General features: G+C 35.5%; 3 protein-coding genes across 3 annotated transcripts; 1 reads left to right on the forward strand and 2 right to left on the reverse strand.

The window, feature by feature from the left end:
- Positions 1 to 6,822: 6,822 nt before the first annotated feature.
- Positions 6,823 to 27,358, reverse strand: LOC149078268 (uncharacterized). The gene is made up of 7 exons (XM_089241896.1): positions 27,201 to 27,358; positions 25,125 to 25,255; positions 19,922 to 20,046; positions 17,939 to 18,035; positions 13,152 to 13,299; positions 8,648 to 8,751; positions 6,823 to 7,116 (listed from the first exon to the last, which is right to left on the reverse strand). The coding sequence occupies exons 1-7, from the start codon at positions 27,232 to 27,234 to the stop codon at positions 6,976 to 6,978; spliced, it is 780 nt and encodes a 259-aa protein (XP_089098022.1). The 5' UTR covers positions 27,235 to 27,358; the 3' UTR covers positions 6,823 to 6,975.
- A 7,026-nt stretch (positions 27,359 to 34,384) lies between these two features.
- gus (splA/ryanodine receptor domain and SOCS box containing gustavus) lies at positions 34,385 to 49,407 on the reverse strand. The gene is made up of 3 exons (XM_089241897.1): positions 49,254 to 49,407; positions 44,911 to 45,890; positions 34,385 to 38,028 (listed from the first exon to the last, which is right to left on the reverse strand). Exons 1-3 carry the CDS (start codon positions 49,262 to 49,264, stop codon positions 37,895 to 37,897), a joined length of 1,125 nt encoding a protein of 374 aa, XP_089098023.1. The 5' UTR covers positions 49,265 to 49,407; the 3' UTR covers positions 34,385 to 37,894.
- A 15,680-nt stretch (positions 49,408 to 65,087) lies between these two features.
- On the forward strand, positions 65,088 to 108,328 carry Cap-D2 (CAP-D2 condensin subunit). The gene is made up of 27 exons (XM_089241898.1): positions 65,088 to 65,331; positions 66,391 to 66,520; positions 67,122 to 67,197; positions 71,327 to 71,385; positions 72,879 to 73,066; positions 75,069 to 75,208; positions 75,359 to 75,480; positions 75,836 to 75,959; positions 79,940 to 80,087; positions 80,192 to 80,314; positions 82,883 to 83,095; positions 88,112 to 88,244; positions 90,356 to 90,585; positions 92,203 to 92,459; positions 92,723 to 92,807; positions 94,024 to 94,160; positions 95,374 to 95,506; positions 95,798 to 95,876; positions 97,571 to 97,717; positions 98,063 to 98,235; positions 98,467 to 98,569; positions 98,812 to 98,935; positions 99,352 to 99,507; positions 103,663 to 103,840; positions 105,047 to 105,141; positions 105,838 to 105,918; positions 107,983 to 108,328. The coding sequence occupies exons 2-27, from the start codon at positions 66,400 to 66,402 to the stop codon at positions 108,200 to 108,202; spliced, it is 3,645 nt and encodes a 1,214-aa protein (XP_089098024.1). The 5' UTR covers positions 65,088 to 65,331; positions 66,391 to 66,399; the 3' UTR covers positions 108,203 to 108,328.
- The last annotated feature ends 3,068 nt before the right edge of the window (positions 108,329 to 111,396 follow it).

The following is a 111,396-nucleotide window of genomic DNA, read 5'->3' on the forward strand; positions in this document are numbered from 1 at the left end:
ACTTTAGAGGGGCCCTCGATGATGTGGGAGCCATATGCTTAAGGACATCGGAAGCATGGTTTCGTGCTGCAAGAGGGATCCAAGACGGATCTCTCACCGGCCGTCCATAGTGAATTGACAGTGGAAAAAAAGCATTACAAGAATTTCTCCCGGGTTGGAGCCTGATCGAAATTGTTTTATAATTGTTAATCACTTCCATGCATCAAGCTGAACACTATTGAAAATAAGCCTGGAGTTTTCGATCCCTTCTGCGCACAGGCGGAGATAGACTTGGAAGGGTGGGGGGGGGGCACGATAATGTTGTAAATTCATAGGGGCCGTTCAAGTATTACGTAAGCAAATTTTTTAGCCATTTTTGACCCCCTTCCCAGCAAAATTTCGTCATCAGCTCTGCCTCTCTGAATCCTAACTCATTTTCATAAAGGGTGGTTGATGACGTAAACATTATCCAACCCCCCCCCCCTGTCATCAAAAGGCAGCAAATCGGAAACCCCAACCCCCATCGATGATGAACGTAATACTTGAACAGCCCCATATATACAAATTAGATCAATCGACTCCACCTTTGACGCTGGGGGGGGGGGGGCGTATCTCCGCTCATGCTCCGCTCTGTGGAATGAAAAATATAATTTACTGTAAGTGTGTGTGCTCGAGCAGCATGGGCCAAGTGATTTTTCTGAGGCCCTACGACGTGAATTTCGGAAAATTTCAATCGGATCTTATTTTTGTGAGACCCGCTCATACCTTAAGACGGCACTGTCGAACACATCCGGTGTTTACGTAACAAAACCTCTGCGATATCGAGTGCATTGCCGTGGCGCTTTTAGTGAAATTTCTAGGCCAAAATCGCGCTAAAGACGCCAAGCGGGAACGCCGTTGCTAATGCGCTATTCCAATACCCTTCTAGAGCAGTGTTTCCCAAAGTGGGCGATGGAATGGTCCAAGGGAGCGATAGAACCTACTTATTCAACATAGAATCCTATGGACTTACTTAACCCTTCGATGGGCAGCGCCGTATATATCCGCTCAAAAATGTTGTGGCGAATCTGGGCAGCGCCGTATATATCCGGCCGACCTGATCAGTTGCCTTCCCCTACTTTCTTTGTGTAAATCTGTCGCCCCTGCAGTTGACGAGCTCCTCCTCCAGTATTCAGAAGAGATCATGACATTGTAGGACGCTCTATACAGCTACACAATACAGAAAGCACACGGTAACAATGCTATTATCATTTGCATTGTAATTGCTATCTTGAGGTGCAAAGGGTTGTAGGGAAAGAGAATTCTTTAAGATGTTTCTGTGGTCTGAAGTATTTTTTTTTTCAGTTCAAAAATAGAGTATCGCTTTTTTTCTCTTTCACTCAGTTATTTCTTCTATATTTGATTTTTTTTTTTATTTTTGAAACTTTCGGGTGGTGATTAGTTTAGAAATGGATATGATACAGAATTTATGTTTCAAAATAACTATGAACGTTAAACTAACACCTCTTGAGCTGAATTTTTTTTCGTAGTAAAGAAAGAACCCCCCCCCCCACCCCTTCACCCTCTCATCATAAACTGACTTATTTTCCGCTAAACTATGCTATATAAAATTATCCGTGGTCAACTATGATACTGTAACTAAGCCATCCATTCTATATCTCTAACATAATATAAACCGTCCCCAAAAATTAAATCCTATTTCTGCATCTTCTGACTATCTATAGTCGAATGGAAAAACTCTCTCCCCTCAACTATCATTGATCACAGTCTGTCACAATCAAACACATTCTTTTGTATCGGTCTCGACAAACAATATTGTATGAGTAAATGTAAGGAATTTCGCAATTTCAGCATTTCTTTATTTTTTCAACTACAATCTCTCGTTATTATCTATGCATATCATTTCCTCAATAAACTCACAGTCTATAAATCGAGTTTATTACACTGCTGATGTATTCCAAAAACATAGAAATTTTAGTATCCATTACACATCTTTCACGTTCTTTGCGAGCATCGAACTTGAATATTACCATAATTATTTTAAACTTCTGGAACTTTAGGTCGTACATTGCAGTCAGTTCTGTGAAGTTTTTGAAGTGACACTTTCCCAAGCCTGCACAATCTTCCAATCCTAACTTATCACATTCCTGAGTTAACGCAAAAGGGAAGGTCTAACCACCCCGATGAGCCAGTATAATAGTGTTATTTTGCAGGAAAAAACATAACCCCCCCCCCCCCCCCAAGGAAATATTAAATTGTGAAACGCACTTCTCTCCCTCTGAGAAAATCCTGCCTACGCCCATGATCACATTCATCTCTTTGGCGTAGTCTTGTCTGTTATTTCTGTGATTGATAAATGTCAATATTGTGTTCAGAAAAGTGCTCTTGTAGCGAAACTGCGTGGATCACAGAATGCCCACTTACATGGGTTGTGATATACGATGCAGTTCATTGGAAAATTCTGTCGCTCTCAAAATAATAACATTTTGAAAGTACGATGAAACTTTTATGAAACGGCCGTTCGGTATTCCGAAAAAAAAGACCGTTTGTGAAGTTGATCACCGAATAGAAGTTGGGCGATGGTAGAAAGAAGAATAAGGTGGAAAGCGTGTGGTGTGTCAAAATTTCGGATTTCATTGTCACCAAAGAAAAAATCTCATGCTCAATATATTTTACAATGCCCAAGAAACAGGTGCATATACTTTGGGCAGAGCATTGAATACCAGATTATCCGATCAATTCTTGAATCTGTATTATCAGAGATCTGTTTTTTCCTCGTAGTGAGTGCTACACTCAATGAAAAGGAAAAGCCTTGTGTTCGTTCTTTCCTCGCATTATTTTATCCTCTCACTGTTTTTATACTATATGTCTGCGTGCTAAAAAGTAAAGAAAGCTCCCACAAAAACGTTCACGTCCTGTTTCTATTCAGTAAAGATCATTGGTGATCTGTCGTATTTATCCTGGGCCATGGGCGAAAATTTTTTAACTGTCTTATCAGCTAGGATCAATTGTATAGCATTAGCTTTTGTCATCTTATTTACAATTTTTTTTAACCTGATAATGTCGCAACTGAATAGGAAATTCGATTGAGCTGGAAAGGTATTTATACTGATGTCCGAAGATTATGAGGTTATACAAAGAGAACTATATAAGGTGTTAATGCATTCAAATAAAACGAAGAAAAACTTGGTTTTTTTTCTTCAACTCTTACGGCCTAAGTTTGAAAGAAAAAACAGCTTGACAAATGTGACGGGACCACGGATCAGTCTGGATTAGGGAGTTAACTCAATTTTTTTGGAAGAGACTCTGTGAACACTCCTTCTTTTCAATCCCACCAGTGTCTCTTTTTACCCCCTCCCCAAAGGTAGGTTTTGCGGACGCCCATGGAAGAAAGCAAGCAGTTCATTCAAAATAAATTGGTTGCATTGACCAGAGCTGACCATAACTGAACGAGGCAGAACTAAATTCTAGGAAGAGGAAGAATTTCAAGAAAAAGACAAGAATTTCTCATTTGGTACCCGTGAAGTTATCTGTATCCGCCCATTAGTATAAGCCTCTTATCATCGTGGCTTGTTATAGCCAACACCAGAGGTAAACACAAATAAGCATTTGGTTGTTTCAAACAATGCTTGTCTCGTGATCTCACACATTCCTACTTTCCCACCTATTTCCTTTCTCCTCGCTCTTCTTTTCTACTTTTTGAGCCATGTGTGTTTCACAATGGTTTTTGATGATTCTGTATAACATTCATACTATTTGACAGGCGAGTAAAAGCAAACCCCCCCCCCCCCCCATAAGTACAATAATACTGGCTCTATTGAGTGAAGATGAATTCGATGAGAGATGTTAATATCAAGTTCGGAGAACGATTGCTCGTTTTCATCAGTTTCATCCGAATCTTAGGATGAACTCCAGAGTGTAAGAGACTAGTGCAGTCGTGTTGTATTGAAAATTCCACCACCACCTCGAGTACGCCATTTTAGTGGGAACCCAGGCATATAGGTCCCACTATACAACGTTTCAAATTCATTCAACTAGTTAAACCTTTTTTTTTTTTTATGAACCAGTTATTGAAAACATAGTAACGTAGATCAATGACTTTGCTGCAGAATATATTCAACAAAATAATGTGGTACCAAAATCAAAGCGTGTTGGTGTGACACGAACAATCCACAAAAAAATTCCAAGTTTCCAAGTGCTATATTCACAGAGATATTCAAATTCGAAAAGTGGAGGCAATTTGGGGAAGAACAGAGTTAAAAGCGTGTAAAACTGTTTTCCCGCATTTAACGCTGTTCTTTTCCGAAATCTCCTCCGTTTTTCGAATTCGAATACCTCTGTGAATATAGCATTTAGAAACCATGGAATTTTTTTGTTGGGCATCGGGACAGACAGGACAACAACTTTCTAATTGAAAGCACGGAGGACGGTATAAAAATTTAATTTTTTTTATTTTGCTACACACTGTATTTTCATTCTCAAAACTAGTACAGGGGAATTTTTGAACGCCTGCTGAGCGTTTTTTAAATTGAAATCATACCTCTACGACGGACGGTTGACGAGATAAGGGCAGAGCTAGTACTAACAGACAGGACCGTAACTAGAATTTTTGCCGCCCGGAGCCAACATTATTTTGCCACCGCCACAACTTTAAAATTCGATATACTTTTTTTAAAGGTGCTCTTGTTACCACCTAAAACTACCTCCCCCTAAATTTTGCCGCCCGGGCAGTTCACTCCCCCACCCGTCTAGTTCCGGTCCTGCTTACAGGACACCTAGTATAAAGAGTTGATGAAAACTAACTTGTATATTGAAAATAATTGGGGCAGCTTAAGACAAACATTTCACGAAACTTTGTCGAAGACAAAATTATCCACGAAAAAATTATTTCATTTGTATGGTAACTAATCAACTGTTAATTATTAATATTTTTTTTTCAAAACATTTTACGGAAGTTTAAATATAGCGTACATATATGAATATTCGTATCATCGCATACTGAATACCAACAGATAAATTAATAGACTGACATTTATCCAGTAAACATTGAATGTCCACAATGTGTGTCACGCAATAGAAATTGATTTTATATTGAGTATGCACGAAACTTGCGATTCAATCCCCGTAAATTCCGGTAAGGATGTATAAGCCACATCTAGAAAGGAAAAAAGAAAAGTTTTCGTGGAAAAATATTGTCGTCGAAGCCTCAAGTAAGACGCACATAATTTTCGTCAAAGAATTTTAAAAAAAATGATTAAAATTCTTCGTACGTTTCCACTTACGTTCTTTGATTTCTTTATTAATTTTTTTTACCATTACTTGATTAAAAAAAATAAATTAGTAAACATTGAGCGTTTTTCAGAAGTGAAAATTTATAGAATTTATTGGAATTCTCGAAGTTTTCATTATTTTCAATCGAATACTCTGTTGTAAATGAAAAAACGTTGACGCTCGAGATTTTCATGTAATAATAATTATTTATGATTATCTTTCAATTAAAATAATGATCTATTTGCATGAATCCAAAAAATAGAAAGAAATTGGTGAAAATGAAAATTTCTCATTTTTCTCCAAGAAATCGGGGAAAAATGATTTCCTAGGTTTCATAAACATTTAAACACTCAGTGAGGCCATTGTGGCTAACCTACAATAGGTCTATTCATGTTGTTGAGGTATTGTTGCGATGGGAGGATCCCCAATTACCGAAAATCCGGCTACCTGCTGGTGAGAATGGGGGAAAGCATCGTCTTTCCTGAACAGGCTCTGCCCATTTTCAAAGGATTTATCTGAATATGCGTAACTGTCGAAGGGTTAAGTTGGGGGGCGATGAGAGGGAAATACTTCTGAAGAAGGGGGCGATGGAACAAAAAGTTTTTGGAGACCATGGTTCTATATAGAGCAATACCTACTCTAGAAGGTATCGGCTATTCGCATTGGACAGTCACTTTACCTCAAAGAAAATAATGGAATCGTCTCTCGTTAGCCCTAAGACGCCTTCGTATATAGGGGTTTTAGTTATCCTCGAATCGTCCGACATGACTTAGGCAATGTTCTTCTCGTGGTCGATGGACTATAAATTGTTTTGTGCATTTAACTTCGCTTATGCTTTTCAGGCTGAAATATACAAACTGTCATGTTATACATTTTAATAGTTCGTCTTCACCAGGGTTTGGCAAATTTCTCGGGAGTCAGCATGATTTTTTTGGCTCAAGTAAATGCCCCCCCCCCTTTTCTGGGACTTGATGAACAAGTCCCAGTTAAAAGACACTCATGGATCAAAGTTTTGTCTTTCGGTCATGGCGTGACCGAAGCGTGAGTATTACTTTCGAAGGCCACGTTCATAGACGCCAATCTATCAACTCGTACAGAAAATGTTATGTGCTAAAGTATTTGCTAATCAGCATGGCCTTCATTGCCCCTGGGATCTATCAACTCCTGGTCTTACTGTAATTTTAATTGTTTTCATGTTCCACACATACACGGCGATGATGAAAATTTACTATCTTAGTTGAGTTGGGAATAATATTTCAGTTATTTTATTACACTAAGCTCATATAAGAATAGAAAGAATTGAGTTTTGCTGAAGAGTGTTCGAAAAAAAATTTGAGCTTCAGAAATTTTTTTTAAAATCCTGCAGTTTTTCAGATACTTTGAGCTTCCAAACTATAGCGTTGTTTTCAGCGTTCAAGGTATGAATATGAATCGGCTTTCCCTTTGAAAAAAGTCTCTCCAGGAAAGAAGCAGACATTTTGACACACACACAAATTCAGATATTCACTATCACTTCCAATTTGGAAAGTAATGTAAATGGCAGCACTTCGAACAGATGAACCACACACCTCAGACATTTATGTATGTATTTGAGAATGCCTGTACAATAAAACATTTCCCGGCATGTACCGATTCATTCTAGAAGAAAGTACATGTGGGACTTGGTACTACTGCAGTTCTATTTCAAAAATGAATACATTACATACATACATTTTTAACGCCGTCTTATTTAGTTGCTTGAACAATAGTAGCTTTGTACGCTTGAAGGATATTGTTGGCAACTTTGTCTATTCCAATCATGTGACGAGCTTGAGTGAACAGTGTTGGTCCTCCTTGTCTCATCAGATCCGCATCTCGCTTCATAACCTGAGATAAAAATTCAATTACATGAAATTATTATTTATTATTATACAGTACTGTACAGCAATATCCAGAAGTTATTGGATAGATAGGACCAGGGCAGAGCAACTAGATGCTTATTCAGCCGGGGTAAGCACGAAATTTTGGTGCCCTCCTTATAATGTTGAAGTTAAGGGGTGAAATTTGCGGCCCGCTCTGGTCCCGGTGCCCCCAGCTGCGGCTGTGTGTGGGACCGATGACACCCTTGAAAGGCAAGGTACAGTTTTCGTTACAAATCATAAAAATATTAATCGGAACAAAAACTTGCCTTTTTTCTTACTTTGACAATTTCTTATTATTGGCTTCATAAAATTTAACCTGCCTTGTAACTGCAATCCGCTGCTTAGAAAAAAAGTTCTAAAAAATCTGTGCAAACGAACGTCATCCCTACGAATATTTTGCTACCATCTTGGTCCTTGAAGAAAAATTAAATAGAAAAAACCATGTTTTTGCTGGCAAAAAAACTTTTACCCGTTAGTTAAAACTGAGTAGAATAGTCATTAATGGTCATTTTTTCACATCAAATGGGGAGGTGTTTTTTCACGACTGATTAAACTCAGACAGGACCGTCTTAAGAGCATCATGGGTCCCCGGACCAATTGATTTTTCTGGGACCCTACTTAGAAAATTTCAATTAGTTGTCATTCTTGTGAGGCCCGTCTTCTGTTGAGGCTCCCTGGCCGTGCGTTAAGACGGCACTGACTCCACGTAAGAAACGTGAACAGTTTGCAAAAATGGCAAGTAGAGGAATTGTGATATTCAGTTTCTAAATTCGCTTCCATTTTAGGTCTCTTCATCCGTAGGTATAAAGTGAGACGGAGCTAAGTCAGGTGAACTGTTTCAGTCAGTACTGTTTCTTGTTAATAATTGGCTGGCGCACTGCGAAGGAAGTTTGAAGCGAAGCATTGTCATGATGCAAAAGCCCAGGGCCGCAACTAGATGCTTGGTCAGCCGGGGCAAGCACGCATTTTGGTGCCCCCCCCCCCATAATGTCGAAGTAGTGGTTAAAGAGTGAAATTTGCGCCCCCTCTAGTCCGGCGCCCAGAGCACCAGAGCCGCCTACACCCCCCTAGTTGTGGCCCTGCAAAAGCCAGTCGCCCGTCTCTCACAAATCTAGTCTTTCCTACGCACACTGTTGTGCGATCTTCTTAGCAGCTAGCTTAGTTAGTCGTCACTCAACATTTACCCTCCAATGATGCTCCGTTTACCGTAAGAAAATTCCGGTTACTTTTGGGTACGCCCCGTATAGCGTCCGAATCTGTTACAAAAAGCCTGTACGTAAAAGGGCTATGTATTCGTTAGTTTCAAAAATTTGAATTAATTTAATAAAATGTGAATTTTGTGTCATCAAATCGTAAGAAATGAGCACTTTCGGTTCCAGTTTTGATTCGAGTAGCGGTCGGAAAAGTCTCGACTTGCCTCTACTTGAGAGAGAACCGTTACGAAATTTTTAGATAAGGAACGCGGTGGTAAGCCGAAAAAATGAACTTCCTCTCACCTTTAGATCTGCGCCTACGGCGTCGGCGAGATCGGTTTTGTTGATGACGAGAAGATCGCTCTCTGTTATTCCTGGGCCTCCTTTCCTCGGAATCTTATCTCCTCCTGATTGTGATTAAAAAAAAAACAATAATTATTACAGAATGTATTTTTATAAATCGCTGATTAAAAGGCTGAAATTATTGCCTACTACTATAAGTGTGTAGTATTAAATTTGACTGCAAAATTCAAGCAAATAATTCAGGAGGTCAGAGAGCTCATAAAAACTTGCATTTCCGGCCATTATTAGGGGTGAGCAGGTGGATCTGATACCATTGGTACTGAATCTGAGGGACCACCGAATTCTTCCTTTGACCATACATTCAACATTAGATGGGGCATCAAAATATGTGCATAGCCCAGGTATGCCTGTACAGTAAGCCATATGTATAGCCATAAGTCATGGGACACTTTGGAGTTCAGAGACTTTTTTTTTTGAATTTCTAGAAAGATACTTGATAAATTGTTTTGAAATTCCGGTCATGTAAAGCTTGTACTCAAAACTTCCAGTGAAAATTTAATCACCAGTGCATTTAATGGACCGACAAAAAATTAGGTAAGGAAAAAAAATGGTTTTAATCAACCCTGCGACAGAAAAAGATGTAAGTAATTTGTAACTTTCACAAAGTATTTTACCTGCTATATTCAATGTTTGTATGCATTTTCGTAAAAATTGGTCGTATTTTTAAGAAAAGATATGAATGTTTCTTCTGTAAATTCTTATTTTCATCGCACGTTTTTTGCTTATACCATGCGAGACTTTCAACCAGTCCACGAAAATCACAGAAATTTTTCAGAACAAAAATTATACCATTATTATTTACAGCACAAAATTTATACTGAAATTTAAAATGAAACAATTCGGTATTGTGTGAAATATGAGTATTTAAAAGGAAATAATTTTTAAATACGCGTGCCCGACAGAATATAGATTTAATTTTTCATAATTTGGTTGTTAACTACTACGTATATAAGGCAACTTTTGTGAAAATAAAATTGGAATATCGTGAAAAAATAGAAAGAAATGCGCGTTACAGTGAGCTGTAATTTAAATTATTGGCTGAGAATATACCTGGATGATAAACGATTTTCCACAAATCGGTATTTCGATCATTTTGTAATCTCTAATTATTCAATCAATCAACGAAGTCCTTCAATCAAAGTCGAAATCAATTGAAGTCCTTCATCTGAGTAAAAATAGACTCACGCATACATTTTCACTTTTCAATCAATTAACGATACTCCCTCTACAAAATTTGTGTGTTTATTAAAAGTTTAAAAGAGAAGTGGCCATCTCAATCTGAAATTACATAAATCTAGAATACAATTTAGACGTCGTACTATACAGGTACTAAGGCCAAATAAAATTCGTTTCCAAAAATTTTTCCTTTATTTAGCTCCTAAAGTATTTAATTTACTTCCTCAGTTAATAAGTGAATAATCTTCACGTGCATCTTTTGTTAAAAAATTTAAAATCTTGGCGGTTAACTAAAGAAAATTTAAATTATATATTTGACATTGTAATGTAATCTTTTTTATGCATACTTTATCCGCTTATTTCTTAGTATTAGATACAGGATGTTCTGTTAATGGACCGACAAACTCAGAGGGTTGTTAGTAGACATCAAGAGGAACAAAAATTGCAATGGAACATGGTGTCACAAATCACGTTGAGAGGGTGAAATTCGCATAAAATGCATGCAGGCTCTGAGTCCAGCTGGAACGACAAAAATTACAATAAATAACAACAAAAAGATTTATTTGGCTAATTATTACACGAGTTGTTGGAAGTGGCGGCCGCTGACATCATTGCAGTCTACAGTCTACGTAAAAACGATTCCCAGACGCGCTCGAAGCCATCACGATAGTCATTGAAACGGACAACTAACTGCTACACGTGATTACTACCGCAATAGCTCTAATTTACGGCGTCCGCAGTGCATGATCCTACCCCAGCGCATGCGTTTTGCGACGCTGCTTACGTCAAATATGGTGAGCGAACCCACGAACGCATTCAGCGATCAACTGACATCCACCTGTGGACTCAGAGCCTGCATGCGTTTTGCCTTTTTCGCGATTTTCACCCTCCCAACGTGGTTTGCGACACCAAAAATGTTGCATTGCAATTTTTGTTCCTCTTGATGCCTATTAACAACTCTCTGAGTTTGTCGGTCCACTAACGGAACACCCTGTATAAATGTGAATTTGTTTTTTTTTCTTTCGCTATTATTTGTACCGACAAACACACATCAACTATTGTTTTTGTGGGCTTACAAGGTTGCTTAGCTCCTAAATGTTCTGTGTTTGTGCTTCAACCGACTAAATAAAATTATCTTATATTTTTATTCTTTAAGAATGTTTCCTTCAGTTTCTTCTTTTTGGCATCATACGCGTGTTATATGCTCAAGCATTTCTCTTATATAGCATCAGACACGTATTCGCTCATTCGCATGATGCTCTGGACTTATTACTGAAATAATCAAATGACAGAAAATAATCGAAATACCAATTATATAAAAATCCCATCATCATCATAATCCATCATCTCATCCCATTAAATTACATCTCACGATATCATGTATATAATCTTTGTTTGTTTCATGATATTCAACTGTAATTTTCACAAAAATTAGCTTATACAAATACAGGATGCCCTGTAAATCCTAATTCGGCCTTTATCTCATCAATCGTTCGTCGTAGAGGTTCCAATTTAAAAAATGCTCAATATCTGTTCAGAAATCACCTTTTACTAGTTTTCAGAGCGAAAATACAGTGTTTCACAAAATATAAAATCTGAATTTTTATATGAACACCATGTTCGAAGCAAACCCAATTAAAAAGTTGCTCTGTTTTTTTAATCGGGCCAACAAAACAATTTGATATTCACTGAAGCATTTGAATTGAAAAATACGAGAAAAGTTGAGAAAGAACGGCATAAACTAACGGACAAGGCTTCTTTTCCCCGTTTATGCTGTTCTTTCCCAATTTTTCTCTGTTTTTGAATTCAAATATCTCAGCACTTTGAAACATGACATGTTTTATTTGTCCTCATGAAAAACAGTTTTCGCCCTCCCGGACAATGAGCTAAAATCGCGTAAGTGATAGAGCCTGGTCGCGCTCGGTCTGTTCTGTTCTGTGAATAATAATAGTGTGATTTTTTTTAAATGTTGTCAAAATTTTCTGTAAGTTTCGTGGACTTTGGTTGAAAACGTCGAATTTTATTAAGCAAAAAACATGCGATGAAAATAAGAATTTATAGAAAAAACATTCATTAAAAATAATTCATTCGTGCAATTTTCACGAAAATGCATACAAACATTGAATATAACAGTTAGAATAATTTATAGCATTAATATTATGAAAATAATTTGTGAAAGTTGCAAATTACTTAAAGCTTTGTTTGTCCGGGGTTGGCCGGGCACATTCTTTTTTCTTATTTAATTTTTTGTCGGTCCTTTAAATGTATTGGTGACACTGTATTTTCCACTGGAAGTTTTGAGTACAAGTATAGGCTTTACATGACCAAAGGTTAGAAACAATTGCATCGAGTATTTTTCTAGAAATTCTCTCTAAAAGAAGTCTCTAATTTCCAAATCCAAAGTGTCCATACAGCGTAGGTTCGCATAACATAGCCACCTATTTCCGAGTGATTTTTTCTTTTCTGAAGAAGAAATCAGAAGAATATGCTGTATGCACATGAATATTGTTGTACGAAAAAAATAATTTTGAAGAGTAATTTCACTCCTCTTCAAAATTTTAAGGGGTAGTTTAGTGAAAAGAGGGATACCTTTTTTTTAAATGAAAAACAGAAAGACCTATTCTCACTTCTCAACGAAATTTGGAGGAGTAAAATTGAATTTTGATCAGTGAATCACGTATTTAGACGCAAACATTATACACGAGTATGGTCATAATAGTTGTTGATTACGTGGCATTCTTGTATTTTTATCATTTTTGGCCGCCCTGACTTTTTGATAGAAATGCCCCATTTTTTACTTCAACTTAACTGAAATCGTGAATGAGAATAATTTGAATAACTTGTAGATTATATTAAAATTATGACTGGGCTGATCATATTTTTCTCATCGAGAAAAAAATAAGGAAATGGATATCTTAAATATGGACATTGCCAAAAGGTGCCGAAACCAACGCACATCGCATCACTATCTAACCTTCTATCCCTCAGAGAGTGGTTAGCGCACCAACTTCTCGGTTAAAGACGCGAAAGAAAGAAAAGAGCAAAAAAATGTTTAACGTTGCCGTTCGGGATCTGCTCTAAGAATTGAGATTCTGGTTCAATTCACCCTCGTTTGCGGAAAGTGACCGTGGTCTGACTGGAACGAGGAAGGAATCGAAATTTGTTTTTATTTTTCAGCAGTTGAAGCAAATGACACCCCCCCCCCCACTCCCAGTTATTTTTCAAATATCCTATTATTAGCAACAAAGTAAGCAGAATCAAGCATCACCAGCAACATCGATAACGTAGATGATGTAATCTGCCAGGTCTCTACTGAAATTCGCTGCCAGATTATCGCCGCCGGATTCTACGATGGCTATGTGAGGATGGAAGTTCTTGGTGAGATCTTTCAGTGTCATCAGATTCAAAGAATAATCCTTAAAAAGAAAAAACTCATTAAAAATATGTAATATGCGTATGGAGGGTGTCCACCAGAGCCGCAACTAGGGAGGGGGAAAGCAAGAGGGTCTCGTGCCGCGGGCGCCGAACTAAAGACACAAATTTCACCCTTTAACCTCTCCTTTAAAATTACAAGGGGATGCCGAAACGCGTGCTTGCCCAACACCCTCTCTTCTTTAGGGGTTGTTGTCTGTTCAAGCATCTAGTTGCTGCCCTCTGGTGTCCACTTCCAATACCTAATTCCTAAACCGTTAATAAAAATATAAAAATGAATGCACCTCTTAAGTTCAGATTTAAGGGGACATACGCAAAATTATTTCAGAGGCAAATAATTTTGGTGTGTGAGTGATTAAATTTATGAAAAGCATCCTAAATATAACGTCTAAAAGTGAAATGCAACATTTTTTGCTAAACATACCTTGCACTTGCAGCAGAATCAGAGGATTATGTGGGGTTGGGGGGGCATTAATTAATATATCAAAAGAAAAATACCTTCATGCTATTGCAATCGATTTTTGTTAATTTAAATGCTTTTTGAAGGTTAGTAACTCAAAATTTCTCGGGAAGAGATTCATTTTGCCCCCTCCCCATCCAATATCTATCCTGCGTACGCCCCTGCCAAATACACGGGGCCAGTATAAAAATTGAAATTATTTCGTCATTTCTTTTCTTTTGACATTTTTTTGAATGGAACGGTTTTTCTGTGATAACATTTGAGAAAAAATTTTATTTTTAATTGGAGTTGCCTGAAGAGACTAACTGTTTATAGGAATCAGCCATTGTATAACAGTGAGAGTGTATTGTGCATTGGAAAACATCATCTGTGTGACATTCACGATATAAAGGATTTCGTTTCGTTTGAAACGCCGCCATATTACAAAAAAAGCGGACAAAAGCCCCGTTCACGTGTGCAAATATTGCGGCAGCATTGGGAGTTTTAGCACCCGATTAACGACTCTTTTTCCTTCGTGAGGAAAAAAATGGGGAGCAGTCATTGGTGAAAATTCTTGAAGCGGGTTTTAAACGCTTTTTCTATTTTCCATGTGAACGGGGCTAAAATGAAATTTTCGAGCTGACAATGTCTTATCAGATATTTTGTAATGTGTGTGTGCGTGAGATTGGCATCCTATTTACATTATAAAAATAATTGACATAATTGTTTCGAAGACACCATGTATGGGCCATTTTTAAGACGAGATGCAGACGTAGAACCTTGTCGTGGCTACTTATAAATTATCTACGCAGGGTGATTCAGAAAAATGGGAAAAACTTTAAGAGGTGATAGTACACTCCAATATAAACAATTGTCGTCAAAGTATGCATGGTCTAACATAAAACGCTAAAGCCGGGTTTTCCTAGGAACAGGTTTATACAGTGCGTGCAGCGTAAAAACTCTGATTGGTCAAAAGAACCTGAATTTCAAGTTTTTAACCAATCAGCATTTTCACGCTGCACACGGCGCAGAAATTCTACTCCTAGGAAAACCCGGCTAAAGGCGCTAGCGCGTTTCGAAACGGTCACTCCGCAAACGTTAAAACGGCATTCCTGCTGAAATTTATCGGGAGAGAAAGAACACCATGCATGCAAATGTAACCTGGGGAAGAAGAAATGTATGTAAATCTGCGTCACAGTGAAAAAAAGGCGCCATTATTACCCTGTACGTTACAACTGTTAGAACGCGCGCGCGGTTGCATGCTGGAATAACTTCACAGGGCTGGCGTCCGTGCCTTTTATTCACTGTGACGATAGATTTGCATACGGTTTCTTCTTCTTCCCCAGGTTACATTTGCATGCATGGTGTGTTCTTTTTCTCCCGATAAATTTCAACGGCAATGTCGTTTAAACGACATTCGGAGTGGCCGATTCGAAACGGGTTTGCGTTTCATGTTAGACCACGCATTCTCTGATGACAATTGTTTATACAATACAAATACAATACAATACAAATACAACGCCACAACAGGCAAATTGCCCAACGAGGTGGCTGACTTATGAACATCATGGATCCCCGAGCCATTTTTTGGAGGCCCTACCTACTACTGCTACATCAGTTTGTATTGCTAAGTACGATCACCTCTTAAAGTTTTTCCCATCTTTTATGAATCACCCTGAATCTGTTCTGTTAATGGACTGACAAACTCAGAAGGTTGTTAGTAGGCATCAAGAGGAACAAAAATTTCAATGGATCATGGTGTCGTAAACCACGTTGAGAGTGTGAAAATTGTGAAAAACGCATGCAAGCTCTGAGGCCAGAGGAGACGGAAGGTGGATGTCAGTTGATCGCTGAATGCGTTCGTGGGTTCGCTCACCATATCTGACGTTACCGCCATTTATGCGACGCCTGTGGACACACCGGAGAATCTCATAGCGCGGACTGTCGGCAGACATCAAAAGCATACCAGGTATCTTCGAGCGCGTCTGGGAATCGTTTTTACTTCGTTGTAGACTGCGCAATGACATCAGCGGCCACCACTTCCAACAACTCTTGTAATAATTAGTCAAATAAATCTTTTTGTAGTTATTATTGTACTTTTTGTTGTTCCAGCGTGACGTCAAAACCTGCATGCGTTTTTTGCGATTTTTCACCCTCTCAACATGATTTGCGACACCATATTCCATTGCAACTTTTGTTCCTCTTGATGCCTACTAACAACCCTCTGAGTTTGTCGGTCAATTAACTGAACACCGTGTATATAATAACATGTCCTGACTAATTGACTCACTGACTGATTCCCTGGCAGAGTCGAAACCACTAGAGCTATATTTATGAAATTTGGTCAGTAGTTCTAGTTCATGGACGTGGAGACTCACTAAGAAGGGGGTTTTCAAAATTCGAAACCTAAGGGAGTCATAAGGGGTTATTCAAGTATTATGTCAGCATCGATGGGGGGAGGGATTTTCGATTTGCTGACTTTTGGGGGATCGCCCATAAATGGTTATAGACCTGAGTTGTGCTCGGTTTGATTTTTGGAGGGGGGGGGGGGGTTTGGATGATGCTTACGTCATCAACCACCCATTATGAAAATATGAAATATTTTTAATGGCATCTTACTCAGTGCGCTAAAAACAAGAAAAATCTTTCGCTAGTTTGTGGGCACTTGAACTAACATTCTCCCTACTGATAAGTCCTCTACAGAGCCACTTTAGTGATCTCCAAATGTTTCGCGGATCCAAGTGATCTAGAAATGTGATGTGTTTTTGCTACAGAAAATGCTGTTTTTTGTGAGTACAAGACTGCTACAAAAAAGGTATTCCAATTGGTTGTAATATTATAACGGAAAAGGCGATAACATTTTACGCTTCTATAAAGAGAAGGGCTGGTAAAACGTCTATTTCATCAGAATTTTATGTAAGTAAAGGTTGGTTTCATAGGTTTAAGAAACGATTCAGATTACGCAATGTAAAAATCGCTGGCGAACAAGTCACTGCCGACCAGGAGGCAGCTAGAAAATTTTCCAAGACTTTGCAGGAAGTTATTGAAGAGAAGAGTTATGCACCTTAGCAGGTGTTTAACGTTGACGAAACTGTACTATTTTGGAAGAAAATGCCGTAAAGAAGTTTAACAAGAGAAAAAAAGCGAGCTCCTGGTTTTAAGGCAAGTAGAGAGTAGACTTACTATGTTGTTTTGTGCAAATGCGTATGGGTACATGGTACACCCCATCGTAATTTTCAAATCTGCGAATCCGCGAGCATTGAAGAGAAAGCATGCCAAAGCTTCCAGTATTTTGGATGAGCAATAAAAGGGTTTGGACTATGAAAGCACTTTTCCTGGATTGGTTTAAACGGTGTTTTGTTCCGGAAGTCAGGAGATACCTTGATAGTGAAGACATGCATTCAAAGTTTTTTTGATACTGGATAATGCTCTTGGACAACAAGATGTCAATGTGTTCAAAGCTGATGATGTGGAACTCCTTTATATGCCTCTTAATCAACATCTATCATTCAGCCCCTTGATAAGGGGGTAAAGTGAACATTCAAGGCTCACTATACACGCCACTCAATGGAGATGATTGTACACGCAATAGAAGATGCAAATCCATAAAATGTCTTGAAGGTATGGAAGCGATGCCTTTATGGTACGTCCTTCACATGCAGAAAAATTAGTAGAGGAAGCCTTGTCAACATATTCTAACATAATTGAGGATATGAAGAAGAACCATCAAACAGAAATCACAATATCCTTTCAGAAAGTATCGCCAACAACCGTTGCATCCTCTTTTACATTTCCCTTCTACCTCTGCTCTTCTCATGATGTTCAATAAACGAGATAAACAAAAAAAACCCTATGGTTTCGGTTATTCGCGGATTTCTGTATTCGCGGTCATCCCAGGAACGTAACCCCCCGCGAATACGGGGGGGCCGACTGTATTATATTTTATAATATAGAGACTCGCCAAGACGGGATTTCTGGAAATGAAACTCCGAAGAGGGTTATGAGGGATTCAAATGTTATATGAAGTAATCATGCCCAAGCAATTTTCAGATTACTAAATCCACGCGAATGAAGCCGCGGGTAACAGCGATAACATTATTACTAGTGAGTAATAGTGAAATGTTTATTTGCAAGCGACATCTAATTTTACCTGCAACAAACAGGTGAATTAATTTGCCCCTTACCTCCCTTATGGCTGCATGGGGGCAGCCTCCTGTTTCAACGGCCCGCATCCGTTCCTGAGGTAAAGCTTCATTACGTACTAAGAATTCCCAATCTTCTCTGAAATAGATAATAACAGTATCGTTTGTTATTTTAAAAAAAATTAGGTTGAAAAAAAAATTAGAAATTTAGGTGCTCTTTCTCCAAAAATATGATTTCGTAATGGTACCTTAGTGGAGATTCAACGGGGCTTCGAGACGTTACAAAAATTTTCGCAACTTAGTTTAGTGATGAATAGTTACGGCTATATACAGCTCAGAATAGGGGAACGTAATAGGTACCCTGTTTCGTAAGATTTTTTTTTTTTCAAGTTTGTGGCGAATAGACTATTGACACAGAATTTAATTTATCCCATCTACGTCAGAGGTGTATTGACGGGGGAAGGGGGAGCTAAGTAGGCCTGGGGTTGAATGGGTTTGTTGGGTACTTTAGCACTTGAGAATCGGTGGATTAGCAAAACTTTCCTGGGTATTTCAGCGAAGTCAGAATCCGCTAACGGCCATACTATACTGAAAACAGCGATTCTCGTCCGATCACCGAAGTTACGCAGCATCGGGCGCAGTTACTATCTACTTTGGAGGGTGACCGAGGTTCCTCCTTTGGAGGAACAGCGAGTGCTGTTGGCATACATATTTTTAGAAGCACTGAAATTCATGCACAACGCTACGTACGTACTCGGACTGTTTTGATACACGTGCACACTTTCAGCAAAATTCATTTTGTAGCAAATTGCCCATAGCGATAATACCAGAGTTGTGCTTGTTTTGAAAGGAGTCAGCATCTCTTTGTGGTTAGAACAAGTTTCCTGGGTACCTTCGCATCCCAGGATCATCAAAGGATAATCAGGAACATCAAATTAGAATGGGAGAAGGGGCGGCAAAATTTTATTGAATAGCAAACAAGTGGAAAGCCCCATGAATCCGCCTCGTATTTTCGTTGAGTTCAACCCTTACAGCGGCAATCCCGAAATATCTCGGGTTCTCAAAACTCCCATTTCGCGAACCCTGAGCCCAAATACTGTTGTAAGTTTTCTCTTCTCCTGATAGCATGATTCCTCCCCCCCCCCCCCGTCCTGTATAACAACTGCCAGTGGGCGGAGTCAACTTCTATTTTAAGTCTGATAGCAGAAGAGGGGAAGAGAAAGGATGTTTTTTCTTTCCCTTCGAGGTTGTATACGATTATGCTTATAGCATAAATAACAGAGAAAAACTCTGAGCATTCATCAGCTCACGGTGGTCGGAAAAAAAAAATATTCTCCTGGAAAATAATTGGAAATTTCTAGAAGGCTTAGCGATTTCCACTGTGGCACTTATAATATGCATCAGGAAAATTTAAAAAAGGGTTAAAGCGAGCCTCGAATCATTTTTGAGTGTGGCTGTTGCTATAATTAGGAGGCCGTCCTGCTAATGACACATCTGGTCACCCCCCCCCCCCGTTTTTTTTAATTAATTCTATTTTTATATCAATTGTGCGTACGAGTGCGTTCGCCTTAATCTGCTAATCGCTTTCATCCGCGCAAAACTTTGTTACTATATTTTGCCCAATGACTTCTAATATCTGAATAAAAGAAGCCTTTGTATGTAGATGATAATGATACTCCCGCAAGTGTGTGTGTGTGTGTGTGTATCGAATGTGCATCTGATAGCGAATCCTAATGATGATTGCGAATGGAAAAAACGATCGCACTCGTGGCCGCATGTGTAAGTGGGACATTTTCGCCTAGGACTTGATTTGGGTCCTCGAATTGAAACAAAATACATATATTCCGCTTTATCAAACATCTTTGACCCTAATCAAGGATCATTGAGGGAGGTGAAAGACCTCGAGGTCTCACCTCCCTGAAGTCATAAAGTATCTTCCTGCGAGGACTCATAACATTAAAAAAATCACAACAAAAAATGCCCTTAACATCAATGCGCGCAATTTCGAAGAGTTATTTTACGTACCTTGTAAAAATATCGTTTGTCACGATGCAGATGCTGTATTCGTCCCTCAACATTTTGCTGAGGGCCAACACCAACGCCGTTTTACCAGATCCGACGGGTCCTCCGATACCTACAGTGAATGCTCTCTGGAAGATCGAGAAAAGAAATTGAGTTGCTTGACAGTTTGAAATGTTCAGTCAGATATCAGCGATGAGTGCGATTAATTACAGTAGAACCAGGGCCGTCTTAAAAGCACCAGAGGCTCTCCCCCCCCCCCCCCCCACGTAGCGGAGAATGCCTGTCTACCAGTTTCCATCATAGGGTATGGCCATAGGGCACGCGTGTTTCCAATAGAGGTAGTGGGCGTGGTTTACTCGCGCCGAGTGGGTGTACCTAGTGCATGGCAGTTTTCGGCTGCTATACTTTATATTGTACATGTTATTGCCAAAACCCGAAATTGACCAATTCATGGCAGGGCCGACCATTTCACCAATTGGCCAATTTCATTAAATATTGACCTGGCCAATGTCCGAAATTCGGTCTCAGTTCAAGAAGCAGTCGGTGATCCCTGGCCAAAGTCCGATAACAAGAGACATGATTCGGGATCATCGTCAAGTTGGAGTATTTTTTCGTGACAATTATTGTCCCCGATAGTTGTGGCAACCCATAAAACCGCAGTCACGATGCGGCAATCATTTTTTTTCTCCAAAATTTGGCAGAAAAAAACTATATGCTTATAAAATTATTTTTATAGTTTTTCGCTCAAATTTCTCTCGACACATGAAGCTAATCCAATACAGCTGATGCATATAGCTATGCATCACACATTGGCGATTAAAAAAATGGATTTGGCTCCTACCGGACTCCTACATCTTATCCATTTTCCAATGGATTTAGCTCCTACGTCAGCATATCGAGCTTTGGCCAGGGATTTCCGGCCACTCCGTGAAATGGCCGGCCCGTTGCGCATTGGCCGCACTTTGGGCTTTGGCAGAATATATACTGTATATATTTTACTCGTAAACCGGCGGAAGGGAAAAAGCAAAAAAAAAATATTCTGACGTATAGAAAGAAAAGCAGTTCCAATTCCAGAGATGGTGTCAGGTGTCCCTTTCATCTTCACAAATTCATCGTTTTATTTCCAGCCACATGTAATGCATCAAAAATTAGTTTCTTCTGCAAATTATTTCATCAAATCCATTCATAGTTTGAATTCCTCTCACAAATGAAACATTTGTTCCAATTTTTTTTCCAATTATTATTTTGACAAAATAGGCAATTTATACCAAACAAGGTGGCAGAAACAATAGGAAAACAAATTGCCCATGTGCCAAGTTTTATGAGCAATTTATGTCTTTAAAAACGGTTGTGTATGTTGATAACATTTGCATTTTTATGCTTTTTTTCACTGTTAGGGCATATTTATTTTTTAATTTTAGGGCATTTTTGACATTTTCATATTTTTTCACTTTCAATTTTTTTTGACAATGGAAAAGATTGGGAAAATTATACGAATACATTGAGCACTTATATATAAAGCAATATGCTTGAATTTCTAGGAAAATAAAATAGTTTTTTTTATAATCCTAATCATAGGCATGCATACACGGGATTTCCTCGGGGATTGATTTTTCTCTTTTTACTGGAGAAATCCTATTCCCCCTCCGCCAGTCATGACCTCCACATCTAGCAACACTGCCCTAAGATCAGATTCTTCTCTCACGGGACTCTCAAAACTGAATATCTTGTGAAAAACAACCCCCCCCCCCCCCTCCCTCCCAAATTGGAGTCCTGTCAGTCCCACCTTTGTGAGTGCCATAACGCCAATGTTTTCTAGCCGATTCATGAATTATAACTCGTTTCTTAGAAAAATTGTTATTTTTGATGAATCTAAACGAGAAAGAGTGGGGGGGGGGGAACGTGTGTGAAAACAAATTACGTATGATTTTGATGCTGTCAAAAACTTTTCTTTCGACATTCGAACACATGTGACCGGTTTTTCAAAACCGGAACTTCTTTTTATTATTTTTATGCCATTTTTTTAAAGTCATTTTTCAAGATTTTTAGAGCAACAATATCCGGGCCTTGGTGGTAACATAGTAAATTACTTTCAAATACAACGAACGCCACAACAGGCAAAATGCCAAACGAGGTTGATCATTTGATCATTTTTGTCGTACCACGGTCATTTTCTGCCCACGAGGGCTAATTACACCGAGACCCAAAATTTATTGTCGATTCCGAACGGCAGCTTTTCTTATACTCACCGAGAGGTTGGTACGCTAACCCCTCGATGCGGGATTCAATCCCACATAGCGGGGATTGGCAATCTTTTTTCTGAGTTCATTGTACCCCTGTGTCAGGAAAGTTTCTGACAAAGACGAACCGGGTATCGAACTCGCGACACCCCTAAACATCCTCTGGTACTTCAGGCGAGTATCTTATCGACCTGGGCTACCACGCCCTCCAACAAGGTGGATCGTCATTAACAATAATGAATGTAAGTTGTTTTTCGCGCTGTTGAATGAGAATAGCTCGAATAATGATTACAAATTTGATTTAACACCTTGTAAATTATTAATTTTAATTTGATAATTAATTTTACCTTGTCGGGGGTCCGTGGGCCAGCTGTTGGCCACCCCTGCCATAAATTATAAAGGAGGGAGGGAGAGAGATCTCGAATTTTTATTATTTCTCCCATCCCCTCTGGGCCCAGTAAACTCGCCTCGGGAGTTCAGTTAAATAACTAATAATAATCAAGTTAATATAAACACTTTTTTATTAGTTATTCATAATATTTGTAGTTAATAATCAATCTGTTGGATGGATCTGGAGGATTGAAAATTCCTTCAGATCACAAAATGAATGCATGTCAACTGTAAGGTTGGTATGGTATTTACCTTTGACGGGTTTTTACCGCCTTTGGGAAAACCAAATATAGGCTTTGTATAGTTATTTTATAACTATTAAAAATATTTTTATCAAGTTCTTAACCAAAAAAAAAAAAACCATGTGGTGAATATCGTCATCTTTTTTCCTAACTACTAATTGATGTTGAACGATTCTTTCAATATTTTCAAATTCACTAAATTACCAATTTCAAATTTACCAAAGTACCAAATTTGAGTTTTCAAAAGAAAATTGACAAATATCAATTTATATTAATTAGGGGGTGGTTCGGTTAATCGATCATTTGTTAATCGCAGTTAGAAATTTTAGTTGAGTTAACCGACTCGTCGATTCAATTAAAATTTTTATTAAAAGTTTAGGAATTGACTTGATTTTTTAAAAAAACCCATTAAATGTCTCATAAATCATGGTCTATACAGAAAATTTTGGATAAGTGACCATATTCAAAAATGTTTGCGTCAATATTTTTGTCAAATTAGATTCACCGAAAACTGATGATTTCAATTTCAAATTGAGTTTGATTGGAGTTTTAGAAAAGACAAGACCAACATTTATTGCCTCCACTATGAACAGTAGTTTTTCGTATTCTTGGAAGCATCAGCTCATCTCCTTACAAGTACCATTCGAAAGGAGTTTCTAGGAAAACAAGCTACAGTATAATCTAAAGTAGTTTCGAAATTTGTGAATAATAACCAGAAATGAACCATTCTAAAAAAACACAAGATCTATAAGTGAATAAATTACAAGTTTTGGCAGCATATTAAATTGCTTGAAGTGTGGGCAGATTCAATTTCTTAACCTATTTTTATATTTGTTTGCCTCTACCGAATAGGCGATTGAAATCAATAAAATATTTTTAAAGGTAGGCCTATCTATTAATACTAGTCACAAAAAATATTCGATTAAACATTTTTGATCAACCAGTTAAAAATTTTAATCTATTCCCAGCCTTAATGTTAATCAATATAAAATTGGTATCCTCTATCACTGACAATCTAGTTCAAAAACTAGTTCGACACGTGCGGAATTCGTTAACCGGAAAGAATTTTTTCGAGGAATTTTCTGCAAATATACAAATGAACGGAGCGTTTCCTTATTCCGATTGGCCGGATCGCTACCGAATGCCGCAATCGGAAACACCAAGAAATTTTTTCCGTTAGTAGTTTGAAACCTGAAAACTACAAAAGTCTAAATTCAGGTTTATAACCAATCAGAAACGACGCGGATTTCCAGAATCGGAAACACGTGTGCACTATGGGCATACCCTTACTCTCGGAAAAAAAAATGAAAGTAGCAAATCATTATCACGAGGACACCTGCGATCCGTGCTCGGGTGGGCTCATGCGTTAAGATGGCCCCGAGTAGAAACCTCAAACGTAAATTGGTGCGTATTCGATTATCCTGAAATTTCGATTTACCGACATGGGTTCATACCAATTACGTTGGGTGATCGAGGTTTCACTGAGATCAGAGGTTCGAAACCTTTTGTTTTGCCTCGCGGTGCCCTTTTTAGACTTTTTTAATGGCGGAACTCTCCGTATAAAGCATCGTAGGCACACTTTTCTTTTACTTACTATTCTAATTTACTGATTAATTTTACTTCCCTCGAGCGGCCGCGTAGTACCGGCTAAGAACCGCTAGCATAAATCATTTTTTTGCTATTATCCAATTTTCTTATCTATTGCTTTTATGAAACGAAGATCAACATTATATTTCCAATGTCAGGACAGTAGGGAAACTATACGAAGTTTGATTATCCCTGGGCTGACCATAGTTCATCGAGACAAAAATAGAGAAATTAAGTTGGTCCAGTAGTTCTCAAATTGAGAGCCACAGCATCCCGGCGATGAGATTAAAACCTCCACTTGCTATTAATATGGCCCTGAGCCTCATGTTCCATTACTTTAAAAAAATTGGGCGCGTATTAGGGGGAAAAAATGTTTTCTTATACAGTCGAATCCCATTTTAACAAATACCGTTATAGCAAAACAGAATTTCGTTTCAACGAACACTTTTATAATCTCCCAGATATAACTTTGCAATGCAAAAACCTGGAATTCCTTTGTAACGGAATTTTTCGTTATAACGAAGCGATTTCTTCGGTCTCTTGGAGTTCGTTATAACGGGATTTGACTGTATTCCCTCGTTCGCGGGCCTAAAATGTCAATTCATTGCACGGAACGTTGATTGTCGTTCAGTCTAGACAAGGTCTGCTTGATTCCCTCGATACCGTTTCAGAATCACGAACCAATTTATAACGACAACTGGTTTCATTTTCATTGTTATTGCAATTACTATTTCGGGTCACGCAAACCTTGTCGAAATCCGTTCTAGTCTTGGGTGGTTCTCGCTCCACGTAGGTTCCCGGTGAAGTCATGTGCTCGTGGGTGTGCCCATGTTCATGGCTATGGCTGTGCACTTCTCCGATAGAGCTGAGTTTCCCTACTGAAAAATTAAGTAACGATCACAAAATAGAAACGAAACATAATTAATTTGAATTGCGTTCAAATGACGTGAAAATTATATTATATCATAAATAAGGAAAGAGAAAACAACCAAAACATGTGCACGCTGCACGTTCTTACCGTTACATTTGAAACGTGATACACCTTATAGCATTGAGTGTATTAGTGTAAGCCTATTCCTTACATGGGTATACATCTGAATTTAAAAAAAAAACCAGATGTTACCCGTGTTCCCATCTGTGACCCTTTTAAAAGCATTATGGGACCCAGCAACAATCTTTTACTGCGCTCCATGCAAATTTTACAACTTCAGTTTTTACAGCGAAAACATTTTCCCTGATTTCTCTATAAGTCAATAAATATTTTTTCCATACTTTCACATCGGATTTGGCATCCCCCACAAAGAACGACCGCACGGGTGATTACGTCATGCTAAAAAATAAAGAAACATCGAAGAAGCAGAGAATTTCGCAAGATCCATGATTTCGATCATTCGAATCATCGCCGATTCCAGTAATTTCTCAATAGAGTCAATCTAACCTCATTGAGTTCAGCCTTGAGTTCAACAATAACACACACATAATACTTCAAGTCTGAACTGAACCCCCGAAGCTAAAAAAAATATATTTAAAGTGTGAAAATGCAACCCCCACATGGTTTTCCTTTGTGCGTACAATGTCTAAAAGGGTTAATTACTAAAAAAAAGATAATACAGCAGGGGCGTCGGAAGTGTTTCGAACTGTGGGTGCTCGTCTTGAGAATCGAAATTGAAAAAAAAAACCTCAATTCTAGGGGTCCCCATGTCACAAATTACCGTGGGTGCTCGAGCACCCCCGGCTTCAACGCCATTGTAATACAGTGAAGCTCCAATACCACAATATTATTCTCCGGTCCTGCCGCACTCTTCCGATAGTGTTAACATACAGTGAAATCTCGATACAACGATACGTGGTGGACCATTAAAAAATGAATTTTTGAGTATTTATTAGCCGCAAAAATTTTTTCTTGTTTAGTTGATAAACAAAATCCAGTTCACTATATATCGATCGCCCCTGTAAAGAGGTTTATCGCGATAAACATTGATGTATCGCACAAAACGTAGCGCTAAAGAAAACTTCATCAATACTTTCGGTGATCAAGTGGTACCAAATACCGATATTATTAGTAACTGCTGATCGCCTTCTTTTCTCTTCGTAACGTTAACAAAACGGGAAAGATTGTGCGAGATAATAATTATAAGGGGAAAAATTTTGAAAATAATTAATGTGCGAACTTTTTTACAAAAACAGAAATTGTCAAAAATACATTCATATGTTCACGGTCCCCGCAAGGGTGGGGCTGACAGGGCTCCAGCACTGGGGGTCCGGGACAATTACCATAATTTTTTTGTTTTTTCATGCTATAAATTCACCATAGAAGGTACCGTGAAACGTCTGGCTTGGAGGGCCCGCCAAAGATTCCAGCCTAGGGGTCCTGCACCAGGATTTCGGGGCGGCCATGCATATGTTATCCTACTTCAAATTCCTAAGAATTTTATATTTGCCAAACTGTAGCGATGAAGCAAACAAAAAATAAGTGTTTTTTTTAAACCATCAATAAAAAATAGTGATTAAATGATTTTTATCTAACTTTTTTTTTATTGTCTCTCCTATTCACGAACTCTGGATTTTACAAACTAATTATCAAGTCCGTGCGAGTTCGAGTAAAATGAGCGTCGACCGTAGATGTATCGAGAAGAATAAAACACACACTAGACAGTATTTGCAATTCCAAATACGAAATAAAATATCGTTGTATAGGGACTGGTCGTTATAGCAAGGTTTCGCTGTGTTCCATCTATAACGATACTACTATAGGAGTTATACTATATCGATAACTGGAGAGAGGTTTTTTCCTACTTTGAAACGAAAAGTAAAATTGCTCACCTTCCAAAAATGCGCAGTTTTTTCCAGAATCCATCACAGTTTCTTAATGACACCCTGAAGATGACGGAAAAAGAGCAAGACTGCGGTTCCAGCTTGTCAGGATGATCAGCGAATTCGAATCCCTTCCCCTTGAACTTTGATACCATAGAATTTTTGTTTATATCTCGAAACCCATTTATTTGCCTCTTGTTAAACAAAACTGTAGCAAGCAGTTGACACAAGCTCATAAACTGAAGAACGGGCGATTGAGTGAGGGCTGCTCACCCGTGACCCCAGTTATTATATAACAATAATATAAACTGTGGTGAGAATTAATCTCGATTTCTTATCGAGGTGGTAGTAAAAAATGAATTCTGAAAAAAAAAAATTATCTAATGAGGTTTATATCAAAGCCTCTTCCTCAGACATTTCTGTTGTACGAGAAAAGGGTTAGCAGTTTGTTTTCTCCAAATTGGAAAATTAAATCATTCCATTTGAAACGCTTCATACACTAAACCGGCATCAGTTATGCAAACCAGTCTGAAAACTGTTCAGTACTGCGAATAATTCTTTGAGGCCCTAATTAAAATAACAATGAAATGAGTGGTCTATTTGTATGAAACCGAAACTAGCCACGTAACGTAAAACAAAAATTGACAATAGAAATTCTTGATTTTTCTTTACCACCGCTCATTACTCCTCTTTAGAGCTACATTTTCCTTCAAAATTAGTTATTTTAACAAATAAAGAAAAGATCATTGGCATAGATCATTTGCTTGCTATTATCATCAATTTTCTTATCTATTGTTTTTATGAAACGAAGATCAACATTATATTTCCAATGTCAGGACAGTAGGGAAACTATACGAAATTTGATTACCCCTGGGCTGACCATAGTTCATCGAGACAAAAATAGAGAAATTAAGTTGGTCCAGTAGTTCTCAAATTGAGAGCCACAGCATCCCGGCGATGAGATTAAAACCTCCACTTGCTATTAATATGGCCCTGAGCCTCATGTTCCGTTACTTTAAAAAAATTGGGCGCGTATTAGGGGGGAAAAAAGTAAGTTTTCTTATACAGTCGAATCCCATTTTAACGAATACCGTTATAGCAAAACAGAATTAAAAATATTCAAATCTACCTACATCTCGGTCAATTTTTTGTTTCTTTCGGTACAATATTACAAGAGCAAATTTTATTCATCATTATTTTTTCATTCGGGAAGGAAAAGGGAGTGTATTAAAAAAAAATTATTTTCTTATCACAACCAGTAATTAGTTCTGATGAGGGGCTGGTAAAATATCAGAGCAAAATTTCTGAATTTCTCCCTTTTCGCTGATTATTTTCATATTTTGCCGTCGAACTCGGTTGATACGAGCGTATCATTGAGTTATTTCGTTATACATGAAAGTTTTAGCAAAAATTGAATGATGCAAATGTGATAATATGGATTCAATCAGCGCATCCTGAAGGTGGTGGTTCCATGGTCATAGAATGCTCCAAACTCATCCAAACTTGCCTTTCGTTTCCCGACATTTCATCATTTTTCTCTGTTTCGGATTGTTTTCGCAAGTACTTCAGATGAGTAAAGGCACTGAAATAAAATATATAGGATTCATTTGAAGAACAACTATATTTACACTTAAGTACTACTTCACCAACTCTGGCCATATCGCTGTATTGCAATTTACTGCCATTAATGAGATGGGTTGGAAATGAAGGCGCTGTCTATCGGTGGTCGCCTAAAGCAGCGTTTCTTAATCTTTTTTTGCCAATGGCTCCCTTTAAAGCATATATTTTTCTCGTGGCTCCCCTGTCCTACCCAGAGTCTTCGACCTTGATCTGGAAACAAGATCCTTTATACGTATTGAATTGATTTTTTTTAGTGAATTCATACTGAATGAAAATTTTGCAAATAAAATTGGTCTCCAGACCAATGGCCTAGAATTTATTGAGCTCCCCGCTAATCCGAGTTCTATTCAGGACCGTCTGTCCATCATGGCCCCCCCTTGGCTATGGTAGTCCCATACTTAGCCGGAAATAAACAGCCTACATATTTTCAAAATTTATTGTACTATAGAAAATATCATAAGGTGGGGTCATTTATGGACATGAGACCCCCGGGCATGGCCCCTCATAAGAGTGGGACTGACACAGCTTCAGCCCGGGACCTGATATGGTGTTTTTTCACACTATAAATTTAATATAGAGGAGGGGGTCTCTGTGCAAATCTAGCCGGGCGCCTGCGAAAAACCCCCATCCTAGGGAACCTGCTGCAAAATGTACGCGGTGAGGCCCATGCCCTAAGACAGCCCTGGTTTTGTTGGATTCTGTTAAGTGTATAGTCACTAATATACACTGCTGGCCACCGTAAATGCAACACCCTGAAGGAAGCATGCAAATAATATGAAATTTACAACATGCATTAGCGGAGGTGAGATATGCAAATGATTAGAATTTCAGCGCAGACGCACATCACGCGCGCCTGTGGCGCCACTTCAAAGCGCTATTTAAGGCTTGGAGATTTCGAGGATTTGAAGTACGGCAATTGTGTTTTTCTTGTGGTTTTTTCAAAAAAACGATCAATTATGCCTCGTAGAAAACAGCCATCATCTTTTGATCAAGTATCCGAGTTCGACAGAGGAAGGATAGTGGCCTACCGAGATTGTGGATTATCTTTCAGGGAAATCGGTAGTCGTGTTGGACGAAACCAAACAACTGTAATGCGGGTATGTGATCGTTGGATGCAGGAGGGTACGACGGACCGACGTGTTCGATCGCATCCACCTCAGTGCACCACTTCACGTGATGACAGGCGTATTGTGCGTATGGCAGTGACGGATCGCTCAGCCACATCACGAACCATAGCACAGCACATTCAGTCTGTACATCCAGTGTCTGCGCGTACCATTCGACGCCGTTTACAGCAGAGTGGTCTGTCCGCAAGACGTCCATTGCTTCGTCTACCCTTGACGCAGAGCCACAGACGTCTCCGCCGCCAATGGTGCGATGAAAGAAGGATGTGGACGGCACAATGGAATCAAATTGTCTTTACTGACGAGTCACGCTTCTGTCTGCAACACCACGATGGTCGGATTCGAGTCTGGAGACACCGTGGAGAGAGGATGCTGAACAGCTGCGTTATGCACCGCCACACTAGTCCTGCACCGGGTATTATGGTATGGGGCGGTATTGGATATCACTCTCGCACTCCTCTAGTACGCATTGCCGGTACTTTAAAAAGCCAGCGCTACATCTCCGAGGTGTTGGAGCCAGTTGTCCTTCCTTACTTTCAGGGCTTGCCCACAGCCATATTTCAACAGGATAATGCGCGACCACACGTGGCACGCATTGTCCAAAGGTTCTTCGTCAATCGCCAGATTGAATTGCTTCCCTGGCCAGCTCGCTCTCCGGATCTTTCGCCGATAGAAAACATGTGGTCCATGGTTGCTCAACGATTGACCCAGATTGCATCCCCAGCTGCCACACCAGATCAACTTTGGCAACGCGTGGAAGCTGCTTGGTCTGCTGTACCCCAAGAACACATCCAAAGTCTCTTTGAATCAATGCCGAGGCGTGTGGCAGCGGTGATCTCCAACAATGGCGGCTACTCTGGCTACTGATTTTGGCAGGAACCACACTTCACAGAAGTCTATAAATTTAATCATTTGATGCTTGGTCAACATGTTATCTACAAAATAAATATTGTTGCGATATCTCTTGTCTTTCTTGGTGTTGCAATTTGGGTGGCCAGCAGTGTAAAAGCTTTATTTCTTCACACCTTAATTTTTCTTCTCAGCTCTCTGCAGCCCTCCAAACCGCCTGTCACGGCCCCTTTCTACATTTTCTTCCGTGGCTCCCTTGAAGTATCCCAGTACCACTAGGGGGCCATATGGCCCCCGGTTGAAAACCACTGGCCTAAAGTTCGTTAGGGAATATATCTTATCTATATCCTCTCCCGGATTTCAACCCGGGACAGTGACAGCAACCTTCACGGTGGTAAACGAGCATCTTACCACCACGCCACTTAGGCGCACGCACGCACACACACACACACACACACACACACTTAAGTACTGCAGCGATTCCTAACACCATAGACTAAAGATTATGCCTACAGCTATCGTGAAAATTTCTTCTCGTTCTCCTTTCCCGTTTCTTCTTGGATGGAGCAAAAGAAAAGTATCGATGGATCTCGGAAGCTCGCGTACGCTCCATAGGCCAAAAGAATTGGAGGATCTGGGGTGGGGGGAGATAATGATTATGTAAATGTATACAAGGCGATTCTATAATTCCCCTTGCCGCATTTTACTGGTACACCTTTGATCCCACAGGCATACTTCCAATTAGAAAAAGTATTGTTACGAAAATTATGTACATAGTGATTACCTTTCACCTGTAAATAATAATCGATGGCGCATTTCTCTTTAAATTCAATTCTTGAATTGCTGGGAGGATTGAAAAAGTGACAAACCATTGTAAAGGCTGGCAGGATTAAAGAAGTGACAAACCATTGTAAAGGCTTATGCACGTCTGAAACGCATTGCTAGGGAACCACGGTAACCAAAGTAAACGTTCGGAAAGTGATTGTTAAGGCCCAGGAACCATTGTTGCCCGACGATTTTTTGCCCATTTCGGGCATTTGTCTAGCTATGTCAAACTTTTGAAGTAGCCTATCGTTTAAGTCGGGTTCCGTTTGGTAATACATGCAAAATTTGTCGACGATAGATCTAAAATTGCAGATTTGTATAGGGAACATACATACACACACAGAAAATCAATTTTATATATATATATAAACTAGCTACAATAGCCGGCGCTGCCTGGGTTTTCTTCAATTACTGAGAGGATTGAAAAAGCGACAAACCATTATAAAGGCATATAAACTACAGGCTAATAATTATATAAGTAGTATATATTTATTTAACTACTTATAAAGGCTGTATCATACATTATACTGGCGTCATTAAAAGATTGACAAACCATTGTAAAGGCATATACGTCTTAAAAAATTCCCGTGACCTCTTAGCTATGCTAACCCTGCAAACCGTTTATTATTTCGGTTATTTTACCGGTTTTTATGAATTTTTAAAGTTTATACGGGTTTTTTGCCCACCCTGTATATGAGATGGCATTTTCCACCAGTAAATAATCGGTGGCGCATTTCTCTTTAAATTGAAACAAATTCGCCAAATTGACGACAAACCTGGTGGTACGGCAGCCTCGATTCGGCGATTTCGTGTTGCCAACAGAAAAGAATGGAGATCGCGAGAATATGCCAGAACCTCTCTTTTGCTTATAAAGTATATAAAGCGATACCACGACACAAAGCTGTATTAAAGACAATCGTGAGCCGCTTTGCCACGACGAAACAACTAATGTAGTCAGTTTATTGGACTTTATCCTGAATGCGAGAACTCTTATTTGTAGGCCTCTCTCCGATTAGCGTTTTTTTTGTGAAATCGCTGCTTGTAAATACGTAAATAGCTGCTCTGTTCAATAAATCTGTGACGTCGTTCATTTTGTTTCATCCTCTGCTCATTTCAAGGACTTGAGGGAAATTATCCGGCCAGTACTCAAATAACGTGTAAGATTTCAGATATATACGCCATTCATTAAAAATTCCTAAATTAACTTTCTATTCTGTCCTCAAAAACCCTATTAGAAAGTTGTTGCCCTAACGCCAACAAAGAAAATTCCATGTTTCTAAAGAATATTCGCTAAGATATCTGTATTCAAAATATGGAGAAAAGATGGGGAGAGCATCACAAACTAACGGACACACACAACACGCTTCTCTCCCCCCCCCCCCCGTTTTATTATATTTTAATTCTATCAACGGCCAGTTTTACAAGGAACAAAGGCTTGGTTTCTCTTAGAAGGCAGAAATTCCTTACCATTTTATTCATATCACTGACATTCATTTATACCATTGGTGGATCTTCAGCATAAGCAGATACAGGCTCCTCGAACGGGTTTCGGAGGATGACGAATCCTTCCAAACTTTCGCCAATGTTAATAAAACAATTTTTTCCTAAACGAGGGAAAGTCGATCACCCATTTTCCCTCTATCCGCCTATGATCTAAAGAAGGGAAGTTCAAAGGCATATTCAAAGGAAAGATTTTCAATTTCAAATCTCGGGTGCCCTCGGTAAGTAAGCGATTACAGGGTGACTTTTCCGTTTTCCATGACTTTTGCTTGTCCAACCAAATGAGCGTTGTTATAGCAGTGATACTCAATGCGATGCCCACTACGCCCATAAAAGACAAACAAGTCGTTATGTATCAGTGGTAACAGCTGTGTTACAGTTAATGAAGGGGAGCTATTTAGTATCCGCTTCATTACATTGGACATTTGCAGCCACCATTATCGAAAACAATTACACATGCTAGATGCTTCTAGGCAGATGAAGTTGTCAAAAAAATTTTTGACAAGGAGTGATCTAATTTTGAAATCATAAAACCTCTAAATTTTCTTTGGTATATCAGTGTTATGTGCTTAGGAGGTGCAGCCATTTATGCTGCAAATCAGAAGTGAGACTTTTTTTTTTCTTTCTACGAAAGATATTCCCCCCCCCCTCCCCCCAATTTTATGGGCGTAATTTTTGCAATTTGGCATCTCAGAAAGAAATTGTTACCAAATAGAAGTTGCGAAAATCGACGCGATGTTTGGTTAAAATCCCCTTAACGCTGGAAATGGTTGTCATTTTTTTTGAGAGCTGCTGAAATTTTTCGTATTCCGAAATTTATAAAATTGCTCCCGAGTGAGGGGATTAGAGATAAAATCCCCAACTATTCAATTTTGCTAAGATTTTACTTGCTTATCTCTCTGCGGTTGGAGTGCAACAAAAATAGGAGAAAGTTGCTTTACTACATGTTAGAGCAAATTAAAATTTCTAAGTATGCTTCTGTTCCCTCCCCCCCCCCCCACTATGATTAAAAATGTAGCAATGCAATTGATTGTTATAGCTGATGTCTCAGCAGGTTTTTTCTGTCAACCACACAGCAGTCCTTTGAGGATTCCTAAAATATCTTTGCAATTTTATTACACAAGACAGGATGATCTGTAAAAATATTGTCAAGTAATTTGAAAAATGTGCTGCCTCTTTCCCCCGTCTCGGAAGAAAAATTTCTTCCAGAAGAAACCCAACCCTACCAAATACTGAAAATGTATACACATCAATTAAAAACAACACATGTAAAAATTGTGAGAGTCATTATTTTTAGTTTTATTTTTCTAAACATCGCTGTTATACAAATAAATAGAAATTTCTTCCACTCGAATGACACATACAAAGTTTGTCAAAGAAATAATCGGTTCTTCTTTTGACTAAAAATTTTCCCCCATTATAATACAGTTCGTAAATGAACTGGCAGTTTAAAGTTTTGGACAAACAGTTGTTTCGAAGTCTTATTTACAAAGCCTATCTAAGAAAGGAATGTAGCATATTTATAATGGGCCATCAATTACATACACACAGGTGATATCTACAAAGACAAATAATAATGAAACAAATGCAAGAGTTTATATGAATTTTCATATTGTACTAACTAAGTGTACCTATCCTTATTCCCTCCGTCTGTGCTTATTCTTGTAATAAAATGCAGCATGTAAGGAATCAGGCGATAGAAAACAAAAAAATGCTGAATATACTTACAATACACACACTTTATATGCATTTATATATATATATATATATGAGTATAGGCCTATTTGACTAAATTACAACTATTTTCTGGATTTCCACTCGACACATCTGGCAAAAAATTTGAAAAAATAATTTCATGATTCACTAATTACGATGAAATTTTGAAACAAGGTACAAATTTCTTGGTAAATCTTGGAAAATCGACTTATTGTAAAAATACCTTTGCTTTTATTTCACAGCAAAATATCTCTTCCATCAAGATTTTCGAAATCGTCATTCATATTTTCTATAACTGGAGTCAACACAAAAATCACAACATATGTATACATGCATTGTATACACAAACACACATAGCTCGTAAACGTTTGAATATGCCTTCTCTTAGGAAATAGCCAAGCACAGAATTGGAGATCACATTTTTTTTCCTGGCAAACTCAAAATGAATTTATACTAACCTCCACCATTTTTCTGTCATACCATAGTCATTATATACACAAGAAGGCTAAATTGACAACACTGACAGTTTACAGCTGAATGCAGCTTTTACATTTGATATAGATCACCAAGAGGTTGGTGTGTTGATCACTTGGTTTGGGAAGTAGCAATGTGTAATTAGTTTATCTCTCTCTCTTGCACCATATCAGTTGTACTTCTTCATAAGGCAGAGGCGGATCTAGAGCTCGCTGTAGGGAGGGGTAATTTTACAAATCACTAATAATTAGTTTCAGTGTATGGTGACCATATGTCCTGCATTTTGTTTCATATTTTCTTTAGTCCTGTTTTTCAGTTTTTTCCCTCCACCCCGACTTTTTTGAAAAATGTCTCTGCATTTTACTCTTTTTTAGTTGAGGTTTTCTTGAATTTGTTGTTGCAATATTATCATATAAAAGTTCTGAAAATTTCATGAATTATCGCATTTCGCTAGGATAGATCTGCCCGTTATCAAGATAGGTTCTAACAAAGGTTGAGCAGGTATATAACCTGTAAAATCTCTGAACATCCTCTGGTGCAGGTGAGTGCCATATCGTTCTGGGCTAAAACATTTTTTACCCTTTGATCATTGGGTAAAAATATAGAACTTTATGCTATAGCATTCCAATGGGAAATAACAAGTTCTCACCGTCCTAGATGAGGTCTTAAAACATTAGAAATTAAAAAAAAAGTCATGCAACTTCGACTGTTGTTTGATACTTGAATTTAAATAAAATTCACAAAGAGAGACAGCACATATGAAGTTTGTTCAAAAAATATATGACCACAATTTTTCACATGTCTGTGAACCAATGGAGCTAGGGAGACTTGGTTTGGTGCATGTGGACAATCCTAGTGTGCATGCTTTAATTTTTTTCCTGTCTGCAGAAACAGCCAGTTCCTCACTGATAAGTGAGGAAGTGTAAGTGAGTGTCATCACATTTTCATTTTTGACAGAATGGCAGGAAAATATGAACAATGCTACTGCATTAATTGTGATGGAGCAGCCAATTGTGAAGCAGAACCTCTTAGCAGTACTTCTCAGTGATGATTGTTAAATGCAGTGCGTACTCATGATAAACCATGCCACTGGAGTCAAAGAAGACGGTTAGCATGACTCTGACACTGCATCTCCTAAAGCTGCTATCTTCTCAAATTGTCAGTCAAAATGGAATGAACGGATCTAATGCTAATGCTTGCCTTGTCTGCCAGTTATCTGATCATGATTAGATGATTCTGCATCACCACAGGTCACTTGATCATTGACAGAGATGACATCTCATTTATCTGGATGTTGGGGGTCTACCAGAACATGGTTCACTCTCCATTGATGTGCGGCCATATTAGAAGTGGTTGTACCACTCCTTTATCTGTGTGGTGCCCATTTCATCTCTGAAAGTCTACTGAATCTTGTAGATTGTGTTTCCACTCCGGAATCAGCAATTTTCGCATAAAATTTAATGCAGTAGTATTATTCAAGTTTTCCCTGCCATTTTGTTAAAAATGAAAACATGCCGCCCTCACTCACACTTCCTCATTCATTGGCAGTCTGCTGGCAACTAGCAAATTCTGCAGGTAAGGAAAACTTCAAGCATGCATCAAACTACACCTCCCTAGCTTCATTGGTTTACACACAAAAATTATGGTCAGATACTTTTGAAGAAACCTTGTATAAATGTTAAGAACTAACCTAACCCAGATTAGTTTTCGCTCCAACACTTGAGAGCAAAATATTTGAAGGCGAATAATAACAAACTGTAAAGTTGACTTTAGTTTTTCCAATTCAAAGGTTTAAATTATTTTTTTTTTCATTCCTCCATAGCAATATAACTTTTTGTGAGCATTACTCCATGTCAATTATGTAATTTTTATTCTCAATCTTAACGGAAAAGAAACATTAACAAGTATTACATGAGATAACTTTTTACATGATGAAGGAAACCTTGCCTTCCATGGGAAGGGAGTGGAAACTTTTAGACAAAACTTTTGTCTATATTTTAAAACAAACAACCCCACTCTCAATATACAACCAAACACAAGTAGTGCATCATCTTATATTCAATGCACTGTCGATGCAAAATTTCTAATTATTTTTGAGAACAATGTTTTGCTACCAGTTCATACTAAATTTTCACTTGAATGCAACATCATACCTGATAGGTTCATCCTTTTTTTTTGGAATAAACACTTTAAAGCTACAATTATTACTCAAGCAATGGTCGGTTTATTCCTAACACAATAATTACAACATATTATATCATTGTAGCCTGCTTCATTTAATACACAGGTTTTTGACAGAAATGAGGCTAATAATGACAAGAAATCACAGACTGGATAGTATAAGTATAGTCAGATCATAGATGAACAAGTAGCTCCTCTATCTTTTGTTGTTTTTTTTTCAATGGGAATCTGGCAAATCGATAATGTATATGGCACATGCACTTACACACACATACACAGACCAATTTATTGACAACATTATGTGGGGAAAGAGGACAGAAAGCAGCTTCGAAAGGATCTAAACAATCTGTACAATACCCCGAGCTGTACACATCTTTATGCAATGTGGTCCCAAAATAACTTCTAAAAATCATTCTAGCTCTCTTGAAATAGAATGTATCGTTTTAATGCCTTTGGTAAATCCAGTTCTTTAGTGCGACCAATTCGATTCTTTCCCATCTGCTGGCGAATAACACGTCTACACAGATACTTCAGAGGCAATGGTGCAGCTAATGATTTAAAAAAAATTACGGAATTAGATAAAGATATTTAAAAAACACATGCTTTGGCATACATCGATATGGAAATCAAATGAAGAAAAGAAAATTTTCTGACAAAAAAAGAAGACAGTGTTTTTGCAGACACCAGAGGGACAAAATAATTTGCCCGTAAATAAGGGTAACTGTTAATCAGGGGTTTGAAATGCATACCTTTATTATACAAGGGCAAATTATTATTTGACTGTAAAAGAGGGATGTCCATTCTTTTTATTCATGTCACCATTGACACGTTTAAAAAGAAATACGATAAACATGTTGGGGTAGATCGAGAAGCTACCCATACTTAGAATAAGACAACTATAAGTATTCTTTATAGATATTGTATAATATTTTATCACGTGAATCACATATTGTTTGTAATTACATTTTAATTTGGTTACCATATTTTTGAAATATATGACATCCATATTTGTCATGTGCTTTTTATTAGCCACCTCGTTGGGCATTTTGCCTGTTGTGGCGTTGTATTTGTATAACAGGGTTTTACTGTGATATTACCAGTGTTCGCCAATACACATCTAGATAAAATGTTTCTAATAAATGTTTCTATGAATGCACTAAAACCAAATTCATCATGTTTTTCAAAATCCTCAACAAAAACAAATTTAATAATTGAAGTACAGTGAAACTGTGATATAATGATACTTTGCGGACCATGAAAAAATATTGTTGTAGAAAGATTATCGCTATATCAAGTGACTGTGTAAGATATCCATAGACCCATGGCGGAGAAGTCCTTATCCTGTAATTTTTAGAGTATATTTACCTTGACATGCTTTCCAGGGACATCGCGGCCGATCCATGTTGCTAGATTCCAATTGTCACAATCTTTCAATACTACATGTATACATGTAAATTGGGCTAATCTCATTGATCTTGAAGCTGACTGGGAATTTCCCTTTAAATATGGATTGTGGCTGTGAACATACTATTACTCACTTCCACTTGTAATCTTTTCTAGTCATGATCTGAGAGGAAGTAAGGTGCTTTAAGCACTCCTAAATCATTTCGGACATTGAAATGGATGAAATGCGATAAATCTCGCCATCTTTGCTGTTACGATCAAACAGATATAATCTCCTCGTTAAAGTTCCCTCAAATATCTCCATTGTGATAAGAGTCCTGCTCGTTCTGATGATCATAACTGCCTCTGTTCTCAACGACGTTCTCTCTCTGATGGTTCTTGTGCAGGGATGGAAAATTAAACTTTCATTTTTGTATCAGGGAAAATTACTTTTGTAGTAGCAAAACTGTTGTTTTTGTAGCACTTTAAAATTTTGGCAGTAAATAAAGTACACAGTTTTATAAACATTTATTTTTTACCTTAAAAAAGTGTTCTCAGCTCAAAAGAAGGTGATGTCCCCCAAAGCACAAAATTACTCTAGAAGAAATAATTTATTTATTTTTTTAATTTCCGGGCTTTCACTCAAAAAATTGGAAAGAGTAGGACCGGGGGGGGGGGGTTACCCCCTTTAGACAACATAATCATAGCATAATAAAAAATCCCAATTTTTTTTGTTTCATAGCACTATTTACATAATACAAGATTCATAGAAAGACTGGCTATTTATGGAGATGATTACAAGGCAGAAAATTCATCTCTGCCCCCCACGAGGACTCGAATCCCAGTCTTTCGTTTGCTGGATGAGTGCACTACCAACAACTAAGCTACGGAAACAGAATATTTCAACCTTGGAGCATATATATATATATATATCAGGGTTTAAGCTACTGTCACATTTTTCGCAAAATGCTTAAGAAGTAGTAGCCACTTTTGGAAAAAACACGTACAAGAGGTATGAAACAAGAAGACATCCAACCATAAATCATTAGCATCGTAGCATTTTGTTAAAGCTTTTCCTCCCCCATTTTCGCTTTTTTGATAGAATAATTTTTTAGCTAGATAACCCTGATATATATATATACAGGGTGATTATAAAAAAACTATCCCGACATATGGGCCCCAACTATCATACCATTCACAGAAACTGAATGAAATTTTGGCATAAGGTATTTTGATGTATGCGCTCAAGAATGATATGGAAAACAACAGTGTCACTCTAACAGTTACGGTTACAGTGAGAAAATTTCGAAAATATCAAATGGCAACACCAAGTTTTTTGTATTGGAATGTGATCTCCATTGTGAAAAACCCTAAATAGAGTTTGAACGGCAACTGTAGCATGAAAATCACCGGCGGTAGATAGGCTAAAAGTGAGGACAACCAATAAGGACAGAGAAGAAGCATAAAATAAAGCATTTTATTGTGTTTCACAAATTTTCCACATGACCTTGTGGAGGACTAATCAGGCTGGGATCTCAGCCGAAGAAATGGTGTGACGAATGAAACAAACATTAATGCTCTGGTGCACGGCAAAGTCCTTTTTACTTTTTCCTTGCCTAGCTCTGGGGATTTTCGTGCTACAGGTGCCATTCCAATGCTATTTAGTGTTTTTCAGTATGGAGATCACATTCCAATACAAAAAACTTGGTGTTGCCATTCGATATTTTCGAAATTTTCTCACTGTAACCGTAACTGTTAGAGTGACACTGTTGTTTTCCATATCATTATTGAGCGCATACCTCAAAATACCTTATGCCAAAATTTCATTCAGTTTCTGTGAATGGTATGATAGTTAGGGGCCCATATGTCGGGATAGTTTTTTTATAATCACCCACATATATGTTGAAAGGCTCCATACATGGATGGGGCAGCAATCAACTAATAGCTCGTGAATGACATCAGATAGCCACATGTATATAGAAATGTCCTCTCCATTTGTTAATACAAGATTCATAGAAAGACCTGGTTATTTATAGAGATGATGATTACAAGGAAGAAAATTGAATTTTCCGTCCATGTACGGAGTCTTTCAACACACACACGCTCCAAGGTTGAAATATTCTATCTGTTTCCACAGCTTAATTGGTAGAGCACTTGTCAGGCAAATGAGAGACCAGGTTTCGAGTCCCCGTAGGGGAAAAGATGAATTTTCTTCCTTGTAATCATCATCTCCATAAATAACCAGTCTTTCAATGAATCTTGTATTAACAAGTGGAGAGGACATTTCTATATACTATTTAAATATCCTGTAAGATTGACCAGAGCCAAAGCAAAATGCAGAAATGACTTGGTAACAAAAACAATTTTTGGCCAAAACAGTGTACTAGCAGCTACAGAGATAAATCTCTTTTCAGTCTCTCTCCTCACAATATATATTTCCTTTTTTTGTCTTCCACAATCTAGTCTGTCAACTCTCTGCTACAATGTACGCAGCAAATTATGAAGATATGTAAGTTTTTTAAGAATGACGCTCTTTCGAGACTTCTAAGAGCACAGTGCTATAGATGTAAATTACAACGTCCGATACAAATAAGTGGACCAGATGGTTTTACTGCATTGTCCATCCCCTTTTTAAAAGGATTTGTTTAAAATGTAGCACTTAATTATTCCTAGTTCTTTGCTAAGATTGTATATATATATTGTTTATGCCTCTGCATGCCCTGAAAATACAGAAGACAATTGAATGCTACAAACTTAGAATAGGCTTATGTATCCAACTGCTTTGTTATGATAACTGTTGTGCCATCCACGCACAAAATGTGCACCATAATTTTGAATGATGAATGTTAGTTTTTGTCCAAGACCATGGAGTGGTAAATACAAAATTATATTTTTTCTATCCAGGCAGAAGTTTTCAATGACTTACTCTACTTGTTGAACTCTCAAACTAAGCAAATGAAAAATTAATAAACCACTGGATGGTCAAAACCCCCTTCCCACATATAATTTTAAAAACGATACAATTTCTGCTTTGGCAGAATAATTAATTGCAATCTACTATGTTTGTATTTTTTTGGCATTATATCAATGATTTCCCACCTCAATTAAAATCAATTATATGAATTTTGTTGATAGGTTTTGGTGGAAAAGTAGGAGGGAAAAAGTAGAATATTTTACCAAAAAGTAGGACGAGTGGAAGATGAATTTTTAAATCAAAAAAATTTTGAGTGACCTTTTGATATTTATATTATTACATTCTCTACAATATCAATAAATGAGAGGCTTTTAACATAGACACATTTTAACATGTGGTATTTCAGATTTCAAAAATAATTTGAAAATGAGTATTTTTGGATTTACCTTAAACTTCAGTATAATCACTAATTAAAAAAAAATCACTACAGGAGAGACTTGAAACACTCATTAGAAAAGTAATTATACTTTTTTTGTTTTTGCTGCTGATGCAAGTTGTGCTTTTGTTCTCTTCAGTTGCAAGCATTTTCAAATGTTTGATCTTGCTTCTTTTGCCAGAAAATTTACCCATTTCATATTGAGTGTTTCTTTTTGAGTTTGCTCTTGAATTATTTTATTTATTCAATATTTTTTTTTATTATCATATATTATTTTATAATTATTATTTTTATATTAAATATTATTATTTTTAACTTAAACTATAGAAATAAAAACTATAGACTAATGATTAAACTGTTAGAAATTTGATAGAATGATTCTATTTTCACAAAAAATTCAATCTGAGTACATCTGTTTTCACTCCCTATTTTTCACTTACTTCGCGACCCTTTTCTCATTTCGTTACTTTTCCATGATCATAAACACCCAGAATTTACTGACTGCTTTTGCGTCGCAACTCCTGATGGTGAAGACAGATTCGTCATTGCTACGTTTCCAGTGCAATAATACGTTCTATCGTTAAAGGATGCACGAATGTTTCGTGAAATACAGCCAGCCATGGAAAATCAACTCAATTAAAAAATAATGTAAGGAATGCATAAATCAAAGGAGTCAACTTTTTTCTGTAAAAAAAACAGCTGGAAAAATCAATTTAGGTACGTTGTTTTTCTGTTGTTCTGCGGATGAGCGACAATTTGTATAGTTTGGCCCTATTTTATACATTGTCAGAAGCCTGGGCGCTGAATCCTAGGGAGAGGGCCTCAAGCTAATTCTATTTGTGGCCTCAAGAAATCAAATTGCGGGGAGGACAAATGATGTCATCAAGAAGTCTGCTACTATGGTAATGCAACTTCAAAGTTTCTCAGGGGAAAATTTTTTTTTTGGTGCAAGATGGTGCAGAATTTAAGAATTTTGGCGTTTTTATAGCAAAATGTAACAAACGGCCAGAAATTATAGCAGACGTCAGAAATTGTAGCAGCTTGTAGCAGATTTTTCACTCGTCTTGTGGTGTCTGTGGAAAGGTGATGCATGTTTGCATGGACCTCCTAGCCCTTTGACGTGGTTGATGCCATAGAAAGGTGGTTCCAGTGTCACAACAGACTTCTCGAAATGTTCTAGTCGGACAGATGTCGATCGGATGAGATCAGTCTAATTTACTACTGAAGCATGTGGTAAAGTGAAAATAATTTTTAATTATATATGTCTCACAAAAAATAGCCAGGAGAAGTACATTTAATAAAGACACTCGCCTCTTTTTTTCCTGAATAAGCCTAATCCGTAAATTAATTTATAATTCTAATTGAGTTAAAAGGAGGTTCAACTGATGGCTACAGTCTACTTAACCTTCTCAATACAGAATTAGATATATGGCAACTGGTGTTGCAGGACTTGAACCAATGTTTTCCAAATGTCACGAATGAAAAAAAAAAGCTGGGAAAAATTTTCATTTGGCTATAAACTATTGAAAAAAAATATTTAAAATTGTAAAAAAGATGTAATGTGAAAATACACTGGTCCTTAAATATATATATAATCGAAAAAATTTTTTTTTTTGTTTTAAGATAGGAAGTTATCATTTTAAAAATGGGCTGGGGACAGCCAGGAGAAGGGGATTTCCATAACAAATGAAAATTTAAAAATCTGTTAATGAAAAAATAAAAAAACAAAGTGGTGACTTTTCAGAAACTGGAATAAAAATAGAAAGTGACAAAAAAAAGTTTGGTGTCAAATATATTTAATGTAAAGTGCAGGGGGAAAAAATTTAGGTCAATTTCATGAGAATCATCGATATACAAGACATTTCAAAATGCTAAGGAGGTAATAGAACACAAATATAGGTAATATACAAGCACAAATCACCTCAAAATGCATTTTACAAACTAAAGCATTGAAGCCACCACAGGAAGAGGGGTGACTTCTCATCAAATCGAATAAAAGCACTGTTCACAGCAACTGTAGAAATTTCTGCTGTTGATTACTACTGATAAAATGGATATGTACACGAATCAGGACATGGTAGGTATGAATTACATGTATGGCTATAGACCAAAATGCAAGGAAAGCCAAGTAAGTAGGATGCTCTGACAAGACACATGTCAGATCTGTGAATGTTCTGGTGGATGTACCAACTCACTCTAGGAAAGGCTTCTTTCAAAGTAGCAAGCAGGACGAAGAGCATTTTCTGACAAAACATGTCCCACATTCATTCAAGAATCTTGGCAACAGAATTTTCCAAAGCTATTGGCACAAAACGAGACTTGCCTGGTAAGTACTTTTGCCAATATAAATGGCGTTCACTAAATCGACAGTGTGAAGTCTGTATCTTTAGATAAGATTTAGAATACAGAAACTATTTAAGATTTAACAATCTTTAAGTAATTTCTGTAATAATTATTATTTCATGGCATAGCAAGTATCACCTAAAGCACTTCATTGCTTCAGTTCTTAGCATGAATTGTAGGGCGATTGGTGCTAGTCTAGTAATGTTCTATCACCCTTCCTCCAACATTTGTTGAATGAAATTAGGGAAATTATTACAAAATTCAATCTGACCATATATATTTACATGCCTGTATACTAAGACGTAATGGATGAGAGGAAGTGGGGAAAAAAATCAACAGAATCGAGATACTTACGATCAAGACCTCCATAATACCTCATGGTAATTTCACAGTGACCCCACACTGCACTCACAATAGGATACAGTTTCTTTCCCTTGAGTCCCCGGAATGCTACACCCAGATATTGCCCATCAACAACAAATGCCAAAGTTCCGTCATCCATATCTAATACAACCATGAAGCTATCAGGCACAACAAAAGATTCATCTGAATTTGGCAGGCTAGGATAGTTGACACCAGGGTTGTTCTTGACATCGTGATATAGTTTATTGCGACAGAGATCCCAACCCCACGATTCCGCATTGCTGCCAACGAGTGACTGATAGCCAACAGAATGCAAAGGAGCATCAGCCGTTGATACACCAACAACAGCATGAGTTCCTCTTTGGCGCATGTTCCAATATATTTCCCAAACGTGAAGACCTCTCGTATAACCGACTTTACCCCGAATGCAGTCAGTGCTCTGAGCAACCGGATGACGATGGAAAGTCAGCTTGTCATCTTCCTTCACAAAAATATTAAGCGACCTATCATCAGCATTCCAAGCATGCTTGAATTGTAAGTCTTTTCCGACAGGAGGATTGCTCAGTAACATGTCTAACCTGCCAGGTCTTTGTAGGTCTGGATTCGTAGAGAAATCCTTAGTAGCTGGACGACGAATAGTGGTTGATGACACACGAGAGATGGATACAGTTCGTATTCCTCCAGAAGGTTTTTGACCCATTTTCATCCGCCAGAGAGAAACAAACCTTTTTGAATGATGAGCATGAAAGTGATGGGACACTGATGACTGGCAGCTGAACAATGGCTTTCTGCTGAAGTGGGAGTCTTTTCTAGTCTTGATAATGTTCTTAAGGGGATAAACCAGGTGTTGGCTATGCCTCTCCCAGAAGCCAAAATGGTTCCACTCTTGGGAATGCAGAGATGGAAAGATGCTGCTACCGGGAAGATTCACAAGATGGCAAGCATGCCCCTCATACAAAATGGCCTTTCCTCTGGAAAAAAGAAAGACAAGTTAAATTTGTTTTCCTCCAATGCAATACAAACATAAAAGCCATATAAATAATGAATATTAATACATAATTGTGTGAGATTTTCCCCTTTTTTTTCAAATGTCTTCTACAAAGCAGCAACACACAAATGAAGCACAGACTTTTTAAAAATATCTGCCACATGCCATTCCCCTCTAAGTGTCATGGGGGAAAAACACCAATCATTAATATTTCCATTTTTTTTTGTTCATATACTGAAAAGATTATACTAATAAGCAGGGCTTCACAAATTTCAGGTACCAGGTCGCGTATTTACAATTCCTACATTCTTAGCAACACAAGAGGAATTAGCACGCAGGTGATTGGTTACTACAAGCATGAAATATAGCAAGGTGTCACGAAGGGCAGAGCTTTTGGCAAAACCGGATTTTGCCAAATAACTTGCTAGGTACTTTTTAGTAAACGTTACAAAAATTAATAAAATAATTATGATAATAATAATATAATTAAGAATACGAAACAACTACGATAAATGCAAAATTTGCCAATTTGACGAATAAATGCTAAAATTTGATTTTTTACCTTTTCACGAAATCTAGGTGATTTACACTTTTTGAAGTGGAAAGAGATGTAATTTTGCTCAGTACTTGTGAGTGTGCTTACACTCACCACAAAAAGGAAAACCACAAGCATCATTTCTTGCCCCTGTGGCATTGTGTTAGATGTGAATACAATGTAGTTCGGTTATAACATAGCCCCTAGGTGATTCGCGAAGTGCACGTAATAACCGACGTGTATGTTATAAGCAATGCATTGAAATTAGCTTACATAGCAATAGCATATATGCATTGAGATTGTCATGGACAAAATAAGTTTATGCAGTGCATATTTGAAATATATGTTGATCTGCAACAATTGTTCTTCCATCACCACCACCAATAAAAAGATCACAAAGTAATAAAAACAAGTAAAAACTCAATAATTCAAAAAGCATAGAGAATACAGTTTTGCACAGAAAGATAGGATTTTATTAAATGTCAAAATTTGTATTTCTAAAATAGTTACATTTGTCCTTGAAAGATGACGTTGAAGTTACTAAAATATTCCGTGTGACGAACGTAAAATGAATAATATATATTCATTATACATCATAAATATTTGTGAACAAATGTGAAATTTTTCATTTTTCACTTCACGTACACGCACATTCCCGCATGTACCGATTCGTTGGAGGTTCCGCGGGGGGGGGGGGGGGGGGGGGTGCATGTGTGGTGTAGCAGTAGTAGGTAGGGCCTTCAAAAAATGGCTCAGGGATCCATGATGTTCTTAAGTCAGCCACCTCGTTGGGCAATTTGCCTGTTGTGGCGTTGTATTTGTATTCATTATTGCAAATAAACATAAAAGTTCTGATTTTTTTTTTTTTTTTTTTTTTGCGAATCAATGCGAAATTTCTGATTTTAAAACTTTTTTTTGCAAAATTTACGTATCTCTAAACATAATTAATATTAAATAATATAATTTAAGCCTTTTTGAAATTAATAAAATAAAACAATAAAATTTGAGAATAAAAAGAACCGCTTGAAACCACATGCGAAAATAAAACAATAGAGAATAAACAAACACTACTCAATTTCGCCAAGTATTTCACTATGAGTGGCATAATGGTTCATCACTAACTTCAACCAATCACGGTGAGCGAAATTTCTATAATGTTGCCAGAAAAGTAGAATTTATTTATACGTTGCCAGGTCACCATAACAACTAAAAATCTGTGTTGGCACCTAGAATTTTTCCTGTGTGATCACTAAATTGGGGTTAGAGAACAATGACTGAGTCAAAAAAAAAACATTATTCAAAAACATTTTTTCTTGGAAAAAAATATGCTAAGAAATTTGGCTGGCGCTTAAATTTTTCTTCAATTTGTCGCGCCCTGCTGATAAGCATGAATCAATACAATTATAGTTAAACTCCGAAAATTGTGTAAGGAACAGCCGCACAATACATGCATTTCATTGGTTTTTTATCAATCTCTAAATTTTTCAAATAAATTATATACAGTCGATCCCGCTTATAACGTTTCCACTTGAAACGCTTTCCCACTTAGTACGGCCTATTTTTGTGGTTTCGATTCTATAGTTCTCATTAACATTTCCGGCTTACGTTTTTTACCGACGGTTTTTAGAAAAATGTTATGAGCGATATCCACTGTAGATATGTTATATGCACAAGTATGAACCTCAACATAAACGCACTTGCAGATTGCGAAGGACCACAAAATGCGCGAGCGCGGTCCTGAATACAATGCACGTCGATCACAGAAACTCAATAACGTGTAACAAACGGTTTGAAGCGATCGCAAATTGGCTTGTTGTTGTTGCGTCTATGTGGTCAACCTTGACCTCAGCATTTCCGGCACAGGGGCAACGCGCGCTTGGCCAATTATTCACGCGGCCGATCCGGCGTCCTTTGTCTGAAGATGCGTATGGAAAAAGAGTTGGATCGCCTTTGACACACACCGACGATGTATTTCCTTCGGGTAATTTTCGGTTAATAAAGCTAACTAGACACGAGCCGTAATTCTTCGGAAATGAAAATGATGCATTTGAAAAAAGAAAAAACTATCGAAAACGTTTTTTTTTCCCTTCAATACATAGATTTCACAATTTCTGACCGATATCAAATTATTGAGATATCGAGGAATATATATGCACTAGGGCGGTAACTAGGATTTTTGCCGCCCGGGGCAAACATGATTCAGCCACCCCCACAACTTTGAAATTCAATAATTTTGTAATGTTGTAGTGTTCTTTGTTCCCAACTAAAACTGCCTCCGCCTAAATTTTGCCACCCGGGGCAGTTGCCTCTATCTAGTTACGGCCCTGTATACACTCCCCCCCTAATTATTATTCAGTGGAGCTGAAAATCATTCTTTATTTTTACATCAAATTTCGGGTGCTGAACAAACAGTCGAGTCCGGGTTCAATGAATTGTATAGGACAGACATTCTGTTCGTTATAAAGCGGTGTTAAAGTATAAAAACGTATACAGACAAAGCACATGCGAAGTATCGCTTGTTTTTTTTTTTGAACCGGACGTTATTGATTAATTTGAATACATTTTCCAGCGGGATGATACTGTTTACCGGATCACCTTTTGAAAACCACTGTCACTGCCATAAAAGAAAGAAGCTGCAATTAACAAACATCCACCGTTCAAAACTGACAAGTGTCTTCTAAAATAAAACGCGAAAATATAGATAGGGATATTTATAATAATAAAAAGAATCAAACACAGTGCGATATTACGTTGGCTTCCATCGGTCTGTTAAGTCTAAACCTATAAATAAATACAAGACATTTCGCTTACCCGAAATCCATGGATGCAACTTCGATAAAACTGATCGGAAATGATTCAAGTTCAATTCAGTCTAGCGTTTATTATCCAAAAAAAATGGTTATAGAGACAGTGAGGGAGATTCGTATACGTATGTGCCTTCCCATCAACTTCATAAGGCGAGGCACAACAAAGAGAAGAGGGAGAAAAAAAAACTAGGACGAACACCTGGCCAACAGATGTATATTGAAAGATACGCTATATACGAGCTATGTACATATCGCAGTAAAGGGAGAGGGTCGAACGATGTCTGTGCTGTAAAATGAGTGAGCCTTACACGGTACACTTTATTCTCCCCCGGAAGCTACCTCCCTCCCTCGGCACATAAAATAATACATTGATAAGCTCGTTGAAATTTTATTGAACCTTTATAAGAATTTGGTGCATTAATCTGATTTGTCAGCTGGCAGAGCCGTCCTTCCCGGGCAAACGGATGTTCAGAAAGCCCTCATGTCTGACTGGAAGTCAGGGCCAAGTAAGATTTTTGTTACGGGCAAGAGAGCAAACATAATTTTTCCGCCCTCTCTAGGGCCGTAACCAGGATTTTTGTCGCCCCTACAACTTTAAAATTCGATAATTCTATAATGGTGTTCTTTGTTTCCACCTAAAACTTCCACCTCCTAAATTTTGCCACCCGGGGCAGTTGTCCCCCCCCCCTCTAGTTACGGCCCTGCTTTCTCCACTATGAAATTCAGCCATTTTATAGCAGTATTTCTTGTTCCCTCCCTCAAAAAAAAAAAATCTGCCCCTTGAGTTTGTCACCCGGGACAATTGTTCTTTGTCTCTCTAGTTCCACCCTTGTTGAAGATACCCAGCTACAAATTTACATATCTGCTTACTTTCCGGATGCATAATAAAGCACCCGACATCGCCCAGCCCCCCCCCCCTCATCCGGGGAAATGGCTAAAATTGACAATGGTCGATAGAGCCTGGGCGGTATGGAATGAAATGTTTACTTTCCGGAAACCAATTAGAGGATCCTATTGTCATGGAGGCCCCTCGTGCCGTAGCTGGAGTGGCTATAGGTTAAAAAAAAACCGGGTGGGGGAAAGAAATGAAAGAAACAAGTATCATGCCAACAAACCAGTTGATCATTTTTGTCGTATCACAATCATTTTCAGTGCACCAGGGCTAATCAGACCGGGACTTTATAGCCGAATTCGAGCGACAGCATTCGACATAATTTTTATCATGTATAGTATATCATCGAGATGTTGGGGGAAGTACCCGTCGGAGGGGGGACTTCCTGCGGTCATATTACCTCTGCGTCAGGAAAGATTCTGACGAGGATGAATCGGATATCACGACAGCGACACACCTCTGAACATCCTTTGGTACTGTAGGCGAGTATCTTACCGACCTGGACTACCGCGCCCATCAATAAACCAGCTTCATATCCATGTAGACCCTTAGGATAGGCGTTCTAAAGTCGTCTTTGAAGAGATTTCCGGGGGGGGGGGGATATCGCACAATTTACACATTTTTATTCTTTCACAGATTTAATTAGTTGGTAAAAAACGAGCAAACTATCGATTTTTATCATTTTTTGAATTATAATTTCAAGTCTAATGGTATATACAGGGTGTTACAAAAAGAATCATCCGATTTAAAAAAAATCATAACTATTCAGCTTTCAATCCGTTTTGATCGAATAATGTACAAGTAGAAAGAGGGAAATCTTGAGTTTCACGTACTTGCCGACAGGTAGCGCGCTACCGCTCTTCCTTCGGCCACCACTTCAGTGTTTGTCAAGATGGTGACTACAAAACAGAAACAGTTTTGTGTTCTAAGCTTCTAGAAGTGTGAGTCCGTAACAACTGTTCATCATGCTTTTCGTCTACAATACCCTGGCGTCGAACTTCCTACCGCTCAGAGCATTTGGCGATGGTATAAACAATTCCAAAACATAGGTTGTCCATGTAAAGGAAAATCCTCTGGCTGTCCCAACACGTCAGACGAAAATGTGGAGCGCATCCGACAGTTTTGCACATAATCCACAGAAAACCAGTTGCAGTGGAAGCAAACATGCTCGAAAAAGTTTGGGACAAATTTGACTACCGTATAGACATATGCCATGCATACCAAGGTGGACATATAAAGCACATTTAATTTGGTTTATAAAATAATTTTATACTACATGCTAATCGTAAAGTTTATCTTAAGTGTCTATGTTAAATATTTTTCATAATATAGAATTTTAAATAGGGTGATTCTTTTTTAAACACCCTGTATTAAGAAGTCACCAACGAACAGGGCTGGTTAAAAAAACCAAAAAACCGGGGTTTTTTGGTTTAAATAGTATTAACATTAAAAACAATGAAATTTCTGAAAAATCATTCAAACTTCTAATAATTAACTATAATAAAATGTTCATTAATGTAATTAACACTATTCCCATAATAATTAATCAATAAATATTTCTTACATTTTAACAAAAACCAACTTTTGCAATTTAATTATTTTTTGCTTAACTCAATGGATTACTGTGTGTTTGAAAATTCTTTTAATGTTATTATTAATCATACAATATAAAGATGTTTCCTCCAGTTACTTTCAGTATGCTTAATTAGGAAGCTATTTTGCAAAAACTATAATAAAAATTAGGTGAATATAATGTATTTAATGAAGCATAAGTAACGCAGATTAATTAGCGATGATTTACGATATGCAGGGTGATTGTAACTAAGATTCTGATTTCAAAACACTGTAAAAAAAAGAACGATCGTCAGAATGACTTGAAAATTGACACGAATATTCTTGAAGAAATAGAATTTTATTTGGTAAAGGAGAAAAAAAACTTAAAAATGTAAAATTAACGACATCCTCCAACATGTTGGAAATTTGCTCGCAGAATGGAAACGATAGCCAGTCATGGCAAAATGATAACTTAATTATAGCATTTGCATGATTTCATAATTCATGGAAACATCACAAAAAGTGAAGTAATTGAACAAATAACTACAACTTACTCAAGAATGAAATGTAATGAAACGTTACAGCAATTGGATACATGCGTGGATTTAGGTATTGCAATGAGCCGCATTCTGGATTTCACTGATCATTACCATGACATAGTCTGCAAAGCTAATAGAATTTCATATATGTTACGTATGGCATACCGTAAGTGTGATGGGCATACGTTGTCATATGCTTTCTGTGTGTACGTTCGCCCGACTCTGGAGTTCTGTTCGCAAGTATGGAGCCCTTACAAAATCAAGGACATACAGCTCCTCGAAAAGCCACAGAGGTCGTTTACTAAACGAATACCTGGCATGAGCGTCTATCTTATTGCCAGAGACTCCAATTTCTGGGTTTACACTCACTGGAATGGCGTAGAATCGCTGCAGATGTGAAGATGTGCTACAAACTAGTCCACCAAATTGTTTATCTACCATCGAGAGAGCCTTTCTTTGAGATCATAGACAGGCGAGTTAACCTACGTAGGCATCGCTTCCCAATAAGAATACCAATGGCTAGAAAGGATTGTTTTTTCCAAGGATATAGATGCCGTGTGGCAAGAATACGGAACAGTCTTCCATCAGAACTTGTATGTGCCTCCTACGCAAGATTTGCTTCCACTATTGGGGATTTCGACCTGGCTCCGTATGCGAAGTGCTTCCCGTACTGACTATTATTTTTTTTTTCTTCCCGTATAAGTGCATTTCATGCCTTATGGGGTTATTGTAAATAAATAAATATTAAATATCTTGTCCACCGTGTTCTGGCTATGAGGTGAAAGCACAAAAACTCTTGTTTAACAACAGATCAGAGTATGGCCATGGTCATGATGTGGATGTGCTTGCAATTCACCTTTATTAAACCAAACGCGCCCTCACGTTAATATTCCTGAGGAACTTCTAACATATACGGGATGCGCTGAAGCTTGCAAATCACCGAAGTTTGCAATCCAACCACTGTTCATAACATTTTGAGGTACTCCCACCCACAGCCAGAATTTGCAAGGGTTAAGGTCAAATGAACTGATGGCTGGCCAGGTGTTGTGCAATCCTGTTATTGTCAAAATAGGTCTTCAGCAGCTGCTTTGCTGGTATTGTAATGTGCATCTTGATAGAAGTTGTTCGATCCACGCACTGATGCTGTGGAAGTGCCGAAATAATGTGGTTGCACACAATAGATTAGACTGCTAGCCAGGTACAGCATCATCTACTTGCACATTTTGCACTACTTGCACTTTTTTTCTTTCGCCAAAGAAAATTCCATTGCTTCAGGAGTATCCATGCAAATTTCCAAGTCATTCTGACCAGTACTTATTGCAGTTTTTGAATTAAAACTTTAATCATAATCGCACTGTATATAGCTGATTATTTTTTATAAATCTGTTACTACTACTATACAGTAGAACCCTGATTAACTGGGCCTAACAGTGAAAGTATAAAAAAAACAACTATTGAATATTAAAACTGAGAGATATACAGTAAGAGATTTGCTATGGGAAAGAAGATGAAAATGTCTGTGAGGTAATGTAACTACTAGTACACTAGTTTTTGTCCATTAGGGACAGCTGGTGTCTTTATTGGATTATAGGACCACCTGCCCCTAGAATGATGGTATCACTACTGTTGCTGCTGCTTTGTGAAGGGAAAAAGAAAAAAGAAATCTTGTGAGATAATATACCACTACATTTAGATGTATGATACAATCCTTATTCATGAATTTGGTAAAGATATATAGAGCATCAGAATGTAGCCAAAGGTTAGAAAATGTGGTAAGAATGAGAAATTTTGGCTTCTGTATATAACTTTAAATAACTAAGATACTTCATAAAAAAAAAAATATATATATATATATTCAGGTCACTTTTATGAGACTTTTGAAAAAAACCACTTACACCATCTTATGCCATTTAAAGATATACCATCAAATATACCCCAAGAATATAAAATGTGATAAAAATGAAAAATTTTGGCTAATAATGAACCAATATGATATTTTTCAAGGGAAAAATGATATTTAGGCCACTTTTATTTGACTTTTTTCAAAAATCCACTTGGTTTAAACCAAACAACCCTGCCAACGAATGAGGCAAATACACGAAAAAAAAAAGAAAATCCTAATGCAGGAGGAAAAAATATTTAACCACTAATTGTGCTGACCGAGTATCTCACTTGGGTTGAATACCAAAGCTGAGCTCTTGGCTGCTAAACAGAAAAAGTATGTCTGTTCACTTTAAATGCCGTGGTCAGAAAGAAAGCTGAGAGATTGTGGTTTGTTTTTTTTGTGTATTTGCTTTATTTGTTGGTGACTTCTTAATATTCTTGGGCAAAGTTGATTAATTCTTCCCAATGGTTATGTTGATACAACATCTATATTTATTTTAAATCAGTAAATTTTTTTCCTAACATAAAAAACTCATACACTCATAAAATCACATTTCAATATCATATTAAGTTACTTTTGTAAATGACGTCGGGTGGAGGTGCATCGCTTTTCTGTGAGGTGGCGGAATATTCCTAGACACTTGATATTTGAGGGATTTCTAATTAATGCACGAAACTACGGAACTTAGCAAAGAAGACGTCATTTCAAAGCACACTAAAAAAAAGACAACCTTCCTGGATGGAAGCCACATTCAAACTCGCGCTCTCTTCTCTTGGAAGATAGATTTTCTCTTCTCACCTTCTTTTAACAATGTATAAACAAACAAAACACATTATATGGTATAAGGCCGCAGAGAGTTAGTAAAAATGTCCATACTGAATAAAATAGATTCGTTACTTTTACTTCAATATCATTAAAGTAAAATAAAGGAAAAATTAAATTCAAATTTTGTGACACACATTCCGCTGCTCTGTCTCAATGAAGAGATTTTAGCAGGTTCAAAGCAGGTCAAAGGGACCATCAACCCGATACTTAACTAAAACAAAATTCAGGCACCTGCTGTTTTCACTTTAAAACATGGGAGGGTATGCCAATTTAAATCAGCCTGATTAAAGTCACAATTTTTTTCAAAATCAATTAATTTTTTAATCAATTTAAATCAAGTTTTTAAAAAGAAATCAATTGATTTAAAAAAAAAAATTTGTGATTTAAATTGCATACCCTGCCATGTTTTAAAGTGAAAACAGCAGGTGCCTGAATTTCGTTCTAGTTAAGTATCGGGTTGATGGTCCCTTCGACCACTTGCTAAAATCTCTTCATTGAGACAGAGCGGCGGACCATGATCTGGTTAAGGGGTTGATGGTCTACCACTACTACTTAACCACACATGCATCTCGTAAGTATTCTCTGGATAATTCCATGTGACTCATACTACAATCTTAGAGACATATTTTTCCCCAAACTGAATTGAATTTAAATAAAATTTCTACTAAAATTAATGAACTAATTTTATTTGTGAACATTGAGTGACCGGTATCATAATTTTGAACTAAAAAAAAACTCTTTTAGCCATATTTCTGACAGTATTTGCATTATCAAAAAAAGAAAGTCACTTTTTAAAAGTTAAATAAACCTGAACGTCGCTTCCCCTATAAGAAATTTATAGAAATTAACTGCCAAGGTAAAAGTCTGACATTACTAAGATATACTTTGAGTAAAAACAAGTTAGGTTTTTGTGATTTAATTATATAAATCAATTTTTAGACGTGACTCACATCAAATTTGACTCAAGTTACATTTGTGAATTTGGATGTTGTTGATTAGATACTTTCAGATGTTAAAGTTAATTTCAGCTCATATGAATCTTTTTAATTTATTGAAGGAATTGCAAGTTGAAATTAATATTTCGCTTTATAATTTTCTCATCAGTAAGTTCAGCTAAATTAATTTTTTCTCCAACTTTAACAAAAGTGCTCACATTTTAGCCAGGCACTTTATCTTTGTTACTCCTCAAATATTTGTCCCTCGGCCCTTTGCATTTTACTCACCAATAATAGCCTACTCCTCCAAACTATTATATTCTTCTTCTTTTTGAAAATCATAAGTTTATTTATCAATTGATGAGAACATCAAACCTGATGGAGAACTGTTGTCATGTAAGACATGTTGTTAGTTATTCAGTATGTGGTGAATAATATGGGAAAATTGAACAAAGATTCTTGTCGGCTACTGTTCACATTATCTGTGTAGGTAAGCAGTACAAAAATAATAATGTTTTATCAATGCAACATTTACGTAAACAGTTTGAACAGTGAGCTTAAGCGATGTCTTAATAACGTTGAAAATCATTTAAGTTTAGCAGTTGGTTTTCGCAAACTGTGAAAATTCATACTCTTCTTCCAATATCAGGGGTCTGCACCCAGCCAAAATTTAGGTTTGTTTTCCGGACCCTTCACAAAATTCTGGATCTAAAAAATGGACCCTTTACAAAATTCTGGACCTTAAAAGCAAACCTTCACAAAATAAAAATTAATGAAACCATAAATTTAGAATTTCATTTCTTTTGTGTAAATTAACTATATTACTTCGCTTCCCACAAAATTACTTATTTTTCAGAAAATTAATGAGCCCCCTACAAAAAAAGGTGTGGACAGACACTTGAATATTATACTTTAATTTAAAAGGTGTATAAATTTCTATGATAAAGTTACAAAATAAATATATTTTTTATTCAAACATATTCTAATTTAGAAGATACAACAGATTTAACAGAAAGTAGTTGGCAGCATTTGTATTCACAGGTTTTTAGCATGCTCAAAATGAGCATAATAATCTACTGTATTAACCATCTCCCCTTTCTATTTATACTACCAAAGGGTATCTCATACAGTGTACGACAGAAAGCAGCCAAAGAGTAAAGAAGAATTTAGAGCTCTCCCGACGGAAAGAGCTGCCAAACCTTGCCCATATGATCTGTATTTTTTTTACGGGACTTTATCAATGCTTCTGAAAATTTTTCTTTTCTCATTTATTAAATTCATTAAAAAAAGAAAAATTCAATGACATTAAGTTGGTATTAAATCCATTTAAAGAATTAAATTAATGACGTAACTTTCAGGGGCATGTGCGTGCCTACACGCCTCCTTCACGAGCCACTCCTGCACATAACCAACACCAGCTTTGGTCTACTAATGCTAGTGTTAACACAACCCATTCATTTGGTAAGCTCATTTCTGTGTCTGATACATGCAGATAGAAAAGATATGCTCCTTGAATATCCAGACTGTTCAGTTTGATGCTCAATCTTGCACTGAAAGAAAGCGAGCTCTGAAATCACAGGCTTCTTGTCTTTAATGCATTTTCTGAATCTGTTATTTTATATGAAATGATTTAAAAACTTTCAGAAAAAGGAGGATTTCTGGGATGGACATGAACTAATCAGAGTCAAGTGAGAGTAGTTCTGATGTGATGATTTGTGCCAAAATTCAGCTCATGAAGCAGCTGTTCTATCCTAGCATGTGCATCCATAACAACCAGGGTTGAGTTTTTGACGTCAAAAAAGTCAAAAACTGGTTTTTGACATGACAAGCATCAAAAACTGGTTTAAACTGTCAAAAACCTAAATGCTTTTTGATAATGTTTTGAACACAATAGGTGTATAACATTATGAAAAACTTACTTTATTGCAAATTACAAAATCTCTTATTTTTAAACATTAATTTATTACAATAATTAAAATAAAATATTAACTATAATTTACAATTTTGAATTTTTCAACATAAGAGTCTAGAACATAGTTTCCCAAACTTTTTGTTCCATCGCCTTCTTCTTCAGAGAAATTTTTCTCTCATCGCCCCCCAACTCAAGCGAACTCATAGGATCCCATGTTATACCCGTGGCTTCTATCGCCCCCTTAGACCTTTCCATCGCCCACCAGGGGGCGATATTGCCCACTTTGGGAAACACTGGTCTAGAACATATAAAATATCATTTAGTGGTTCATTTTATCTAAGCTACTGATTACCTGTGTTCAATTTGCTAAGTGGAATAGAGCTGCTTATTCAAAATATGTATGATAGGGGGCATCACAGAGTTAGGTTTTAGACTTCAGAAACTATAAATCAGTATTAAAACAGTAAAAAACTTATTGTTAATGTTGCCAAATAGTTTTTAACCTGATAGATATAATAAATAAAAAGCACTTACTTTTATGTAGATTAAACGGTTTTACATTCGGAATTATAATTACTGAGAATCTATTTTGATATTTTAAATTTTTTGATCTGCCTAAAATTTTATTCCATGTAAAAATTCTCATACAGTATTAAACACTCTGTTAATACACTAATTAAACTCATTTATTTTCATCTAAAAATTTCTTAGAGCTCAGGGTGTATAAATTCAGAGTTTTAAAGAGTATTTTCAACCAAAGCAGAGCTGACAGGACTTGATACCCAAAGCATTTGTTTTGCACATTTAAAATCAAATACAGCTTCAATTGGAAAACCATTGCATTATAAATGCTAGTAAATATACCATATCATAGTGCAGAAGTAAGAGTAACTAAGTTTGACTAAGGACAACTTACACCAGTTTCTTAAGCTTCATGTACAAGCTAGCATTGCCAAATTAAATGGCATTTTAGTCCTACAATTTAGTATTTTGATCGCTAGATATATTTCAATGTTATGCACCATAAGAATATCTCAGTGATTATCTAGATAATTTAATAATAAACAGAAATCAACATTACATATATCATGTAATAAACTTTTTTAAACACTTATCTGTTGTAAATAGAGTGCAGCAGATGGTTTATATTAATGCACACATATATAAGCAGTTGAAGAAATTTTGGAAGGTCAAGAATCATCTTATTTCCAATTCAATTATAACGGCCATTCAAATTATAATACTTTCCCCAGACCGTGGAAAAACGGTCTCATCTAGCTGCTATGTGGTAGTCACTGTTTCGCATCGCAAAAATCACGGGTGTGTATGCAGAATTGGCTTCTGGAGGGCCACAAGGATCTAATTCTTCACAGAAATGTAGGTCACTAACACTGGAAAACAATTTTAAATTAACAGATCGTATAAAATAAATTATTTTATTCCAATATTTTAATTGTCTACAAAAATATTTTAAATTTTTGATCTTTGGGGAAGGGAGGCCCCTTATACACCCACCCCCCCAAATTTTGCTTTTAGTGAAAATCCAAGTTTGGAACCTGCGATTGCTCAATGGTAACCGGCTAAAAATGTGATTTTCTATTAGGTTTTCAAATTTTAAGTTGGCTATTCCTTTGAAAAAACTTCTGGTTGCCACGGCAATCACACAGACCTACAACACAAGTTTGGGAAATAGATGCAGGGCTGCAACTGAGAGGGTGGAGGGACAGATGGGTCTAGTGTCCTGGGCTCTGGACTGGAGGTGGGGGGGGGGGCACCAAATTCACCCTTTATAACTGCTTCTTCTACATTACATGGGTGTGCTTGCCCCATTTGAGAAAGTATCTAGTTGCTGCGCTAGATAGATGACACCACCTACTGAACACAAAACACGCCAAATGCTGGGCACACACACATAAGCACACTGTTAAGTTTCTCCAACAAAAATCTGACATAGCTCCCATATTCAGGTGTGAAAATATGTGTCAGTTAAATGGCGACAGATCAGAGTGGTGGATGATCGGGAAGAGAAAATAAAATCATTTTACCAGGAAAACCAAAGTATGAATAGGGAATCAGAAGATGAGTGACTGAGAGAGGAGAGAGAATCTAATTTACTTTAAATTTGATCAGAAGATATTGAAAGTGACACTATTTTATTAACGAAATGTAAAATCAATTGGAAGGGAATTTATAGAATTATTTATTAGTAAATATATAAATGTGTGCATTCAACTGTTAATTAAAGTAGACCCTGCTTATAACGTTTTTCAAAAACCGTCATATAAAATGTTGTAAATAATAACACACTTTAAACAGGAAATTTTAATGAGAATTACTTATTGTTAGGACCACGAAAATAAGTTGAACTAAGTGGAAAAACGTTCTAAATGGGAGAAACGTTATAAGAGGGATCAACTGTATATCAGTTTTAGATTTATTACATGTGCGAAATTCCATATGTTAAAGTCTCAGTGCAAATTCTCAAAGCAGTCTTTGCAAGCTTTTCCTACTAGTAGACAATGAAAGTCAATGAACCTTTGTATAGAACATGTTTTTAGAAATGAATTATACTTGATTCACAGATACCTTCTTCTTCTACCCAGAACTTGACCCACCACTCAGTCTCAATGAAAATGATCAAAGACTTGGGGCATGCTGGAAGAAAATTCATAGAGATACCAGTGAATTATGGTGGGGGGCATAATTTTTTTTATGAGGTGGGGGGCAAATTTTTTTTTGAGAGGGACCCACTTTCACTCAAAGAGGACCCAGATTTTTCGAATAACCTAATACCTGGTATTCGAAAAAGTTAGCTATTCGAATAACCTACTCTAATTTACCTGGGTCCTGGGACCCAGGAAAATTAGAATACAGCGGCATTTCTGAGTCACAATATTATGCAATGAATAAATACTTAATATGATTGTAATATGATTTTCTGCTCTCTACAGAAGTATTTTGGACAATATTTGTGTATTTTTTCATATGAAATAAACAATTTCAATAGAGCATAACATAAAAGGTGAAGGAAAAACTATGAAGCTATTTGATGTTCTTCAATGCAAGATAATTTTCTTGACCTTCCAAAATTTCTTTAACTGTTTATGCAGTATATGTGTATTGATATAAACCATCTGCTGTACTCTTTTCATAACAGATAGGTGTTTAAAACGTTTTTTAGACCATATATGTAATCTTGATTTCTGTTATTAAATTTTCTAGATAATCACTGATACTTAAAATGATATCCTTATTGTGAATAACATTAGAATATAGCTAGCAATAAAAATACTAAATTGGAATAAAATGTCCTTTAATTTAACAGTGCTGATTGCATATGATGATGCTCAAGAAAAGCTTCTAGAACTTATTCTAAGTGTAAAAGAAAGACTGATAACATGTTTTTGACTGTTTTAATACTAAGTTTTTGAGGTCAAAAACCTAATCCTGTGATCCCCTACCAGACACATATTTTGAATAAGCAGCTCTATTTCGCTCAGGAAATTGAACACAGGTAATCAGTAGTTTAGATAACATTAGCAGTTTAGATAAAATGGACCATAAACTTATATATCTGGTCTACGCTCTGGCTGTCAAAAAATTAAAATTGCAAATTATAATTAATATTTGGTTTTAATTATTGTAATAAATTAGTGTTTAAAAATAAAACACAATATACAAAACAGTAAGTTCTTCATCATGACATCAAATTATTGTGTTCAAAACAATATCCAAAAGCAGTCTTTTAGATTTTTGATGGTTTAAACCAGTTTTTAACACAACGTCAAAACCCAACTCTGATCCAATGCAATCATTTTTTTATTAAGCACAGAGACTGCCCTGACTGTTGTATTATTTAAAATTGAGTCCTGGTTTTTATTATTTTCAATCCTAGGATGTTATTGTTTTTATGGTTACTTTTTTTTATCATTATTTTATGTTTTAACAGCCATAGTATATCCCTTTTTGGTGATGCACTGGAGATTTTTTTCTTTAGCAAGGAAGATGTCCAAAAGTGTAACTCCGTTTCACTCGAAGCATGCTTTCAAATGTTTTTCTTGTCAAAGAAAAAAATCTCCAACATATTGCCAAAACAGATTATGCTATAGCTGTTCCGACTTTCCTTTTTTCCCGCCATGCTTTAAAAGATGTAAGTGCAGCAATTTTTTTCTGGGTGGCATGGAGTTAAGGTACCCTTCAGAAAGTTACAAAATGTGGCACCTTGGTTACATTTATTTTCTGTGCTTGCCTACTCCCACCAGATTTTACAGTCTCATTTATCTACTAAGGCTTTAAACCTGCTTAGTGAAATATTCGCAACTGTGGAGTTAATAATAATAATACTGATATGATAGCAAAATAATAATAGTTTTTTGGTTTAATCGAAATGCAGTTCAGTTGACAATAATAACTGCTAGTGAAGCTGGGCCCCGCTACCATCTATTGATTCACTAAAAAATGTTTTCATTTTATTCTGGTTTAATCTAAATGCAGTTCAAGTGCATCAAGTTAACAACAATAACAGCTTGTCAAGCTGGGCTCTGGTATCATTTACTGATTCACAAATATTCCAATACATTTGCATTGCAATAAGTCGCTGCATTTCTTATTCACATTTTATTATTATTACACTCGGGGTGAGGGATCATGACAAAGTAAAAACCAAATATCACATCTATTGTTATAGCTGTAGAAATTTTACTACATTCCCTTTTATGTCTAACTTGAATATTTGCATGCAGGTACATTAGTGATTGGACAAAATGTTTTCTGCACTATTGCATTGTCAAACTTCATGTCATTCTGCTCTCAGCCACCTTTCGGCATCAATTTTTTTCCCATTGTTTACTGCGTTGGACAGCTTTTGTTGGTCAGAAGCCTTGTAACGTCTTCCAACCGTGAATTGAATTTTCTTTTTTTTAATTTGGTAATACCGTCCATTCATGTCTGAGGATGCCTGTGTGGTTTTTTATTTCCCTACATTATGAGTGAGGTTGTAACCCAAGGTCTTGGCACCCTTAAGGGTAAACTCTGTTTTCACCTGTTTCACATATAAGATTTGGTTCGCTTAAGTATTAAATGCTAGTTCACACCAACCGTCATCAATTGATTGAAAGAGGGTAAATGAAGAAGCTCATGCAATAGATATTCTCAAATACAGTAATTGGTTCACTCTGCAATTATATTTCTCTTGATATTAGCAGGAATTAACATTACATCGAATTTTACACCAAACCTCAATGGCACATACAATATATAAATACAAAGAAAAATAAACATAGATATTGCTTGTGCCAATGATCACGTGAAATTCATCGCTCGACAAAATCGCTGTACATTGTTTTAACACGGTGATAATAAGATGTAGTATAAAAAGAGCTGCTAGCAGTAACCATAGCCTTTGTTTAGGACAATGGGATTAACGAAGAGTGTTCGGATCGCGCGATCACGACATAGAAATTAGTTTTTCTTACCAAGGAAGGAAAAAGCGATTCTCGATTTGACGGATCGCTTCACATGATTTCGATCTCGGCATCAATTTTCAGTAGGGATGAATTTAACTTTTGTAGACGTCATTTGCGCAACTAAACACAAACAAGAGCTCCCTCCTAGGGCTCAGGGACAGATGTCCGATCTAGCGTCCCAGAGGTGTCATTGTGTCATGAGATGTCACCAAATATAGTTCTGATTTAAGAAAATTTACTGAAACAGAAAAAAAACGAATAAAATGAATATTACTCTTGAAGCATCTATTTTCTTCTCAACAATCCTTGTCTTGGATCCCTGTTTGGGCACCAGTTTGTAGATTTCTGTGGTTAGGAGTTCACGCCCAATGACCATATGTCCCATACGTTACGGGACATTACAAACTTTTTCTTTTCCAAACTTAAAGCCGGGTTTTCCTAGGAGTAGGTTTCCTGTGCCGCGCGCAACATGATTCACCCAACGCGACACGCCGTCCACTCACCAATAAGAAAAGCAGCATGACTGTTTCCTACAGAGCGCAATACGGCTCACGGCAGTGCTTTACGTCGGGCGTAATTGACGGACTGTTTCTGGAGGAGTCAAATGCGTCGTGCGCCACGCGTTTTGCCGATGTTCTCTTCAATCTTGTGTGTTTTCTTTCCCTTCCCTTCGAACAGGAGCATGCAGACGACAGGGTAGCTGATGCCAAGGCCATATACTATAAAATAGCCGATCTATAAAATAGATCTAATGCTACAAGCTAGGAAAACACAAACTCGTAGCGTCATTATGTAACACGTTTCTACTGGCGCAAAATGGTCTAATTTGGTTCACGCGGCACAAAAAAACCAATTCCTAGGAGCAGGTTTTCCGTGCCGCGCGCCACATGATTCACCCAACGCGATACGCCGTCCACTCACCAATAAGAAAAGCAGTACGACTGTTTTCCTACAGTGCGCAATACGGCTCACGACAGCGCTCTACGTCGGGCGTGATTGGCCGACTGCTTCTGGAGGAGTCAAATGCGTCGTGCGCCGCGGTTTTGTCGATATTCTCTTCACTCTTGTGTGTTTTCTTTTCCTTCCCTTCAAATCGGAGCATGCAGACGATAGAGTAGCTGATGACAAAGCCATATACTTTATATAGCCGCCCTGATCTGATGCGCCACGCTAGGAAAACACAAACGCGTAGCGTGATTATGTAAAACGTTTCCTGCCGACGCGTACAGTTCGGTTAACGCGACGCAAAAAAACCTATTTCTAGGAAAACCCGGCTTTATTTTCTGTGCCACGTGCAACGTGAATCACCCAGCGCGACACGTCGTTCACTCACCAATGAGAAAAGCAGCATGACTTTTTTCCTACAGAGCGCAATACGCCTCACGACAGCGCTTTACGTCGGGCGTGATTGGCCGGCTGCTTCTGCAGGAGTCAAATGCGTCGTGCGCTGCGCGTTTTACCAATGTTCTCTTCACTCTTGTGTGTTGTCTTTCCTTCTTTTCAAACCGGAGCATGCAGACGACAGAGTAGCTGATGTCGAGGCCATATACTATAATATAGCCGTCCTGATCTGATACGCCCCGCTAGGAAAACACAAACGCGTAGCGTAATCATGTAATACGTTTCTGCCGGTGCGAAATGGTTGAATTCGGTTCACGCTGCGCAAAAAAATATTCCTAGGAAAACCCGGCTTTAGCGATTTCAGTCATGATTGGCGTTTCTTACACGTTTGCCAACTTTAGCAACGTATCGCTTTTCTCAAGGACCTTTATTTTTCGTTTTTTTCTGCATAAAAATATAGTCCTTGCACTCATAATAGTAATGACGATTGGTTCCGTGCTTCGGAGCGTGCCGAATGGTAATTTTCTTTCCCGCGTAATTCACACTTAGCCAAAAATCCTGTTAAAACAAAGGCATTGATTGATTGATTGATGTTTACGTCTTGTTAAAAGCGATTTCTTTTGAAAGATATTTGGACTTTGAGAGAAAGAAAGAAAACATTGAATAAATGAATTAATATTAGAGGAAAAAATATAGTTGGACTATCGATGTTTAATAGTTCCTAAGAGTTTGAGGTAAGTAGTATAGTTCATACACTTGTATTTATACGTTTTGTGAGATCATGCCTAGTATCAATGCCGTCTTAACGCATGGGCACCTCAAGAGAAGAGGGGCCTCACAAACATGAGATCCGGTTGAAATTTTCTGTAATTTACCAGGTAGGGCCTCAGAAAAACCACTTGGCCCGGGGGGCCCATGATTCTCTTAAGATTGCCCTGCCTAGTATAGGAACAATATTCACATTTTGATGTGCTGCTTTGGATAAAACTCGCTTACTGAACGTCCAGAAATGAATTACGTTTGTTTGTTTCTTTTGTCCCTTAAAAAATAAAAATTATCTATTTAGAATGCTTTATTTTTATAATTCATAGAACCAGTAAAATTATTTCCATATGAACGCATGCACACCTTGTGGTTTTTTAGAAAAGAAAATTCTCTCTTCCGCTTACTCGAAACTAGAGGGACAGCGAAAATCTTTCATCATTCATTGAGTTTCATTTTTACCCAATATAAAAAACAAAACCATATATTTTGATCACAGTATTTTTTTTTGTTGTACATTTTTTGCTTAAAGCAGTGTTCTACCACAGTTTCATACATTATTTTGTTCCTTTGTCAAAGTTGAAAAACTGTGGAAACCAACTTCAGCCTTCCACCTCCGTACCCCCAACAAATACAAGGTTGGACCTCGTGTCAAATGTTCGTCGTGACTTTTGTGTCAAAAAAAAGAAAGAAAAATACCATTATGACAGAGAATTAAATAAATTATAAAAAATTAAAATTACTAGCAGGAATTACTTTAGGAATGACTCATATCCCAATTTGGCATCCTTGAAATATTAATTTTATACTTAAACCAGTTAATGCAGTTAGAAGTTTTTTAACAACATCTCAAAATTCTGCATTTATGGAGATACATACACTGCAGCGATTCAATTTAGGCTATCATTTCATTTGAAAATTATTTATTTTATTTTTGGCTAGGTTTGTTGTATGTGAGTTCCTGTGGAATTTTATGCATTAAGAGTGGATAACTCAAACCGCAATAAAACGTGTGACTGTTCTTTTCACAGTTGGTCCCGATGATGAATGACGTTGAATTTGTTTTGCCTGGAAAGGCTGAGGATTTATGTGCACTTATTGATGGCCAGTATGTTGTGGGCGAGGTCTCTTCTGGTAGAGAGCTAACAGGAGATGTACTCGGTAAGTTTTCTTGATGAAAATCCTTAATCTTCATGCATCAGGTAGAATTATATTTGTGTAAAATGCAAATGTGTTAGTGATGATCTATTTGATAAATTATTACAGTAGAAACTCTTGACTACGTGACACTCTCTGTTGACCAGTGTCAATTTTCTTAGCAATGTTCCTTTCAAAACAAAAGTGATGTTTCAAACAAATCCATGATGTTTGAAACTCCCCTACTGATAAAAACAGAAATGATAATGAGGGTGAAGAAACTGCAAAAGTCCAAATAAGCTACAAAAATGCTTTTAAATGATTGCTTGGTTGGAGCAGTGAGAACATTTTTCCACTTCAGAAATGCTGTTGCTGAAAACACTCTGTTGCTAAAAACTCTGTGATAAAACTGCAAAAGAAGAGCTAAGCAAATTGTCTTATTAGGGAAATTTGACAAAAATTAACATGAACAATATCTTTAAATTGATACATAATCAATCATCTATATTTGATTATCTGATGTACCAATATCAGTTCATTCTAATTATATCATAAAATCAAAGTTTTACTGTGTATATTTGTGACTCAAGCAAAATTGATAAAAACCTAATTTTTCTCCATTCAGGATTACGCCAGGCTTTTCAAGAAGATGGGATCCAATTCATTTTCAAGCATTTTGATACATTTTACAGTTTGATAAAGTATTTATCTTTCATAACAGTTAGTTTTTTTTTATTTAGTCCTACAAAGACCAGAATGAACTCAATATATCATTAGTCTTAGAACAAATTAATAATGCATGTCGGGGTGTTACTGTTTTTAACCACCTTAGCAGGGTTGTGTGGTTTAAACCTTGGTTTTAACCCAGTGGGTTTTTTTCAAAAAATCAAATAAAAGTTGCCTAGATATAATTTTTTTCCTTGAAAAATATCATATTGGTTCATTATGAGCCAAAATGTTTCATTTTAACCACATTTTATATCCTTGGGGTATGTTTTGATGGTATATCTTTAAATGACACAAGATTTTATAAGTGGTTTTTTTAAAAAAGTCTCATAAAAGTGGCCAGAATATATATATATATATATATATATATATATATATATATATATATATATATATATATATATATATATATATATATATATATATATTTTTTTTTTTTTTTTCACATGAAGTATCTTAGTTATTTAAAGTTATACAAAAGCCAAAATTTTTCTCATTCTTACCACATTTTCTAACCTTTGGCTACATTCTGATGCTCTATCTTTAGCAAATTCATGAATAAGGATTGCATCACACATCTAAATGTAGTGGTGTTCTAAATCTCTAAATCATCTAAATCTCACAGGGTTTCTTTTTCCCTTCACAAAGAAGCAGCAACAGTAGTGACACCATCATGCTAGGGGCAGGTGGTCCTATAATCCAATAAAGACACCAGCTGTCCCTAAAGGCCAAAGACTAGTGTACAAGTAGTTACATTACCTCAGACATTTTAATTTTCTTTCCCATAATAAGTAATCTCCTACTGTATATCTCCCAGTCTTAATATTCAATAGTTGTTTTTTTTATACTTTCACTGTTAAGCCCAGTTAATCAAGGTTCTACTGTATAGTAGTAACAGATTTATGAAAAATAATCAGCTATATACAGGGCGATTATAATTTAAGTTTTGATTCCAAAACTATACAATAAGTACTGATCAGAATGACTTGAAAATTTGCATGGATACTCCTGAAGCAGTGGAAGTTTCTTTTGCAAAAGGAAAAAAAAGTGCAAGTAGATGATGCTGTACTTGGCCAGCAGTATACTCTATTTTGTGCAAACACATAATTTCGGCACTTCCACAGCATCAGTGTGTGGATAGAACATCTATCAAGATGTACATTGCAATACCAACAAAGCCGCTGCTGAAGGCCCATTTTGACAGGATGCACCTTAACCCTTGCAACTTCTGGCTATGGGGGTACCTCAAAATGTTATAAACAGTGGTCAGATTGCAAACTTTGGTGAATTGCAATCTCCAGCACATTCCCTATATGTTAGAAGTTCTTCGGGAATATTAACGTGGGGGGGGGGGGTTTGGTTTAATAAAGCTGAATTACAAGCACATTCACATCATGACCATAGCATACTCTGATTCTGTTGTTGAACAAGAATTTTTATGCTTTCAATGTCATAGCCAGAACACGGTGGACAACATATTTAACATTTCTTAAGTAAGTTGTAGTTATTTGTTCAATTACTTCATTTTCTGTGATGTTTCCATGAATTATGAAATCATGCAATGCTATAATTAAGGTATCATTTTGCCATGACTGGATATCATTTCCATTCTGCGAGCAAATTTCCCACATGTTGGAGCATGTCGTTAATTTTACATTTTTAAGTTTTTTTTCTCCTTTACCAAATAAAATTGCATTTTTTCAGGAATATTCATGTCAATTTTCAAGTCATTTTGACAATCATTCTTTTTTTACAGTTTTTTGAAATCAGAACCTTAGTTATAATCACCCTGTATATCGTAAATCATTGCTAATTAATTTGTAGTATTTATGCTTCATTAAATACATTATATTCACCTAATTTTTATTATAGTTTTTGCAAAATAGCTTCCTAATTAAGCATACTGAAAGTAACTGGAGGAAACATCTTTATATTGTATGATTAATAATAACATTAAAAGAATTTTCAAACACACAGTAATCCATTGAGTTAAGCAAAAAATAATTAAATTGCAAAAGTTGGTTTTTGTTAAAATGTAAGAAATATTTATTGATTAATTATTATGGGAATAGTGTTAATTACATTAATGAACATTTTATTATAGTTAATTATTAGAAGTTTGAATGATTTTTCAGAAATTTCATTGTTTTTAATGTTAATACTATTTAAAACAAAAAAAAAATGGGTTTGAACCAAACAAATCCAGTTTTTTTTACCAACCCTGCACCTTAGTCATGGTAAAAAATATTAGATAACACTTTAAAAAATTTCCAGCTCAGAGACTTCAAATGGATGAAATTCAAATGAAATGAAATTCTCAGAGACTTCAAAATTAGTGCTCGGTATTGTAAACAGTTGGTAGTAATTTATTCATACATATCTATTGCCAGAAACAAATTTTATGCAGTTTCACAGTCAAATGTAAAAATTCAAAAGGACCTTGAAACTGGGGAGGTTAAAACAATATTCTTACTATGCATAACATTCGAATAGGCCTATGTCTTGCAACGAAGATACAAAATTGAAAGGCTGACTAATGTTCAAAATGATTTGGCCCGAAATTCGGCAATAGAAAAAAATTAACATATTCTTGCCTGTCAGTGCTGATTGTATATGAAGCGGAATAAATTCCTCTAATTTAATTATTCTCTAATCAATGAGAAAAATATCTAATTCTATAATTTGATGTGAAAGCATTTCTGAGCACAGTAATTTCTCAATTAAGTTTTCTTAGATAAATTTGTTAATGTTTGACAAATTGCAAAATAATCTAGGCACCAGAACAATTTTTTAGGAGCCGAAAACTTTTTTACTGGAGAAAAACTGAGTCCAAAATACTGTTTCTTCTCACTTTTTCAGGGCATAGTGACTCTTTTTCATGTTGGCAGAGATATGCTGATATAAATTCAAACATTTTGTGCTATTCCCAGACTCCAATTTAGCACCTACAAAACAAAAATTTTAGACATCAATACTAATTTTTCCGTTACCATGGCTATCTGGCACGTGGGATTTGTCCTGGTGAAATTAGCAGTGCTATAAAGTTCCATTATTCTCGGCATCAGTTGAAAGCATATTTTCCAACTTTGGATTTGTACAATGTAAGCTGAAAAATTGTTTTAGTGGTGAATGAGTAAAATTAATTGGGCATTATGAAATGATGTGCAGTAGTTTAATTTTATTTAGGAATAGAATCTTGTTGCAAAGCAGAATATGCTAAAAACTATGACACGTTGCAGAACAATCTCTGGAAGAATTTTAAGAATAGACCTTTTCTATATAGAAAATACATTATGGCAATTTTTGCCATATTTTCAGTCAGCTAAGGGCTCGTTGTAGTACAAAGCATAACATTCTATTTTGGGGGAATCTTGTACAGATCAGGAGATTTATCCTATTAAAATTAATATTTTGCTTAATATAATTGCATATTTGAAAATATAAAGCATTTTATTCTGCATAAAAGTTTCTTGTTTAACATATATATTGTGGGGGAAAAAAATTATTTGTGTATCTCATACATTTCAAGTTTTATCTAGTTTTTAGTGCTTGGCATGTTAAAAGTTCAATTCTGATTTGTTTGCCTAAGGCAGTGGTTCTTAAAGTGTACATTGCAGCTCCTGGGAGCATCATCAAGCTGGGATATATTGATGTGTGCCTGTTCAGTGCTTTGGAGGGTTCATTGTTGGGCTATTCTAGGGACCCGAGGATAGGTGTTGACCAAGGCAAGTAAGCCACAGGTAGCAAAAGTTTGAGAATCACTGGCCTAAGAAGTGGATGGGTTTTTTTGGGCTTTGTGGGTGTGGAGCATCTAAAGTGTGCAGGTTTTTACATAATGTGTCCTCTGACTTTTTTTTTCCTTATGTGCAGACCCGTTGTTACTCTTAAAGCAGAAATTTAGCATTTGTACTAAATGACAAAATAATGTTTCTACCATATAAAAAAGAATTGTGATAATGTAAATTTTTGTAAGGCTGTTTATGAAATATATATATGAAAAATCCACATTTTACAAGTTCTACCATCATGATCAGTTATGAAAGTTTTGAACATTTTCCAAAAATATAATGCTTTCCTTTTATTCTCTTCATTCCTCCCTGATAGGCATTTTGAAACTGCTGATGAAAGAATGAAATCTGAAGCCACAGAAATTATTTTCCGTGGTAAGTGCATTCTTTTTTTAAAAAAAAGTGAAACTTGATTGAAAAAAACTCTGTGTTTAATTTCATATGAAATAGTCTCAACCTCATTCCATTTGATTAACCCTTTAAAGGATTGACGAGATATTGTGTTTTCTTAAAAGCCTCAGTTTAGCATTAACAAGCCCAGATATTTTGTAAAGTCGATTTCTGAATGGGAAACTTTTCCCTATACCCTTTAGTTTATGCCTGCTGAAAATCTGAAGAGAGCTTACTTTTCAATAAAAAAAAAAGATATAGCATTTTATGTGAGGTTCAGATTTCCGCTGTGCTGCTTAAAGGGGGTAATAGTTGAGCTTTCCCAGCTTTTGTCTAGACAGTTATATTTTAGTTGTGATCTAAAACAGCCATTGTACAACTGACAAGTAAAATTTTTGTCTCCTTCTGTATTTATAAAATATCATTCAGTATGAATAACTTTTTTAAAGCATTGAAACAAAAAATATTAGCAATGGTTTATTTTTCATTGCTGTTTTATAAAACAATGTGAGATCATTGTTTAACCACTATAAAAGTCAATCTGGTAAATTTTTTCTATCTAAAATTTATTGATATTAGCGTGATTTAATGTATGAAATTTTACTTTGGAAGTTATTTCATTATTTATGTATATCCATGCAAGGTAGAAAAATTATCATGAAATTATTAGTCAAATTCCGTTTTAACGAATACCTTTATACCAAAAAAATCTCGTTTTAACAAACACTTTTCTAATCCCCAGATTTTACATAGGAACAATACAAAGACCTAAAATTCCTTTATAACCAAGTGATTTTTCCGGTCTCTTGGAGTTCGTTATAACAGGATTCAACTGCATTTATTGTAATAAATTAACATAATATGACTAATTTCAAGGAACCTAAAACAGAAGTCTGTCTTTTATAAAACAATGTGAGATCATTGTTTAACCACTATAAAAGTTTTATAGATGTTCTTTTATAAAACTTTCATATGGCTGGTGTAATACCAGCCTTAGATCTTCAATTATCAATCTGGTAGTGATTTGTATCACCACTAATGAAATCTTAAGAAACAACAGGGTTTGCTGGTCATGTTACCAGAAAAAAATCTCAATCCTTTCACTTGCTCTTGTGTCTGCTATTCTCAACAATTTTTTTTTCTCTGTGGATTATTAAAAATATATATATTTGATACTACCTCTCAAAAAAAGAGAAGATAAGACTCCAGACAATACCCAGAGGCTACAGTCACTAACAGAGGCTATCCACACACATTCAGGCTTGTATTCAGCATATAATTGGGTCTCCAAATATTATACACACGGCATGAATGCCAGAATTTTGTTACTGGACTCATCCCATTGCTGAAATCTCTTCAGGCCTTACTTTGTGGCAGAGCTTCAACAACATATACATAACAACGTACATAACAATAACAACATAACATATTATATGCAGGAGATTATAGTATATTTTTATACTTTATTTATATTTCAGCGACAAGAAAGATGATACGTGATTTCAATGAATTGTTGAATGAAGGCATTGAAGAACTGAATGAACCACAGGTTAGGTTCAAGTGTAGAAACATGATGAAAATGTATGTCTACATTTTATGCAAGTTAGCAGAGACATACGAGACTGAAGCATCGAAACCTTCCTTGGTGGCTAAAGATGCTAAAAAGGTAAAAGTTTTATCAGTTTTTCATGTTTTAAGATTTATCAGTATTTTTTAATTTTGAATGTTGAGAAACGAAAAAAGTTAAATCTGCAATTAAGGAAATCTTATTTTTATTATTCAAGTTACTTTTGTTTTGCTTCATATACTTGTATTTTAGACGTATGAATATGAGTATGTTCAGTTACACTGCTCAACAATTTTTTTCTCTAACATGAGTGAAATAAGTTTTTCAGACTAATTTTGGGGTGTTGAATTCAAATATGAATGTAAAAAATCTCCATCACGTACAGTTTTTCTGTATGTGATGATCACTTTTTGAAATACATATGCACTATGAAAAAATACACATCTTGAAAATGGAGATAATTGGTATATTCTTAACAAATTATAATACATTTATTACAATAGCCATTTCATATTCATACGTTATATACAAAGTAACAATTTTTTTTTCTTACACATACATATAATATCCATTGAGTACACATGTATACACAAAATGAAATTTATGTGCATTTTACAAATCTATATATATAAAATTGATTTTCTGTATGTGTGTCTGTGTGTATGTTCTCTATACAAATTTACAATTTTAGACCGATCGTTGTGCAATATACCAATTTGCATATTTTGCATTTATACCAAAAAGGACCCGGATTGAGATAGGCTACTTTAAAAGTTTGTCAGAGCAGGACAAATGCCCAAAATGGGCATTTGTGGGTCCAGTCCGGCAACAATTGTTCCTGGAACTCAACAATCACTTTCGGAATGTTTACTTCGGTTACCGTGTTTCCCTAGCAATGGGTTTCAGACGTGCATATGCCTTTACAATAGTTTGCCATTTCATTGATGCTGCCAGTATTATGTATAATAGTGTTTATATTCCTTTATAATGGTTTGTCACTTTTTCAATCCTCCCAGTAATTGAAGAAAATTGGGTATTATAGCTAGTATTTTATAAAAATAATTCATTTCTTTCTGCAAAAACCAACAGTAATCACTTATTATTGAAGGGTCCCACTTGCCTTTTTCATAGTTTAAATGTTTTGAAGGAACTTTGTTCATCGCTAACTGCTCCCACAGGTTATGAGGCGAAAAATCAAAATAGATTTCTAGAGTAATTCAATACCAAGATTTTTGTACGAACAGAGCAGGTCTTGAATAAGCTGTTGGTAATTTTCCTCTTTGTAGTTCTCTAAAAACCCCTTCATTGCAGATGGATGTGAATGATTGCCATGTTCTATGCAAAAACAAAATCACTTAATTGTTTCTTTATTTTAGGACTTACAAATACTACTTTTAGTTGTGTCTCATTTAATTTTGGGAAATTTTTCTTTTACGGTTGAGAAACCTGGGCCAAATTTGTCCATAGCCTTCATAATATTTTCCATCAAGTTCACGGTTGTATGCAGGATCAGCTTAGGAGGATCACGAAAGGTTTGGGGGGTTCACAAGGATTTTCTGCTAGACAAATATTTTTGTTATTAACCTTAAAAAAACATTCAAGTTAACACATAAATTGATGAAAACAGATGATGAATTTATTTTATTAGTCTTTCAATATTTTATTTTTTATGAAAATATTAAAAATACTTTCAATTTTTGATCGTCTTAGGAAGGTCACAAGCCCCCATGCTGCCCCCGCCCTTCCTGCATGCACCTTTAATTAGCCCCAATTTAATGTACAGTGGTGGTAGCAAAGCATATAGCAAAACTCATTCGAACATTAATGCATCTGCGACATTGAGTTGGCTCCATTTTTTGACTAAAGAGTTGTACATTACCACAAAGCCTGTGTTTCCACTTCCAATTAAAAAAAATGGACAATTGGTTGTAGTAGAGGTTGGTAGAATCAGCAACCAAAAATTAATTAGGAACAGCTAAATTGTTCCATGTTAGGAAAACCTTGTAGTGTTGTTATTATATTGCTCCATTGCAAACTTTTTATGCAATTTATTTTTGACGTGGTCTTCACTTTATTTCTTTCTTCAATTTCTTATGTATAGGGGCGAAAAAAGAAAAAATCTTCCTATGATTCTAGCTGGGACTTACTCAGACCAGATTTTGTGCAATGCATTGAAGAGTTGTATCAACTTCCTATCAACAAATTGTGGGACCCACCAATTGTGGAGATGGAGTTTGTAAAGTGAGAGAGATGCAGACAGCATATATATATGTCATTCATAAAATTATATTAAGTTGATATTGTATGTAATATTTTATCTGACTGTTTTTTAGTAGCTGTTTGTAATTACTAAAATTTCCATTTGCTTTCTCTATGCTTTATAATTTATAGTATGGTAACTTTGAGCTTCTTCAAAATTCTGGAAAACACATTAGTCAGCCAGGATCGAGAACTCTGTGATAGAATCATAGAATTTTTAGGATATTCTGTCAAAACATACAAAAATGAATTAGGTAAGTAGTCAGTAAGAAAGCCACTTGGATTTCACTTAATTTTTTTACTGCTATCCACCCTGTAGTAAAACTGATTTTTTTCAATCATGTAATGTTAAATATCTTCGCAATAGCCAGTTGTTAAAAAACCTTCGTATGTAATGTTTTCTTTATTGGATCACATAAACAAAAAAGGTTCTAAATTGATTTGTAGATTTAGTTACTAAATGCAAAACCCATCATTCTATGGACTATCTGACACCATCTGATAGAATTCTTCATCTTGGCACAAAATGCAACAATAAATTTTCATTGAGACAAGAATTAACTAAATTTTCAATGCTGCAGTTCTTTTTCATTATTTTCATTGCAATAGGTTATGCTGTAAAAATCATTCAACTTGTTCAAGATCATTCTCATCTGGCTTCAATACTGTCAAAAGCTGTCCATATTTTTGTTGAAAAGTATGGAGCGAAGTTCATTATTTCTAGAATCATAAAGTAAGTAGAAATACAATTCATAATTTATATCTATGTTTGGCAAACTCTTCAATTTACAGATTACATAGTCAGGATGTTTCATGACTAGAAAGGCATGTCTGTATTAAAGAAAGCTGCTTACTAATCTACCTATTTTGTTTCGAGAGTTTTTATCTGTCTCTTTGCAGCAATAAAAATCCAGTTAAATAAAATGAAAAATATGAGAAAGTTCTGAATATTTTGTGTTACAATTGTTAGAAACTACATTGAAGTTGATGAGCAATTTTTTACCTCTTTTTAATCATAAACTACAAAAACTACAAATTTCATCTCTTGTTGAAGACTTCTGATTTACTTGTTTTCTTTTAATTGTGAGACACTTAGAAAGGAAAAAAAAGGTTTTTAGAAAAGATATATTGATAGAATTCTCAAAATGATCAAAAATTCAGTTTCAGTTGTCAAAGAAATAAATATTTAGTTATGCCCTCTGTTATTCTTTGACTTTTTGTTTATAATTAAAATTTTTTTGTCGTATCTGTTTTGCATTTTTTCTAACAATTATAGTAATTTTTCCAAATAATTATGGAATTCAAATTTGAGACAATCTTTTAAAGAACATTTGGTTTACATTTAGTTATTATTAGATCAATTAAGATATCATATAAAGCTTACAATGCACTGTGGCAAAATAAAAACCTCTGCCTGGTCATCAAATATTTCCATAGAAATCAGATGCTGCAGCCAGCCGCTGTGGTGGTTAAGTGGTCATAGTGACGGACTCGCGTCGCGAGGTCCCGGGTTCGAACCCCACCGTCACCACAGTGGTGGTCGGCTGAAGTTGGTTTTCTGTAGTTCCAAACTTCAAGGTGTGAATGCAAGCCAATCTCCCCTTTAAAAAGTCTCGCCACAGAGAGCAACAGACCTACAAACAGTACAAATGTAATTCAGTCGTAACACATCACTCATTTCACTTCTGAAATATAGATGGCAGCACTGAAAAAAATCAAACTACATACGCACTCAGTGTTAAGTGTACACACACAGTTACACTTCCAGCACGCTGACTAGGTAGTAAATCGCCCATAGATGGTGATAGACCAGAGTTGTGCTAAGTTTGAAAGAAAAAAAGATGCTGTAGTTTGTCTGAATTATGGACTTTGTCCAATGAGCAACCAGAAATCAACATTTGATGACCAACTCAAGTGAGATTCTTTGCCAGTATGAAAGAAAGAGAGAGATAGTATTTGTAATTTTCCTCTGAAGAAACCAGACATAGCTTCTTGAGACATGTAAGGCAGTAGAAGAACGTGACAAGTTGCTGCTATAATGAAATTACTTATCAGTTTACTGGATCTGTCTAGTTCATAAACAACAATAATGATAAAAAAAACTGCTGAATCACAAATTGAAGATCTCTAATATAAAATGAATATTTTATGTTATGAAAAACCTTTTCTTTTCATTAATTACAGTATAAATCAGTATATTCAGGGATTTTTGCTGTGCCATTTATGGCCGTATTCACGGAGCGACTGTTAAACGGACGATTGAATAACATGCGGGTGAATGCTATCTCGCATGTTAGAAAAAATCGGTATTCTCAGCTAACCAGTGAGCGGTCGTGACAAGGCCACGGCGTTTAACAACTGATGAGGATGATCTTGATGCTGATTTGTCAATAAAGATCATGTGTTTGTTCTTTTTTCCTCTGCCGCTGCGAGTGTTTTTGAAAACAAGATGGAGGACGATCGCGATGGCTATCGCCGCAAGATGTTATTTATTTTTGCTATTGGTAGTTTTATTTCATTGAATAAAGTAATGAATTAGAGAAATTTCAAGAAACATGTTTAGGACGTTGGTACGTTTCGACCTCGTCACAAGAAACATGCTCGATTGCATTTCTGGGAGATGGAGAAATCTGATTATGATTCTGATCTGATTATGAGTTGATGAGGTATGTGTAAAGCTTTATTTAACAGTTATTTATATTTCCTTTTATAAAATTATTATATAAACAAATTGAAGTATCCAAAGTGTGATATATAATGTTGCTGAGTGGTCCCTGATTATCCCTCAACCAAGGTCCCCACATCGTGATGCCGGGCCCCATGCCAGGATTTTCTGTGGGCCCTTTGTAAATTTAGAATGTAAAAACAAAAAATTACGATCAACCCATCCCAGGGCTGAAGCTCTGTGAACATCCCCACCTCATTTTTCCATGTGACGACTAGTGCTTTTTTTAATATCACAAATGCTGAAAAAATATTTATGTCCGATTTCACGAAAAAAGAAAAAAAATAGATTTCTATTTTTTCCATATAAAATTACAAATACTTTTCTATTCAAAAGCAGAGGTTTATGTATGTGTATTCGATTGAGCCATCAAAGAAATGCCAGTTTGTAAACAATACTCTGCATTGTTTGTAAGCAGTGCCAATGGGGATGGGAAGAGAATATGCTATTTAATTGTGAAACATCATTTGCAAGTGTATAATTACTATTAAAAATGTAGAAAAAAATTACATTCCGAGAAAAATTTGTGCAACTTATTGATGGCATGGTTAATTTAAAGCAATTATGAAATCATTTGATAAATTCTACCCTTTATTTTATGACCCAGTATCGAGCATACAAATACTTTAATTTTCATGAATGATTTTTGTTTCAATTTATGATTTTTACATGGGGCTGAATTGCACAACTTTTAAAGAAAAGTGAGTTATACAGAATATTTAAGTGTATGTGCATTGAAGAAAACAGTTCTGTATCTTAGAATGAAGGTTACTATATAAGAATAGCTTCCTTTATCAATCAACTTTGGTTTAATTTCTTTTGTTGTAAACTTATTTCTGAAAATTTATCTAATTTTAAAATAATTGTTTATATAAGGTTTTAATCTAAAGGTTTCTAAAATCTCTATAACCAAACTTTTAAAACCTCTCATCATGACCAGGATTAATAGGGGGGTGATTATACCAAAAATTGTTTTGTTGTAATGTTTCAGGCAACTTATGTTTCACAATATACACGAAATTAGTAAAAAAATTTAAATTATTTAAAAGAAAAATGAATATTCTCACCTCACATCTCTAATAAAATTATATGGAATAAAAAAATACGTTTAGAAAGAGTTTAATGTAAATAAGTGTTGTGCAAACAGAAAAATAGGTTAAGAGTTTATGAGTATTAGATTATTTCTTATTTGTAGTTATTTTCATTGGTTTTGAGTTTTAAATAAGCTATAAAAATTGTAATCTACATTATTATTTTACTGTCATTGTTTCATGTGTAAAGTAAAATTTCTGAAGTAGTATGAAGTATAGTTGATACTTCAAAAGTTGGCACACATTAATTTCTGGCTACTGTACTTTATTACAGAATTTGATAAAATCAAGTAAACCTCTGAACTCCTAAGCAAGCAGTCTACAGGCAACACTCTTGGGGGTTCTGCACTTCTTTTCACAAAAGATAATTCGACAATTTGTCTGAGATGATCATACAACAAGACGGGCTCATGCAAATTTTTTTTCTGCCTTTTAATTATTCTATCAATACATTTATGAGTACAATAAATAGCAATTATAGTTTTGAAAGTTTGATTGACTTTTTTTTTGAAATTGTCAATTTTTTTTTTTCAATTGATTTTTAAATATTATTTCAGAGTACAGTGTCTTTACACTACAAAAACATGTTTTATATGTTCACCATTTTGCAGGAAAAATTTAAACGTCTCTATGTTAAAGGTATTCGAAAACATGCCGCCTCGTATGAGATTTGTGTGCTGAAAAAATCTTGGAAATGACAATATGGAAATACATTTTCTCATCTGTGCATTAGATTACTAATAACATTGGACTACGAACAGATTGTATCAAGAAGCACCATTTATCTTTGCATTGAGAAGCTGAGTTTGCCAAAAAAAAAAAATTATATCTATGTAATTTTTGTGAGTGTGTGCCAAAATTAAATTTTTTTTGCTTATAACTTTTTTTTTAATTAAGAGAACTTAGCTGTTTAGAAGCAGAAAGTATGCTCCATGACACAGCCCGTGCACAGTCCCTGTCTCTATTTATCGTTGAATTGGCTACCAAGTGTCCAAAGGAAGTGCTTGCATCTGTTACGTCAATGCTCGTATTTCTTGAAGAAGAAGTTAGTGCAGTCTCTCTTTTTTTTCTTTTTTGCCCAGTATGACCAGCGTTATATTATGTGAAGCATATTAACTTTTTTTTCAGAAGTGTGTTTTCTTTTTTCAGTCCCACGTTATGAGGAATTGTGTCCTTTCTGTTATTGGAGAGCTCATTATAAATATTGCTTCTCTTGATGAAATAGATACTGAAACAGCTGAAACCAGAGATGAACTGATAGAGAAACTTTTGGTAATTTCACCTGAAAATATTCATTTCTTATGTATAAAAAACTTGTTATTTTTCTGCTGAAAAAATTAAAAAATACTGTTTTCCTATCTGTGTAGTCTAATAGAAAGCGAAGTAACATAACAGTTTCAAAATGTTAGATGTTTGATATGAAAAAAAACATTGAATATTAAATTTAACTTTAACTAGCGCTCTAGCATGGAACAATCTCAAATACAAACTGCTATATATATATATATATAACACTATTTTATAACTCTCAGTGGTAAAATGGCTAAATGTGCATACATTTTAATTTCATCATGAATTAAATGAAAAGGGAAAAAGACAAGAATGTTAAAGAAAAATTCTTTGCAAAGTTTAAACAAAAAGTAAGTTCTAAACTATTTCTTGCAGTGCACAAGTCACTGTAAACCAAGTCTTCCCCCAATTTTTCCAAATGCTAGTGGTTGGTATTATCAGGAGACGTAAGCTTGTGTGTTGCTGAATTAGACAAGTTTGCTGCAAGCTACAATTTCGTTATCTTGAAATGTTTTCTTTCAATTTCAAAAACTTTTGTCACTGACCATTTACCACACTTATCGCCACAGATTGGCCACCTCTTGCATTAACCCTTAGATGCATGATGGGGTTTTTTTTTTACCTTTGATGCATAAACTGGGTCACCCATGATCCTTATTAAAATAACATTAATTTTCTTGATTTGTATGATTGGAATTGTTATAAAGCTATGTAGGGAAGTCTGTAGGCTGAAAAATTATATTTTCTAACGTGACGTTAGAATGTATTTTTGGACACTAATGACAGTCATTACAAACACTCTAGGCATAGTTAGTATGTTCTGCTGAGATTGCCCTGCTGCATTTCCAGCAGTAGTTACTAGCTTTTCTATCCTTTCAGCTAGGGCAACCTTTTTTCTTTATTTTCTTCAAGTGGAGGGCCAAGAACTGTCACACCACACCACACCACACATTCTATAGCTTTCCTAATGAAATATACATAAGTTGTAGCACTTCTCTTCATCGTTGTGTGTGGCATTATCAGTTCTTTTTCAAGCTCCTTTAGTAAGAAGCATCTCATATCGGTGTGGTTGCTTTTGAAGTTTGTGGTCTGCTCAGTAAATAGCATGTAATATAAAGTGTTAATGGCTGCAATGTCAACTCAGTTATGAAACCAGACCAATGGCTAACAATGATTTTGGCGCTTGCAAGTATAAGTCAGTTGGTGCCATTTTATCTATTGTGTCTACACTGGCTTTGGTCGAAATGTAATCTGTTGCAATTTCCACTTTCTTCTTTCCGGATTTCATAGTGCCGAGAACTATATTTTATTTAACTTTGGAACATATCTAACTGATATGAATCTTTTATGAAATCCAAAAATACTGAAGAAAACAGCTTTACTTTGTGAGAACTACATGCATTGAGGCACTTCATATTCTTTTAGACCGGATTGTACCAACAATTGTAAGTCTTTTTTGAAAATTTTTTTCAACCAGAGGAATACTTGTGAAAAAAAATCTATTGCGATGTTTTTCCCACTTTGCTCAATTGATGTAGTCGATTCAGTGGCAAAAGACAAACCCAGGTTTCTTTGAATGTTTTAACATTTTTGATGTCCACAATATATTTTTCCATCGATTGCATAAGCCTAACTAGAATTGCACATTCAAAGAAATTTTATTCCATATTTTCCAGGTTTGTTTGGAAGGTGTTCTGTAAACGGGCACCGGTCTCTAAATGAAATGAGCTGTTCATCAAGTTTATCATTTGAGGTTGTGTATTGGACTATTCTGTCCCTAAATAGTTATGAACATCTGCGAGACATAGCTGAACATTACCAACTTATCTTGTGCTAGACATGCCACTCTTGTTCTTTTGTCATCAAAACATAAAAACCGCCAAATTGTCCTGAATCTTTTACAAGAAATAGTGACACAATAGTGTGGATTTAATTTTTCGCTTGAAAATAGTTCAGGAACAGGAATATCCAAATTTTTCTCAACACACATCTGTAAGAGAATGCAGATAAATGCTTCAAGATCCTCCCGATCAGTTCTTTTTCAACGCACCGCTCTTCACGATTAACGCAGTTCGAAATTTCTTATAGAATATCTGGAGAGAAAAAATAGGGCAAAGCAGCCTTTTTTTTTACTGCTTTAACAGAATTTGTAAGGACTAAATAAGATGGAACTAAATAAGATTTTGGCTTATTTATTGTAATTAACCTCATAATTAGCCTAATTATCTTAGTTTTTGTATATATTATAAGTAAATAAGTTTGCTATACGCAACCGTCTCATCAACTACTAAAGGATTGGTGAGAAGTAATAATTTCATGTGTTTTGTACATGGGTCGCCAATGACCCAGTTGAGTGTGTGAAAAAACTTGTTGCAAAAGTTGTAGCTTAGAAGGTGATTCCTCAGGCAAAATTTACACCTCTATAAAAAAAAGTTTTTGTGCCTATTAAGTTTTTACCACATGAGCTAAATTAAACCACATTGAGCAGGACTCACTGCATGCACTGTATTTACATATTGGTGTGATTAAAAAATTAATTTTCTTTCTCAGGAGCACACACATGATCTGAGTGCATTTGTGAGAAGTAAAGCGCTTCAAATCAGCTGTCATCTACTCAAGGAAATGGCTATTCCTGTTAAAATGCACAATCTGTTTCTTGAAAGAGCATGTTCCAGAGCAGCAAAAGATAAATCTAGCCTCGTACGCAAAAATGGAATTATTTTTCTAAAAACATTTCTTTTAGTTAATCCATATTGTGCACAGGTAAGATATTTTCTTAAGTTGTTCATTATACTTAAGAAAAATGTTTAATGTTGCATCATGTTTTTAGATTCAGATTTGATTTTCGCTGGACTGTTTGGTCACATTGGTTTTAACCAAGTGAAAAACCAACCTGAAAAAAGGTCAGGTTGGTTTCAACCAACCTGAAATAAACCAGTCTGGTTGTTTTTTTTTCAAAAAATCACATAAAAACGGCCTAAATATAATTTTTTTCCTTGAAAAATATATTGGTTCATTATTAGTCAAAAGTTTTCATTCTTACCACATTTTATATTCTTGGGGTATATTTGATGGTACATCTTCAAATGGTATGAGATGATATAAGAGGTGTTTTTTTTTCCAAAGAATCTCATGAAAGTAGCTTGAATATGTCTATATTTTTTCATAAAAGTATCTTGGTTACTTAAAATTACATACAGTACCAAAATTTCTTGTTCATACCACATTTTCTAACCTTTGGCTACATGCTGATGTTCTATCTTTAGCAAATTCATAAATGAGAATTGCATTACATATCTAAATGTGTAGTGATGTATTATCTCGCAGGTTTTTTTTTCTCCTCAAAGAAGCAGCAACATTAGTGACTTCACAGTCATGATAGGAACCTGTCTCCTATCATGACTATTAATCCAATAAAGACACCAGTTGACCTCAAAATGTTATATGTACAGTGGTCGGATTGAAAATCTTAGTGAATTAGAAGCACATTCACATCATTACCATGATATACTCTAATCTGTTGTTGACAAAGCATTTCTGCTGTTCCACCTCGTAGCCAGAATGCAGTGAATAACATATTTAATTTGTGTAAGTTGTGATTGCTTAACGACTTCATTTTTTGTGATGTTTCAATGAATTATGAAATCAGGTATTTCTAATTAAATTATCATTTGCCGTGACTGACTATAGTTTCGATTGTTTCCATGTATTGGATGAGTATAGCATAGTCTATTTTACATTTTTAAGTATTTTTTCCTTCCGCCGTACAAAATTTAATTGCTTTAGGAATATTCATTCAGATCATTCTGACCAGTGGTTGTTATTTTACAGTGTTTTGAAATCAGAACTTCAGTTATAATCACTCTGTATATTGTAAATCATTGCTAATTAATCTGCATTAGTTATGCTTCATTAAATACATTGTATCATTGTATTTAACTGGTTTTTATCAGTTTTTGCAAAATAGCTTCCTAATTAAGCATATTGAAAGGGACTAGAGAAAACATCTTTATTATATGGTTAATACAGTCGATGCTCACTATAACGACCCCCCATTGTTCCACAGAAAACATTATTTTGTGAGGTCATTATATTGGATGGAAAACATATAGCACAGTCATTATACAACCTCTGACAATAAAGTTCGGTGAATAGTCCTGTAACATTAACGTAGATGAAATGTTAACGAAAGTTACCTTACTGTCCTTTGAAATAGTCACCTCCCATTACTATGCACCGCTGAGATCTCCTATACATGTCCTGGAAACTTTGCAAGAAGTCTTCTTTTGGGATGGAGTTCAAAAGCCTCGTCACATTTCATTGGATGCCAGGAATATCGTCAAATCTCTTTCCTTTCAAAGCGAGTTTGAATCACGGGAATAGGAATAAGTCTGGAGGATTGAGATCTGGCGAGTATGGTGGATGTTCAATTTGCACCACCCCCCTTTTTTACCAGGAACTGTTTGGCAATATTGGCTGTGTGAGGGTGAGCATTGTCACGATCAAGAAACTGTGAACCTTGTTGTGTGTACTGAGGTCGTACCCTGCGTAGACGTTTCATGAAATGGGTCAAAATTTCAATGCACCTTGCAGCATTCATCATCGTTCCCTCGGGTAGAAATTCCTTGTGGATAATGCTTTGACTATCAAAAAAGGTGATTAGCATCGTTTTGATGCGTGATTTTTCTGCTCTGACCTTTTTCCGACAAGGTGATGCAGGAGAACGCCATTCCATGCTTTGCCGTTTTGTTTCAGGGTCGTAAGACACCAGGACTCATCCTCAGTGATCTTTTGTTCGTTCATTTTCCTGTTCTCAGTTAAGAACCGACACACTAAACAAGCACTTTGTAAAACAAGTCTTTCACGGAACACAAACGATGTTCAACTGAAGAATGGTGGCGGCAGATGGTCAACACCTGCTGCTATGCATGTGCACCGTTTTGCTTCATCAGTGGCAACACTGACGAACCGTTCTGACTTCATTCACCGAACTTTATTGTCAGAGGTTGTATGAAAACGTTTGGAACTTTTCCTACAAGTTGTTGTAATGGAATGGTCTCTCTAACATGTGGTCATTGTAACGAGAATCGACTGTAATAATATTAAGCATTTTCAAACACAAAATAATTCCTCGTGTTAAGCTATTAAATAATTTAATTGCAAAAGTTGGTTTTTGTTAAAATATAATAAATATTTACAGATTAATTAATATGAGAATAGCTTTAATTAAATTGATAAAAATTTTATTTTAATTATAAGAAGTTTGAATGATTTTTCAGAAATTTTGTTTTCAATGTAAATGCTATTTAAATCAAAAAAACCAGGGGCTATGCTGCCTTCTGATTCTTAATAACCAATCATCCATACGTAAGAAGCGCCTTAAGAGTCAAGCTCTGAATGTAAGCAGGATGGGATTTTTAAAGGCTATTGTTAAGGTTACATGATGATGGACAGGCTGTAAAATTTCCCTTTTGGGGAATTTTGCTACTGACTAATCAGTGCCCAGCTAAAAATTAACAACTGTGTTGACAAATACAAATACAAATACAAATACAAATACAACGCCACAACAGGCAAATTGCCCAACGAGGTGGCTGACTTAAGAACATCATGGATCCCCGAGCCCCTACCTACTACTGCTACACCACATATGCACCCCCCCCCCCCCCGCGGAACCCCCCAACGAATCGGTACATGCGGGAATGTGCGTGTACGTGTAGTGCAACCTGACGTATAGTTTGTTTTCTGTGTAATGCTTGTTATGTGTAGTGCCGTCATCTGCCCCCAGTTTTTACTAACTATGAGTGAAGTGTTATGGTTGAATGATTTACCGTTGTAGGACTGTTGCTCTCTGTGGCGAGACTTTTTAACGGGGAGATCGGCTCGCATTTGCGCCTTGAAGTTGGGAACCACAGAAAACCAACTTCAGCCGACCACCACTGTGGGGTTCGAACCCGGATCCTCGCATCACGAGTCCGGCACTATAACCACTCGACCACCACAGCGGCAAGATGGGGGAAGAGGAAAAGAAATTTTTTAGAATGACGCTAGCCTGAAAGAATGGCAAAGTTCATTTAAGGAAATGTGAACATGGTTGCGAAGAAATGATAAATTAGCCAAATGAGCCATGTTTGCAAAAAAAAAAAAAAGATTTGATTCGAATCAGATTCTTCCCACATCCACGGGAATAGAGCACATTGTGCCCCCCCCCCACAAAGAGTCCACCTTCCTCCACAAAGAGTGGCTATGCTATATATGTTATGGTAAAAGTGCTAAAGAGCTGTTATTATGAATATTCATCAGCTATTTCGGTAAGTTTGATAAATTTTTCTTATATACTGTGAATCTATCACACTTGCAGGTCATTATGCATAATCGTCAATCTGTGGTTAATGCGATAAATAAGTCATCGTTAGGTTTACATTATGTATGTAAGTAAAGCTGACATTACAAGACTAACAATAATTTTTATAATATGCTTCTTGTTTACTTAAGTTCGTTTTCATGGCAAAATGCTCATGGTACTGTACATGCATCGCACAGCTGCTTCGTGGACAAATAAAAATAATAGTGATCAGATAATACACAGTAAAAGTAAAAATTTGCATTGCTTCTGTAATGCATACATTGAAGTATGGAAAAAACAAACGCGCCAGCAGGTTAATAATGATTTTTATATTCATGTGCAATTACATTTTGGTTGGTTAGAGCTTCTCACATATTTTGTGGGAAAAATTAAATTTTCTCACACTTTTTAAGCTTAGGAAAATTGTTGAATCTACAAATTCCCATAACATAAAAAATTTGAAGTATGTGATCCATCGATCATGATATTTATGGATTGAAAATTTGAGAATTATGCATAATCACTGCTAAATGTGATAAAATGTAGCAAAATTTATCAAACTTTATCTATGATCTGATATTTTATCACTATTACCGACATATATGTGCTGTATAAACTCCAACACGATAACTTACAGTTTCGATAACTTAAAAAGTTGGATGAATTCCTTATTCGGCAATAAAAATGCATCTGTAAAATACTTTCTAATTTTTTAAAATATGATCGTAAATATGAAATACAAAAAAACAACTTCTAATAAAGAAAGAATGTACGTCATCTTGTATGGAAGAATCGAACTAAGAAGTGAGATCACCAGATTCTTAACTATGGAAAGAAAACGGTTCTTGGTTAAGAATGTGGTAGCAAAATTCCCTCTCGATTCTTAACTAAAGATCAAATCCGTAGTTAAGAATCAGAAGGTGGTACACCCCTTGATTTTTTGGTTAAACATTTTTTTTACTGGATTTTGGGGTTTTCTATTCATGATATGAAAGATCAATAAAAAATTGATTTCTCACTGCATTGTAACTAATTGAAAGAATCGAATTGTATCAATATATGAAAGAAGAAAATTTAGATGAAATTATTGTTATTTTTGCTATGCATTTCCCCCGTTTTAAAAAAACCAAAAGTTTTTATTTAATGAAAGTTTTTGAGCTAGAATCGTTACAATATGTGATCATATTATGTGATGAGAAGTGGGAGCATATTTTAAGGAAAATATATTACAAAATACCAAAAAGCAAGGTTATATCAATGGAAAAAGTAAACATCACTATTTTTTTTGTATGTGTTAAAAAATGTTTTCAAAATTTGGTAAGAAAAATTTAACAAACCTTTTATTTTCTCCAATATAGAAATGCATGAAATGCTAATAATGAAGAATAAATTTGAGGGATTAAGTGTTAATTGAATTTATTTTATATTCATAGTTAGATGTCAAAGAACTTAAAAACAGCTATGACAAAGAAAGCGATGCTCTGCAAAAAATGATGCCCCAGTGTCTGAATGGTAGTCAAAGAAGGATTATCGATTTCGATTCAGATGATGATGTTCTCTCTGATGGTATGTAATAGGAAAATTTTGTATTCGGATTTCTCTTCTTCTGCTGGTATTATATTTTAACTCTTTGCTAAGAAATTTTTCTTTGAACTCTTTCTGTATGCTTGTAAAGAATAATCCAAGAGATACGAATAATCCGCACTGTTCAAGGAGAAAAGGGAATTTTTGTACCAGCCTGAAGCTTGATGCTTGAACAAGCATCGTTTTCGCTCAGTGTGATAAGAAGTGGAAAACCACTCACTGAGATTCAGATTACTGTATTTTACACTCGCGATGGCGATGTACTTGTGAAAAATTAATGTTTTCATATTTAACATAATTTTTTTCCATATTTTTGAGAAACAATCAAAATATGATCACAAAAACATGAAATACTTTCATTTTATTATCCGAAAAATAATTTTTCTTGCAAAATAAAGGGCAGAATGCTGTTTTTGCTTGGCAAATGAGGAACTCACTCAGCATTTCACAGTTGATCGAACTCAATTTTAAATTCGCATATTAAAATGTTTTCACATGAAAAAAAACTAAATCTCTGCTGCAGTTGGTCGTACAGAATATAGATGTGTTACTTCGGAAGAAAAATATGAACGAGTCAGGTATGATTTGTTAAATTCTCAAAACTGCTGACCTCGATCAATCATAATCAGTGATTGAATAATATAGATTCGTCCAGAAAACCGAATAATTTTAACAGACCACTGCCAAAATTATTTATACATTGTAATAATCAAAGGCAAACATAATTTAAATTATTCTTCGGGAATCAAGGCACAAATTGTCATTTCGCTGAGCTATTATGTAGGAAACATCACTTACAATGAAATTTCTGCTGAAATATGTGAATTAAACAACAAAATTCACTTAAATTAAACACTTGTTATCAGTGTAAACCATGAGATATCCCACCCAAATAACAATAACAATAAACAGGAAGAGCGCTATGACAGCACTACTGAAAATAAAAAAATATCTTGAATTCGTGCGTGTGATTGGCTAAGACGTTGACTGGAAAAAGAAATTCCCTACATTTTCCTCCTTTATGTCATGTGGTCTCAAGATTACTTCTCACAAATTGAGGTGTGGTTCTTTTTTTCCCAATATCTGTGAAATGATCTGAGAGAACCGGTCCTTGCCTCATGGATTATTCTTTATAAGCATGGAGAGGGGGGTGTTGGTAGCCCCCCAAGGTGTGCTAAGAGTACTACAATATTAATTTACACTTCTAACTTTCAGAAAAATGAACAGAAGATGGCAGCACTACACATAATAAGCATTACACTGAAACAAACTTCAGATTAGGTTCACAACAGGTACATGCACATTCCTGCATGTACCAATTCCTTAGAAATTCCATAGAGGAATGTGTACGAGTTGCATCTACGGTTAACTAATAGCCAAAGCATTAGCCCGAATAGTCAGTATTCGGTTATTTGGTCAAATCACTATTTGTCCCATTCCTAATTATAACTTAATAATCACCTCCGATTCAGTAATTATTCTTTGATTATTCCTGAATTTGAAAAAAATTTCATTTTCCACAAGAAATTACATAATTTGTGTAAGTCGGGGTCTTGATATATTTGAAATTGATTTTCCCTTTGTCTATATTCTCAATACAAAACTACAATTTTGGACCGATCTCAACTAAAATTTATGTATATATTGAGCAGAACCCAGCATAAATGATTGGTTACTTAAAAAATTTGACGGAATTTGACAAATGTCCAAAAAATACCTTGGCTTCATATATTAATGACCTCTGGAATATTTTACGTTATTTTGGTTCCTGTGCCATGCATTTCAAACAAAGTTCATCCCTTTACAATTGTCAGTCACTTCTTTAATGCTTTAACTATATGTAGAGAACCTGGGCAGAGCAATGGGTATTATTGCTGGTTAGGATTGAAAAATTTAATGTGTTGTATTGAAATTATGATTTTTTTTTTATTTTCTCACTACAAAATTAGAACTTAAATTCTATTCTAATCATGTGAAAGAGCTTCATAACATCATATTAATATCATTATGAAAATCAAAATGTGCATTTTATGATTATGATTATAAATAATATTTTAAAATTGATTTGAAATATCAAATTTTATTTCATTCAGGTGAAAACAATGAAGTTGGTTCTAAAAAATCTAGCTTTGAAAATTTGCAAGTCCAACAATCTATATCAGGCAACCCACAAGACAATGATGCAGAAGCAGAAAATCCTTCGCCAACTGAGGAATCCTCTGTTCCTTCAAATGAGAATGGTGTTGATAGTGAACCTGCAGATAAAGATGCAGAGCATTTGGAAGAAACTTCAAAGCAACAAATTCTTGTGCAGTATTTGAAAGTAAATTCAAACTCTTGATGACATTACAAACCAGAACCAGTTTTATGGCATATATGCTATATGCTGTATTCTTCTGCCCCCCCCCCCTTTAGCGATATGCTATAGCTGCCAAATCTCCTGGATTTTTACTTCGACTTTCGAATAATTCTTATATCTCCTGAATTTTGGCCGTGATTGTAAAAAATCCCTAATTTTGGGGAAAAATTATTCCTAAAGAATTTACTTGGAGAAAAGACATGCTTTCGTTTTCAATCCTCCGAAATGACGTCAGAAGCATAATGTAAATTGTCACCATTGCGTCAAATAACGAGGTATTTCATTTTCTGGGGGCGAAAGACAAAATTTGCCAAACAGCCAGCGGCAATTCAGCCTCGTGACATCCAAAATGACTTGTATTTGCTTTGACCATGTCCTGTTGAATCTGTGTCCCGTTTGGAACCGATGACAATTTTTTTGTTGGAGTGATTTGATTGGAAAGTAGTAAAGGCAGGTAATTTAACCTATTGGTTGGCGATGATTAGCGATTTAGCACTCTTGGGCAATGTTTTATGCACGATGTCACATTTTTTTGCACAAGGAGAAAATCCCTTCATTAATGAAAAATCCCTAAATCATTTTCTAAAAAATCCCTTTTATATAAATTTTTATATAGAGTTTGGATCTGCGTAAAAACCTCCCTAATTCTAATCTCCAAAGTTGGCAGCTATTGTACGCAATGGCATTTCATCACTTTTTTTTTTTTTCAAAACCATGTCCTTAGGAAATTGATTTGAAAATATAAATGCCATACTACCACAAAATATATGAATGGTAGGGTAGTAAACTAAGTACATAAATTAATCCCTCTACTCCAATTGCATTCAAATTTATAGTGAATTAAATTCTTTTCTCTAAAAATTAAAATAAAAACCCTCTATATTCAGTTTGTATCATTATTATTTCAGGAGCTCTAACTGAACTGTAATAGTAATAAATTTATATCAATATAGTAATATTGTAGTTATCTATCATATACAGTGTAAGCCTCCCCATCTTATACAATTTATTATGCTTTATACAACCTTTTTATTTCAACTCGAATTCCAAATTTTTGTTGAAGATACAAAACATGCATTTATAGTAAATTAATTCATGGTGAAGTCTAACTGCCTTACAGAACTTTCCCCCACAAATACAAATACAACGCCACAACAGGCAAAATGCCCAACGAGGTGGCTGAGAAAAAGATGCCCATAAAAATATGGATGTTATACATTTTAAAAATATAGCAACCCAATTAAAAATGCAATTAACAAAGATTGTAAACAATATATACACCACAATTGCATTAGAATAAATTGTGAAATCTGCATTAACAAAACCATGAATTTCTTTCACATTTCACCTACTTTTCACAAAATTAAGAAACATTTCCACAAAAACAGGACCGTATGTATATGAAAAAAGTGTGTGAATGGACCCCTGAAGTAATAAGCTGTCCTTGTCTTTGTTCTTAACCTTTCCAGAGTTTCTCAACTGTAAGTTGACAAAATATTATAGCTTCATCAGCAACATTTCATATGGGATGTATAACATATTTCTGGTGTCTTCATTACAAAAGAGAAAATTTTCTTATAGAGAACTCTGGAACAAGCGGAATTGCTGATTGGTGCTGTTCCAAAACTCTCTTGTCTTCTGAGATCAAAGACTGTGACAGATGTTTTGGAGGCCATCGATTTCTTCACCAATGCTTTTCAGTTAGGACTAAAAGAAGCAGTTGTTGGTATAAAAGCTATGATGTGCCTTATTCACTCTAAAGAACCAGCAATAAAGAATGCTGTAGTTTCAGCATACAAAACTTTATATCTGACTGCTAAGGATGGCGAGAACAAAAAGTAAATTATTTTCATTTATATATTTTCTAACAAAGGTGTTTTTCTCTAAAGATATCAAGATAAGAGTAAAACTATAAGGGCTGCATTTTCCCATACTTAATTAATGAGCAAAGACAAGGAGAAGATGCTGTTTTCAATTTATTTTTATTTTCTAGAAGAATTATAGTATTCTTTAGTTAAAATTGATGCTGGAAAGGTAAAGATTATTGTATAATAATCCTGTACCCGATAACAACTTTTTTTCATCTCGTATTTTGCTTTAGAACTGCTGCAGAGCTGATGGCAAAGAATTTAATCCTTTTTATCCAAGGAGCTAGTGAAACAGAAGTTCATGCTTTGACTGAATTTGTGAGTAATTTTCTCAAAATTTTTACGCAATGACCATGGGGTCTACATTAAAAACTTCATATTTCATTTATTTAAACTTTCAGCTTTTGGTTAACAAATATTTTTTCTTTACCAGTTACATTGAGTGAAGTTACTAATAAAACATACATGCTATATAGGCGTCCCTCACTTTACAGAGTTAGTTGTTTCTGCAAAATAGTCGCTTGAGATGAAATTGTGTAAAGTGAGTTAAATTTAACATGGGAAAAATAGGGGTAAGGGGTTGTGTGTGTGTGGTCTCTTTCAGAAGGATAAAAAAATTGAACTTGAGTTAATAAACTCTTGAATGAAACCTGCGAATTTAACCAATATGAATGAAGTAAATAATACTTTTTGTGTCTTTACTACTTTTGATTGATTCTGATGAGTGCGGATGTTTTATTTTCCGAAGAGCTTGGTATGATATACTGATAACTCTTTTTAATGAAACAGTTGAGATTTGGCTGATAAGCAGCATTTTTTTGTCTCAAAAACTTTGGTAGCAAAACCAGAAAAATATTTTTTTTCCTCATAAATGTAAAAGTTCCAGTTTCACTGAAACCATTTTTTTAAATTAAATTTCTAATGGCATTGTCAGCATGCTACCAAGCATTGTTCATCCGTGAGATCTGGTGAGTTGTGTCTGGGATTTCACTCACACTTGTCTCAACTACATCATGGAATCCGACCTATTTGGATAACAGATTTAACTATGTTAACTATGGATATAAAGATTTAACTATGTTAACTATGGATATAAAGATTTAACTGTGTTATCTCTTCAATTTGCAACTCCCCCATAAAGCTTGATCTTTATTTTGATCACCCTGAAATATCTCTGGTTCTTAACACACTTTTATTTCCAATGTGGCAGTTATAATGCAGATCATGAAAATGTTAAGAACTGCTTAAAGGGTTAAATTTTAAATCACCCGATGGGAAAAAACCTTGTTTTCTGTTGCATTATGCTTCTTTGACATGCGTGGCATGTTCAATCTTAATATTACTGAAAATAGACTATTTTTATCTGGCCCTTAAAATGTTATATGCATTTGGAAGTTATTTTTTTCATTAAAATTATTATGTATGGAGTTTGCTGAATGTACTTTTTTCATTAATAATTGTATTTAATTATGCTTCTTACACATTTCATTACACTTCCAATATTCATTATTTAATTGATTGGATTTGTCTTCAGGTCAAGGATTTTGTTAAAAATGGTGATATAACAGAAGAGATACTAGCTGTTTTATGGGATATGTTCACACAAACGCTACCGGGTACTTCAAATTTTGAACAATTATCAAGTATTATTGTTTTGTCAATGGCAGCCAGGTACATATACATTTTTTTCGTGTAATTTTTTATACTGAAATGCCAAATCATACACACCTATCTGATACAATGTATCTGAACACCTTTAACTTGAAAGGTAATAAATGTGAGGATTTAGCTAGATATTAAATAACATTTAGTGTAGGGAAAGTTTCATTCACCTGCATGACATATTCTTGTCATTCACTATAAACTACAGTAGACTCTGGACTATCCAGCCTAATGTGATAGAAGGGTGGGTCGGGTAACAGAAAAGCCAGATAGAAGATCTATAAATACTTATTTCCTACCTCCACCCATACCATCAAAAACATCATTTTTATACCAAAATCCATTCATATTTTGACTTTCAAGTACCGGCAAGTACTTAATAAATGTTTGTTAGGTACTTCTGTGTGTGTGTGTGAGCTGTACTGTTTCAAAAATTTTCCACAGGAAAAGGAAAGTCCATGAATAAAAATACTGTAAAATGGGGTGAATAGAAACACAATTTCATAAGCAAGGATGGCTATTCAGTAGTCAAAGTATATGACAAAATAAAAATTTCTTTTAGATGCTATGTTTGTAAAGCAAGTTACCTTGAGAACGATGGTTTTGTTGGACAATTTGTAAGAGTGTCACAAACCAAAAAATTCTTGTCTCCAGAGATGATGCCTTCAATAAACTGTCCTCGCCAATTTTAAGTACAAGTTCAGGTTTCAAAGAAATGCTACTTTTTAAAGAGGATCTCACTGATGTTGTAGTTTATTAATGATACCAAGATTTTGTGGCGAAGAGTTGTATTATTTATAGCCTGCAGTATAGTGGTACTAAGACATTTTTGTTTATTTTACTTACTTTTTATGTTAATAAACCGTTTTCCTTGAGAAATCACTGTTTACTATTATATTTCTTAATAGACCCACGTATACTTTCATATTTCTACTTTATTTCCACTGGCTTGAAAAGAAACAACAGTGTAATTAAATGCCTGTTTCTACTTATTCCTCTCTTGGGGTGGGTAGAAACACTATTATTATGTTTTATTTAATTGAAATAAAAATATCATGAAAAAAACATGAATTGATAGGGGCAATACAGACCTAGGTTTTTGGGTAATAATTTGTAATTTTTTATTTAAGTTGAATAGGAATTTTTTTCAATTGTCAGACAAAATTGAAAAGTCTAGTTATCTGTATTCATCTCTCTGAATTCTTTCTTATTCATTCAAAAGTGCTGACAGAGACATTGTGATACAAGGATTCAACACGCTGGTTTCTCATGGTCTGGGAAGTAAAGCAGAGAACAATTTTCAACTTGTGAGCGAGACTTGCGCTGCTTTGATGAAAATAAATGGGCATCGCAAAGTAAGAGTCATGTTCAATATATTTCAAGTTAGATAAAACTAGATATATCATGCAGACATTATATTAATGACTGGATTACAACTTAATGAGAAAAAGACTTTTGAAAGCTGACAAACTGATAAAACCATTGCATAATCTTCCTTATTTTTATTTTGTTTTTCTTTCCTTGTCCATTTTGGTTCTATGGATAGTTCTCGATTGCTGATAAGCAGATAGAAATTGATAATTTTTTGTTTCACACTTTTTAAATAGAATTTCTGAAGATTTTTTTTTCTAAAAAATATTTTACAGTCATCAGAAGCATATCCAGAGTTTCGTCTTCCACCTGACAACTTAATATTTGCCAGACTGAAGGATATATTGGTGCATGGTAAGTTTTCAAAATTATTGTTAGAAAATTCTGCTGATAAATCTGCTTATATATATATAATTTTATTTTCAAAAGTGTTAAAAATAAAATAAATCATCTAGTTTTTATTAGCAAATAAATTTCTGATTTGCGGTTAGTATACAAGCCTGTGGTTCCATCAGTTTGTATTCAAATTCCAAGAGTTTTATCTGGAAAATAGCTACTCAGAATCTTCTTTGAACTGCATGCAGGTCCCTGTGTTTAATTAGCATTTTAGTGCATAAAATGACTGGTTTGACAAGAGCAATGAAATGTTAAAATAGAATTTATGTGTGTTCCAAAAATACAGTTAACGCTCATTTTTATGAACCCATACAGACTTGATAATTAGTTTGTAAATGGGAAAGACAAAAAAAAAAAAAAAATGAAAGTGAAAAAGTAGTTGGTCACTCATATTTGGTGATTTCCCAAAAAACATTTATTTTTGTTTGGTTTTCTTCATCGCAACATCTTGGTAAATATAAGATTCTATAGAATTGATGCACGATAACATTTGTTGCAAATCTCTCTTTGAAATTTTTCCGAGATGGTGGAACCACTCGTAGCTAACAATGGTCGGGGCTGGCAGTGCTCCAGCCCTATCATTCTTTTTTTTTGTTTTTACATACTATAAATTCATTATAAAAGGGCCCGTGAAAAGTCTGGCTTTTGGACCTGCCAAAGATCATAGCCTTGAGGCCCTGCTCCAGGATCTGGTTGGCCATGGAACCACTTTCTCGCATAAACAATCTTTTTCTGATCTTTGATGAGGGTACTCAATATACTTTTTGCAGTTTCTGTGTTTGTGAGAGTTCACTCATAAATTTCTTTCAAAATCTTATTTTTTCATCTACTGTCAAGCACAATCTTTTCTATTTTGCTGTTATTATGAACACCAGTTAGCTGAAATAGAGTTGGATTGACTCTCAACTTAGAAAAGGCCTTATCAAAAGTCTAATGTATTATATCATTTCTCAAACCAACAGATTATTCTATTATAATGCACAGTAAATGACGTTGTCAATGCATCTTCACTTCATAGTCACCCTCTACAACAGTTGAATCCTGCTTCCTGGCACATGTTCACAAAACACCTGTGTGTTGAGGAGGAAAAATTGAACTGGCTACCTTCTTATATTTTTTCCTAAGAAACGTAGAAAGTCCAAAAATTGAAGTTTTCCTTTGGTTATAATGACCTTGAAGGTGGCTGAAGAATAAAATAAGAAAAAAATACAGGAAGAAAGACGAGTTCCTAAAATTGAGATTTAATAGAAGTGAATGAGAATTCGTAAAATAGAGCAGAACTTAACATTAGCTCTATGGCATGCTGTTCAAGACAGAAGACCAATTTTTAAATTGGAGGTTTGTAAAATCGAACGTCGACTGTAACATGTTTCTATGGTTTTCTTGTGAATAAAGTATAATTATTTATATCATTATTATGATTTGAAAGTCATTGGAGCTCTATACGACTCTTTGTTTTCTTTTCATGATTCATTTAATTATGATTGGGAATGAGATCAAAACTTCATGTTAGCACGTAATGAGTAATTAACTATCTGGATATATTCTTTGTTATTGGTTTATGCATGTTTCTGTGCAGAATATGGTTTGTTTACATTATGCATGAATTTGTTTTGATTGCTTGAAACTTTTATTGAATTTTCTCTTTACAGGTGTTACCAACATAAAGAGTTCTCAATGGTGTCCAATGGCTCAAAGAGCAATCGAACTAATATTCAGTATTGCTGATCATCCTGACAGTGTCTGTGAAAATATTATTCATAAAATAGGAAATACTCTCATTGTGATATGGGATACAGGTAAGCATATAATAAATAATATGTGTGTTGATCAACACAATAAAATTAAAAGTTGCAGCACATTTTGAATTATTCAAGTGGAAAATTACCTTTTTTTTCATACTAAATTTTGTGACGTAGCTTCAAGCATTAAGTACTGAAATTAAATTTGAATGATTTTTAGTTAATTGGAACTTTTTGCCAACTGCCACAGAGAGGAAAAATTCTCATTTGAACTATTGTGAAAAAACCTGACTATTTGTTTCATATTTCTTCTGCATACTTGTATTTGTTTTCATGTAATAATACTGTGTTTGAATGTAAATTTGTTGTACTAATGAAAGAAAGTTAATAATTTATTTTTAGAGAATCATAGTAAAAAACTTGCATCAGCAGTTTTTTGCCGATACCTTTTCCTTGTTGGACATGTAGCATATTGTGCTGTTACTTTCTGTGAAACTGATGTTTTTAGTGAACTTAAACGACGTGAGCTAGTCAAACGTGAAGAACTCGCTAAAGAAAAGGCCAAAGTCCAAGTAGTAAGTACTGTTCCTTTTTCACAAATGCTTTGATATTTATAAAATCGTTTGGAATGAATTTTTCACAATTTTTTGCGTTGACAAAATGCAATGTTGATACCCTAAATTATTCTTGTTCTGCAGTACTATTTCAATCCTGGCCATGAACACCATGACTTTATTTGCAATCCTAGTATGTCCAGTTCGTAATAGTAATTGATAATACATTAATTTTGCAAATGGTTTTCATAGATTAATGAAGAGGATAAAGAGAATGTAGAAATGGCTGGTTTGGAAGCTGATGATGTTGTGGGCGAGTTCATCAACAAAATTATAGAAAATGAGTTCTTAGCAGGTATGCACACATTTGAAGTTTATTTCCTAAAGTAACTCAAATTGGGTTTTCTTAGTGGTAATGTAGTTATTCGAAATTAAATAAAATCAAAGAAAAAACAAGTGAACATGTGAAGACTGTTTCTACATTTGAACAGTTTTTTTTTTACAACCCATAGTCAATTGGACTCAATTCTGTGTATATGTATAGTGTCACAGTTTGAATTCAAAAGTTTTAGGGAAAATGTTGTATTGATATTTCAGATGAAAATGTTCTTGGACTGGCATATCCACTGGTGGTGAATACATGTAAATGGTCATTGCAGACCTTCCACAAAGATATATGTGCTGCTGCAAGTTTAGCCCTAGGAAAGTTCATGTTTATAAGGTAATTTTTTTTATTGTCATGAAAATTGGTTTTTGCTTCTTTCCTCCTTTTTCAGACAACTTTGTAACCAGTCTTGTTACACATTTTGATTTCGGGTTTAATAACACACAGACTGCTGTCTTACATACAAGTTGAAAACCTGAATAGAAACTGTTAAAAAAGGGGAGGGGGGGTTGTCAGTCTTAAAAGGCTTTTTTTCTTTTTAAAGGTCCATGGTTAAGTTGAGGTTCTGTTTCCTATCCAAGTTGAAAGTTTTCATATTCCTCAATATCATACATTGATTGCTGAAAAAAGTAGTTTGATGTATAAAACAGTAACTATATTAAACAAGATTGGTATTGTTAATGTATTTGTACAAGTTTGATCAACAAGATTTATTTGTTCACTTTTATTTATTTTTCATATTTCTTGTGTAGGGCTGATGTGTGCAAGAAAAACATGCAGCTGCTGGTAACGCTGATGGAAAAATCCTCTGCTCCACACATCAGATCTAATTTGATCATATGTATGGCTGACTTGGTTAAACGCTTCCCTAATGAAGTTGAGCCATGGACTCCTCATATGTACAAAAGGTAATACAATGAAACTTATCTAAGACGGAAATTGTATGAGATGGAAACCTGTTTTAAACAGAACAGAAAAGAGTCTAATGAATAATTAATGCTTTTTCAATTATAGAAAACCTCCTTACGACGGAAACGGAAGGCATATTTAGTCAATTTTCAGCTAAAAAAACTTGCTGAAATGGAAAGAATTTTTGGCTAAGTGCAAGTTTTTGTCCTTTGGATGGGGGAAAGTTAAGTCGACTGATACCCTTTTTCATAGGTGCTGGAACCTAGGACTGAGGTCATTTGAGCGCGACCCCCCCCCCCCCACAATAATTTCTGAAGAAAGCAGTGCAATATACCCTTCTCCTGCATATGTACTTGAGTCTGTATATATGGGAAAACCAGCAACTTTTTTTTTCCAGCTCTCTTTTCCAATGTTTTCTTCATGTTGGAAGTAAGGGGGGGGGGGGTGGAAGCAGATTTGCTATTCAAAATTTAGTAAAAGCCCATTTAACATTTAATCTATGATTGAAACAGTGGCTTTTATTAGTAAGAGCACCCTGTGTTTCTTGGAAAAATGTTGATAATTTCAATTTGAACTAGTTTAATTAGAAATGATAGAAAATAATAATTAATAATAATATAATAGAAATAATAGAGCTAATTTAGTAAGAGATGACGACCAGCCGCAAGAAGCATATCTTGATTTAAACACAAAAATGGAGGCCATAGAGGCAAGAGAAGAGCAAAATTTGAGTGAAACAGATGTAAAATCTTTCTTTTGCAAATGTTATTGGTTATTGATCTAATTGTAATGTTTTAAGTAGGTACACAATTTCCTCAATGTTTTGTTTTAAGTACAATAAAACCGTTCAACATTGGCCACTAACAAGACAGTGAAAATGTGGCTGCTATTGTGAATTGGCCATTAATGGGAATAGCCATTTTTATTTTGAAGAAAAACTAAAATTTGCAATCTATATAACATGTAAAATGATAATCCTTTCTGTAATTGATTATGATAATTATACAATTGATTAGTTTAGAATAATGATTATATTGATAATATTACATTAATTTATTTATCAATCTATACAGCACTATTTTGGCATTTTAAAATTTAGGCTTGCAGTTCTGATGTAAAACACAACGGAAACGACTTTGCGAGAAAACTGATATGGACCAAGACGATGTACCAGCAACCTCCCAAATAGTTCTTTGTTCCCACTCATGATAAACTAGACCATATATGCTGAACCTATAACTTGCGGGCCAAATGTGGCCCTCAGATACATCTGATGTGTCCTAATCTAATTTTGTAAGAATAAACTAAGAGGTGCATTCTCAGATCACTTCAGTGACTCACAGCACATTTGCAGACCACTTAAATGACTCATAGCTTATTTACAGATCACAAGTGACCTGCAGTGCATTTTGAGGTCACTTAAGTGCCCCTTTTTTCCCTTTCTCCACTGCTTTCAATAAATCGATCTAACATTTGTACCCAGCAAAGGAAAGCATACATAATATTTTTCCTTCTCCCCAATAGGGTTTGGGGAGGGGGGGGGACTCCCTTGAAAATAATTTTTTTTATAGTGAGCGATATGTATATATTTTTCTGATTCCATGTCCAAAGTGCAGTTCGGAGATTACCCATAATGTTAAGATTAGTGTTGTGCGGAGGTGGCTGTTAGAGGAGGTTTTAATATATTGAAAAAATTCACTTTTGACAAAAGTAAGTGTTCATTCTATTGCTGTTCAAAATGTTTTAATTATTAGTGCATTAAATATGAAATTTCAAACGTATAGTAATTTGAAACATCAAAAATTCAAAATAACAATATGCATGTCTCTGATGAAAATTGTTTGTTCGGGTTCGAAGATCGTTATCCGTTTGAGTTAGTTCTCAACTTTTCCTCAACACTAGTGGTTGGCATCATCAGGAGAATTGATAAAACTGGATCAAAATTCAAGTTTTCTGGAGTCTCAGGCTGTACGGGTGATTATAAAAAAACTATCCCGACATATGGGGCCCCTAACTATCATACCATTCACCGAAACTGAATGAAATTTTGGCATAAGGTATTTTGAGGTATGCGCTCAAGAATGATATGGAAAACAACAGTGTCACTCTAACAGTTACGGTTACAGTGAGAAAATTCCGAAAATATCAAATGGCAACACCAAGTTTTTTGTATTGGAATGCGATCTCCATACTGAAAAACACTAAATAGCGTTGGAATGGCACCTGTAGCATGAAAATCCCCGGAGCTAGGCAAGGAAAAAGTAAAAAGGACTTTGCCGTGCACCAGAGCATTAATGTTCGTTTCATTCGTCACACCGGTTCTTCGGCTGAGATCCCAGCCTGATTAGTCCTCCACAAGGTCATGTGGAAAATTTGTGAAACACAATAAAATGCTTTATTTTATGCTGCTTCTCTGTCCTCATTGGTTGTCCTCACTTTTAGCCTATCTACCGCCGGTGATTTTCATGCTACAGTTGCCGTTCGAATGCTATTTAGGGGTTTTCACAATGGAGATCACATTCCAATACAAAAAACTTGGTGTTGCCATTTGATATTTTCGAAATTTTCTCACTGTAACGGTAACTGTTAGAGTGACACTGTTGTTTTCCATATCATTCTTGAGCGCATACATCCAAATACCTTATGCCAAAATTTAATTCAGTTTCTGTGAATGGTATGATAGTTAGGGGCCCATATGTCGTGATAGTTTTTTTTATAATCACCCTGTATTTATGTACATGAGTGGCTTGACATACACTATTTTCTTGTGATTGGTCAGTTGATCCTATGGCTGGCAGCGAATTGAAAACAGTTCTTATGCTGGGAGAACCTGATTGGCAGAGAGATGTTGAGTTATAACTCCACATCTCTCGGCCAATCAGGTTCTGGGGAAACGTTGAGAACTAACTCAAACGGACAACAGTCTTCGAACCCAAACAAACAATTTTCATCAAATGATGGCCGCGAAAACCTTATTGACTATATGCATGTCTCTGTTCAATACTCATTGTTTTATGGTGAGTAGGGTGACGTTCTCAAAATTCAAGTTTCACAAAATCACAGAAATAAATCACTGCTTCTGTGTGCACCTTTATGAAACTGAAACCTGTCTGGAACGGAAAATAATTTCATTCTCTTGACGTTCCGTTTTATATAGTTTTCACTGTATTTCCAAGGATACCTTATTACTTATTATTACAATATTGGTGTGAGCCTTGCACCTATGTATCTTCTGCACCATTCCAGATAACATCTAAATTTCATGTTATTGCTGTTTTCTCGTTTTCTAAAAACAAATATTTGTTGAAAAATAATTATTTTATGTGTGTGTATGATATATATACTATGATGTTTGTAATAAATTTCGTAAAAATTGTGTGAAAAATTAAAGCCATCAGTGTAAGATGCTGCAAGCCACCAAAATTATGTCTTGTAAAAATGTAACACCGTGGTTACATTTTATAGACTATGAAATATAGAATTTATTTTTTAGTCTGAGGTTTCTATAACAGCAGGTTTATATGGATCAACCCCATTTATCAACTGGAATGAAACCAGTCGTTGAGGACATATGTATGTGTTTTTTTTAACAACAATAATCATAATTTTTTTTATACTTAAAATTAGTCACAAAAAAGGGAAATTTAAAGTGAAGAAAAGAAATTTGCACCAACAGCACAAAATATTGTTCAATACTAAGGATTAAGGTGCAACATTACAGTCCACTTTGGTGGGTTTTTAAAACATTCAGCATGAGAGCGCTTTCAATTCAAAGAAAAGTTAGCATCTACCAACTTTTTTTCGTCTACTGTTCTAATCACCAGCGTGAATAAATTTGATCGAACCTAGCTGTTCACGTCATTCGCTGCAATTGAATCAACCCTGTCGATCAATGTTCAATCCATGTGAACTTGCTTTAACATGAAAAATATAATGTTTTTATGTGCATTAACAGTGTGTGATAAACATTTCATTGTGATAGAGGTGAAATTGCATAGCGAACATTGCACTTGGGAAAAATTGGTGCATGTAGTGTGAATTGTTTCTTAACTCGTCTAACAATGTATAGGTATTTTAATCATTTACATCAAACATTCTGTATTACGCATATTTTATATTTGTGTATTTCTTCAGTGAGATTTTCTGCTTTTCAGATTAAGAGATGAGGATTCGGCTGTGAGAATGAACACTGTGACTGTATTAATGCATCTGATTCTTCGCGATATGATCAAAGTCAAAGGTCAAATAAGGGAAATTGCCACTTGTATAGTAGATCCTCGAGAAGAAATATCGAAAGTTGCAAAACATTTGTTTCTGGAACTTTCAAAAAGGGTAATATAACATAAGATTTAGTGATTCAATGATTCTTTTTATGTCAGAATATTCGGATAAATTTTTGTGCAACAATTAACAAGTTTTTGATCGTGTTACATTCAAGAATGATATTGTTAATAAAAAAATTATTTTTTTCAGTATAACAAAGCTAATAATGCTAATAAAAGTTTTCACGACAAAAAAAACTAATAATTATTGAAAAATTCATCCCATTCATTCACCTTAGTAACAATTTCAGAAGTTTTTTTTATCAACAAACACTTACCCCTTCAGCGAGAATAAAGAGCTGCTTTGTTTTTTAACTCAAACCTAAATGGGTTTCAAGATGATGTGGATCAGAGGTTATAATAAAAAAAATGCTTTGTTACAAAGAGACAAATAATGGTGAAGAATTTGCTTTCCACATTAAAATTAAAAACACATACAGTTGCGATACATTATAATGACACCCCCCCCCCCCCATCATTCTGTCAAAAACAAAAATTACATCAAAAGTTTGACAAGACAATTCATATTTGGATGAAATAAATTATATTATTCATTTTGCATTGCAATGTAGGCAATTGCAGTGAAAATGCATCAGTTAGAAAATAATAATGAAATTGCAATGCTTATGTATCAAATTATAATAATATCAAAGGTCAAAATCAAACATAATTCTTGCAAATAAAATAGCAAAACACATGGGCATCCTTCATTTCTTTGCAATAAAGAGTTTGGGGGGGGGGGGAGAGTGTGAGCGCAGATGAGTTTAGACATTGTAATGAATTAAATGGTCTTTTTAAGTTGTTATATCGGATAAAAAAATAACATGGGATGAAAAAAAAGACTTGGACTTATAGTACCGGTGATTATAATGGAATGTTGAATTAATGCATCATTTTAATGAGTGACGACTATAAAAGAATTCATGTTTAAAATTAGACATTCAAAAACAGAAAATGTTTCAAATCAAATTACAATATTGTAGAAAATTAAATAATATATATAGGGAAAAAAATTAAAAAACAAACAATTAATTTAGATAATTTTTAAGGTGGAAAATGTGTTTCAAGATATTGAGTATACTTGAAAAGATAATGAGTAGAGGTTTAGGGAATTAAAATATCAATTTCATTCTTATTTGATGTGCATAGCGAGTTGATGATTCAACTTTAAATTATGCAATTTACAAGATAACTATGGCTTTTTCCCCTTCTACAGAAAAATACTTTATTCAACTTGTTACCAGATGTGATAAGTGGGTTATCAGACTCAAGCTCACAACTCAAAGAAGAAGAATTCCAAAGCATTATAAGGTAATCATTTGTGTATAGAAAAGTAAATCCTTTTCCTGATACAATCCCAAAAAGGAACCAACAGAAAAGGCAAATGAAAGGAAAAACTGCATAATTCCTAACGTGTTTCAAACACACAATGAGTACCGTCTTCAGAGGATAAATATAGCCACTATCAGACTAACTAGGGATTCCACATAACTCCTGGTTGCTCAATGAATAAAATGTTAGTTCAAGTCAAACGTTGTGGTCAGAATTATTATGGTCCCAATGTTTGACATGTTTTTCCTTTTATTTGCCTTTTTCATTGGTTCCTACTGAGTTGTCTGTGTATGTCACGCAATTTGGATGGATGTCAGTGAAAATTTGAAGGTTTTTTTTATTGAGCCCACGGGGAGACTAAGGTAGGACAATATTCCAGACAGATTATGTTCTTGATGTCTTTTTTTTCTTAGAGCGACAGTTCTTATTTTGTAATTAAAAAAAGATGGAAAACATCAATTGTCATTTTATTAATTTAGTATATATTTTTTGTGTTCATGTATGCTGTTTTTCCTGTTAATTAGCATTAATAAAATGCTTTTTGATTTATTTAAAACAAATTTAAATAATAGAAGTTATTAATTCATAGCTTTTAATTCAACAAAATTTTCTAACGTGGTCTAATTTATATAATAATTAATTACGAAATCCTTCTTATACCGATATTACTTTTAGATATCTTTTCAAGTTCATTGAAAAAGACCGTCAGATTGAAAACTTGGTGGAAAAACTTTGTCATCGTTTCAAGGATGCAGAGTGAGTATCAGAAAATGAGTAATTTTAGTATAGCGGTTGAATGATGCTCCTGAAATTATGTGTGAATGAGCATGGTGTCTAGTATTCTTTGAATGTTTTGATTTCAGTTCCTTTGAAAAAGCTTCTCAACCTACAAGGCACTAACAATTATCACTTTTAATCAATTTTTTTTACTGCTAATAATGTTTGATTTTAGATATGAAACTGGCCAGTTTTAAAAAATAGAACATGTCACCCAACTCTTAGATTTTATTTCTAAATCACTTGCAAGGTTCTCGTCTTTACCTGCTTCACCAGCTTCTACTCTTAGCTTCTCAAAAATTGTGTACAGCATCATTACACATGATGTTCTGACTTTTTGGATGATTCTTACCTTCTTATATCATAACTTTTCTATCTCAATGAAAACTTCTTGAACCTTACTAATTATACTTGAATCCAAAGGACTGGGCATTTTTTACATAACCCAGAACTTGTATAAATAATCTCTATTGTCTTCCTATTATCCTCTTCTGGCTCACTGCAATGAAATCATGGATTCAGACCTTATTGTAATAGCAAACATTATTTGTTACAATAGTGAAATGTGTATTTTTGGGGTAAGAGTTCCTTAACAATGCATCAACTAGGCCTATAGACTTAGCTCTTACTATTACTTTCATTCTAACTATCACTGTGTCAATCACTTTAACGCCATCCAAAATACATATTTAGTTTCTTAGGATCCCTCATCTCTGGATATCTTTATATTTTTCAACTTGGCATTGCTCAATAAATCCCCATACAACAGTGGTTCCCAAAGTGTGCCACCCCGGAGGGGGGGGGGGAGTGATCGCAAGAGATTCTCCAAAGTAAAAACACCCAAAAATAAGAAATTTATTTTCATTTTTTGCAACAAAAAAAAGTTTCGTTAAAACTAAAAAATTACAACTCAGCCGATCTACTTACTATACATGTATCATACAATGTAATTTTACCAAATTATACATAAACAACAAGGTGATTCAGGAAGAACCATCCAATTTCAAAATTTAAGTATTGAAAATAAAAACACAGAATGATAAGTAATGTGAATATGAAGGGAATGTCTAAGTTTTAGATTATGAACAATATTCATGACGCTCGTATGTCAGAAGAAATTTCAGTGGTGATGGCAACTGTTAAAATTGTTTGTTGATGATAAATCCTGGGTAATACCCATTGTATATAAGATCTGATCTATAGGAGGTGTTGGCTTTGTGTCCAGTTCATTGTTGAATTGCAAAGATAGAAATATTGTAATTAACACCCATGGGAGTGAAGTTATTGAAAAAACTTGTTCTCACAAATATCTGGAAAAAAGAAAGCTTGAGACAATGACACCATATTGTGAATATGTGTTCAAGTTTCGGCAGAGCCGCCCATAGAAGTGTGCGACAGGTGCAGCTACACTGCTTGCTGAAATAGAAAACATCACTGTGATTTATTAAAAAAAGTTGTATAGGTAAGTAAGAGTGACTGCACCAATTTTATGAAAATGTTATTAATATTTTGGAATATCATCGAATCAACTGAAATAATAGCCCCACGTCTAATAATGATCATCCTGAGTTTGGATACCAAGTTATCCACTTTGTACCATTTATAAATGCCAAATGTATTCCATTCTAACTTGTGAACTGTGTTGATGGTACCATACACAAGATTTATAGCTAAAAAATATATAGTTTGAAATTTCATAATAAAACAGTTCCGCCAACTAAATATTGAAAAATAATTTGATTTCATACATCATCGATTATGCACAAAAAAAAAACTGATTGAGGGAATCAGGCATGCCTGAAAATTACTCTTGAGCCAGCACATTTATTAGCAAAAAACGAAGACACATGGTCACCTTATAGGGGGGGGGGGAGGATTCACTGATAAATTTCATCTTAAAAGGAGGGTTACTCTTCAAAAAGTTTGGGAACCATTGCCCTACAATAATGATACTTATGTCCAAGATTTGTTCTTTAAATTAGTTGACAGATACATGGCATGTAAACATTAGAAAGGGATTATGTTTTTGTTTGTTTCTTCCAGTGAACCCAGACAAGTTCATGAACTAGCTTTCTCTATGGAGCTCTTGAATTTCAACGAGAAATGCTTTCGGAAACTCGTCGAGAACAAAGGTTTCTTCAAGTGCAAATTAGGTGATGAGGTTTTAGCTAGATCGTTGAGAAACATTTTAAATAATGTCAAGAAACACCATCCTAAAGTCGAATATGAGGTCGATGCATTCCTTGCTGAATTAAACATTTGAAAATTTTTTTACATATTTTAAAATCATTTTTATTCTCATTGCAAAAGCAGTTTTTGTTAAATTTTTGATTTTCTTCTTGCTTTAAAATTAATTCACAATAAAAAAGAATAAAGTTTGTTTTTATGAGCTTTGTATTTTTTATTTGACTAAGAAAGGAGCTAACTACTGTGGATTCTTGTTTTTATGAACCAGTAAACTTGAACAATTAATTGTTCATACAATTGAAAATTCATGACTAGAAAGACATTCAAAGAAATGGCTTGAAACCAGAGGACTAGTTCATATAAACCTGTTGGTTCATAAAATTGAGAATTGATTGTAGTAAGAATTAGTCATTAATTTTATATATTTTGTATAAATTGAAAAAAAATAGTGACTTGGGGAAAAATAGCAAACAAAAAATCTGACATTCAACAGCCTGCGCATACTTCCATAGTCTTTCACATTATTTATATCAGTGTTTCCCAAAGTGGGCAATATCGTCTCCTGGGGTGATGGAAGGGTCCTGGGGGGGGGGGGCAGCGGAATCTCGGGGTTTAGTGTAGGATCCTATGAGGTGACGATTGGGGGGGGGGCGATGAGAAGGAAAAAATTTTAAAGGGGACGATGGAACGGAAAGTTTAGGAAACTGATTTTTATATAATAAGGAACTTAAACAGTATTTATCTTTCAAATTAGAACTAGCTGGACGTGGTAGCCAAGGCCAATAAGATACTCGCCTACCGTATCAAAGGATGGTCAGAGTCTAATTCAAAACCCGATTTGTCCTTGTCAGAATCCTTCCTGACGCGACTGAAACGGCAAGATGACCGCAGAATACGTTGATACAGTAGGATGTTTTTCCCACCAGGGATTTAGCAAGCTGCGAACTCTCGGCAAGGAATATGGGGGGAAAAATAGCGATTGTGCCACTGTTCAGATTCGGCCATAACATGCGACAAAAATTATGAAATTATAAGAGAACTCCGTATAAACCAGGGTGGCAAATTTGGTGGTTAGCATAGAATTAGAGAAGCGTGGTCAAGTCGCATGTGCCTGTGGGGGAGGGGGTTAGCTCAGGAACATAAGCCCCAAGTTCCCATGCCTATGCGAGTGTTACGCTTTTTCATCGAATGCAATTATGATACGATAAATTATCTCAAAGTAGCTTTTATGCTAGATGACTTGTAACCATGTATCTGTTAATGAATAGTGTAATTTATGTTATAGGTTGCAATTTGCGGTGCCGATTCGTTGGAAGTAGTTTTACCCTCGTAACAACTAATCGATTGCAATCTTATTTTTTATGTAGTTCCGTAAGTTTCAAGTTGCGTAAATATATTTTCGTTTGGAATTGATAGCTGTTAGCATATCATATCATATATATTGATAGCTGTTTGCTCAGGAACTAGCTGTTAGCTATCAATATATTTCATTGTTTCCCGTAAACACTTCGTAGTGAAAGGACGTTGATGAAAAATGCGCAGTAATTGCCGATGCCATAAAAATACGCATCGATCTCGTGACCTTCGATCGGTTTAGAAATGGACTCACTCTAGTTATATTCCAGTTTCAGTAGCAACTGTCACTAAAGGTCACTTTCCATTAAGTAAATATTATTTTCATTATTCCTCTACACAAATACTTCTTTAATGCAAAAACAGATATAAGATATGCTACTGTCTATGAAAGTATACGTCTTAAAGCGTGATAACATTGGAATTAATGCAAACTTTGTATTCTGAACGTCAACCAGTGATAGTTTGAAAAATAAACACGGGAATGTGTGGCGACAAATTCTTCATTTTATTTTACGTATAAAATGCACAGGAACTGAACTCGCGCCCACAACAAGTTAAACTTTCACTATAAGACGCAATTACCTCTTTTGACCTTGACAATGACGCTGTTTCTTTCTCTAATTAACGAGGACAAAACCCGCCGAGGGCGTCGGTCGTTGTTTTAAGAGAACCGTCTTTTCTTTTTCACTAGATGCCGTGTTATTTCATAATGTTGATCCCGCCTCTTGTCTGCAATGCAATAGGTGTCGTCGAAATGACGATACTCCAATATTTTTTCATCTGTCAATTTGTTTTTTTTTTTGGAAAAGGGTGTCAAAGAACCCTTTCCAACAATAAAGGTCCCGTACTTTTTGGTTTACTATAGTTTATATGCGCTAAGGTCAATGGTAACAAGTTGTTTCTTGATTACCTAAGCAGCAGCGGAAACAGTTCTTTCTCAAGTTCCGCCTGGATTTTCCAAGATGAGTCAATAACTTAGTTAATGACTCAACTACCACCAAGTAGATACTTGATCAGCCGGCATTTGAATGATTTCCTCAGACTAGCAGAACGTAAATGAATTCATGTGCCTATCTGACCTTCCCCCCCCCCCCTCGTTTCGGCTCTACATGTGTATAGATTCTCCGCCCACCACCCCACCATAAGTTTCGATTTACGGAGACTAGTAACAACGCATTTGGCGATTTGTACAGAAACAAAAAAATCTGGCACAATGTTTAAAATGTCTTGCGCACAGCACTCGGGAAAATATTTACTTCGTAAGATGGCAGCACCTACTGAAATTACGTGCACCACACACACACATCCACGAATTAGTAGTTTCCACAAAAACACGATTCCCGCACATCATACCTCTATGGCGGGGTGAAACTATTAATACTGTTCCGGATAATGTCTCGTAAGTCTGAAATGAGGAGGATGAACGAAATTGCAGGAACGTTACAGATTTATTCACGGAAACAGCTATTTACAATCATTCACAAGCAGCGATCTTGATAAAACACGCTAATCAGAGAGCGAACTACAAATAAGATTCTCGCATTGAGTATGAAGTCCAACAACACTGACCCCTCTCTCGTGATGGCATCACTTTTTATAGATGTGGGAGAAGCTTTGAGACAATTCTATCATTGTTCTTAGCACCAAATTGGTGGTGCCACAAAAAATAACCTTCCAGAAGAATCTGGACGTTTCCCGTTGCACCTTCACATTTCCCCTTTGGCAACAGGATACTTCTGACCCAGGACCGTCGCCAAGCATGCCAAATTTATAAATTTTGAGGGGTTCTCAACAAAATGCGCTATCGATTATTTACAGGTGAAAAATTACGACTATTTGTGTAATATTCGTAAAAATACAACATCGCACATGCATCTCGCAAATATGCCTCTGCGAAACTTCTAGCGAATTGGT

The sequence above is a fragment of the Pholcus phalangioides genome, unplaced genomic scaffold, assembly GCF_987345545.1.
Source record: "Pholcus phalangioides strain wild (caught in Gottingen) unplaced genomic scaffold, Ppha-v1.0 ptg000014l_1, whole genome shotgun sequence".
NCBI classification, from domain to species: Eukaryota; Metazoa; Arthropoda; class Arachnida; order Araneae; family Pholcidae; genus Pholcus; species Pholcus phalangioides.

What these genes read in the sequence shown, in the direction of transcription:
- LOC149078268 (XM_089241896.1), bottom strand. Translation starts at nt 27,234, where the DNA reads ATGGATTCTGGAAAAAACTGCGCATTTTTGGAAG. An exon ending in CTAGAACGGATTTCGACAAG is followed by an intron (nt 20,047 to 25,124) that starts GTTTGCGTGACC and finishes TCGATCTTCCAG; the next exon opens with AGAGCATTCACTGTAGGTAT. An exon ending in CTACGTTATCGATGTTGCTG is followed by an intron (nt 8,752 to 13,151) that starts GTGATGCTTGAT and finishes AATCACAATCAG; the next exon opens with GAGGAGATAAGATTCCGAGG.
- gus (XM_089241897.1), bottom strand. An exon ending in GTATTATGGAGGTCTTGATC is followed by an intron (nt 38,029 to 44,910) that starts GTAAGTATCTCG and finishes TTAAATCATTAG; the next exon opens with CTGCACCATTGCCTCTGAAG.
- Cap-D2 (XM_089241898.1), top strand. Translation starts at nt 66,400, where the DNA reads ATGATGAATGACGTTGAATTTGTTTTGCCTGGAAAGGCTGAGGATTTA. An exon ending in AACTGATAGAGAAACTTTTG is followed by an intron (nt 80,315 to 82,882) that starts GTAATTTCACCT and finishes TTTCTTTCTCAG; the next exon opens with GAGCACACACATGATCTGAG. An exon ending in AAAAGGCCAAAGTCCAAGTA is followed by an intron (nt 98,236 to 98,466) that starts GTAAGTACTGTT and finishes TGGTTTTCATAG; the next exon opens with ATTAATGAAGAGGATAAAGA.